The 137441-nt window shown below is 31.0% G+C and overlaps 10 protein-coding genes, 1 long non-coding RNA gene and 1 other non-coding gene across 16 annotated transcripts; 4 read left to right on the top strand and 8 right to left on the bottom strand.

Moving 5' to 3' along the window:
* Positions 1 to 25487: 25487 nt before the first annotated feature.
* Positions 25488 to 29828, bottom strand: LOC101219956 (E3 ubiquitin-protein ligase CSU1). Its single transcript, XM_004139725.3, has 3 exons — positions 29261 to 29828; positions 27901 to 28165; positions 25488 to 26415 (listed from the first exon to the last, which is right to left on the bottom strand). The coding sequence occupies exons 2-3, from the start codon at positions 28137 to 28139 to the stop codon at positions 25740 to 25742; spliced, it is 915 nt and encodes a 304-aa protein (XP_004139773.1). The 5' UTR covers positions 28140 to 28165; positions 29261 to 29828; the 3' UTR covers positions 25488 to 25739.
* Positions 29829 to 40716: 10888 nt separating this feature from the next.
* Positions 40717 to 48587, top strand: LOC101219714 (uridine kinase-like protein 3). Of its 2 annotated transcripts, none has more exons than XM_031888751.1 (15): positions 40717 to 41114; positions 41882 to 42038; positions 42613 to 42704; positions 42995 to 43064; positions 43778 to 43896; positions 44498 to 44594; positions 45524 to 45603; positions 45997 to 46191; positions 46326 to 46409; positions 46531 to 46591; positions 47209 to 47269; positions 47540 to 47633; positions 47740 to 47812; positions 48024 to 48106; positions 48201 to 48587. In XM_031888751.1, the coding sequence occupies exons 2-15, from the start codon at positions 41891 to 41893 to the stop codon at positions 48387 to 48389; spliced, it is 1446 nt and encodes a 481-aa protein (XP_031744611.1). In that variant the 5' UTR covers positions 40717 to 41114; positions 41882 to 41890; the 3' UTR covers positions 48390 to 48587. The 2 variants fall into 2 exon arrangements, with proteins under 2 accessions (XP_031744611.1, XP_011658953.1); XM_011660651.2 differs by having other exon boundaries at positions 41877 to 42038.
* Positions 48588 to 48806: 219 nt separating this feature from the next.
* Positions 48807 to 50928, top strand: LOC101219476 (fructose-bisphosphate aldolase, cytoplasmic isozyme 1). The gene is made up of 3 exons (XM_004139723.3): positions 48807 to 49462; positions 49580 to 50262; positions 50402 to 50928. The coding sequence occupies exons 1-3, from the start codon at positions 49297 to 49299 to the stop codon at positions 50762 to 50764; spliced, it is 1212 nt and encodes a 403-aa protein (XP_004139771.1). The 5' UTR covers positions 48807 to 49296; the 3' UTR covers positions 50765 to 50928.
* A 10864-nt stretch (positions 50929 to 61792) lies between these two features.
* On the top strand, positions 61793 to 63261 carry LOC101219240 (sufE-like protein 1, chloroplastic/mitochondrial). The gene has a single exon (XM_004139722.3). It carries the CDS (start codon positions 61931 to 61933, stop codon positions 62957 to 62959), a length of 1029 nt encoding a protein of 342 aa, XP_004139770.1. The 5' UTR covers positions 61793 to 61930; the 3' UTR covers positions 62960 to 63261.
* Positions 63262 to 66920: 3659 nt separating this feature from the next.
* On the bottom strand, positions 66921 to 68551 carry LOC101218998. Its single transcript, XM_004139721.3, has one exon. It carries the CDS (start codon positions 68173 to 68175, stop codon positions 67300 to 67302), a length of 876 nt encoding a protein of 291 aa, XP_004139769.1. The 5' UTR covers positions 68176 to 68551; the 3' UTR covers positions 66921 to 67299.
* Positions 68552 to 81866: 13315 nt separating this feature from the next.
* Positions 81867 to 83489, bottom strand: LOC101220669. Its single transcript, XM_031889214.1, has 4 exons — positions 83201 to 83489; positions 82595 to 82794; positions 82259 to 82322; positions 81867 to 82067 (listed from the first exon to the last, which is right to left on the bottom strand). The coding sequence occupies exons 1-4, from the start codon at positions 83456 to 83458 to the stop codon at positions 81867 to 81869; spliced, it is 723 nt and encodes a 240-aa protein (XP_031745074.1). The 5' UTR covers positions 83459 to 83489.
* A 4013-nt stretch (positions 83490 to 87502) lies between these two features.
* Positions 87503 to 88500, bottom strand: LOC105436251 (uncharacterized protein At4g26485). Its single transcript, XM_011661435.1, has 3 exons — positions 88347 to 88500; positions 87881 to 88079; positions 87503 to 87785 (listed from the first exon to the last, which is right to left on the bottom strand). Exons 1-3 carry the CDS (start codon positions 88498 to 88500, stop codon positions 87503 to 87505), a joined length of 636 nt encoding a protein of 211 aa, XP_011659737.1.
* A 4322-nt stretch (positions 88501 to 92822) lies between these two features.
* On the bottom strand, positions 92823 to 93372 carry LOC101220432 (uncharacterized protein At4g26485). Its single transcript, XM_004139805.1, has 2 exons — positions 93266 to 93372; positions 92823 to 93171 (listed from the first exon to the last, which is right to left on the bottom strand). The coding sequence occupies exons 1-2, from the start codon at positions 93370 to 93372 to the stop codon at positions 92823 to 92825; spliced, it is 456 nt and encodes a 151-aa protein (XP_004139853.1).
* A 20641-nt stretch (positions 93373 to 114013) lies between these two features.
* Positions 114014 to 117483, bottom strand: LOC116405189. Of its 4 annotated transcripts, XR_004218343.1 has the most exons (6): positions 117280 to 117483; positions 116796 to 116945; positions 115621 to 115866; positions 114923 to 115044; positions 114459 to 114633; positions 114055 to 114254 (listed from the first exon to the last, which is right to left on the bottom strand). It is a non-coding gene; the product is annotated as an uncharacterized LOC116405189 (long non-coding RNA). The 4 variants fall into 4 exon arrangements; XR_004218344.1 differs by lacking the exon at positions 116796 to 116945 and having other exon boundaries at positions 114014 to 114254; positions 114459 to 114616; positions 117280 to 117475; XR_004218342.1 differs by lacking the exon at positions 116796 to 116945 and having other exon boundaries at positions 114065 to 114254; positions 117280 to 117476.
* On the top strand, positions 114338 to 116491 carry LOC101218769 (BTB/POZ domain-containing protein At1g55760). Its single transcript, XM_004139720.3, has 4 exons — positions 114338 to 114658; positions 114877 to 115022; positions 115319 to 115434; positions 115666 to 116491. The coding sequence occupies exons 1-4, from the start codon at positions 114540 to 114542 to the stop codon at positions 116266 to 116268; spliced, it is 984 nt and encodes a 327-aa protein (XP_004139768.1). The 5' UTR covers positions 114338 to 114539; the 3' UTR covers positions 116269 to 116491.
* A 3277-nt stretch (positions 117484 to 120760) lies between the features above and the next one.
* LOC101218534 (protein DNA-DAMAGE INDUCIBLE 1) lies at positions 120761 to 136943 on the bottom strand. Its single transcript, XM_011660649.2, has 16 exons — positions 136551 to 136943; positions 136377 to 136409; positions 136018 to 136145; positions 131320 to 131428; positions 130212 to 130328; positions 130055 to 130120; positions 129600 to 129662; positions 129468 to 129512; positions 129185 to 129246; positions 123580 to 123673; positions 123304 to 123396; positions 123131 to 123200; positions 122969 to 123039; positions 121876 to 121930; positions 121431 to 121453; positions 120761 to 121082 (listed from the first exon to the last, which is right to left on the bottom strand). The coding sequence occupies exons 1-16, from the start codon at positions 136614 to 136616 to the stop codon at positions 120957 to 120959; spliced, it is 1221 nt and encodes a 406-aa protein (XP_011658951.1). The 5' UTR covers positions 136617 to 136943; the 3' UTR covers positions 120761 to 120956.
* Positions 131516 to 131635, bottom strand: LOC116405322. The gene has a single exon (XR_004218527.1). It is a non-coding gene; the product is annotated as a U5 spliceosomal RNA (small nuclear RNA).
* Positions 136944 to 137441: the final 498 nt, after the last annotated feature.

Raw genomic sequence — 137441 nt, 5'->3', positions numbered from 1 at the left:
ACTATGTTGTTGCCATACAAATATTTACCTTTTAATAATTCAAATTTCCTCTTCAATTGGAAAGGGAAAAGGAAGAGGAAGGAGAAAATAAAAAGAAATTATTAAAGGGTAATATAATAATATAATAATATAATAAAATAATAAATTTGAATAATATTTTATGTTTTAGAATATATTTTTTTTTTGTTTTAGATTTTCTTTATAATATTTTGTTATAAATGTTTTTCTTAATAATAAAAAAGCAGTACTGTTGATTATGTGATGAGCATGAGGTACGAATCCCAATATATATATATATATATTTATCGAGGACAAATAAAACAAATACAATAAATAAATAAAAACAAAAACAAAATATAATTCAAATTTAAAATTTGAAAAGAGAAAGAGATTATGCATTCTGGTAGAACAGCCGTTGATTAACGGCAACAAGAGGAAGGCTTTAAAGCCGGACGGGACCTCAATAAACGAAACACCGTCTGAAGCCCCGTATACGACTTTAATCATTTAAATAAATATGAATATTTTTTTAGCAATAATGAATATATATACTATCTCTCATGTATTATAAATGCACAAAATGGGACAACTTTTCTCCCACCATTTGTCATTTGTTGTTTTGACGTGGTAGTGTATTGATGTACCATTTGATGACCAATGTTAATAACTAAATAACATGATTTTTTGAATTGTCGTGAATAAGACTACAAATAAGTTTTTTCGGTTGAGAGAAAATTCTCTCTATATCTACAATCTTGACGTTCAGTAGATTCATAAGGATTCGTTCGTTGATCTTCTATACGGAGCGCTACACTTAGAAGAAAGATGATATGTTTTATCTTGAGAGGTAACTACTCTAAATACTCGAGCACTAGTTGAGTAAATTTATTTTAAAGAGACAACGTAAATTTGTTAGGCTTAGATCTATATTTATGTATGATTTTATGTTTGTTGTGATAATAATCTTTATAACAATTGATAATTATAACAAGGGTAATTGTAATGAATGGCCATTTGAGGAATAATAATTAAGGATATAACAACATTTAAATTTTTTTTGCAAATATAGCAAAACTATCGCTGATAGACTCATATGATCTATCGGTCTATCAGTGATAGACTCTATCATTGATAGAATTTTACAAATTTTGCTATATTTGCAATTTTTTTAAAATGTTACTATATACTTAGTTATTTTGAATTTAATTGTTAAATTTGCAACTATCCCTTATAATAATCTTAAAACAAATTTATAGTCTGTGTTTTCATTTTTCTTCTTTAAAATATAAATATATAGATAGTATATAATCTGTAAAAGTGGTGGAAATTTAAATTTTTTCAATTTTTGAATAAGTTGTTATGTAGTTTTCTTTGTTGTGGGCGGTTGAAAATCAATTTTTTGTTTTATTTTGATTTTTCTTTTCTTCTTAGGCATATCAAAGTTTTTTGTGTGTCTTATTTATTTATCTATTATTCATGCTCACTTAGTTTTGAATAGGTAGATTTTATACTAAGATATGTGAATTCTTGTGTAAATATAATTTATTTAATTCACTGGTGAGAAAATCTTTGATCCATTAATTTGTGTTTAATATTTTCTTCCTTCCGCTTGGGTTTTTCTGATTTTTTTTTGTTTGTTCTGCATTCGTTTGTTATATATATATTTATATAGTTTTTCTTTGTTTTTTCTCATTCAAAATCACAACAGCATATAAACTTGTTTAGATTTTCTTTCTTTATTCAAATATCACAATAAACATATTAAACTGAGTGTTTTCAATATTTCTTTTCATTCAAATATCACACTAACCATATTAACTTGAATATTCTTTTTTTAAAAAATCTCTGCATTAGTTTGTGTGTGAGAGTTCCTTTAAAAAAAAAAAAAAGATTCAGGTAACTCATCTACTTCAAAGGTTGAGGGACAAGGCAAAGTGATTCTTAAGATAACCTCTGCAAGGAACTCACTTTCAATAGTGTGCTTCATGTTCTTGATATTTGCAAGAACTTAGTTTCTGGTTCATTTCTTAGTAAGAATGGTGTTCACACGAGATTTTGAAGAAATGTATTTTGTGGAATTGAAATTTGTATATTGATGAATATTGTGAATACAATCTTTAGTATTTACTCCTTGATGTTTTCTCTCAAATACAAGTTAAAAACTTAGAATTTCTTGATCTTCGATCTTTAGGATGTTGTAGTTGCAAGTCTATTTGAGCTTCAGTCTTCTGGAATTCAAGGAAAGTTTGATCTTCCAAGTCTTCAATCTTTCAGAAGATGATGATCTCGAAGTTGAAAGTTGATAAGAACTTGCACGTCATGAGAGCTTTATAGAAGTTTGAAAAGTTTGAATCTTCAATTCTGTATAGCTTCAGTACTTCAGAGCTTCAATCCTTCCTTCAACAAGAGTCCTCCTCAAATGAATGACAAAGGTCTCTATTTATAGAGAAATTTTGTGAACTTTAGGTGGGCTTTGGCCCATTTGCTTGTTGAGCTTGGACTTTGACCAATTTGCCTGTTGGGCTTAGGCTTGGACTTATTTGCCTTATTGGGTTTGGACTTGGACTTGGGCCCATTTGCTTTATTGAGCTTGGGTCCATCTGCTTGTTGAGCTTGAATTGGGTTGGATTTAGTAAACTTAACTATTAAAATTCAATAAAATATAATTATCGAATATTTGTTGTGATGATGTAGCAGAATTTAATTGGTCGAAATTTCTTGCTCAACAAATGGCTTTAAGTTGGTCTTTGTATCTGATAAGTTTGTACTTTCCAAGAATGAGATGTATATTTGGAAAGGTTTATTTGAGTGATGGTCTCTTTAAATTAAATGTACTTGCAATTGTGCCAAAAAGTATTATTAATAAAGTATCTACTTTTGCTTATATTGTTGAGTCATTTGTTTGGCATGTCAGACTAGGACATGTTAATTTCAATTCTTTGTGAATGCTAATTAATATGAACTTGATTCCAAAATTCACTTTTAATACAAATCATAGATGTAAGGTGTGTGTGGAATAAAAAATGACTAAAGCACCTTTTAATTCAACTGAGAGAATTACCAAGCCTTTAGAGTTAATTCACAGCGATATTTGTGACTTGAAATTTGTGCAAACTAGAGGTGGAAAAATAATTTATTACTTTTATCAATGATAGCATAAGATATTGTTATGTTTATCTGCTAAAAAGCAAAGATAAGGCAATTGAAGTGTTTAAGCTTTATAAAAATTAGGTTGAAAATCAACTTAGCACAAAAATTAAGGTAATAAGAAGTGATCGAGATGGTGAATATGGCCTCATTTTGAACAATTTTGTTCAAAACATGACATTATTCACCAAACTATTGCTCCTTACTTACCTCAATCCAATGAAATTGCTGAACGAAAAAACTGAACACTTAAGGAAATGATGAACGCAATGCTTAGTGAAATTGAGTCCATTATGCATAACCATACTTGGGAGCTAGTTGATCTCCTATTAGGAAGTAAACCACATTAATTGCAAATGTATTTTCAAATGCTAAATGAAGACCGATGGGTCAATAGATAAATATAAGGCAAGACTTGTCGCCAAAGGTTACATGCAACAAGAAGGACTTGACTATTTTTATACATACTCATCAGTTGCTCGAATTACTTTCATCTGCATGCTCATAGCAATATCAGCTTTGCATGGATTTGAGATACATCAGATAGATGTGTCAAGACGACATTTTTAAATGGTGAGTTAGATGAACGAATCTACATGCAACAACTTGAAGGGTTTGTTTCTTTTGATAAAGAAAAGAAAGTTTGAAATTTATTAGGTCTCTCTATGGACTAAAACAAGCACCAAAACAATGACATGAAAAATTTGACCGTGTAATGATGGTCAATGGCTTTAAAATCAATGAATATGACAAATGTGTATATGTCAAAAGCAATGAGAATGACTTTGTCATTGTGTGCCTATAGGTTGATGTATGTTAATTATAGGTAGCAATATCAACATTATTAAGGCAACCAAACAAATGTTGGCTAATAAATTTGAGATGAAAGACATAGGTGTCGTAGATGTTATTTTAGGTATTAAAATTTCTAGAACTCCACAAAGGTTAGTGTTGTCTCAATCACATTATGTTGATAAAATATTGAAGAAATAAACAAAACATGACATTGTGATTGCAAAGACCCAAATTGATGCTAGTCTTCATTTAGGCAAAAATAATGGAGATAGTATAGCACAATTAAAATACTCTCGCATCATTGGTAGTTTGATGTACATCATGAGTTGTACGCGTCTTGATATAGGGTATGTTGTAAGCAAGTTAAGTCGTTATACACGTAATCCAGGTCAAGATCATTGGAAAGCTATCTTAAGAATTTTGGGATACTTAAAGCATACTAAAAATTATGGATTACACTATACTCAATATCCTACTGTACTTAAAGGTTATAGTGATGCCAATTGGATATAGAGCACTAAATACTCTAAATCCACAAGTGGTTATATTTTTACTCTTGTAGGTGGTGTTGTATCTTGGAAATCTTCCAAACAAACATGTATAGCACCATCCACAATAGAATATGAATTTATAGCTTTAGACAAGACTGGAGAAGAAGTAGAATGACTTCGAAATTTTTTGGAAGATATTCCCAACTGGACTAAACCAGTGCCTACAGTATATATACATAATAGTAGCCAAACAACTATTGGAAGGACATGTAATATTATGTATAATGGTAAGTCTCGGCATATACAATGGAGACATAATACAATCAGACAACTACTCTCTAGTGGAATTATCACAATTGACTTTGTGAGGTCAAAAGATAATATAGTGGGTCCAATTGCTAAAGGCCTAACTAGGGAGTTGTTTGAAAATTCATCCAAAAGAATGTGATTAAAGCCTATAATATGAAGTTATCCAGAGAGGCAACCCAACCTAGTTGACTGGAGATCCCAAGATCTAGGTTCAGTGGGAAAACCAATCTCTAAATAATACAATGAGCACTGCACTAAAAGATTTTACCCATTCTACGAATGATGAGGTAGTGCTAGTATGGTTTTAGGATAAGCTTTATGCTTTTAATGATTTCTATAAGTGATATTTATTAATAAAAAGAACATATAGAGTGTGAACGGACCGCTTTTGTGAGAATGTTAAGATAAAATTCTCTAAAACACTCATGAGACTAGGTGGTGTTCAAGGCCAAAACGAACACAACCATGAGAACGAACTTTGTTATAATGAGAAACTGTGTGATACCTATTGTTCTAGTTTACTCTAGAACGGTTGATAGTTCAAGGAATCATGTCTACTGATTAACCAATCAAACTCGATTGATTTTCACTAGGGAAAGTTCAAAGTTTATACTACTTATTCTCATGCAGGTTCTCCATTGAAAAATATCGAATGTTTATTTTCTCCCATTTGTCAATTAACCATTTATGAGGGGGGTTGTTGAAATAAATGGTTGTTATTTGTGATTCTTCATGAATGGATGCGTCATAAATGGATGTATCATTTCATGAAAAATGTTAATAACTAAACGACATGACTTTTTGAATGACCACGAACAAGTCTATAAATAAGTCCTTTTGGTTGAGAGAAGATTCACATCAATAATCTTTTGTCTTCTATAAACAAAATTTTCTCCATATCCAAAATCTTGACGTTCGGTAGATTTACAAGGTTTCGTTTGTTGATCTTCTTTACAGGGTGCTACACTTAGAAGAAATGTGATATGTTTTATCGTAGAAGGCAATTACTCTAAATACTCAAGAACTAGGGTGAGTAAATTTGTCTTAAGGAGACAACGTGAATTCGTTGGGCTTAGATCTATATTTATGTATGATTTTTTGTTTATTGTGATAATAATCTTCATAACAATTGATAATCTGCATAACAAAAAATTGCTATCTAAATTTCTCTCGATTCCAATTACAAAAACATTCTCTCAAATCTTTACTTCCACACACATTTTCTCCACTTCTCAACTAGAGAATACAAAAGAAATTTAATTAGAGTTAGCACACGGAAAAATTTAAAAGAGTAAGCACACTAAAGTTTAAAGTGACGTTGCTTTTAACTAAGACAATTGAAAACCAAAGATATATACTCCTTTTACAGCTTATAACTTTTCTAAACATTTTCAGTGTAGGATAAATTTATGATTTTTCAAAACTTTTTTAGGTACGACATCTACATTTTTAATATTTTGCCAATAAATCCAACTGTCTATTGCCTACAATCCAACCATATACATGTATAACAATTTTGTGATTTGAAAACTACATTTTTTTCGTCGTTTCTTCTAGGATTTTTTTTTCTTTTACCTTTTCAACTAATATGTTTGTTTTTTGTTATGGTATTTTGATTTTGCTAGTGTAGCCACCTATTTTTATCCTCCATATATATCTTTTTTAAAATACTAATATTAGTAATAATGATTAAACTTTTTTTATTTATTTTAAAAAGGTAAAAATTTAGTAATAACATAATATCTCATTTTTATTGTTTTAGGAAATAAAAACAAATTCATTTATTTTAAATAAAATCTTTTAATATGAAAGAAATTATTTAGTTTTAAATAAAATATTTTTTAAAAAACATATTTATACTCATTTTAGGAAAAAAGAAATAAATTAATAAAATCTTTAACTTATATATATCATTTTAGGAAAAAGAAAAAAAAGAAAATCAATTTTAAACAAAAAAATCTTTTAATATCCATTTAATTAATTAATTAATTTTTCACAAAATCTCAAAATATCTCATTTAATTTAATTTATTTATTTTAGGAAAATGAAACTTACTTTATTAATATAATATCAAATTTTGATTTTATTCTTTTTTTCTAATTTATGGTACACTTCGGGTCTATAAATAGGGTTCTTTATCATTTGGACAAAATCATAAGAATTTTTTTGAAACAAAGAATTCTTTGGAGGAGAATTTCATACAAAAATTCTTTGAAGAAAGTTTCTTAGAGAAAAAAAGTTCTTTAGGGGGAGTGCTTAGAAATTTTTTTTTATTATTTTGAGCGAATCTCTGCCAAAAGTTTTTGGCAAAATGTGAGTTTTTCTTATTATTTTCATTATCTTATTGTCTCAACTTTTTTAATTTATCCGTATTTTATTATTATCTTTTAAATCCCAACTCTTAACCTTTATTTAAATATAGAGGGAAAGAATGAGGATAGAGAAAATTTTATTGTTATTATTGTTATTACCATTATTATTATTATTATCACTTTTATTATGGAATATTTTATTTTATTACTATTATGGTTCTTTTCTTCTGATTGTTTTATTTTTATTATGATTAATCTACGATTTTTCTTTATTTATTCATTCCTTATTTTATTTATTTGTTATTATGTTTCCTTTCCTTTACTTATTTACATTACTAATGATGGTTATTACCGATTTAAAATTCTTTATATTTTAAAATAAAAAAATTTAACCATTTAGCAAATTTGTTTATAATATTAAAAAAAAAACTTATGCTTTTCAAAACTTTCAAAATTTTATCTATGTTCATAAGATTTTCTATATCAATCTTTTCTAATAACTTAACCGTTTTCTTTAAATAAAATCTTATGATGGAATCTAGAACTTTCTGGGAGTCCATTGTTTTTAGATTCTTGAGGTGAGAGATCATATCTTTGGAATCTGAGATTTGATCCCAAGAAAAAAATGAATTTAATCAATGTTTAAAAAAAACTTTATTAAAAAACTAGTCTATGATAGATTTTGAGAAATTGTAATAATTTCTCATTTTCTTAAGGTGAGAAACTTCCCTTCAATATATAGTCTAATTAATTGAATATTATTCTATTTATTGGAATATTATTCCACTTATTTTATGAGATCGTTGCTTCAAATATTAGAGTAATGAGGGGTGAAATAAGACATTAATTTTAAAATAAATTAAAAAATATTTTTAATTCAAGATTTTAAATTTGGTCACCGTTTTTCTAAATAGGTGTTTGGGGTGTTAATACTTTCCCCACGCACAAATGACTCCATAACTCAATTCTATTTTTCGCAGACCATTTTTTTAAAAAAATTGTTTACATTATTTCGGTGTCTAATCATATCGTAAAAAAGATTGGTGGCAACTCCCATTTTCTTTTAAAAATAACTCTTTTGAGGACGTTGGTCGCTCTGTGTCATCTCGGGCACGTGGCGACAGCTTGGCGACTCCACTGGGAACATGAGGATTTATCTCGAGAGTTTGGTCATTTTCTCTTTTATTTTAAATTATTTTATTCTTTAGTTTTATTTTAAATTTATTGTGTGTGGTTATTGTATATTTATTTATTACACACACAATCACGAGCCTCCTATCCAGGCTTTACCCTCATAAGATTAGATTTGAGAATGAAGTAGTGTTAACCTTCGATAAGCTTATGCTTTCGCGCATGCACACGAAAAATTCTCACTCAACGTAGTCAATTCGTTATGTATGACTTTGACCAAATCGGGAACCTTTATCATTTAGAAATTTTAGAACTAACCCCACTTTTAAATCTTGTATGCAGTATTACAACATGCATTTACACATGTATTTCATTTTAATTTTATTGATTGATTTTTTTACTCATGTTGGCTCAATTATCACAATTGCATAAATTTTTTAAGAAAAGTTAACAATATTTCATTTGTTAATTTTGATGTTTATTTATGAATTGACATGTTAGTAATTTAGATATTTTTCATATTTAAAAAAAAAAATTAAGAGAATTCAACAACAGTATTATTTATTAACTTGATGGATTTTAATATTGAATTTTCATTATTGTCTTTAAATATTCTTCTCCTTTCTCCCTTCCCTTCAGCTAATCAGCTCCTCTCCTCTTCAATCTAACCTTCTTTTACGCAACAAAGGAAGTGAAAGTTATTCTCAAACACCGCAGGAAGAAAAAGTTCTTATTTTTTTTTAAAAAAATATCATTTATTTATAGAAAAGAATCAAAATTATGAATTAATGAACCTTAATTTTAGAAATAAAAAGTCACATTGATTCGTCCATGACAAAGTCCAAAAATAAAACAAAATAGATTCTAAAACATACCCTGATTTTGGCTTTCTTTGATTTCAAAAAGCTTATGGGTTTTTTCATTTTCCTTCCATCATTTCACGAGTTTTCAATGAATTTTTTTAGGCTAGCTTAATCCAAAAATACAATTAATTCTTTTTTATTATTTCTTATCAACATTGTCTCACTACAACAAAAACTACATACTATGGCACTTGTACACATCCCAAATTGAAAGGAGAAAAGAAAAAATTGTCACAAAAGCTAAAAAAACCGTTGGTTTATGACTATTGACTAAAGACATATGACAGTTCTGGTAGTTCTTGAGCCTAAATACATGTTGAAGTGTTATAACTATCATGCAGTAATAGTAGTCTTTTTTTTTTTTTCAATTTTCCTATTGGTTAAGGATATATGTTTTATATGTGACATTTTTACTATTCTTTATTTTGTGGAGGGATTTGAAATAAAGGGTTTTGGGGGGAAGGAAATGTTATCACAAAAATTTGGACACGTTAGTTATTCTCCTATAATCTTACTATTGTTTTTTATTTTTCAATCTTAAATCAATGGGAGTATTAACTTATGACCTATTGGCTAAAGACATATGTTATGTGTGTGTCATTTTTACTATTTTTTATTGTGTTGGGCGGGGGGCTGGAATGAAGGGTTGAGATGTTCTTTAGTCATACTCTAAAATGAGATTTTGTTTTCTTACTAGGTTTGGAAGAATCTACTGGAGCAATGAATCCAACTTGGCGCAATTGATTGATATAACATCTTTTGGTTTTTTTAGAAATGAAGGTTTCGACCATGGTTCAAGCAATAAAGAATATTTTCAGAGGCGAAGGATTACCGGTTGATTGTTTATGCTTGTACAGAAAATCATGTTATATGTATTGTGATGGTATTTACACTAGTTTTGACTAAGAGTTGTAATTTCATATTTGTAAATTATTCAAACTTGATTGAAAATGTACAAATATTACAAAGTGTATTATAGTGTATATATATTAAATTGTCGACCATTTGTTTTTATATGGATGTTATGTATTATAACATTATTATCGTTCAAATGGTTCGTGTAATGGTGGAGCGACAAGGAGAACATAGAAAAATGGTAGTAATTGAAGAATTTGCAACAGGAAATAACTGTCATAATTTATGAATTCGTTACACTCTATAATTTTCGTCAGTATTAAAACAATGACATTTTTTTATAAGAAAAACTGTCACGATTGCCCTATTTGACAGGAAAAAAATATCGTCAACAGCAAAACAATGACATTTAATTTCTAAAAAACTGTCACGATTGATATATCCTTGACATTTAAAAAATGTCATAATAAACGAATTTGCGACATTTTTAAATTGTCGTTAAATATGCAAATGATGATAGTTATTTGTTGTCATAATATAAAATATGACAGTTATTTGTTGTCATAAAATAGAAATTAACAACATTTATTTTCTGTCATGAAAAAACTTATTACGGCAGTTTTCGAAAACTGTCATAGAATGACTTTCCATGACTCCCGCTTCTATGATTGTAAATAACTGTTACATATTTTATTCGCGATAGAAAATAACTGTCGTCATAGACCACTTTTTTTATAGTGTCTTCAAACTAATGGGTTTTCAAAAAGAATAATTTGATTATTTTTCTTTCCTCAACCAAAGTGTTCGGTTGCAGAGAAAGGAGAAGGTGAGAAAGAAAGGGGAAAAAAAGAAAAAGAAATATAAAAATCTACCAAATCCAAAAAATAGTCATTGATCAACTCAATCTCTCACTCATATTTCTCCTAGTTGACTAACGATCAAATTAATGGAATAATTATTTAGAAACATTTTTAAACGAAAGAAACGTGAGTAGCTAAAGTATTCATTTTCAAATAGATGCTAACTTCAAATCTCATAAACCAAAATTGCATATGACCATATTCTTAAATTTTAATTTATTTGACCTAATCATTTTATTTCCTCTCCAAGTTTTTTTCTTTTCCTTTTCATTGTCTTTTTCTCTTCTTTCTCTCAAAACTTTTTTTTTTCAAACTGTTATTTGGTTGTTCAAGACAATGTACCAAATACAAAAGAGCTTGGTATACAATCTTGAACAAAAACCGTTAGATTCTAAACGATCGCGTACTAAATCTAAATGATCATGTACCAAATAATCTTGAAAAAAATCTAAATGATTAAATCTAGCTAGACGATCATGTACCAAAGAATAGTTAAATCTAAATGATCGTATATCAAAAGAATCTTTAAAAAAACCGTTTAGATTTCGATTCAAATTTAAACTATCGTGTACCAAAAAATAGCCAAATCTATACGATCTTGTATCAAATATATTACACACGCGACTGGCCAATTAATTACGGAGCATTTTTGGTATTTTTCATCGTAGGTATGTGAGCTTTTTTTGTTTTCAAAATTATTCAAGGTAAATATTTTGCAGTTTTTTATATTTTTTAAAAATCCTCTATATATATATATATTACTTCTTTTAAATAAGTTTAAATATTTCTTATTTGTTTTATATGCTTTTCTAAATTGTTAAGAAAATATCAATTTATAATAAGATATTTTTAAAAATAACAAAATATTAAAACTATACATTTTTTAAAATAGCAAAATTCATCAAACACACCATTTTTCTTTTAATGTCCATAATAATTTTTCATTTATTATAATAGGGAATCACAGGGTTGTATCAATTTCAACTTGAATTTTTATAAGAAATTTACACTCTTTACTGTATCTGGTTATAGAAAATCTCATATGAATCTTGTAGTTTTATCAATTAAATATTTGACATTCATAATGAAACAATTTGGACTTGTAGTCATTTTTTAAAACATTCAATATATTTATTCTATTTATCTATTTTTTAAAGCTGACATTTGAAGAAGTTTATATATGTTTGAGAATTGATGGAGGAATGTGTTTGAAGAATAACAATAGTAAATAGTCTGAATTGATTTAGTAATGAAAACATTGGAGTTTAATGGACTCAAATCCAGATAAGGAGGAAAATTGATTTCATATGATAATTTCGCCACCAAATTTACATCTCTAATAAATTTTATTATGCATTTGATTTTTAGGTATCAAGTATATATGTGTGTGTATATATAAGAAGTATAAAAGGTGGGTAACTTAACAATAATGAGTAAAGTAGATATGGTTATTTATGCACTACACATAACACAAGATCCAATTAATAAGAAATTACAAATTTGGTTGTAGACTATATATTTTTTAATCTTTTGAGTAAAGTGCTCACAACCCCACGCGTTACCTCTGATCTTCGGTTACGGACGACCACCAAGTCTATCAGTTCATGTACCTCTGTCATTTGATCCTTTACAGTAGTAGCCATACTTCTATGGTTACAAGATTAACTACATCCATTAAGATTGGGGGTTGAACACTCCAAACCAACTGACTTTTGATGTATTCCAAGAATTCGGTAACTTCGTTCCATAATTTGCCTTTGAATTATATAATTAGTTATTTGGGAACATCAACAAGGAATTTTCCAGAAGAGAAATTAAATGGACAAAATTATTTTTCGTGGTCCCAATCAATCAAGATGTTTCTCGAGGGTCACCACTAGTTCGGGCTTCTAACACAGGAGAGATTGTTCATCCTTCGATCCAATAGGTGATATCTTGGAAAGACTCTAGAAAGGGGAGGGCTCACTCATTTTGTCAATGTTGATTAATAGAATGGAACCAAAGCATTAGAATGCCTCTTGATAGTATACTCTGAGAAAACAAGAGTCCACGATTGAAAACAAGGGACACTGGATGTGACTTCCTAAGTCATGGAAACGGTAGACATGCATAGCAAAATAAGGATCAAACTTTACTCTAATTGCATTTAAACACTTCAGTAATTAACATGCATCACAACCCTAATTGAGGTGGGGATTTGAACCCGGGACCTAACATGCATCACAACCCTAATTGAGGTGGGGATTTGAACCCGGGATCTCTTATCCACAGGAAGATAGAGGTGCCAGTTGAGCTAAGCTCATGTTGGCAACTCCTCACTTTTTACTAAAACTAAAAGCCCAAAAGCCCTAACATAAATAAATGACCAAAAAAAAACACAAGAGTGACCATATACTCAATGAGCTAAACAAATTAGCTAGGATTACCCGAAAGATTTGAGACATCGGATAAATAAAAGTTATCTAACACACAATGAAACTTGTTACATACGGCGTTACAACAAATTTCAAGAACATGAAATATAAACGCACAAAAATAACACATAGATTGATAATTGATGTAAGTGCAAGTGCACACGTAATATAGTTAAAACGGTCAAGAGACCAAGTATGGTCCTTAGGGATTCATATTGAAAATCTTTGGCTGTTAGATTGTTCCAATATTATTTAGGGAACTGACCTGTGATGATACTTAAAATAAACTAATCTAGGAAAGCAAAAATGATCAAATATATTGAAGTTATCAACTAAGAGATTGTTTAGGAAATAGATTCCAGCAAAGGTATTATTTGAACACAAATGCATGATTCTTGAATTAACTAACACAAACACATAGATTTAGAAATATTTTATTCGAGTTGTCCTTAAGATCAATCTTTTCTTTATTCACTTAATCACAAATAACTAATCTCTTGAAATTGGATAATTAAACAAAGCATTAAGACTCTTCATCAACCGTCCCTACTATACTACTATATATTATCCGACTACTTTCATGTGTTCAAACAATAGTCCAACATGCATGATATAATTTAAAGCATACTCTCTCAACAAAGATTTAAATCATAATCTCATTCAAATGTTGATCAAGCATTCAAAAGTATTGAGAACGGTGATCCTAGAAAGTTTAGTTGTGAAAATTAACATTCAAGAAGTAAAGTGTTTACCAATTTAAACCTAAAAATTCATTTACCTAAAACTAGCTATGAGAAATTTGGCCTAACATGGCTTATACATAGACAGAACCAACATTTATTATAATACATCAATACAACCAAGAAATCAAAGAATAAAGATAGGAAAGAGAAGTTATCTAACTTTCAAAGAACGTCTTCGAGATGGTTTTGCTTTCCAACGATTCTTGATCCTCTCGAATTCATGAAGATTTCATCTTTTTCTCTAACCTTTCTCTCTTTCTAAAAAAAACTCCAAAATTTTATGTTTCGGACGTTATAGAGCTTTCAAATATATAGATGAACAAAACTTGGTCACCAAGGAACTCACCAAAAATGCAAAAAATTTACTTTTGGCTTCGAGTGTTGCACACTGTCTGTTTTAATTAGAGTGCATAAATGCACTCCCTAGAGCGCAATTGCGCTATCCATATGCACATGTCTTGAGTCTGAAATGTTGAAGGTACGTAGCGTCAATGTGTTATGGCTCAACCGCGCTACCCATTTGCAAACCCTATTTTCTAACCTTCTTTTCTGTCCCACTTTTTCATCCAATTTGGCTAAGTTTGATTCTTTTCGCTACCAAAACTTACTTTTGTGATAATTCTCACAAAACCACTAGCAAACACATTAAATCTAATAAAAATAATTCTAAACACATGAAAAATGAAATATATGCATTTTAAGAATATATGAGTAACTTAGTTCAGTCCAATATCACATACAATCGAGAGGAGTTATACTCGTAAAAAGATATTTTTCAATACTTATCTATAAATGAATGATCGATACAGTGATATGCAAATAACCTAACTTCTTGAACGATGACTTAGGCTCTCATAAAAAGCATGAAACTCTCTTGATGAAACTTAGTATTCCCCTAAGTATAAAAATATTAGTGAATAATGACTTAGGCTCCTCTAAATATGAGACCCTTTATGAATATAAAACTTAAAAGACTCCCTCTGTAGCTTCTATCTTTTCACCTTTAAATTAATGAAGACCCCTTACTCCCCATTTGATGAACTTAGGATCCTCTTAAGTTTAAGAATAATCCTCTTTCTTAAATAACAAATAAAGCTTCAACACAATCTAAGAAAAATACCACATGATCTACAACAACACACTTCCAAAATCCTAAGGATTATCACACTTCTGGTTTTTGGTAAGCGTAAGCACAAAGACAAGTGGCTCAAATATTCTTTAAGAAAGTGCCTAACCTTAAAACCATAATATATGTGTATATGGGTAGTTTGTTGAAAAATCTTCAAGTAAAGACTAATTCATCTATGGTAAAAAAAAAAATAGTCGATTACAAAATCTGCAAAATCTCGTTGACAGATAATTTAGTAAAAATATTTAGGGGCTCTTATAAAAATAGCAAAAAAAAAATTATGATAATAGGACTCATGTCACTACATTTTCTAAATTGCAAAAATAACAAATTTAAAAATCGATAACCTTGTGGTTACCGTCTGATATAACTAATTTTACTATATTCGTAATATGCAAAAAAAAAAAAAAAGTAATGAGTTGCTTTTTTTCTAAATGTTTTTGTTATATGATGCAATTTCTCAAATATTTATGTAAAATCTATTGTTTTCCACGTTCGAATGTCCAGACATGTGGCAGGGGATAAGGAGGCACCCAACAAACATGCACTTTCACATATTAACATATAAGAAAAGTAAATCTTAAGGCAGAATCAACATGATATATGAATAAAACATGTAATAGAAACAAGTTGTTCAAGTAATAAAGACAATTGTTTTTATGTTGAAGTAAGATTACGTAAATATGGAATCATCCCAAGTGTATGTATCCCTTTAAACACATTTTATAAGCAGAGAAAAAGAGTATGGTATGAATAGCGTTGATAAGAAATTGAAAAGTTGTAAGGTGTGTGGACAGAAAACAAAGGGAATTGAAGTCTTTCACCATAAGCCTCCTTGTAAGTTGTATATACGTTTTGAAAAGAATAAGAGAGAAAAGGGAAAAGTGGAAAAGGAGAAGAAGGAATATTAATGATATATATGAACGTTGGATACTCCAAACTCAAATGATTATGGAGGCAAACTTTTGGCCATGCACCCTTTTTTTTTTTTACATTATGTGCTTCATTTATTCGACCACATTCTCTCAACCAAATTATTGTTTTTATTTCCTCTCTTTTTTTACTTTCTTTCCCTTTCGTTTTTATTTTAGTCAAAGGAGTGTTCCTAAAGTCTCCCCTTCTCTAAAAGAATAAATAAACAAAGTTAAAAACAAAACCCTTTACGCCCTTGCTTGATGATAAAGATAAACCTTTTGTATTAATTTGGTTCCATACTGCTAATTAAACAAAAAAGTACATATGTTGAAAACAATGAAAATCACTCCTAACTAAATAAAAGATTTTCTTTCTCATCCATGCATGGTCAGTTCAATTGATATATATATAGACTATAAATAATACTTTTCTTAATGAAGTGTGCATCCACTCGTAAGTGAGACTATGCAACGGTTAAGTATGCAACTATCTTTATCTAAACAATCGCAACTCATTGATATCAGTTGTGTTAGTTTAACTCAACAAACACGTATGTTTAATTGTATCTATTAGACTACCTAACTAAATATATATTTTATAGATACGCAACCATATATTTAGTCAAATATATTTATTTAAATAATTTATATATATATATATATAACCATCATATCCAAGTGGCTACTGACTAAATCTCAAGGCAAATTTACCACTACAATTATCTTTTTCGTTATCTTTCTTTGAAAAAGAAAAAAGAAGAAGAAACTTACATTGACTGAGAGAATACACAACTTTGTTGGTGACAATAGAAATTCATCTAAAAACAATCATACAACAGAGACACGAAAGTGGATTGAGACCATCTTCAAATGGGAGAACAAAAATGGACATGACACTGGATGGAGAGCATCTTCAAATGGAAAACAAAAACTTCATTCTAAATATCCTTCAATGAACATTTTTCAAATGAAGGAATGAAGAAGAAAGATAATAGAAAAGTTTGTACTTAATATTTGAAAATTTTGGTAGTTATAATGTGAAAGAATGTATTTGTGTGAACTGATGCAATTTTGTAAAGGAATGTTTAATTATGAAGTGATGCGTCAAAAGGTGTGACATTGTATGTTATAAATTATCATATTGTAGGTTTGATGTGGTGGTAAAATAAAGTCTTCCACTTATACTCTCTTTTAATATTGTTGAGATATATAGTGGAGATTATATTATATTACATCATATTATTGTATTAAATATAATGACTATCCTACACATATCTGTATTTTAATTCTTTTAAAATAGACGAATCATCATATTCTATCGTATTCATGTCATGTATACACGTATTCATGTATATGGGTTCTACATAGTCTGTGATTACTTTGAGATTCTTCCACTAGAAAAATTCTCCAAATTTTCTTAAAGGAATTCTATCCAAAAAATTCTTCTTTGGTTATAGTCCCTTTAGTCCCTCTATTCTTTCAAGAGAAAGTTGGATCCTTGCTAGAGCCATAGTAAGAAAGATCTCAACATTCTTGTTTATTTTTGCATTTTTAATTCTTTCAATCAATCAAACACCACAATCCCACACTTCCGTTGGGATTCAATTTTCTTCAACTTGCACTTTCACTCTACCATCATTGAATGGGTCTATTTATAAGCTCTTCTCTATAATACTCATCTTTGGTTATATGCAACGCCAATGGTGCAAGAGTTGTTTCGCACTTGTAACAACAAGTGTCAAATTGAATCTAACTCAATTATCACCTAAACCCTAAACCCTAAACTTTTTTCTTTTCTCAATTTGTGTTTCCACTATCTCATTCAAATATTCCATGGGGTTGGAGCTACCCATAGGCTTTCAATCTTGCCTTGACAATCCTCAACATAAGCATTAGTACTTAAAAGAGCGAAAAATGTATCTTTTAAAGATAGTAAAGCCTTATCGTCTTCTTGATGGATGAATACTAGTTATGGGTGATTTTGGATTGAATGGTATATTGGACAAAAAAAAAAAGAAAAAAAGAATAGAAGCAAAACAAGGACAAAAAAATAACACAAATTGGGCCAAATAACATCTAGGTTCAAAATGGATCTATAAGAGAAGGTTAGTTTGTGTCAAAACCCAAATTCATGTGTTCAACCTTGTTCAAGGTCAAGGTCAAATGGAACCTAACAAAACAGCTTCGCATGCCCCTACCCAAAACATTATCGTAGGACCAAAATTGGCCTAGGAGAGTGCTCAACCTAGGCCAAGGTTGAGGTCGGTCTTAGGCAAACATGAAATTTGCAGGCACACATCTCAGTCTAATAGGTTATATATTCATCTTGAGGCAACTTTAAAATCCTAGGGAACAACCCAGGTCAACTTTCTCTATAAATATATTATTATTTCTTTATAAGAGTTAACTCGAATCCCTACTCTACATAGCTTTCATGCTCATTCACTTTTTAACTTAAGCATTAAAATGTGTGAGTGAAAATCACTATATCAATAGGCAGATTTTCTCCTTTGAAGTTACATTTTTTTCTCTTTCAAACAATTTCACTTTTAATGCCATGTGAAAGTCAGACATATTTCTCATCTAAATTTTGGCATCAATAATAATCAACAAGATCATCAACTCAATTTTAAAGATTTTTTTTTTTTAATATTTCACAAAACATAACTAAAACATTTTTCTTTTTATGAAATAGTAAAACTATGACTTCTGAAACATCAATTCCAGGAAATAAAATATATGCACATAGTTTTTTTCCATTATTGACGTGAAGACTAACAAGCCCATGTGTACATCAGTCAAAGTCCAATTCATTGTGTCTAAGTGAAGAAGGATTTTAAATCGTATACCTATGTTGAGAAAATTGTGGTCTACCAACACCCATGTTCATGTTAGGAAGGAGTTATGGATTTATGATCAAGTACTATAAAAAATACCACTAGTGGTCCAACTTGTTAACAAAAGCATTTAGTTTGTGTTAATTGTTTCTTGTAATCATGCATCTGTTTTGTGATTAATAGTTGAGTTACATAGGTTAAATGGTTGGTGAGTATTGTCAATGTATTGCAATGTTTGTCAACCCTTGCACCTTCTTTTGGAGCCACGTTAGGACTTTAGGAAAGGAACTTCGGAAGGGTGTGTGACTGTTAAATACCCTCTTTCCAAGAATACGCGTATTTTTTTATAGTACTAGTTAATTAGTAACACGTGCATTGCATGTGAAATTTGTCATTTTATTTTAGTATAAGTTTATTTTAGAATATAAAAAGAGTGGAATTTGTATAAATAGCATAAAATGAATTTTTTATAAATAAAAAATTTACCTAAAAGGAAAAAGGAAAAATGTGAGAATATTGAGATTTTTGTATTTGGAAGGTAAGATATTCAAGTTTGATGAGTTATGTAAAACAAAATATTTTTAAAAAGAGAGGTTGTAATTAATATAAAATATCTTAAATTATAACAAATATATTTTTTTTAAAAGTGGGTTACTTTCATTTTAAAATACATAATAAAATAAAGAACTACTTCACATTATTTATTATTATTGTTGCAAGAAGAAGAGTATATCAATTAAAACAAAATTAAAAACATAAATGTTACCAAATAATTAAGTATGTTGCTTGTCTTTTTTAGTAAAAATGAAAAAAGAATCAAATCAATAATAAAAATATCATAAAAACATTAACAACTCACGGAGACCCTTCATCTTCAACCATGTGATCTCCAAGCCTCCGTCTTCCATCTTCAAGCTCAATATAAGGTAGTTATTCACAAATTCACATAACAAAAAATTTGTTCTTTTATCTTTGAGCTGACAGTCTACAAACTCCAACATCCCCATTTTCAAACTTAAATTTTATCATAAAGACACTAAAACTCTATTTATAATCTTACATCTTCAACTAAAATTACTAAAATTTCATCTTCAAGCTACTAAATTCAAACCAAGAGAAGACAAGTTTTAGAAAATGTAGTAAAGAACACTCACTTTATAGTAACAAAAATAATATTGCAAAACTACTAAAATTTCAAAAGTTTTGAAACCAATCTAATTATAATTAAAGGTAAAGTCATAAATTGTAGAGTGATTTTTTTTATAAATAAAGACATTTCATATTCTAGCTTATTATTACTAATTAGAAATCATTTTTATTAATTAACAATGTTTCATTTGATTTAATAAATGGCAAAACTATCCGTCAAATTAATTTTAAAAGTTGTTACAAAGAAAGAGTAAAATAGGATGAAAAAGTATTTTCATGAACTTTTATATATATAGTATAGATAAAAGTATATCAAATTTTATCTAATCCAACCATATTTATTGGCACTTGCTTTAGGATCAAATCTTAAAATTCATCCCGAGTTCAAATCTTACACCATATCTAATTCAAATGGGTCTTTTTAACTATAAGAAAATAAATTTTGGAAGGCTCGATCTAAATATAGTCTAATTAGTTTTTTTTAGAGAAAGGTATGGTGTAGGTTTGAAATATCACCCCTCATCATTTGAATCTCATTCTAAAGAAAAGCTTGTTTACCCAAATTGTGAAGCACCTCAAATCATTAGATATTTCACTCTCATTGTTTTTAAAAACTTTTAAAAAGAAAGATATCCCATTATAATCTATTTTCTAAAGAAAATATTAATTCATATACTTTAATCATCTCTCAATTTCATTATTTGAATATGTATATAAACTCACCATAAATGTACATGAATATAGTAAGTGATATCAGAGTATTTCTAATAATGACTTTCAACTATCAACTAAAATGATAGATGATACATTGTCTCGGGTAGACCTCTAACAATCATATCATCTGTTGTTGCAATAACTCACTATTGTCTCTAGAGACCATCATCGATAATCTTTTAACTATCGTTTTTACACAATTATCAACAACCAAATTTTGTTTGTCATTTTTCTCACAGCCGCTTTTGATCAACCTTCAACTATGGTTCTTCAACAATTTTTGTTCGCCAAATTAGAATGACCATTTTCTAGCAACCGTCGTAGACTAACCACGGATCACCATTGATTGTTGCTGACAAACCTTCAACCACCGTTTTTCTGGCTACTATTCTTATGAATTGTTGACATTCAACTTTCCTCTAATACTTTTCTAGCAACCACTATCGAATAATCTCCAAAAGTTGTTTTCTGACAACCACCGTCGACAACCTTTCGAAGAACACTTTTCGATATCTGCCACATGCCAACTTTAGGTGACCAATTTTAGACAATCGCTATTAACAACCACTTGTCACTGTTTTCGACAACATTTTTTAATGATTGTTTTCTGTCGATTGTGGCCAGCAAATCTCTAGTTGCCATTTTTAGCAAATTTCTTTGCCAACTACTAGAGATCAATTTTCACCTACCGTTTTTCCTCGTTGTAACCTTCGATGACAACTTTTTACAATCGTCCCTAAAAAACTTCTGATGACCATTTTCTGGTGACCATCTCTAGCTGAATTTTTCCATAGTTTTTTTGTTGACCATCCCGACTTGTTTTTGTTGTGACTATTATGAGCCAACTTTCCTTGACCATCTAACCATTGTCTTTGACAATTGTCGACAGAAAACATTCAACGACCATTTTTCTAACAATCGTTGTCGATCGACCTCTAGTCATCATTTTTTAGTAACTATCATCAGCCACCTTTGACCATTGTCTTTGATGACTGTTTTATGTGACCATCGACAACCAACTTTCAACAACCATTATTCGGTGACTTCCATTAGCCACCTCCACCTACTATCCCAAATAACCATCACCCAACTCTAACCACTACTTGTATGCAATTTTTTAATTCAATTTAAAATTGATAAAAAAATTTGTCAAACACGTATTTTTATTTCAAGGAGTTTTTAGAGAGAAAAAAAATGTTTAATCGAAATTTTTTTTCTTTCTTAAATCATTCCAAAGAAACCACATATCTTTTAAAATACTGTTATGTGCCACATGTTTGGGAGTTGTTTGAGTTACACAGAGATTGGTGCAACTAGGTATACTTTATTTTTTTTATGAAACTTTGATTGTGGCTTAACTAGACTATGATATACCATTTTTTATCATCATTTATAAACATTTAGCTTTTAACTTCACATTAATCCTTGATCTTCAAATAACTCTATAGGTAGAGACAAATTAATCTTCATTTAAATGCTCTAAATATCCATACATTATATCACAAAAACATACAAAGAGTTCGACATTATAATTGTGGGGTTGAGGCATAGACCAAGACGTGTTGTTGAGTTTGCACGTAATAAAGCCATTGATTGAGACAACTACATTTAGGTGATAGGATAAATATAAATGGATTTAAGTTGGATAAAGATTAATCGAATTTTTAGTTTAAGAGTGACGATGAAGCGGTAAAGATACACGTGTTCTATTTCATCAAAGTTAGAAATGATGGGGAGGGAAATGAGGCAACACATGGAGTAGACCCTATTGTGCCTCATGGATAATTTGAAGGACTTTATCAGCTACAATTGGGATAATTTTATATGTGTTAAAACACTCAACAACTTGAAAGGTGCACTTAATCATAAAGTTGTAATGTACAAGAAAAGGCATGTGAATAACAAGTCGCCATAGTCGTATAGCATATACGGATTCCCATTTACTTTCTAGGTTACTAGCTTTTCTTTTATAGTTATAATTTTGTGTTCTTCTTTTATTTATATAATTGTTCCACTTTTAGGTTTGAGCATACGAGATAGTGTTGTCCCTTGGTGGTCGGGTTGCCAATAATTGAGCTTTACACATAGTTTGATTGTGATATACAACCTTACAACGGGAACACTGGTGAACCTTTTTCTAAATTTCACTGTTTGATGGGATTCAAACTTTTTTACAGCAATCAACCTGACCAACTATTCTTAGTGGTAGAATCACTTTATCGATGAATCCTTCTGTAGTCTTCCATTCATAAACATGGCAAATCGGCTCTGCATAACTCGCCAACCAAGATGTGACAGTGTATACACACTAGAGAATAAGGTGTATGGGTTGATATTCTTAACCCTTTTGTGACTTGATTCTACGTTAAACGTACATTATAACTTTGTATATCGAATTATGATCGTTTATCAACTTAATACAATGTGTATGAGTACTAACATCCACCTCAGGTACCTCAAACGCCTCAACATTTACATCAACATCATAATCCCATGACATCATGTTAAACGCACTACCATTATCACTAAAATCATTGTTTGATGACTCTACATGTACCACACTTAACCAAGTCATCTACATCATCTTCCAACACTAATAAACGCATGTTAGTAGACAACGAAGTCAAATCTCAAAACTCATTCAAGACACCATTATACTCAGGGATAAAGTGAAGCTTGGGCTCAAGTGTGGATGAATTAACATTTTTAGTACGTTAGTAGCCGAGTATGACGTCAAAGTACTCCTAGATTGATAGGGTTACTATTGGTACCTTAGAAACCATACCCATAACTTTAGACACATCATTACCGATTATAAAAAATTGAAGATCTTGATTATTAATAACAAAAGAAGATATGAAAGGTTTCACATTATACAAACATCTTAGAACCAAATAATACTCGGCTGAATTTATCCCACTAATTTTGTAAATTTCACCTAAAAAATTCTCCAACTTTATAGTAACGTCCGCATTCAACTCGTTCATTTGACCTCCAATATCCATTCTCATTCTCCTTCAGGCTACACGAACTAAATACAAAATCTTGGTGTTGAGTTAGATCAAGATTGCGTGCAAAGAAACACACTACGACTTTTCAAAAAAATGTGCTATTTTTTTTAAATGTTAAACCCAAAACTCACCGTTTTTAATTTTCCCTTTATATGACCATAGTAGGCTGTAATGTAAATTTAACATAAAAACCATATAAAAAAGAAAAAGAAAAAGGAAAATACAATTAGTTACCATTATAAACTTGCAAATTTTGGCTATCAGTCAACCAAAATCATCAAAAGTCATAAACTAGAACTTGAGGTTTTAGTTTCATAATTGAAGCATAACTTTTTTACTTCATTGGATGCAACTACTTTTACTTCTAAACTTAGACAACCTTTAATATTAATTCTTGACATCTGATCTTTAAATTTATAGACAGAGATGAAACTTAACTCCAAGAAAAATGATTTGCAGGAAAGAAAATCCCTCTAAATGGTTGGGACTCCACAAAGTTTTGGCTCTAAGAGACCTTATCCCTAAGGTTCCATTAATGAGGAAAGAATAGTTGAAGCATCTCATAAAACTTCATAGTCAACATCCATTTGTACACAAAAACCCTATCTAAGCCAAGTCCACAAGGTCATACCCTTTTCCACATTATTGTCATTTTTATATTATGTGTAATTCTCAATGCTTCAGGGGCTCTACAAAAAGAAAAAAGAAAGACACTCTCTTCCAACACAAAGATCTTCAAAGGTCTATCAATTCATTGGACAATACTTCAACCAAAATTTTAAAGGCAAAAATTTTAAAGGCAAATACTGATTTGTATCTGAACTTAGGAGTTGTATATATGTAAACCTTAAACTTTCATAAATGCATTCATTTAAATCCTGAATTTTCATACAAGAACCAATTTAAACTTCAACTTTCATAATTGTCTAAGTAAAATATAATTAAGAGTTTAAATTGATATATTTATATAAATTCAAGTTCTATACTTATAGAACTTTAATGTTTAAATTGATATAATTATCAGTTTAAAGTTTACAAACCCCAAAGTCCATGGATATAAATTGAAATTGAAATTTTTCTAACACCGACGATGATGAGACTATTAGGCTTAAAAGCTATCATTTTAGCCTTCTCCTTCTAAATGAAACAAAACAATATTCATTATAATTGCAATAATAATAATAATAAATAAATAAAGGTCTTGTAGAGAAGCCATCAAACTAAAGACTTTAACCTATCACTTCTAAAAACGATTTTAATCTCATGTAAAGTAAAAGAAGACTATCAAATCTTCACTTTCCTCTCACAGAGAGTGCTCTAACCAAATAGTATGAAAAGAGAAGAAAAAGTAGGGTGAACTTCTAGACCAAAGAGATAACCTCCCCCTCCAACTCCTCTTTTATCAAAGGCCAATGGAGTTCTTTGCTTTTCTTCTACCACTCACCACCTTGTGAAAGAAGGAAGGAACTCCGACTTAAACTCACCCCCCCCCCCCCCCCACCCCACACACATCAATCAATCACCTTGATCTTCTCCAAAGTCCTTTGTTTCTTAATTCTACTGACCAAAGCTTTCTGGTGAGACTTAAAGAGGAGGGGTTCCAGCCACATTCTCAAAATGAAGCCAATGTTATAAAATCACTCTTAGACCCACCAACTGTTTGACCTTTCCAAAACTTTCATTGCAATCCGTCCTAAACCCACTCAAGATACCATTAACATTCGTAGTTCATAGCAAAACATCTACTCACAGAAATGAACAATCTTGACGCCCAGCATTGCAACCCATTGATAACAAGACAGACCTAGAAGCATATAAGAAAGCCTCCAAGCTTTGGTTATTCTAATTTTGAAGAATATTGTTGATAAATCACAATTTAAAAGCAACAAAAACTTCTTTTTTTTCATAAAGAACGCAAAGATTCAATATTGATATTTCCATTTTACAAGACCACACACTAATTAGTTAAGAAAATAAGAAAGTAAGATAGGATTTATGGAAGAAAATCACAATCATGAAGTAGCTAGGGCAAGTTGGTTCTAGTTTCCTAATCAAAGACTTGCTCTCAAGTCTTCATGGCAGGCCTTACCAGCCCCAAACCAGAACCGCTTCCCAAATGCTTGAAGTCTCTTGCTTCAAGTGCATCTCCATGGCCAGCAAACCCGGTGCCTCCTTTCTCTAAATTCACCAAATTCCTTACTTTACATCCTTTGTTGCAGACAAGGCAAACTTTGTCCACAGCCATAAACTTATCAGCACATTTCTTACAGAAGACATGGCCACATGTCCCTAGCGCCACAAGAGCCATTGTATTTGTTAGAGTAACCTTACAACTAGGGCATATGTATGTAACGTCGTATGATTTTGATTTCTTCTTCTCGCTATTGTCCTCTGTGAAATGTATTGAGAAAAGGGACTTTAGCTTAAGTTTCTCGTTGCCTTCTGGACAAAATGTACTGCTTGGAGGGGCTCCTGCTTTAACAGGAGCTTCTGGTGTGGCTGAAGGCAGCCAAAATGCCTTCATGGTCCGAAGTGCTTCTTCTTCGTAAGATGTAACCTTCACACTATTTGCCCCATGGAAACCATTTTTATCCTGATTCTGGTTTCGATCATTGTATTGTGGTACAGCACCATGATTTTGCTGATCAAATGCATCAAGCTCCCTAACTTTCTGTTGCATCAGTTTCTCTTCTGCTTCTTCCTTCTCTTGCTTCTGCTGAGCAGTATATGCAGCAAGCTTCCTGCAGAGCAACAAAACAAGTTCATGACAGCAGAGAAGGGTATGGTGAGGATCATTATTAACAGATGAATCAAACCATGTACTGTATACTGCTTAGTACTAGAAACAGAAGACACATTTACAATTTGCACTTCTTACAATGTTTCAATCGCCTATTACATTAGTGTGTCCAATATTTATATTATATCAATGAAAAGGCACAAAGTCGACAACTGATTGTTTAACTGATTCACAACACATTAGTTAATCAATACTAGAACATTTTTTACTACATTCATGATTCTTTGTTCATTAGCTTTCACTATAACCTCAGAAAAAACAGAAGCCGTTAAGGAACATACTACATACTACATACTACATACAACCTGCACATTTCACAAAACCATCTCTAATCTTCATTACACTGAATAGATAAAATTCCAAATTGAGCTTTCCAAGCGGAGCTGGATACTTATTTTTATTAGTACGTTGGGAAAAACCACAAATCATTCAAATGGATAATATTAGTATGGTCCCCCCCACCAAAAAAAAAGGATCTAATTGCACTTCACACTCCAAAGTTTTTGTGATCAAATCAATTTGTCAGGGAAGAAACAGAGGATATCTTGATTAGGGTAGAGAACAGGGAAGCGCCATATGACCCAATATTTTTTTATGGCATCACACACTTTAGTTCATAACTAGAGAGGTAGGAATATAAGAGAAATAAAGGGGTCTATGGAAAATGAAAATTCACAATAGATCTATCAACTTCTCGCACATCATCATAGATACAAAGTCAAGGTGCAACATAGTAACACCCCTTGCTCGATATAACAACCAACAATACTATGTTTAGTGGTTAAGGTAACTTGTTCTTAGCCATCATGACTTGAACCCAACCTACTAAATCCTATTTTATTTGTATTGACTTCAATTGGCCACTGGGCCAAGTCAGGTGGTCGGTGACATCTCGTTTCCTTAAAAGATACTTATTGCGATCCCATTCAATTGACTACAAATTCCAAGGCATTGTTGAAAGCTTCCCCACATAGAAAGTCTGGGAAAAACTGAAGGATTACAACAAGTGGCATTCATATAGCTTAGGTTTTTGTTATGTGCCGATGGTTCAACAGTCGAATCAGCATAAGACCGTCCATAAGCACACATTCAATTGACTACAAATTAAGATAAAATTTTCATCATTTAAATCCTAAAGCAATCATAAATTCCTATAAAAGGAAGAATCAATAAAGAAAACTGAAACAAACAACTCAATGACTCAAAGAAGGTAATAAATATTATTATAGTTTGATTACTACCAACTACATACAGAAATCGGAACTGCACAACCCTCACACACCAACTGGAATGAGTTAACCTGGATCTAAACCATTCGCCCTCCACTCCGCACATTTTGAAACAGTTATTTCAAATTTGGAGAGGGAAACAGAAAAAGAAACGAGCAATCCAATGTAAACATGCAAGTCTTGTAAGAGTAACATACCTTTGATTATCTTTCTTCTGAGACAAAAGGCACTCAAGAATGCATTCTTTACAAAATGTGTGACCCTTTTGACAACACATGGGGTCGATGAAGGGTTTTAAGCATAGGCAACAGACATCGAAGGGCTTGATCGAGTCCTTTCCAAGTCTCTCTTTTTGTGTCCCATAGCCGAGCTTCCGCTTCTCATCATAGGTGAAGAAGGCTAGATCATTATTGTTTTTTGAGTGTCTCTGAGGCATATTTCTCTACCTCCAACTCTGTCAATCTGAAGTGAACACAAGGGTCAACAAAATCAGAGAAATTGGGAGACAATGAGCCCTACAAATTAATGGAACGGAATTTCCCTTTCGAGTCAAACTATATTTTTTAGCTAAACTGTAAAGAAATAATCCAAAAACAGTCACCGCATGGAAGGTTGGTATTGTCATTAATCATAGTCATTTCCTAGTCACTTCCACTAGTTTCTAAGTGAAAAATATGAATCTCAATAGATTACAAATAAAGCCACAAAGATAACTCTACTGCACTTTTTCAATTCTTTCTCCAACATGGCAAAGTCCTTTTTTTTATAAGAAAGGACAAAGAAAGAATGGATATTATACATTAAAAGGTATAAACACCTACGTGAAGGGGGGTAGAGGAAACCTCCTCCCAGAAAACTAACAACATGACAAGAGTTTTCAGGTCATGAATAATCATCAAGATGTTGTAGTTACAGAAGAATATCTGACTAATAATAACAACATCAATGTTTGTATGTTGCAAATTGAAAGTATTGTTAGAGATAGTTGATAGGAACGTGTAGGTCATGCTTTAATTTTTGAGTTGAGCTTAAATTACTCTAACGGGTCATGAAAATAACTTCATCTATTTTCAGTTTTCAATAAACATATTTTCTGAAAAAAAACAAAAAGAAGAAGAAGAACAAACCAAAAGGCTAGTCTAATAATCTTTGTTTTTAATTTTGAAAACATGAACTTCTTAGACACCAAAGATACCCACATAAAACTTCTTACTTGAACCAACTCTTTCCTCAAACCATTCCTCTTATATACTCTTCCTCGAACAAAATTTGAATACTCACATCAGTTTATCATCTAGAACAACTTAAGTCTAACAAAATAAAACAATGTCAACATTCGAAAGCTATTCTCCTGAACTTAAATCTAACAAAATAAATCAATACCAATACCAATACCAACAACAATTTACAGGAACTGTTCATCATGAGCAAGAGAACGTCCACAAAAACAACTCGATGCTAAAAAATATCCAAAGTTGTTTCGAGGCCTACAAACATAATAGTTCTAAAGGTTTGAAGCTTAAATACAGCACTTAAAAGGGTTTAAAATGCCCTTACCCACTGAATCCTACCCAAACCAACTTGAATCTTGGATGATTGGTGTCCGAATACGCTTAATCCTGCTTATTTGAAGTCGTTATGGATTGGAAAATGCTAAACTAGGGCCGACTGGGTCATTACGGACCCTAGTTAATCAGCGAAGATATGCCTGGCCGTCACGAATCGAGGAGGTCGCTGTCACAGCAGATCTGATCGTGGGTCGCTAGTGTGCAAGCCGCGGTGCCGTGGATGTTCGATGTTGTTGGTCTAAGCGCCGGCTGGAGCGTAGGAGACGTGGTCGGAGAAGAAGATGCGAGGGATTAGGTTTCCGGTCGCCGGGCAGGAGGTATTCGTATCGAGGTTAGACGCTGATGATTGCCGTTAAAGGTGGGAAAATCTGGCGGAGAGGTGCTGGAAGGGGAGGGGCTGCCGCCTAGACCTGCCGCCGGTCGTACTTGTCTGTGCCGGAGAAAAGAAAGCGATAGAAGGGAGGTGAGGAATGGTTTTACTATTTAGGGCCTATACTCTAATTTTCTTTTCTTTCTTCTTTCTCTTTTCCTTTTTAGTGTGGATGAATGACCCGGACGCCTTAGCCGCGGTGTCTTATCTTTCTAAAAATTTAAATTTTTTGAAAATCTGAAGTAAATATAAATAAATAAACTAAGGAATTAAGAAAATCTTATCATTTTTCACTGTCCAAATAATTTGGAAAACCTCGGACGTTACATATCTTACAACTTCACCAAACTTTACTATTTATAGACAATTTGGCAAACATAAGATGGGTTACAGGGCCACTAAAAATCTATGTTTACTTGACACATACATGAGCGTTGGATAATAAATGGGTTGACATGTGGTTATGGTCCCTAAGCACACTAATGAGTATCACTATTAATTGTATTTATAATACTCCTCTTAGATGTCATTACATATATGAAATATATCTTGTTAAAACCTTATTGGAGAAAAACTCAATAGAAAAAAATCCTAGCAAAGAAAAAAATAGTACACATTTCATATACTTACAAAAATAAAATTTACTCTCCCTCGTGGACACATCGTTTCAGATCTCTGAGTCATCGAATTCCAATGTTGTGCACCAGTTTTTCAAAGGTTGCGGAAGGTAATGATTTTGTAAATAAGTCTGCGAAGTTATCCTTTGAACAAATTTGTTATACTGTGATATTGTCATTTTCTACAAGATCATGAGTATAGAAAAGCCACATGATTCTTGAATGTGTTGAGTTATTGATCTTAATCATATACATTCTTGTCTAGTCTAATGAATTGCAAGAATTTTGGCATGTTTTGAGGAGGTAGTTGTTGGTTTGTTTCATTGATCACCAAAAGATAGTAGTTGTGGTTTCACTGATCACATGTGAATAGATAACCTGTTTAATAAAATCTAGTTTTTTGTGGTTATGATAAATATTCAAAATCTACAAAAGCAACTAGGTTAGAATTTGATTTATTTGAATAAAATAATCTCATATTAATTGTTCCTCGAAGATAACAAAGTATATATGTTTAATTTCATTATAATATTTTTTTGTTGGAGAGAAACTGTATATAGCTAATAAATTTACTGAAAATGCAATCTCTGGTATTGTATTATTAGCAATATACATAAGTGCACCAATTACACTAAGATATGATACTTTTTCATTATCATCTGGAGGTCGAAATATATCTTTATTTACATATAGTGAACAAACTTGCATTTGAATGTTCAATATATATGTTTTATCCATAAAAAGTATATTCAAAACTTTTTATGTATAATTTGATTGATGAATAAATATCTCATATGCTAGACGCTCAATTTGTAAATCAAGGCAGTTTTTTTAGATCTTTCATCTCGAATTCTTTCTTAAGATATTCTACTACCTTTGAAAGCTCTTCAGGAGTTCCAAATATATTTAAATCATCAACATATACAGTTATAAATGCAAATCCTAACTGTGATTTCTTTTAATAAAAAAAAAACGCATTGACATATTGGATTATTTTGATATTCTTCTTTTAACAAATATTCACTCAGAAAATTGTTTTAAATTCGTCCTAATTGTTTCAATCCATATAATGACCTCTGTAACTTTATTGAATATAGTTCTCATGAACTTGATTTATATGTTTTAGGTATCTTAAATTATTCTGGGACTTTCGTATAAATATCATTATCAAGAGATCCATATAAATATGTTGTGACTACATCCATAATATGTATGTCCTGATTTTCATACATAGTCATGTCAATTAAAAATCTTAATGTGATTTTATCCACTACCAAAAAATATGTCTCCTCATAAACAATACAAGTCTTTGTGAAAATTCTTACTACAACTAATCTTGCTTTATATCTTGTAATCTTCTTATTTCCATTTCTTTTTCTCACAAATACTCACTTATATCCCACAGGTTTGACACATTCTAATGTTTGGACTATTGGTCCAAACACTTGACGTTCTGAAAGTGAATTTAATTCTGCCTTAGTTTCTTCTTTCCACAAAGACCAGTCTTTTCTCTATCGACATTCTTCAACAAATTTTGGTTCAAGATCTTCATTTTCAGATATAATATCAAGAGCGACATTATATACAAAAATGATATCAACTACATAAGTTCAGTTCTATCTTTTTCTTGTCATGACATAGTTTATCGAGACTCATTATTATCCTCAATTGTTTTATTTTCTTTGACATTTTTGTTAGAAGTCGGTTTTTGGATTTTTTCTAGAACATCCACATCCTTAATAGAGTTATTGACCCGATTTCTTTTTCGACGATTTTTATCTTTGGAACCTACTAGTCTACCACACTTCTAGCGTGTTCCAGATTCATTAATGATAGCATGTTATGTAGGGATTTCAATCTTGATGGAACATTTGCCACTGTTATATGTGCTTTAGTTACTTTCTTTGCATCTGCAAATGCTTTTGGTAACTGATTTGTTATATTTGGCAAATGAATTATTTTTTTAACTTCAAGTTCACACTTATCTGTATGATGATTTAAATGAGACAATAATGATACATTCCACGTAACTTCTTTTTCCAACTTCTTAATTCATCTCTCTAATGTTAAAAATTTTGTCTCATTAAAATGACAATCAGCAAATCATGCAGTAAATACATCATTTGTTGGGGCTCAAGATATTTAATAATTGATAGGGAATCAAATCTAACATATATTCCTAGCCTCCTTTGAGGATTCATTTTAGTATGTTGTGGTAGATCAATTGGAACATATACTACACATAAAAAAATTTCAAATGAGTAATATTTGGATCATGGTCATATGTTAATTGTAATGTCGAGTACTTGTAATAAGTTGATGGCCTAATACGCACAAGTGACGCAACATGCAAAATAGCATGCCGATGTAAGGAGATTAGTTCTCATAAGCAAGGGTCTAGCAATTAATTGTAAACGTTTTATAAATGATTTTGCTAAACTATTTTGTGTATGAAAATGAGCTACATGATGTTCAACAGTTATCCCAATAGACATACAATAATTATCGAATGTTTGGAATGTAAATTCACCGACATTATCAACTCGAATGTTCTTAATTGTATAATCAGGAAACTATGTCATTAACTTAATTATTTGAACAATTAATTTTGCAAATGCAAAGTTTCGACCTGATAATAAGCACATATGTGACCATATGCTAGATGTGTCTATTAAGACCATAAAATATACTTAAATGATCCACTTGGTGGGTTAATCTATCCACGAATATCACCATGAATTCGTTCAAAAAATGTAGGTGATTTGATTTCCAACTTTAGCTTAATGATGGTCTAATTATTAATTTTCCTTAAGAGCAAACATCACTTGATAATTCATTAGATTGAATAATCTTTCGGTTATTCATTGGATGTCTATGTGAATTTTCAATAATTCTCCTCATCATTATGAATTTTGGATGACCTAATCGATTATGTCAAATTGCATATATGTCTAGATTCATGAACTTCATGTTCATTGTTACATATATTTCAATTACACTTTTATGAGTATAATATAATTCAAAAGATAAAGTACAGACAACCTTTCTAATATACATTTTTCATTTGAGACAGTAGATATAATATAAAGATATTCTATTTCATTCTTTCTATCGTCTCAATATGGTAATCATTGCAATGTATATCTTTAAAACTTAGAAGATTTGTCTTTGATTGACTAGAGAACAATGTGTTATCAATTGTGAATTTTGTCCTCTAAACAAAATAATATTTGTTTTTTCAAACCCTTTAATCAAGTTTTCAGAACTTGATATTATATTGACTTTTGCTTTCATCATTGTCAGTTTGAAAAAATATTTGTTATTTGTAAGTATTGTGTGTGCTTGCACTGTTTGCTAGACATAGATCTTATTTGTTCATTTTTGAATCACCCCATGTATGAAAATTATTCATATTTATTCATTTAAAAGAAAATAATTACAATAAGTAAAACATATTTGTATATTAATACAAGGAAAATATGAAGAAAGATAACAAAATAACAATATTATTCCATATATTTTTTAAGTTAAAAGAAACACTTGTTGTTTCACCAATTGTGTCGATTTTCTCTTCAGGAGTACCAAAGAAATCTTTCACGTCCAAATTAGCCATCTTAGAGATGGATCGTATATATCATTATCTTGATAGGCACAATTGGCTTCTACATTGTTCCCTTTTTTCTTCTCTATGGAAGCTTGATATAGGTCAACTAAGTGTTTCGATGTATGACAAATACGTGACCAAAGCTCAGTCATACCACATGATATAGCATATTTCTTTATCACTTTTTGAAATTTTATTTTATCGAGCTTTCCCTTTATGATCTTCGGTCTGTGTGTTTATTTTGAAATTTAGATTATCAAAACGACCACCACCAAAATAGTAATTGTTTCTTTCTCTTATATAACCTCTACCTCGACCACGATTAAAATTCACAACATTCGCTTCAGGGAATGATATTGTTCAAGTTGATCGAAATTCATGATTTTTCATCAACAACTTGTTATTTTGTTCGGCAACAAGAAAACATGAGATGAGTTCAAAATATTTTGTAAAATCTTTCTCTCGATATTGCTACTGTAGGAACATATTCAAGATATAAAAAGTAGAAAATGTCTTTTTCAACATGTACATATCGGTAATTTTCTCTCCACACAAGTACAATTTTGAACTGATTTTGAATAATTCAGAATTGTAATCACTTACTGATTTAAAATCCTGTAGCCTCAAGTGTATCCAATCATAACAAGCTTGAGGAAGATGAACTTTCACAGTTAAATATTCCACAACGTATGAGGATTTAAATGATCATACCTTTCTTTCGTACCTTGTAATTATAAATGATCATACCACAACTAGGAAGATGATTTAAAATCTTGTAAACACTTACTGATTTTAAATGACCATACCTTTCTTTCAATTTATTCCACAACGTATGAGGATCTTTCACAGTTAGATATTCTGACTTTAAATCTTCATGAATGTGATGACGAAGGGAAATCATAGCTTTCGCCTTTTCTTGACTAGTCGTTGCATTTTCTTCTTTAATTGTATTTTTGATATTCATGGTGTCTAGATGCATTTCAGCATTAAGAACCCAATGCAAATAATTGCTACCATTAATGTGAAGAGCCATAAATTCTAGTTTCGTAAGAGTTGCCATGACAATACTATCATAAAATATAACAATTATTTAGGAATTTAATATATATTAAATTTGCAAAATAATATTTATTTTATTAATTATAACGAGTGGAGAAAAACTGACATACCGTTAGGACCTACCTTCGACAGAGGAGGCGACCGGAGCTCGTGCTGATAACATGTTGTAAAAACGAGACACAACCAAAATACGAAAACTAAGAAAGCCTCATAATTTTTCACTTTTTTCAAGTAATTTGGAAAATCCTCCAATGTTGGTGAATCTTACAACTCCACCAAATGTCACTATTTATAGGCAATTTGGTGTTCAATCGAAGCTTGTAAATCGTTAAGCATATCAAACATTTCATTTCTTCATCAAAAGAGTTACTACTAGTTCCTTCATCAAAATGGTTACTACTGGTTCCTTCATCAAACCTTTTAATACCTCTATTTAAGTTCACTAGATCTCCATAATACAACCATTCTGTATAGGAGGGGGATATTCTGATGGTCGATAGATGTCACTCCACACCCTCTAATAAGTACCAATTTGAGTTCATATATCTCTTACATGGACACCTTATTCGTTCTTAAGCATCGACGTGGAACTTGGCAATCTCTAAAAATTGGGACACACCCTCTCTATACTCGACTGATAACTTATTTCTAACTTTTATCCAACTATTTTCCATCGGTAAAGACCTAAAATATAAATATGTTTGATCATAAATCCTATATTACTAATCCCAATCAAACCCTAAACTTAATTACTCAATGAATAAGCTATGTCAAACCGTCTCTCTTAGCTGAAGCTAAGTTCAAACTACAAAAGTGTACCATAACTGTAGGATAGCCAAAACAAACGAACCAAATATCCTACTATATCTATCAGTAGGATAGTCATTGTTTTACCACTCATGTATAAATACAATAATATTTAGTACTCAACAATACAGTTTAATCAACTAATAAACATAGAATTCGAAGCACCCTCCTTTCCCTTTCCTTCCTTTTTTCTTTCTTTTTTACACAATATTAATTTCTCGATTTTCTTAAATATACCATTTTATACTATTTCTCTCAAATTTAGCTTACTTAAACTCTTCAATTTTCTTATCCTACAATTTTCTTAACCTACTTAATTTGCACATTTCATTACAATTAGATTAACAAATTATTCATACATTTAGATTTCTTCTAATTATCCATTAGTAGTAGAAATCACCTAACAAACATATATGAAAAATTTCTAAAACAGAAATATGCAAAATTGATTCCTTAATCAAACACCTAATTCCTAAATTTCGAACCAAAACATAATTCAAAATCCAATTCATAAAACAAAAACTAATTCAAAGTCCTAATTTGTAATGTAAATAAAACAAAAGCCAATATATACCAATATGTGACGACAATGGTGATGGCGACGGCAACGGCAACGACCACGACCACGACAACGACAACGGTGACGGTGATGGCAACGATGATGGCGCCGAATCCCTCTTCTTCTCGATCTCCCTCTCTCATTTTTCTTTCTCTTTTCTGTTTCGATTATGTAAAGAATTGAAGTTAAAAAGATGAAGAACTCTCGACGCATCACGAAAACGCCAGGAATATCACCCTATTCCCAATGCGATTAACTAAACGTCAGAAATAAGTAAACCTTATTCTCGATGTTTCTGCACCACATCGGAGGAAGGCAAAATGTATATATGTGAAATAAATAAACTTTAATTATGATATATGAACTATAATAAGAAAAAAAAAATAAAGCACTAATTGATTTTAAGACTTAAATACTTTAATTAAATTAAATGGTATGTTAATAATTAAATACATTTTTTATTTGACAATTTATCATTTTGATATTTTTTAGGAGGAGATTTTGATTTTCTGATTTTATGTTTTAACTTCAATTTTTGGTGGGTGAGAAAATAGATGCAAGCTAAAAATTGAAACACTAATAAAAACATGAGAGCCTCTATATAAAAAAGTGAGGATATCTAAATTATTTGTTTTACAATTTGGTTCTTTTCGAATTTAAGAAAACTTCAAACAAATTGTTTATCATATTAAAAGAAATTTTAAACTATTTAAAAAAATTAAAATTATTTTATTACAAAAAATTAACAATTTTTGTTCAAATAATAACAACATATGAGAGAACTTGTGTTAAGTCAAGAGTAGTTTTGAAAAAACAAAACTTTAACTCTTTATATCCTAAACGAATGATAATGTTGTTTTTTTCATTTAAAGTGAAAATAAAATTAAAATCCAAGGAAAAAGCTACTTGATTTTAAAATTGAGTAAAATGTACACCATTTGTAGAAATTTGATTGATAGTTGGTTGAATATGCTTTTTTGAATTAATTAATTCCAAAAGAAGTGAATATTGGTATTGATATCTAAACCTCCGTATTTATTTAGATTAGATAGAAAGTAAGATTATAAATGTAAATGATGAACACATCATTGCTTAAACAAAACTATATCTTAATTAATATTCTATTCCCACTTTTGTAAACAAAAGTTTATAGTTATAATACACACGACTATTCAAAAAGGAAGAAGGACGAAAGAAAGAAAAAAAGATTCCAACCTAAAAGGAAAGGCTAAAAATATCACCCAAAAATATCATGCTTTCATATCTAAATCAATCACTTAGAAACCTCCTTCAAATATCTAGGGCATTCATTTTTTTTATATTAAAAGAAGTTTAAACCCCTAGAGTATTTGGCTACCATCGTTTGAACATATTTTTTAAAATCTAAACAATCATATCAACATTTCAAAGGGTCTTAAATGGTTATAAATATTTTTATATTTATGAAAACTTACCAATGTTATTAATCGATGTATATATATATATATAGAAAGTTGTTTGATATATTTACTATGTTTATCGGACGCTCAACACTTTGTATCGTGTGGAGATGATTAATTAGTAAAGTTGTTAGGTGTGAGGTTTTTATTTACTACTGTAAATGGTTTGTGTGGGAAGCAAAAGATTGGATTTAGTGGTTTGTGTTCCCTTTCATGTTTTGTGTGTATGCATTGACTGTGAGCTGTGAGCTGTGAGCTGTGAAGCTCTCCCTCTAGGCTTAAATTTTATTTGAAAAATAAGTTTTAATACAACTTTGAATGCCTCTGATCTTTATATTTAAAAAATAAGAGCAGAAACTGATGTTTGTATTTAAAAATTAAGAGCAGAAAGTGAGGTGGAAGAATTGAGAGTAGGTTGAACTAAAAGACGCAATAATTAATAATAAATGGTTAAAACTTAAAAAGGGACGGTCACCAAAGGTTTGACAGAAAATAGAGGAAAAAGGTGTTATTGGAAGAGAAAAAAAGGAAAAATAGATAGAGAAATAAAAGGAGCATTTTATTGGGAAAAGCAAAATTGAGTATTTATTTTATAAATTTAAGAGGATAGAATATTAGAATGAAAAAATGAAAAAAAATGAATGGTATGAAATTCAGAAAAGGTGGGCCCACATCCGATTCAGTGCCACGGTGGAATCGTAATTCCTGCTGACTTCTTTCTCAGCACCGCCGTACCTTTCATTTATTATTCCCTAAATTATATAATATCCTTCCAAACTATAAACTATCAACTTTACATTAAGAATATAATATATGTCTCTCTTCTTTTCAAAATACCATTTCCCATTCAACTTTCCAAAATACTCCCTTTTAAATATTTTATTTGCATATAAATCTCATCTTAAAACTCTAAATAAGTAAATACAATCAATTTGGTTTTCTCAAATAAACAAGAGGTTATACCATTAACAAGAAGCAGAAATAGGGAGAGAAAAACAACAAACAAAATGGAGAACTAATAGGTCATAGGTTGAAGTAGGGAAGAGAATGAGAATTGAATGGGTGGAGAGGTGGAAGAGGTGAAGAGGCGTACATAAATGGCAAAATAATTTTTATATTTCATTTAAAAAATATATATAAAAGGAACTTTTGAAAATTTATAGATATTCGTGCCAACTATAAGAGTATTTTTTAAATTTATAAATCGTGTTTTTTTTACACGAATTTCAAATTTTGAACGATATAACTTTATTGTTTTTACTTTTAGAACAATGTTATTACCTTCAATTACAAGTTTAAAATTTTCAGGCTTCAATTATTCTCTAGTAAAAACGTAATATGTAAGGATAATAAAAATAGTAGGTCACATGTTTATTATTTTATTTGTGTTTGACATTTGGGGTCGACTATTAAATTTATAATAAAAAATCATATTGAACAATGCAGTTGTGCTTGAAAATTATATCATATCATTATCGTTGCGACTACCACTATTGTTACTGTTTCATATGAAAAATTATCAAATTGACACTTTAACCTTGTTGTTATTGTTATCGTTACTGCTTGACTCTCAAGGTTGAGATAAAGATAATGATAATTGTACGATTAAGAGCGATCTAATTATACTTATAATTGAAGTTTATCTTGATAGAGGATTGCATTAATATTCATTATTGTGATATTAATTGGCAAATCAACTCATGCATTAATATCCCTCGTTGTTTGACAAACATGAACTTAATTCATTTAACTTACAAAATATTTAATAGAAGTTTAAACTTTTAATTTTACATCAGTCTTAAAACTTCACCAAATAAAATAAAATATATATATATATATATATATATATATATATATATATATATATATATATATATATATATATATAACCGATTATTAATAAAAACTCTCTCGAGAAGAAAATGATATATCTAATTAAATAACTAATTTAAAGATATGATTTCCTTTATAGAAGATAGAGGCTTGATCACAATTCTTAGGATTGTTACAATGAAAAAAATAGTTTTGTTTCTAATAATTTATATATATAATAAAGAAGAATTATCGTAAAGGTTAAATTTGAGCGGAATTTTAAATTTTATATAGCAATAGAAATCTAGGGATATGTATGATGGATAAAATTTAAAATTTAAAATTTTGATACATTTTGTAAATATTTTAACTAGGTTTTATTAAAAAATAACATTAAATTTGAAGGTTAATGAGATTTTTATGATTTTTCTGTTAGAAAATTGAAGATAACAATATGGAGATATTAGAAGTATTGATGTTAGAGAGGAAGTATCAAACTCAATTTAGGTTTTATTTATATTGATATTTTAATTAAAAGTTGTGAAACAATTATACTGAATTCTCATATCTTACTTTTGAGAAGAAAAAGAAAGAAGCTTCTCATACCTTAAAAAGAACAGTGGCAATTGGCATCTCTATATGTGTTGAATATTTAATTTATTTACTAGAAAACTTTATGCCCAAAACACAAACAAATAAAAGTAATTATGGAAATATAATAATTTAGTGTAATTTAATTCCAGAAAAATGTTTTTAAATAGTAAAATAAAATTACTTTTTGAAAAAAAAACTTTAAATTGATTCAGAAAGAATCGGTAACTAAAAAATGATTAAACTATATATATATATATAAAAAGAAAAGTTTAAAAACATGGATTTGAAATAAAGTTAAAAATATATAATATAATTGGGAAATCTTAAAATGAAATATAATATAGATATTTGAGTGTTTGAAATAGGAAGCGAGAGAGAAAATATAGGAAAAATAAAAAAAAAATAAAAGAGGGAAGGTTTGGTTAGGAAAGAAGAGTTAGATACCAAAAGGCATGGAGGTATCAGCGTATTGGATCGGATGGACCCACAGAGTGTAAAATGGAATCGCGGGTTGAAAGGTCTCCGTCTCCTCCGTCTCCGGCTCAACTCAACTATTTATATATACTCCCAACCCAACACCCAACACCCACCACCCACCACCCCCACCCCACCCCTCCCCTCCACTATGAATTAGAAGAAATTATCAAAAAATAGAAAAAAGAAAAAAGAAAACCCAAAAAAGCCTTCATTTTTTCTCTCACCTCTTCTTCATTATTCGGTTCTCTTTCTCTTCGTCTCTCAAATATTTTCCGGCTCGACGTCGGCAGGTTTCTTCGGACCGAACTGCATTTTTTTTCACTTCCTCTCCCCCATCACTTTGACTGAATCTTCGAATCTCAATTCCTTTTTGTGATTTCTTTGATCACCAACAGCAATAAACAAACATATAAATATCTATATCTATTTCTTAAAATAATATTTGCATTCGTTCGCTGATCGCCGCGGGATTTCGATTGGATCTGCACCGTAATCATACTCCCATGTGAGACAACTTTTTCAAGCTTCTTTGATTCTTTGTTTTCTTCTGTTTATCATTTCGATTCCTTCTTATTATTTTGCGGATTGTTGGACCGAGCTGGGTTATTACAGATTACTCTTAGATGCGGGAACTCGGGTTTTTTATTTGTTGATTCTGCTGATTTTAGTGCTCGTGAATCTGAATCTGCTTCTTTGGATGTGAATGCTGTACAGTGGTTCTGTGTTGGTTTAGGACTGTAGTTCTGCTGCTGTACGAATGGGATGTTTGATTCTGGTTGGTTTACGGCAATTATTTGAATGATATGCTGTTTAAGTAAACTGTTAAGTGCCGTTCTTGGTTAGACTTCATACGAAATTATAGACTTCATACGAAATTATATGGTAGAGAGTTAAGCAGTTTGTTGAGCTGCAAGACACTCTAAATCTACTGAAGAAGTTAAAACTAAATCGTCTGCTATCAAATTTAACGGTTCTTAATGGGGATGGCATGCATACGGAATTTAAGCGCTTCAGTTACTATGATGACATGATGGGGTTGAAATAATCGTTGTGGTGTTTGGATCTTTTGAGGCCATTTATGCTAAGATCGGTTTTCTTGCCCTTAGACTAGTAGGTCTCTCAGAGGAGAGTTTTTGCATGTTTGTTTTTATTTTATTGGGTGTAGAATGAATGAATTTATATATGGCTTCATGCTGTTGAATAAATGCTTACATGGTTTTTCTTCTTAAATAAGTAATACTCATTGCTAATTTCCTCTCTATTATAGTTAAGATCGTGGGCATGGGCTCTGCTTCAGTCGTTGATTTAATAGAAGCCTCCTCTGGCGTGCATTTTTCTGGACGTCTTCTGGATAGAAAGCAACAAAATGGACATACAAGGAGCTTGATATCAGAAACTGAAAATTTTAACAAACAACCTTTTGTCATTGGCAAGTATTTTCTTTCAAGCGTTACATGCTTGATTTCATTTTTTATGTTGGAGTAGATGCTAGATGCATGAACCTGACGTTTATTTAAGAATAAATTGACATTTGTCCTCAATTTTTTTAGTAGGTAATTGTAATGGATGGTTACTTATCCCCATCATAACAGTTTACAAAATTGACTTTAATCTAGACCTTTCTTGAAGAACATCAATCCTTTAACACTTCATAGCTAAAGTTACATGATATATGATTTTTTTTATTTTTTATTTTTCTTTTCCTTCTTTTTTTTTTCTCATCTTTCCCCCTTGTTAGCTGATTGAGAAAACTCAAAATGACATCAAAGGTCCAGCCATAATAAATTGCCATTTTTTATTTGTTTTTTATGTTGGTGGTCTGCGTGGCAATCAATTCCTTTTGATGAATATTTTTGCTCATCTATTTTATTATATTCTAATTTAGCATCACTTATGCCATTCTTTTTTGTGCTTTATAACTATAAAATTTCCCAACATACTCAAATTAATAGGTCTCTTTGATCTTCCATGTGTATGGCTCACAAATCTTCTTAATCTTGAAGGGGTTGCTGGTGGTGCGGCCTCTGGAAAGACAACAGTTTGCGATATGATCATTCATCAACTTCATGACCAGCGAGTTGTTCTTGTTAACCAGGTAGTTTTTCTCTATGGAAATTTCATTTACTGGCGAAGAACATCAGAGATATTATGATAGGTGAATTTCCTTAAATAAGAAAGTTTGAGAACATCAACTGTTTGGACTTAATCTGAATTCTAACCGACCTCCTATATATGGATGTCTTATTTATTTTTTTAAAACTTAATCTACCCCTACCTTTTTCCACTTCGCTATATGGAGCATGAAGGAGAATTACAAGCGAGGATTTTCATCTGATGAGTATCTGACATTGACACTGATATAGATATTATTTGTTGGTTTCATAGGATTCTTTCTATCATAATTTAACTTCCGAGGAACTTATGCAAGTACATGAATACAACTTTGACCATCCCGGTAAGTTTAATTTAATGTTTCAATTAATAATTCATATCTTAGAACAATTGTATTATTCCTTAGGTCTGACACCATTGAATAATTCCAAATTTATCTCGATGGTAGTATTTCTCTTGATGAGATATTTCATTTGATGTTACTAATTGTTCCTTTAAACATTTTGTGTCTTCCTGTCATCCATTTTACTCAATTCATGTTACTGCCTTGTTTAAACTATGTCTTCTTTTAACTTATTGTTCTGCTTTGCTAGTGTTATGGTTGAATTTCTATGGGTAGGAGAATATCTAATAGATTGAAGTTATCTTTTTGGCGTTTGATGATAACTACTAGGTTGTGGTGGCAACTGATTCTCCCGTCAACATTTTGGTGTCATATAAAGACTGGAATTTTAAGCTACCAATACGTTTTTACGAATCAATAGAAATTTAAACTTTCTATGTTTCATTAGTTTTATAGTTGCTACAATTCAAAATCATATACTTTATGCAATATATAAAGATGCTTTTAGGTTTTTCCATTTGAAAAGATTAAAATGTTAACGTTTTTCAAGCCATACTCTTAATAATATAGTCTGAACCCCTGAGGAGTATCTGATGGTCAGGTTATAACTTACATATATTGCTTGAGTTTGGCAAATACTTTAGTTGTGTTCTGGGTTGGGGTGGAAAAACTGATGGAATGCTCCTTTCTGATGTAAAATTTCTTGTTATCAGATGCATTTGACACAGAGGAACTTTTAAGTTCAATGGATAAATTGAGGCATGGGGAGCCTGTAGATATTCCAAAATATGACTTCAAGAGTTATAAAAATAACGTGTTTCCACCAAGAAGGGTATGGCAATCAGACATAACTGCCCTTCTTTTGCTGTGATTGAAATATTGGTTATACTTGCGCTTTTCTGACTTGTAGATTTGTTTTCCCTATCCCCTTTTTGTCTGTGTGAGGCATATGAATTGGTCAGGCTGAAAGTTCTTTCTTTTAGTTTCTGATTTGGCATTACTTTCGTGCAAATAGATTCTCAAGGTGCCGTCATGTATCTTTAGGATACTAGGACATGCCTGTACAATGAATTTGATTCTGCTCTTCTACTCTGTTCGGGTTTTGATAACTTGATTGTGATATGGGAGAGGTAAAGTACATGGAATTTTGTAGTAAAGAGATCTATACTATAGGTAAAAGTTATAAATTGATGGATGCTTGATAGGCTTGTTTATACCTTTAAAACACTGATCAACTTTATGTGCTTATTTAATTATTATTATTGAAAATTAAACGAATGAGGAGTTGTTTGATTTATGGAAGATTTTCTATTTCACCTTCATTATACTGTTTATTCAATTTCTTATTGTGACACTCACAAATAAATCCTGCATATATGTCATGGCATCGTATTTCCTTATTTCTTTGTTCACTGTCTAATTCTTATTTGCAGGTAAACCCTTCCGATGTTATCATTTTGGAAGGCATTCTTGTTTTCCATGACCCTCGTGTTCGAGAACTGATGAATATGAAGATATTTGTTGATACAGGTCTCTATGCTCTGTCCTTACTTTTGAATGTGCTGTTTCTATTTTTCTGAGCCATGATTATCTTTTCTTTTGTAGCTTTCGAGACTTTTTTATCTGAAATTATGTCATAGAGGTCCTTTGGCTTTGTCCCTACCAATGAATGGTGGTGTTGCTATTATTCTAGGCAATACAATTACTAGTTTTATAGATTATCAGGTTTTTAATGAAGTTTTTTCTTCTTTTTATGCCGGTTATATTCCTTTGTGGGGTATATATGGGTGGAGGTGGTGTGTGAGATAAATATATCTCCATTCTCATTAACAATGAGGCAATAAGGCTTCACTTAGTTTGTGGTTTTTGGAAGGTTTTCTGGTATTTTCAGTACTACCATTACTAAGAACATGCACTGTAATGGATTATGATTTGCGAAAACTGTGAAAATAGTTGTTGGATTTAATTCCAGAGAATGAGGAAAACATAATCACGTACAATTATGCTCTTTGTTTTCAAATGGTTCTATTTTCTTTGTGTATAAAGTATTGTGTTTCTATTTCTTTAACTAAACGAATAGGATATATTAAAATAACTTAGAATAATCTATAAAATTATTTATGCATATATTTAAAATTTTAAAATATACAAATAGTTCTAACTAGATGTCCGGATGGAAATTGAGTTAATCTATCTGTTAAACTTTCTTAATTTAGTCTACAATTTTTCAAAGAACTATTTGTATGGTAAAATCATTATTTATTTATTATTATAATTTATTTAAAAAGATCTGTAACCAACATGTTGTTTTCAAACATTTCAGTTTTCTTTTAATTATTCTTGATAACACTTCTTTCTATCACAAACCAGACATTTTGTTAGGGCACATCCAAAATTTGGGGAAATGTTGAACCTACTAAATCGAATAATTGCTTCACATTTTATACTTTTCAGTGCAGATGCTGATGTTCGTTTGGCAAGAAGGATAAGGCGTGATACTGTGGAGAAGGCTAGAGACATAGCTGCAGTACTCGATCAGGTTATTTGTTCTTACCATTTATATTCACTAAAGTTTAGTACTGATACTGTTGTTTTTTTATTCATAGCTAGGCTGCTTCTTTCAGGGATAGTGGTTCTTCTAATGTTTAATCCATAGGTTTTCCTTCACATGCAAATAATAAATACATCGAAATTAATCTACAATGTTGGATTGATCGCAATTGCCTTACTTTCCCACTCGTTTGACTTTAATTGTAACATGACTTTAGAAACGATTATTTTAAAGTTTTCAGCTGTTTCTAGATCGTGCTTTGTTTTTCTTTTTCTTTTCCTTTTTTTTTTTTTGTTGCTTTTTTTATGTTTAGGGATTTTATAATTTTTTATGTTTTTATTTATTTATTTTTATAATAATGTTTTTGTCCTGTTGATTCAGTATTCAAAATTTGTGAAGCCTGCTTTTGACGACTTCATACTTCCTACAAAGAAATATGCTGATATCATCATTCCCAGAGGAGGCGATAATCACGTAGCCATTGATTTAATTGTACAACATATTCGCACAAAGCTTGGTCAGCACGATCTTTGTAAAATATACCCTAATTTATATGTTATCCAGTCAACCTTTCAGGTATACAAACTGTCTGCCGTGTGTTTTGCTATTTTCTTAAAGAATGCTCAACGTTATTTAAATATCTACTTTTTGCATTTCTGGTTATCTTTTCTGTTGGGTATTAACACTGGTTCCTTTTTTCTTTCTTCCAGATACGAGGCATGCATACATTGATACGAGATGCTAAAACTACAAAGCATGATTTTGTGTTCTATGCTGACCGATTGATTCGGCTGGTAAGTTCAGTGCCTGTAGAAATCTTTACTCTATCAGCTGTCATCTTTCCTGGAGGGCATTGCCCAAGAAGTTTCTGTTTGGTTTTTATTCCTTGTCCTAACATCCTGACCCTTGACTTAGGTTGTTGAGCATGGTCTGGGACATTTACCATTCACAGAAAAGCAGGTGACCACTCCAACTGGTAAGCCAGTTTACTTGATATATCAATGTATTTATGTCATCAAGGCTTCTGGTATTCAATGCCAATTTATTAATCAGTTGAAGGATGGGAATCTAAGCATTTAGTTTCTGTCCTCTTTTTGCACTGATCTCTGAACTCTATGTTTTTTTGTCAAATTTAAATGCATTTTGATTCTTTTAATTAATGTTTTTAAATAATCATATCTGAATGATTTGCATCATTGCTCTCTGGCATTCGTCCTATTCTTACTTCTGACATTTCTTTTCAGTGAAAAAAAAAAAGTTAACTTCAAAGCTTCATTTTAAGATTTAGGTGCATTGCCATGTTTTTCTTCTCTGCTTTTACTTGAGCATTTGGGTTGGGACCAACAAATTATATTTTTGTTAAAAGGATTTATCTCATCAATTTATATAAATAAATAACCAAGTCCTTGCTTTCTTTATCCAGAAAGCATAGTCAAAACTTGCATGTAAATTTGTTGTACTTGTAACTTCTCTTCGAGTCAATATAGTAACTCAATTGTCTTCATTAGGGTTTGCCTTTTTGAGTCATGTTGTATCTTTTTTATTTATATGTTTATGGAATTACCAAAACCTGAATTTTTGGTGTGGACACAGGATCTGTATACAGTGGTGTTGATTTCTGCAAGAGGTTGTGTGGTGTCTCTGTCATCAGGAGGTTAGACGTCATCCCAAATACTTCTGATGTTTAGTTTTTCTTCCATTGTTTTGTTATCAAAATGTTAGTTTTTCTGCCAACAAGAGCTTAGCTCAACTGGCACCTGTATGTACCCGAGGACTAAGAAGTCTTGTGTCCCTCATCTCCATTTTGTACTAAAAAGAATGTTAGTTTCATTCCTGAAAAGGGATGTCTTTAATTTGCTTAGGTATTGTGTTTTTATCTTGATCCTTGTCAATAACATTGCTGAGTATTTTAAACTTATTTCAGTGGCGAGAGTATGGAAAATGCTCTACGGGCATGTTGTAAAGGCATTAAAATTGGAAAGATTCTCATTCATAGGGAAGGTGACAATGGCCAACAGGTATGCACTTGTCCTGGTTTCTTGGTCTGTTTGGTTCCCAAGGAAGAATAGCATGCAATTCGCTCACGTAAACTGACATGTTTTCTGTGTTGTAACCTTTGTGCAGTTAATTTATGAAAAATTACCCTCGGATATCTCCAATAGGCATGTTTTACTATTGGATCCCATTCTAGGAACAGGTTTGTTGTTCTGTGTTAGCTCATATCTCTAGATTTTACAAATTATTCTTTCCGACTCTGCTCACTCAAATTTCTGCTTTTTTAAGCTTTGGCATGGCTATTGACTAGTCTCATGTCACCAGTGACATGCACTAGGCTGGTTGTGAGAACTAGGAACAAAAATTTGAATTAATCAATCACATTTATTCTGATAGTCTTGACATCTTTTCAGGAAACTCGGCAGTGCAAGCTATTTCTTTGCTCATAAGTAAGGGTGTTCCAGAGCCTAATATTATCTTTCTCAATCTCATATCAGTAAGTTTAAAAAGTGTTTTTGAAATTCCTTTCTACATAAGAGCATGCTTCTCTTTGTTTTCTTATTGAAATGTCACTTTCTTCCTCACCCTAGGCACCTCAAGGCGTACATGTGGTGTGCAAACGTTTCCCAAGAATAAAGATTGTGACATCTGAAATTGAGATCGGTTTGAATCAAGATTTTCGAGTGGTGCCTGGTATGGGTGAGTTTGGGGACCGGTATTTTGGAACCGACGATGAGGAGCAAATGAGGCCTCTCCACAATAGTTGTTCTTTCAAGTAATAACGCTCCCACAAACACAAAAATCATAACCAGTCGTGGGTGGTGGAGAGAGACAATCTCGCCTCAAAATAATGTGCTTATTATATGATGCTTTTCACGAGGTGTTTCAAAAGAAAATTTTGACTCATAAGTGCCTTATATGGAACAAACGTCCCTTATTATTATTATTGTTATTGATTATTGTTACTATTCTTCTTATTCTTTGGCTGTGTAGTTGACTTTGATATCTTAAGCATGCTTTGCAATATATAATACCCCGTTGAGAGATAGAGAGAAATGTTTACTACAAAGATATTTTCATAGGGAGATTGTATCAAGCTTAACTATATCAGACTCGGGAACCTGATTCTGTTTAGGTACTAATGTTATATTCTAATCTTGGAATCTTTCTTTTAGCAAGAAAGTATCAGATACTGGAGAAATGTGGTCACTTATGAGAGAAAGTATAACATATATAGAGGGATTATTAGAGGTATATAAATTTTGAACATGCATCTAATGGATATTAGGAGTAGGTCCATTGTGGCGGCCAACTCCAATAATTTTTCTTAAGAGCACAAAGAAACAAACAGATGAGGGAAGAAGAATAGAGGAACAGAGAGTATAGCTATGGAATGACAAATGGGGTAAAATCCAAAAAACAACTTTGTTTAGAACTGCGCCTCTTGCAATCTCGAAGGAAGAAATAGATGAGGACCATTGGCTTTTCTTTTTTTTTTTCTTTGTTTTTTTTTTTTCGTGTTTGGAATGGTACAAATAACAGGATTTTGAGTTTTGTTCAAGTACATCGAGGGTATGGATAATTGAGGGGATGAGTTGCCACTTGCCACTTGGCTTGGAGTGCCATCACTCATTCCTCTATCCAGCCTCGATAACCCCCCTCAGGCTAACTTTGTGACACGTGTCCATGCATGCATGGGCTCTGATTCTGCCTGGATATTCCATGACTAAGCTTATCTATATAGACTGGCCTTCCGCTTTTGCTCTTTCGTCCCTCACCTTCCTATCTCTCATAATCACAACCTTCCCCTCTCCACTTCTAATCATGTCTGCCTTTGTTGGAAAGTATGCAGGTACGCCCCTCTCTTTCTCTCTCTAATGTACACACACGTGCAAATGCATATAATGGAGAAAGAACCGTTTGTCTTGTGATGTATTCTGAGAAGTGGTTGGAATTTCTTTTTGTACAGAGGAGCTGATTAAGAATGCCAAGTTCATCGCAACCCCAGGGAAGGGTATATTAGCAGCCGATGAGAGCACAGGCACAATTGGGAAGCGACTGGCAAGCATAAGCGTTGAAAACGTGGAGTCCAATCGCCAAGCCCTTCGTGAGCTTCTCTTTACCTCTCCCAATGCTCTCTCTTATCTCTCAGGTGTAATCCTGTTCGAAGAAACCCTTTATCAAAAGACATCAGATGGGAAGCCGTTCGTGGAAGTGCTTCAAGAGAACAATGTGATTCCAGGCATCAAAGTGGACAAGGGAACCGTGGAGTTGGCTGGTACTAACGGCGAGACCACAACCCAAGGCTTTGATTCCCTTGGGGCTCGGTGCGCACAATTCTACAAGGCCGGTGCTCGCTTTGCTAAATGGCGTGCTGTTCTCAAGATTGGCCCTTCTGAGCCCTCTGAGTTGTCTATCCAACAGAACGCTCAGGGCCTGGCCCGCTATGCCATTATCTGTCAGGAGAATGGGTTGGTCCCTATTGTGGAGCCTGAAATCCTAACTGATGGCCCTCATGATATCAACAAGTGTGCTGCTGCTACCGAGATTGTGCTCGCTGCAGTTTACAAGGCGCTGAGTGACCACCATGTGCTTCTTGAAGGCACCCTCCTCAAGCCCAACATGGTCACCCCTGGCTCCGGTAGCCCAAAGGTGATAATTCATTCATCACCTTGTTCATTTTACATCAAAAATCTTAGAGACACAGGCCAAAAAGTTCAAATTAGGATACTGTTGAAGTAATTTCGAACTATTGAAGTATCAGATTAAAGATGATGTTATATGATAATAGGTAGCTCCAGAAGTAGTCGCAGAGTATACGGTGGCTGCACTTCGTCGTACTGTCCCAGCCGCCGTCCCAGGGGTTGTCTTCCTATCTGGAGGACAAAGTGAAGAAGAAGCTACACTTAACCTCAATGCCATTAACAAATTGGAAGCGTTGAAGCCGTGGACTCTTTCCTTCTCTTTTGGGCGAGCATTGCAGCAAAGTACGCTAAAAGTATGGAGTGGAAAGAAGGAGAACGTTGAGAAAGCTCAAGCAGCCTTCTTGGAGAGGTGCAAGGCTAACTCTGATGCTACTCTGGGCAAGTACGGTGGTGGCAGTGGCGGCGGGGTGGCCTCGGAGAGTCTGTATGAGGCTGGCTACAAATACTAAATTAACTTCAATTGTGTGGTTGAATTGTATAATAATACTACTTGATCTTCTTTCTGTATCCTCAATTGCTCACATCCCGAGTTTGTGTATGTAACCAAAGCTCTTTACATCATGTCCTTGTTCTCCATAATTCATTTGAAAGGGTATATGTTACTTTTTTTTTTTTGGTGGTGTTGTTTCCTATTAAAAATAGATGAGGTTTTAAGTTAATTCCATCACAATATTTCTCATTATGGAGAAAGAAACTTTATGGGTTTTCAAACGAGGATAGAAGGATAAGTAGGGCAAATGGTTAAGAATGGATAATGAATAGAGAATTTTGAAAATTAAATGCATAATACTTCTTAAGCTTTTGTGCTAATCATGAATTCCCAAGTATGGTTGGAACGTGTGATAAATAATTAAATTTTAGTTTTGGTTTCTATATCAAGGAGTGATTGAAATAATTTGGAAATTGGGTAAGAAATGGGTTATTCGTGGAAGATTGATGGGTTTCTATTCTTGATAACTAAGTAGATGGTGGGATTTAATCATATAATGTTTATGGATGAGGTCTTTCAAAGTAAAAAAATTATGTTACCCCATCTTAAACAAGTGAGGCTAATAAAAATTCACACATAATTATCTAGTTAATAGATTTTTTAATTTTTAACTTCGATGTTTAATAAGTTCTTAATGTTTGTCAAATTAGCTGAACTCTTGTGCAAAAAAAATAAAGAAAAAATTGTTTCTATTAGGTAACATCAGATGTATTTATTTTAAAAGGAATGTAGGGAAGCAACAAAGAAATGTAACATCAAGGTCCAATTATATATAAAATCAAATTTTTCTCTACTATTAGAGTCCATTTACATTTATTAACATGACTACTCCATTAGATACAAAACTTGAAGTTTTATAAATCAGTAAAAAATTTGTAAGAAATTTATTGGACACAGTTTAAAATTTAATAAAATTTTAAAAATTTAATAATTAAATTACAACAGAGAGCAAAGGTAGCAAATTTAAAAGTCGATGATCCTCTAAAGGCTCTGATACCTCTCTATTAGCCATTTGATATCACTAATTACTTATCATATTTGCAAAATGAAAGATTTGGACAAAAGACTTAAATCTACTAAGAAATTAATTTACGAATGTCTTAAATTATGATTTATTTTCTTTATTAGGTTTTCGTAAATTTGTAGGACACTTATAATCTTATAATAATTATTAATTATATATAATTTTTAAAATTAAATTCAAATGAACTTTTTATTTATATTATACTAAATTTATAATCTTATAATAATTATTAATTATATATAATTTTTAAAATTAAATTCAAATGAATTTTTTATTTATATTATACTAAATTAATTAAGTAAATGATAATTTTCTTATTTGCCCTACTAATTTTCTTATTTGGCCTATTAATTAAGGTATAAATTTATTATGAAAATTAATTGAAGTATTTTATTAATTCAATATAAAATGAAATCTTTTTTTAATATGAAATTATTTAATGATTAAAAATAACATTATATCGTTATTTGCATCACCGTTGAAGATTATGAGATAAAAATTTTGACGTCGGTGAAGATTTCGTCTTCTTCATAATTCAATTTTGATCGTTTCTTCCATCAATTTCGTTGTTATCAATATCGTTCTTCAATTTGGCTCTTTAGTTTATTTCAAAATTTTGTTTTATATACAACTTTTGGTTAGTTGTCTTCCTCGATTACTTTTTTTTTCTTCAAATTTCAAACAATTACTTTCGTTTTCTTTTTTTTCTTTCAAATTTCGTCCTTTATCAAGATTTTGCTTACACATATACCACTTCATATATACAACATGACATATGTATTCTTTCTTCTTTTGTTTCGTACATATATTTTTTTCTTAAAAAATTTGTTCTTTCTTTTTTAGTTTCGTAGCATTTATTCCTCCTGTTTTATTTAATTTTTTATTGTTCAGTTCAGTTCAGTTCATCTTCCTATCATGTTCGACATATAATTTTTATTAAATGTCTCGTCGTTCGTATATACTATAGTACTACTGAATAGTAAATTTATGTTATGTGATTTGTAACATAAATATTACTACATATATTCAATAGTACATAAATTCTTTTTCATGTTATGTGATTTTTCTTAATGCGTATGTATACCAATATATACATAGATTTTATATTCATTTAGTATTTTTTTTATATTTCTTACATATATGCTATTGAATAATTCATTTATGTTTTGTGATTTGTTACATATATACTAGTGCATATATTCAATAATACATACACATATATTTATTTTATGTTATGTGTTTTTTTCTTACTGCATTTAACATGGATTACATATCCGATCAGTATTTTTTTTAATTCTTACATATATACTACTGCACATATATCTTATGTGATTTGTCAAATATATATATACTACTTCATATATTCAATAATACATAAATGATGTTATCTTCAATATAATCAATATTCCATAGTGTATTTTGAATACAAAATATAAATTCTCTTACTAACCTTAAATGAACAATATATACTATAATATACTCGTAATCACTATTGTTTCAAACATAAATTCTTATTTATTACATATAAAATGAATATTTTAAATAAAATACATAAATCAGTTTAACAAATTCATAGCATAACATTTCATTCATAAAATGTACAATGTATTGTTTCATATATACTATTCATAAACCAATCTAACATTCAACTATTTTTTTCATACAATTCAATGGATCTTCAATTCTTTCATCAAAGTCCCTACATTGCAAACATGTTCAGTTTTTCTCAACATTACATATATCATAGAACAACTAATGTTTTAATGACATATATTACATATACTCATCACATTTTTTTCTCACTCATATCCTTGTAAACATAAACAACTTTCATACATAATCAATATTATTGAACATAGCGTATTGTTTACTACGTAAGATATGAATATTTAAATAAAATACATAAACAAGTTGATATAATAACCTTTCATTAATAAAATATACATCGTATTATTCAATATATACTATAATTACGTAAAATATATGCAAAATGAAAGAAATAATGAACCAAGAGAGAGATTGGAAAGTGAGAGAGAAATCAGAATGAGAGAATTTTTGAACAAAATCATAAAAAGAAAACTAATTAAGAGACCATTTTTGTTATTAATATTACTATAATAAAATTTAATCTCTTACTATATTAAATAGAATATCTAATAAATGTAAATATTAATCATGATCCACCTTCCTTTTCTCTATTTATAATATACTATTAATAATAAAGATGAGTAAATTGGTCATTTGAGCCCTATATTTGTGTAAAATATTAGTCAATTTAGTACATTTTTGAAAAAATTGAAAAATTTAGGTCAATCTTGAAATATGGTATACAATTTTAGGTCATCTTGGTTAAATACCCTTGCAAAAAAGAGTTGTCGTTGACTATTTTTTCTAAATATTTTTGTCATCTTATCCAAATTCCTAAATTATAATTTGATCTTAACACAAATGTAATACAAATGTAATGTTAATGAATTTATATATTTCTATATTAAGTGATATTAATTAAAAGTGAGAAATGATTGTAAATGATAAAAAAATTGAAAATATTTAAAAAAAATAACAAAGTTTTAGATTCTATCGATGATAAATATTATCATGATCTACCAGTATCTATTATTGATATAATTTGATTCATTTTGCTATTGTTGAATGAGAAGTTTTACTTAAATCACAAATTGACACGTTATTTAACCAAATTAATGAAAAATTATAAACAGTTGAATTTGAGATTTGACCCGCATTCCAAATTGGTATTAAGGACATAAATTGACGAATCTTGATGGTGCCATGTGTCTTAGTGTCGACCATTAGATTAATTTAATTATTTTGATCTAATTAAATGTTAAGATTCATGCTAAAGTCCAATTGAGCTCGAAAATATGCTCAATTTAGTCCAAATGTTTAATAAGGCGCAAGTCCACACAGTTAGCTTCAAGGGCTAGGTCAACGGGCCGATCAAACCCAAACCTACAAAGTCTACTAAAGAATTCTATAAATAGAGAAGTTCTCTTCATTTGTGAAGATTCGAAAACTTAAATTCTAGAGAATTCTCCAAACGACTAGAAGACTCATTAACTTCTAAAGCTAATCTATATTTGCATACACATTTAACTGAGAGAGAATAAGAGGATCAAGTGATAGAGATCGAATCACATTTGCATCAAGCCAATATCTATACAAGTTCAACTCCATGAAACATATTTGTCCGAAAACCTTGTGCGAACAAATTGATACGCATGGTGGGACATCTCTACATATCATATCTCTATCGTCATCCAAAAATAAAAAAGTAACGTAATGGCACCAAAGAAAGTTACATCAAAATCTACTTTTAGTGACTCTTACACAAGACCTGTCACCCATAATCGTTCAAAACCAGAGACAAGGTTATGCCATCACGCTGGCCATCACCCAAAACTCTTACACAGACAAGTTCAACATGATCGTTTATATCATATCAAAGTGATATTTAAAGTAGAGATGTCTATTTAACCCACGGGTCCATAGCCCCGCAGGGACCTATCCCAAACGGGACGGGAAACCCCCGAATACACAGGGAATGGGGAAATTTTTTTCCCTGTTAGCAACACAGAACCAAAATTGGGGAATACATTCCACGACCCCATCCCTGCCCCGCCTCAATTAAAAATATAATTATATATATATATATATATATATATATATATATATATATATATATATATATATATATATATATATATATATATATATATTAAATATAAATATAAATATAAATATAAAAATTTATTATTTAATAATATGTAAAATAGTAAAAAAAAACTTACTTTGATATTCTTCATTTCCTTCTTTTCTTTATTTTTCTTTCTAATTCCAATTTTTATGTTGTAAACTTCTATATATATATATATATATATATTGTTGTGCCTTACATTTGTGATTTGTAAACTTTTCATAAAAAAAATATATTGTTGTGTCTTAAGTTGTAATTGAAAATTTATTAGAATAGTTATAGAATTTTTTTTTTGTATAAAATTTTGAATTTTATCGATGATTTTTAAATCTATCTATAATAGTTGGATATTTATTTTTATAAACAATGAGTTAGAATTTGACATTTTAATGGTTTTAAATAAGAAAATTGATAATATTCTATCGAAAACAAATAACGTTGAAAATGTATATACATTTCAAGTTGTGGATTGGAAATGAGATTAAACTTTTAAAAAAAGGAAATATTTTTCCGCGAGGAACCGAATCCCCATCCCGTTAGAAATTGGTGGGGATGGAGAATGAGATAGGGCGACGGAGACGGAGACGAAGACAAAGACGGGAAGTGACATCCCGCCCCGTCCCTGCCGCGTGGACATCTCTAATTTAAACGATCTTGGAAGAGGAGCTGAAAGAAAGAAGGAGAAGATAAAGAAATAAAGAAAAAAAAGATGAATAAAAATAGAAGAAAGTAAATTTAGAAGAGGAGTTGAAGAAATTTGAAAAAGAAGAAGCGAAAGAAAGAGAAGTGACGAATCGTTCGCCATATTAAAGACAAACTTGAAATTTATAAAAATATTTTATCGGCTTAACTTTTTGTTTTTGTTACACAGACCGTAAATATTTTGGCGTTTTGTTACATTTATGAAAATTAACCAAATAAATATAGTTAAATAGAAAATGTATCTCCAAACTTAAAAATAAAAATAATATATTAATCTAAAATTCAAAATTAAATTAACATATAATTATGAAAATTTAAGAGAAAAAAATAAATTAACCATATACATAGGAAATATTAATAAAGAAAGAAGAAAAATTAAGAAATATTAAACCTATAAATATGAAAAATTAAAAAAAAGGAGGAAAAGAAATAAAACAAGTTAAGTAATATAAAATAAAAAGAATAAAAAATTGATAGACATGTGTTTGCACGGATGAGCTAACTCGAAATTTTAGAACATAATGAAAATAAAATCAAATAAAATGAAACAATTCTTTAATCTTAAGAACGAGAAAATGAAAATGACTATCAAATTCATCTTTTTTTTTTAAATGTGAAACATAAACAAGAACAAGAAACGTGAACGTTATGAAACATACTCTTAGAATAGAGAATCTATAGAAATAGTTTCTCCAAGTTATCTTTCCATTTTATTTGATTTTATTTCTTTTATATTTTGAAATCTTTAATTGTCAATCAATCTATTTTTTTATCAAACCATTTTCACATCAATTAAAATATATTCTAAATCAATGAGAAATATTAACGAGTTCTATTGGAGTAAAACATCTTAATTATTCATTTAAATAAATTTATTGTAAATAATAAAACTGTTGAAAATATTTATAAATATATAACAAAATTTTGAATTCTATTATCGGTGAATAATATGGATAAACACTAATAAAAATTAGAAAAGTTTATGATAGAATATAAAATTTTGTTATATTTTTGTAAATATTTTGGTTAAATTTGATAATTTTAAAAAGTTTGATCGGAAGTTTTGAAGGTTGATGGACATGTGTTAGATTAGAAGAATTATAGTATAATTTGACCTAAAATTGGAATGGTTTGAGATTTTTATGTTTCACCATCCAAAACTTTCACATTGAGTTGATGAGTCTTTTGGTTTTTTATTATCTAAAGCTTTCCTATCATTTTATATTATTTTTGAATTTATTCTTCCATAGTTTTAAAAATATTCATTTACATAAATATATATAATATATATACAAGTACTGTTTTCTAATTGAAATTTTGAAAATTATTATTATTTATTATAATAATTATTCTTTACATATAGATTTTTGGAAACAAGTTCAGTTATTCTTCAACCCTTCTTTACTTTCATTGTTTGAGTAATCATTTTTTGTTTTTTTTTTTGATTCCATTATCAACTCAAGCTAGCAATAGGCTCCGAATCAACATTTATTTTTTCCAACCATCTGAAAACAGGAAAATTAGCTCCTCCTCCTCAACGCTTCTCTGCTGGTTTTACCTTTCTATTTAAAACATATCCGATAACTAAGACTAACACTCATAGCCATAGCTCCACCGTGAGTTACCGGAATCTTGGCAGCTACGGCCACCTGCATTGTCCTTCTGCTTCACGATTTACGGTCGTCGACTGGTGCTTCTTCGTCGTCGTTGTTGTCTTACTGTTTCATCTACGTCCGTTCTTCGGCAGTCATTTCCATCTTTCTACATTCGTGCACGAGGCTTGAAGACGACGAAAATATTATGTATTGATTAATTGAAAATTAATGACCTAAATAAATTAGTGAACAACTCAGTATGAGTTTTCACCGTGTGATCAAAAGTTTTTGATTTACCATATATATGATTTTTTAAAATATTGTTAATTTGAATTAATAATAATAAAAAATGGTATTAAAATTTTCTGGGAAAGATATTCTCATCGGTAAATTCTTCTACAAATATTAGTTAATACAATTCAACCTTTTATAGTTAAGTTTGAATGAATTTTACATCGGATTTGCACATATGGTCTAAGAATTTAGCCTATTTATTTTTACGTTATATTTGAGGATAACATACTGTAATATTTTGTATAGTTTGACGAATTTTGGTTATAGCAACAAACGTTATTGTGATGAACTTGAATTAGTCTATGCATTCCTGGATGGAAATAATTTATGACATAAATCATGCATAGAACTAAAAGCGAAAATTCAATTAAACAAAGGGATCATGAATACCTTAGAATGGAGTTTTGTGAGCTAAATGAATTTGTTCATGAAATTTGTTTCCCCTCAACAAAATAGTATTATCAAACTTTGAATATGTTATGGACGTAAATATTTTTGAAAATTGGGGTGTCAAACTAAGGTATCATATCTTGTGTTCAAGAAATCTTTAATATGATTAAAAACATTTGACTATGTTTATTGATTATGCTCACAATAGTATCGCATATAGATTTATAAGTTTAAATGATAAATCAATTTGTGAATATTGAGACACTATTGTGATCAACTTGAACATGTCTATTAGCATGTTAGTATGAGTAGAAATATTTATCATGTATGTTATATTTAACAAAGTTTATGTATGGCTTGCATCATGAATTGTTAAGTTTGGTAGTACAACATCATTTGCACATTACTAAAGTTGGCTAGTAGTATGAAAATATGCAAATTCATTGCTTATGAAGCTCACAAGATTTTATGGAAGTTTAAGATATTGTCTAAGCTATTAAATATGTGATATCTTATAAGGCACGAGGACTTATACCCTAAGTTATCCCTAAAAGTGGAATCATAGTTACGTCATCCTTGGTTTAGCCTAGTTGATATAATCCTCAGGTCGAACAAAGGAATAACGGAACCTTAAAAGTAGTAATGTTGTTATCTAAATGAATGAGTGTCTATTTTAGGGGAGGTTCAGTTGGAACTTTGTTCGAGTGGAGGATCGTTGGAAATGCGACCAAATTCCCACATTAGATAAGGAAACTGATCATAAGTACATAGGTGCAACTTTAGACTTATGAAAAATATTTTGAATCAAACGTGGAACTTAGAATGTTTTGATGCTTATTCTCATATGACTAAATTAGCCATCGTAGAGTTCCTTAAAAGCTTTTGTAGCTGTATGTGGTCTTCAAATACATCAAGTGTATGTAAAGACGATATTCCTCAATGGTAACTTGAAAGAGTCAAATTTCTTTATGGTCTTTAACTAGTTTCTAAAAGTTTAATGAGAAAACTTTAACAACAATGTAGTAAACAATGTCTTGTGAAGTGAATTGTTGATATATGTGTTCATTAAAAGTTGCTTGGAGTTGATTGTGTGACTATATGTTTGTATATTGGTGTAATTTATGTGATACATACATAAATGTTAGTAATGCTACAAAGTTATCACATTTTGAAGTGAAAGATTTATGCGAGACTAAATGTGATGCACTGAGTATTATTGAGAATGTTTTGATTTATGTTAATCATACACTAAATGTTGTTAAAGGGATTTGATATTTTAATGATGCTCTGGTAAGAACATCTTATGATGCTAGTATGAGCCTTAAGGAAAATAAATGAGATAATGTTTTTCAATCTGAATATGCAAGGATTATAGAAAATACTATGTTTTGATAACCTGTACAAAATGTGTTATTGCATATGTTGTAAGAAGATTGAGTACATGTATACACATAATCCTGATTAAGATTATTTTATTGTCCTTCGTCATTTACTAAGATATCTTAAGGTTTACAATAGATTTTGGTTTGCATTTTAATTATTGTCTACCATACCTAGAGAGGTAATGTATGCAAACCAAGTAACTTAGAATGATGAAGTAAGCCTTACTAGTGGGTACATGTTCTTAATGAAAAAAAAAAATGTACCATTGTATGGGGACATGAGTATGAATGATATAGAAGTCTAATGAGAGATGTCCCATTGTGAGGGGGCTCTATACCAGTATAATTTTATTGAGATTCATACCATGTTATAGAGATTGTCAAGAATAGTATGTTATGGCAATAGAAGACACATTCCTTTGAATATGAAGTTGTAAAATGATAGTTGAATGAAAGAATTATCTTCTTGAAGTATGTAAGTTCCGAGGAACTTTGTAAATCATCTCTCTAAAGGCCTAACAAGGAGAGCAATTCTAGGATTTTCAACAAGTATGAGATTATAAATATTTGATGATTGATAGCCCTTTATTTGGGTGGTCTATTGCGATAGACTTGATGGTCTGTAGCCCTTTTATGAGTGGTCTACTGCGATAAACTTGATTATCTGTAGCTCTTTTTGGGTGGTCTACTGCGGTAAGCTTGATGGTCTATAGCCATGTGTGGTCAATCCTTAAATGGATCGATGGATGAAATTAAAACCTTTGAAAACTTTCACAGCTCTTCTTTGGGTGGTCCTGGTATGAACTTGATGGATAATTGGAAAATTTTCATAGCCCAGCTTTGAGTGGTTTGTCTTTGACAGACTTGATGAAGTTGGTCTTGATATGGACTAGATCTGAAGCTTTCATAACTTAGTTTTGAGTAGTCTATTGTGATAGACTTGATGAATCAATAAATGTGATTATGAAGGTGTGACCGCCTTCTATGAAAAAGTTTAAGGATTTTTTTTTCTAGAGCGTTCATGTTGACCTGAGGTTCTATGTGCATTGCCTTAAATAGCACAATTTTGAGTGGTCTATTGTGATAGACTTTATTGCATAATCAATAGAAATTTAAGAAGTAAAAGGTGTTGTGGGGGTCTCAACTGTTGTTATTGAAAGTTCAAAAGGCAATTAACTTACTTTCGATGATTTGGATTGTTGCCTCCCTCACTATGCATCAATTCAAATCGAAAGATATTGATGTTTAAGTTTATACACTTTTTTTGCTCAGAGAAAATTGTTCTTTACTGTTTTAACTAGAATGCAATGATAGTCATTCGTGGGTGGGAGATTGTTGGGAATGACCATCATGGTACTATTTTCTAATTGATATTTCAATTTTCAATTGAAAATTATTATTATTTATTTTATTTTATAATAATTATTCTTTATATATATATATTTACATTAAGTAAAGATTTTTGGGAACATGTTCATTTATTCTTCTTGCAAAAACTCTTCTTTCTTATGATTCTTTGAGCAATCATTTTTTTCTTTTTTGATTTCATTCTCAACTCAAGCTAGCAATCGGTTCAATGCTCCAAATTTTGCTTTCAGGGCAGTGTTTCGACACAACACAACTAGGATCAACATTTGTTTTTTCCAACAACATATACATATACATCCAAACATCAATCATCATATGGTTTATAAAAAGAATGATGGAAAGTAGTCAAATATTATGCAAGTTATAGTCATAGTTTGATGTCCTAATTATAATAATTTTCCTACAAAAAGATTTACATGGATGTAGATATTGGTTTAAAATCAAGGGGAAGCAGTGCATACTTCCAAACTTTTCCATAAAATTGAAATCTAAATATTTGAAATCACATTAAATTTCCCTTAACAAATTTAGGTTATTTACTTTCTCAAATAAGAGAAAGGAAAAAACAAATCTTCCTTCTCCCACCATTTCTCGAAAACGTTCTTCTCCGAAGCAGAGTGTGCGAGTGGCTCAAGAGCTTGAAGAATTTGAAGCCATGTCATCTAGTGGCTTCCGATTGCTCACTACAGAATCCTCAATTCTTTCCCATTCTCCCAAAACTTTCTTCATCCCCTTCAATTCCCACAATTTCCCTTTTCTTCGATCCATTTCTTTCCAAAGATTACCCTCCAAATCCCCCTCTTCACTCTCCGTCTCTGCTTCCGCCGCCTCCTCCAAGCCTCTGCAACCCATTGAACAACTCCCTCCCAAGCTTCAAGATATCGTCAAGCTCTTCCAATCGGTTCAGGATTCCAGGGCCAAGTACGAGCAGCTCATGTTCTATGGCAAAAACCTCAAACCCCTTCACCCCCAATTCAAAAACAACTCCAACAAGGTCGAGGGTTGCGTTTCTCAGGTCTGGGTCAGAGCTTATTTGGATTCCGATAAGAACGTTGTTTACGAGGCCGATTCCGACTCTGTTCTAACCAAGGGCCTTGCCGCTCTGCTCGTTCAAGGCCTTTCCAATCGTCCTGTGGATGAGATTCTTAGGGTTTCTCCTGATTTCGTTGTTCTTCTTGGCCTTCAACAGAGCCTTACGCCTTCTAGGAATAATGGGTTTCTGAATATGTTGAAGTTGATGCAGAAGAAGGCGCTTGCGTTGCTTGTGGAATCTGAAAAAGGTAATGGCAGTGCGGTTTCATCGTCACAAACAGATGATTCTGCTGAGAAAGTAAAACCAGAATCTAATACTGAGAAATCTGTTGTGGATTCGAAGTTGGGGGATAAAGGAAGTCAAAGTTCTGATGTATTAGGAAGTAGAGGGAAGAGAATAAAGGAGATATTGGAGAGAGAGCTAAATCCGGTGGAATTGTATGTTGAAGACATCTCTTATCAACATGCAGGGCATGCTGGGGTAAGGGGTAATGATGGAGAAACTCACTTTAATTTGAAGGTTGTCTCAAAGGAGTTTGAAGGGAAAAGTTTAGTGAAGAGGCACAGGCTCGTTTATAATCTGTTGCAAGATGAGTTGCAGAGTGGACTCCACGCCTTATCCATCTCAGCAAAGACACCTGATGAAATCTGAAGCCAATCTGTCATATCTCACTTCAAAGAGGTTTTCCTTCAATTTTATCTGTTCTTAAGTTCTATTTTGTGGCTGAGGAGTATTTATGTTACCATTGTCATAATGTTCGGCTTAGATCTTGAAGTTTTAGTGTTAATGGATCTGTAAAATATTCTTGTTTTATGGATTATCATTATGATAGAAAAAGAAAGATAAAGATCTGAGGGCCTTTTGTAATATGAAGAACAAAACACATAATTTACCAATGAAATTTGTGATTGACTCATTTCATAGGCACAAAACTAATATAATGTATTCGTCTATCAGTCGTGTGGGTTTTGATTAACAACTTCTGCTAAACTGTCTTAAGAATTAATTCGATTTTTTTGTCTTACTAGTCTCCAAGCTTGTAGATGTTTCTTTCTTAACAGGAACTCTGGTAAAGTCTCAAATGGATTTTTTTACCAAACTGCACCAAACTCTTAAGATTATGGACCACTCTAATTTCTAGCCATTGAATTTGGAGTTTCTTCTCAGTCTAGTGGAACCTCTTAAAGTTGTGCACAATGGATTGATTGTGATAAATTGATGGATTGGGTTAGATGTGTACTTAAATAGACAGACCATTACAAAATAAGGGGAGAAAAATCTAATTTCATTCGGCTACATAATGTCAAAATGAATCATTAAGACCATCAAATAACTAGAAATATACATCAAAGCATAGTTTGAATTCTCAACTTCAGGAATTATCTTCAGTCTTGGCTTTCTCAACCACATTAGGTTTCACTTTGTGCCTTGTTTAAAAGGACTTCCTTAAGAACATCAGTTGATACCTTATTTTATTTAATCTCTATTTGGAGAGCTTGGTTGTAATCACTACTAGGCTGGGCTTTTTCCTCTGTTTACCAAATCATTGAAGCTGTTTGTTTATCCGAAAAGGAAAAAGATCAGTTAATTTGATCCTTCAATGGGAATTCTCGGTGCTCTCTTTATCTTCTTGTGAAGTAAATCTCTTCAGTTTAGATTTGGGGTTTTCATAGGTTTTAGTGCATAGTATTTTCTTCCAGGTTTTCTTCAAGCCTAGAGTTGAAATCGTGTTTTTTATATTTCCATCCCTTTATCCTGGAAAACGTTTTTGAATTTAAGATTGAGCTATATCTTGTCATGCACTCTCCATCCAGTGGGTGTAATCTTGTTAAACGTGACTTGTGGAGGGTGAGGGAGTCCATTTTTTTTCACACCAAAGTTCAATCACTAGCAATGTTTTAAAAGTCTAAAGACGACCTTGGCACTTCTCTCCTTGAAGAGGCGAGGCACTTGCTTGAGGTGGTACGAAATGTAAGCCTCAACCTTTATTTATTGAAAGTAGAGACAAAGAACAAATACAACTTTTACATGGGTTTACCCTAGTTCAGGGAGAAAACCTCTTTGCAAATCTTTCTAGGAAACGAATGATACAAGGAGCATTATTTTATATTCAATAGAAGTCTAATTAAAATAATGAAAGATAATAAGGGCAACATAAAAGACTAAAATACCTTTGGGCTTTCAACATACAACAAACCCCTAATTCTAACACTCCCCCTCAAGTTGGGGCCGTAAATGTCAAAAAGGCTGAACTTGCTAACACAACACTCGAAGCTCTGTCTGAGAAGCTCTTTTGTGAGAATATCAGTAATTTGTTGGTTTGAAGGTAGGTAAGGAATGTAGATGCTTCCACTATCCAATTTCTCTTTGATAAAGTGTGTATCAACCTCCACATGTTTAGTTCTGTCATGTTGGACCGGGTTATTGTCAATGCTGATAGTTGCCTTATTATCGCAAAAAAGTTTCATAGGCACCTCATAATCTTAAAGAAGATCAGATAACACCTTCTGGAGCCAAATTTCCTCACAAATACCCAAACTCATGGCTCTGTATTCACTTTAGCACTGCTCTTGGAACAAGCCCTTGCTTTTTACTTCTTACTTCTCCAAGTAACAAGATTGCCCCACATAGAAGTACAATATTCAAAGGTAGATTTTCTATCAACAATAGACCTTGCCAGTTAGAATCTATACATGCTTCAATACTCCTTTTTTCAATTTTCCTAAATTTCAACCTTTTACCCGTAGTTGCTTTTAAATACCTCAAAGTTCTGTGTACTGCCTCCATGTGTTTTTTGTAAGAAGATGATAATTGGTCATAAGATACACATGAAGCAATAGGACAAGTGCAATAAGGTTTAACTTTACGAAGAGCAATGCAAGCTAATCACATGGTCTTGATCTGATAACAAAGAGTCTTTAGGTATCTTTAGGAGCAACACATTCACCTGAAGGTTGTTGTTGCCAAGAGTAGACTTTAGGTATTGGTGGACGATTAGGGGTAGACGCTGGAGGAGAGGGATCAAGGGAGGGAGTTGGAGATGTGAGAGTATAAAGAAAAAGATCATCCTCCTCCTCCTCCCCCTGACTCATACTAGGCAAAGGGGTAGTGAAAGACCTATCCTAAAAGAAAGTAATTTCTCGAGATACAAAATATCTATTCAAACTTAGACAATAACATCTTTACCCTTTTTGAACACGAGAATAGCCTAAGAAAATGCACTTCAAAGACTTGAGGTCTAACAAAAACACACTTCAAAAACTTGGGTCTAACTTTGTCAAATTAGGATCAATATCTCAGACAAAATAAGTACAACCAAATATTTTTGGCTCAATAGGAAACAATGTTTTTGTTGGAAAGAGAACATGATAAGAAATCTGACTGTGAAGAACATACGAAGGCATTCTATTTGTAAGAAAACAAGTTGTGGAAATTGCATTCACCCAAAAATGCTTTGGAACATGCATTTGAAAGGATAATGCACGTGCAGCTTCAAGAAGATGCCTATTCTTCCTTTCTGCAACCCCATTTTGGGATGGAGTATCAGCATAGGATGTTTGGTGAATGATTCCTTGTGTCCAAAGGTACGAATTTAGTGCTTCTAAAAAATACTCACTAGCATTATCACTTCTCAAGGTTCTAAGACACACACCAAACTGTGTTCGAATTTCAGCATGGAAATTGCAAAAATGAGAAAGTAACGTTGAGTTTGGGGATTTGTGAAGAGGTCTGGCTCTAGAAGGTGTTGTCTGATCTTTGTCAAGACTATGAGGTGCCTATGAAGCAATTCTATGATAATAAGGCAACCATTAGTATTGTCAATAACCCGGTTCAACATGACAGGACTAAACATGTGCTTGACACACTTTATCAAAGAGAAGTTTGACAATGTTAGCATTTGCATTCTTTACATATCTTCAAGCCAACAGATTGTTGATATCCTCACAAAGGGGCTCCTCAGACAAAGCTTTGATTTGTGTGTTAGTAAGTTGGGTCTTTATGACGTTTACGTCCCAACTTGAAGGGGAGCGTTAAAAATATTGGGCTTAGGTCGGGTTGAAAGTCCAAGGGTAGTTATGTAATTTACTTTGCCTATTTTTATTCAGTTAATTAGGCTCGTTTTGACTATAAATACTTCCCCTTTGTACCTTTATGAGTATTAGAAAATAATAAAATTATCGACACTGGTTTTTCTCCCTGTACTAGGGTTTCAATATAAAACTGTGATTGTTCTTCGTCTCTGCTTTCGATAGTGGTATCTATTAGATTATCAACCAAGGGAACAACTAAAAAGTGGTAAATCTAGACACTTCTAAGTTTTAGAATCATAGTAGCCATAGGGTACATAATGATTTTATTTGATTCCCAGCAGCAAATGATGTAGAATTGGACAATGTTCTGTAGCAGTTGGCTATCTTAGAATCCATAATTATAAAGGTAAATACATACATGAAAATATGTCAGTTTGAAAAAAAGTGGTCCGTATCAAAATTTAAAAAGTGATTGGCAGAGAATCCTTGAGGGATATTTGGTTGATACTCACAAGTCACACATTCGATATTTCCCCTTAGGCATTGATGGGGCTATTTAGCTATGAAACTTGAAAGAAGAATGAGGTCAAAGATGAGACTTTTGTTATTTATGACAAACTAAAATGTCAAATTGATATTGCTAAATTACAGCAACTGGGCAGAGTTTTAAACTGAATATTTTTCTTTATCAGTGTGTTTTTGGAGTCTATATGTTGGCTGATGAGCCTGATCCTAGGTTCACGTATCTACTGATCAAAAAGGCTCACACACAAATCCTCTTTGACCCAAGAATTTCCTTGCATTAAGTTTCAGAACGTAGAAGTAAAAAAAATGGTTTAAACCATGTCAAACAAGATGAATGTTGTTTAACTGATATTTCAGATCTATTTGGACATTGCACACAGAGATAATTTAGAAGGTGCACAATATATATATGTGTGTATATATAATCTTGCTTCTTCACCTCTTGGTTTTGCAACTCCGGGCAACTAGAATGCCAGTTGGTGGACTAGTCATCACCAACTGGCATCGGCTGTGCAACCAGAAAGAGTAATGAATGATACCAACTGAAGCTTTGACCCTAAAAGTTCCTCTGATGTTATAGACAACTTTGTTGTTCTGTACCTGTCGTCGAAGTACCAACCCAAAATTTTGTGGCAAGAAAACTAGGCTGGATGTCAAGTGAACAGGTTGTAATCTTATTTCATTTTTTCTTTGACTGAAAGGCTGGATTGCTTGAGTTGCTATGAGTCTATCCCCAAAAAAGAGCTCTATGTCGGCATTCTCATATCTCACATCGACTCTGTGGTTTGGGTTGGTGAAATTTGCGAGAATGGTGAAGTCTCCGTTTAGATATTCAGGTGCATCAAAGTAGATTGTGCTGAGGCTTGCATTTGGTATGTCAAACAAAGGATTTCTTGGTCTAATAACCAGGAAAATGATCAAAGTAGCAATTCCAAGGAAGATAAGGAGAAGACTAAAAGCTAGACACAGGAATGCAAAACACCATATAATTGGATTTGTTTGTCGTGGCCGAGCTTGCTGTAGTAATTGTGGTTTTCTGTACTTACTTGAATCTGTGTGATTTGTATTTAGCAGTGGAGTGTGTGGTTTTGTAGCTCGATTTTGTACAATTATTTGATCCAAAGAAGCCAACTCCGCCTCTCTTGAAGATGAAGCCTGAGTTGGAGTAGATGCTTGAGCAACTGCTGCTGAGGTGGGGGATGGTCTGGTTGTTGGTAGAGCAGCACCACTGGATGGCGAACTTGCTGGTGGAGCTATGGAAGTTGGTGGTGATGGTGGTGGTGGTGGTGGTGGAGGATATAGGCGAGGCATCTGAACTAAGGCTGAATGAGAATCCTCAAACTCAAAGAGGAAGATGAAAGTTGATATCTTTACCAAATTGTTTATATGAATCAATTGTTAAGTGATTCAAGTAAAAAAGAAAGGAAAAAGAAAGAAAAAAAGAACTAAAGAAGCTTTTGATAAAGGATGTGGGTCCAATGAGCTGTTTATTGATATTGGGGAAAGATGGGAGTGTCGTAAAAGATGAAATAAAGTTGAACCAAATAGTTGTCTTTGTTTGAATTGAATAACTTCAGCTTTAGGAATTGCAATTCCCTCCAACTATAACTTCAAAGGGGACAGCCATTTGTGTATTTATCTATGTATTCCACATGTAATCTTGATGGCTATATTGAACAGTTCTTTTTTTTGTTATTCTTATTATTTTTTGAAAAAGTGCATATATTATACAGGTAAATTAGTACTTTCATTAAAAAAAAATATATTAGCAAATTGTAGTATAAATTTAACTCGAGAGAGAGCGTTGTCATCTTAAACAATGATATGATAGTATGTCTATTTTAGTAGTTATTACAGTCTTCTTAAACAAAATTTTGGAACACTTTTCTTACTCTATACTATACCTAGTTTTGCAAAAAATAACTTAAAAAAACTACAACAATCTCAGCCAGTAAAATATTCTCCTCTATCATGTGTCACTTTCTAAATGAACTGTTCATTTACGTGTACAATATATTTTCGTGTTGAAAGTATGGCTAGGGTTATTCGATTAAGAAAGTCTAAAATGGCATATGTTTATACATGGAGTTAATTTAATCTAGGCTCAAATGAGTTATGTCATTTATTCTGTCTGTTAGTTCTTCCTCTTGACATTACATGTTTCTTAATTAAATCATCAAAGTTAGTTTAACAAACACCACATCATTGTAAGTTAAATGCTCATCGGTTTTCTTCTTCTAATGCATATTGTATATACATCAATATAAGATAATACAATATTACAATATTCCTTCTTAGGTATCAGTCCTTGTACTAAAAAAGAAAAAGAAAAGAAAAAGGTAATAGTAAGATTAAGTAGGTCATTAGGGAGAGTTGATGAAAATATGGACTAAAGTAAAGTAATGTTGAAAGTCAAATGTGTAAATAAGGATGGAAATTGAATAATACACAAACTTTGGTCTTTGTGATATATATATTTATATAATATATATCATCAAATGGAAGGTTACGTCTTGGGAAAAGGGAAAAGCCATTTTTGATTCTTAGCCTTTAAGATTTATATCCAATTGGATTGATGTGAGAGAATACTGCTCAAGAAACAGAAATCCTAATTTTCTATTTATTTATTTAATTTTCTTGTTTCCTTTTATCTTTTCCCTAAATCTTAATTTCCACAAAATGCTTTACTTTTCTTCTATTCACCTCACCTCAATTCAAATGAATTAACAGTTAGATTCCGTTATTTGTTATTTATTTGTGTTCTGTCACGTGAACTAATGCATAAAACGCAAATCATAATTTGATTGATGAGTGAATGATGATCAATTTCAAATTCGTTTGCTCTCATAAATAAAAGCAATAATTAAGAAACTAACAACATATATATTTGATACAACACTATACATTTCATTTTTTTTTTTATAAAAAGAATAGATTATGATATATTTCATAAGTGCAAAAATAAGACAATTTGAACATTATCATATTACCAAATAATATATTTACATTTATATTTCTTAATATATTTGTACACATAGGATAAACAAAGTCTTTCAGTATACTTGACATGTACTTGAGATCTGAATATAGAGGTGGTCAATTTTTAGCTAGAAGTATAGAAAAAATAAATAAAGTCATCTAAAATGAAGAAAAATCATTAATTGAAAGTATTCTACATTACATGAAGGTTTTTTTTTAAAAAAAATATATAATAAATTGGCAAAATATTTACCCTGGATAGAACAATTTTGAAAACGGAGAAAGTCCACAGATCCACAATAAAAAATACCAAAAATGCCTCAGTCAATACGAGATTAATCGACCACACGCACACGTATAATTCTTCTTCTATACGACCATGATACATGATCATGTAGGTAATGATATACAATTGTAATACACGATCGTATAGGTAGTATCAACACAATCGTGTAGTTCTTTTTAATGATGGAAAAAATGTTTCAAATCTAAATAATCATGTTGACCATGCTAAACAATCTTGTTGATCGTGTAATTCTTTTTAAACGATGAGAAGTATACTAAACGATTGTGTTGACAATGGTAAAGTATCGTTTAAATCATGTCAAAGTGATAAAATGATATTGATATTCTTGAATATGAGGAAGAAGAATTAGCTTCAAAGAATCTTGTCGAAAAATAATAGTAAAGATGAAATAGGATATTTAAACAGAAGATATTTAAGAAAAAAGATCTAGAAGAGGAACTTAAGAAATTTGAAAGAAAAGATGAATAAATTTCAAAGAATAAGAAGAAAGATGAGTGACGAATCATCAATATCAAGGAAAAAACTAAAATTTGTAAAATATTTTATCGGCTTCATGCGTTTTTTTATTTTTGTTACACAAATTGTAAATATTTTTTAATTTGGTTACATTTTTTAAAATTACACTTTATATGAATATAAAAAAATTAATAAATAAAAAACAAAGTAAAAATTCAAAACTACGTTAATAATCAAACAATTAAATATTTCAAAATCAATTGATGATTGACAATATATTTTAAAAATAAAATCATTATATAATTAATAAATTAAAATTTGAGAAAATTAAAATATAAGAGTATGAAAAGGTTAAAAATGTTAAAAATCATGAAATATTATTAAATTTTAGTACATTTATCATATTAATTATAAAGTAGGTTAATTTAATAAATTATAAAGTAGGTTAATTTAATAAATGTTTTCGTATTGGAGCATAAAATTAAAGAAAAATTTAGAGGTAAACCCTTATAAGTATGATCGAGCCAATAAGACAATTGAGCTTAACATTTATGAAAAATCTTAACATATTAGACTATTTACAAAAAAAAAGATAGCAAGTTTAGGTTATTAGTGTAATAAGGTATATTGAATTAGATCATTAGTGTAGAAAACTCTTAATTACAATCGAGTCAAGATAAGTAAAGTCGCTCGCGTCCAAAATCCAACTCAATTTAAGCTCGTGTGGGCAAAATTTTGGGCGAAAGAAAAGATTGGTTTGAAGTGCAACTTGAGTTCATACTATTTGGTTGGTTTTAGGTTGAATGTAAGACCCATCAAATTCTCATTTGAAAAAAGGGTGGGAAGAACTTAATAATCACTTACTTTAGATATGATTTTAGCAAACGTTTTAAATTTTAATTTATTTTCTTAACTAAAATGACTATTTTATCCTTCACGTCAATTATAAATTATATTTCTTTTTGAAAAAGTATATAATATAACATCATTATTATATGATATTTATCGTCTATTTTATAATTTACCTAACTAATGTAATAAAAAATCTGGATTTTTATTTTTATTTAATAATAGGATGTTATTTATTAGAAATCCAATTTTAATACGATACAAAATTGAGTTAAATATGGTAATAATACATTGAATAATTTCTACAAAATGAATGAATTTATCTTTTGTGAATTTCATACGGCATTCTAATTTCACATTCTTCTTCCACTTTTCTGACATCTTTCACCGATTAGTTTAGCCGTCATATCTGTTACACTATATATTAAATATCATTAAGCATTAAGCATCAAACATCAAACATTAAGCATCATACACATAATATATTATTAAGCAACAAATACATAATATAACATATATTATACAGTATATATAAAATATCATTAGCAATACCTTTTCCTAATTGTATTAATATAAATTTGTACTTTCACATAATGTAATTAAATTTGTTTCAAAATTAAAATACAATGTAAAATATGCACACATTGTTATCTAATATGGGTATATAATAATCTATTTAATTAAATCAAATTTTTTTTAATCATGATAAGATTTTACAAATTAACTTCCAATATATGAAAATCAATGCAAATTTGATGAAATATAATAAGTATGTATAAGAAATTATTAAATTACGTGAAATATATGAAAAACAAAGCAAAACAAAAGAAATTTACGTGGTATATATATTTGAGTGACTCTACATACATGTATATATTGTAAGTTACGTGTCATATATACTCCATTCATTGTAAATTTTCTGTATTGCAAAAATGATGTAGAACATTATCCTTTTCTGATGTTTTTTGAAGTTCTTTAGCTAATTCTTGAGTATCTTGAATTACCATTCTTGTATTTTAGGATTAGTTGTTGTTTAGTTAAAGCTTGTGTATTTTGAGTTACTAATCTTGTATTTTGATTTAGTTATAAATAAATTAACCCAACTTCAAGTTAGTTATAAAACAACTAATTTCTAACAACTCTTGTAAACTTCTAGCCTATAAAAAGGCTCCCCTTTCATTAATAAATTATATATTAGAAGTATTATTCATAAAATCCCCTCAATTGGTATCAGACTGTGATCCTAGCTCACCCTTCCCACAAAAACTTAGAGCTTACGCTTACCACTCATAACCATGGACGCAGAGGCCTCCTTCGACCAACGCTTGCAGTTGGTGGAACAAACTTTGAAGAACTCCGAAAAGGACAATCAGATATACAACAATCTCTAGTAGAATTAACTAATCTTTTTACCCGATTTCGTGTTCAACCCTTAGAAGAAGCAATCCAACCCCCAAGGAACCGAATTGCAGCAAACCAAGAAAGACAAGAAAGACCCAGAAACCTAAATGCAAACTAAGAACTACCAAGAAATCAACCTATTCACATCCACAACAATCGACTATATGGAAACAACCTACTTGGATATTTGTTAGAAGATTATGACTCTTTCGATGAATTTAGCTTGTTGATCATTCATCAAGAACCACAACAAAGACTTAGGTTTCAACCGAATTTTCAAAAAGATCAAGAAATACGTATGAAAGTAGATCTTTCAACTTTCAATTTCAACTTTCAATGGTCGAATGGACGTAGAAAAGTTTCTTGATTGGATAAAGAACGTAAAGAATTATTTCGACTAACTTCAAGAACCTAGCTAGGACCAAATTGGCCATGTTACTTTTTTAATTTACATATCTCAGTCGAAAGGAAAAACATTGAAACTTCCATTATCACTATTGCTTTTGTAGAATGCAGAAAGAACAAAGTCTAGACTTGAGTGCAAACACATCAGGAGAAAGAAAGACTTTGAAGTCATGACTCAATATGGAACAAAGCATAAAGAAAGAAAATAAACAACAATGAAATCAATAGAAAAAAGAAGAAGCAGAAGTGTGTGGAAGAAAAAGGAGAGAGAGAGAAAGGACAGAAGAATTGAAGGGAGAGAAATTGCCTCATATGACAATTTTTTTTTGAAGGTCTCCTCTATAAACCATCAAGATCAAAAGAATAACAATAACACAAAATTCTAGAGTGCAAACTACGCATTGAGTCTTGAGTCTCTTCTTTCACTTACCCTCTCAATCAAACTGCCATTCTTTTCTTTTATCATTAATGTTTCACATTTCTTTACGTATTGAGTCTCTTCTTTCTCATCACTTTTTTCTAGAGTCTTTGTCATGTCTCCAATCTAGATATCTTGTCGCTCTCCATAACTAATTCACATTTTAATTCTTCTCTCAAACTTTGATGATCACCCTCATTTATCTCAAACACCCCTTCATTCAAACCTTCCTTTTCCACTGATGGATCATTTGGTTGGTCATCTTCAAAAATTGGAAAATCTACTTGACTTAACTTCAATTTTTCATTCAATTGAGTTATGTAATTCATAGTTTCATGTAACTCAACAAATTTTTCTCTAATATCCTTCCAATAGTTATCATCCTTACACTTGATAGCAAAATGATTCCTTCTTTTGTGAAACATAGCATAAGATTTCTAAATCTCCAACTTGTGCAAATTTTGCAGTATTTTTACTAAAGTCATGCAAAATGATTTCAATCCAGCTTGATTTGAATTTGAATGTGAAATGTTAAAAATTTTAAAATTTTCTCTTTTAAAAAATGATTTTTTTAATATTTTCCAACGAGCTAAATAAGTATGAAAACAAAGAGAAGATGAAAAGTCACTCTTTTTTTATAACACATAATTTGAAAGATGAAGAAACAAAAAGAAGAGAAAAGGTCGGAAGAAAAGATGGATAGATTGATATTTGGTAGGAAACAAAGATGAAAAACGAAACAATAAGGAAATGATATAATCTGTTTAGAGCAAAGCTCTGATCTCAAATGATAAGCGAAACTACCTCAATCACCTTTGAGAACTTTCCTTATTCTAGGTGAACCCGATAAGAATAACCTCTATTAAACAAATAGTCAACAACCCCAAAAGAGCTAAACAAATTTTGGCTTGGAAAAGATTGAGAAGAAATGAGAACTTTTCCTAACTTCAAGATTTCGAACTCTTCACAATCTAATTGATTGAAAATCCTAAATATGCATTCTAACCCAAGAATACAAAGAAAAACATAAAATTTAAGAGATAACACTCATTTAAATTCAAGCTCTTCCCAAAATGTGAAAACTACAACCCTATTTATACTAATTAAAAATGTTATATGAAAGGACACAACATTTTACATATCATTTAATAAATACATATGAAAGATGTGAATGAATCTAAAATGCATTAAAGATGTGAATAAATCTTAATTTCTAGATTCATTATGTCTCATGAGTGTCCAAGTGACTCTTGAAGTTCCAACTCGTCATTAAAGGCTGAATATTTAGTTTGAAATTTAATCGTTCTATGTTTCAGTTAATCAATGTGAATTTTTTGCTTATCAGAAAAGGTACATTCTCAATCAGTAACCTGATGATCTTGGACTCACAATCACTGTGATGACTTGAAGTAGCCAAGACAACAGTATAGGTTATAGAGTTGTTTTCTCTAGTTGTGTAAGTCGTTCTTGATTTCTTGCCTTTATTATTATGCTTTTTTCTTTAAAATCTAGCAATCCTTCTTCAAGTGTCCATCCTTGTTCTTCTGCTCTTCTATGATGAAAAGACCTTCAGAGACATGTGTTTCCCTCTTTAGCATTTGTAATTCCATCTCCTTCGTTCTTAACGTCGATAATATACAATTGATGGTAATTGTCTTTCTTCCATATTTTAAAGCAGTCTTCACGCCTTAGTAAACTTCTAGAAGAGAGTTTAAAATGAGACAAACTTAAGTTTCTTCTGATACAGTTTCACCAGTTTTCTTGAACTCTGAGATGATTTCTTTGTATTCATCAAGATTCTCTTTTATTGATTTCGAAGGATCCATTTTGAATGTAAAAAATCTTACCAAAAAAAAAAAAAACTATTATGAAGGTTTTTTGATTCATATATATAGCTCGTTGAGCTTGTTTTCAGATTTTGAAAGGAGTGTTTAAATCTATGACTTACCTCAAGACAACGTTTGACATATTCAAAATCAAAGCTCCATAGGCTGATGTATTCTTTGTTTCTCTCTTTGGGACGGATTGTTTCTGGCCACTTTGTAGAATCTATTATGGCCAAGGTTGCCTTATGTTGATTCAAAATCACTTTGATATTTGTTTTCCACAAATTAAAATCCTCTTTCTCATCAAACTTCTCTATGTTGTACTTGGTCATTGTAGTTATCATTTCTTTGAATCAAGAGTTAATTTCTTGAGGATTTCCTTTGAGGCTCTAATACCACAACTTTTACACGGTGCAGAAAGAACAAAGACTACACTTAAGTGCAAACACTTTAGAAGAAAGAAAGACTTTGAAGTCATGGCTCAATATTGAACAAGCATAAAGAAAGAAAATAGACAACAACGAAATCAATAGGAAAAAGGAAGCATAAGAGCCTCGAAGAAAAAGGGGAGAGAAAGGACACAGAATTAAAGTGGTTCAGTAATTTATGCCTACATCCACTATGAAAACGAGTCAAGAGCCTTTATTCAAAATTGAAAGACAAAGAGAGCGTTTTGGGGAAGTGACTTGTAATAGTCTAGAGATTATAATAGTCTGTGTTTGGGGTGCATACTATTATAGTTTGGTGTTATTAGAAGCTATGTTTGGGGTGTACATTATTATAATATGTGCTATTATAAGTTGTATTTGGGGTGGAGACTATTATAACTTGGGTTTTTAACTACTTTTTTTTTTCTTAAATTGATTTTATTAAACTTATACATTTACACAAATGCAATTTACTTCCCTTTATGGAAACATCACTTGAGATTTCTAAGTTGCTACATTCCAATGTTGTGCACTAATTTTTTAAAGGTTGCAGTAGATAATGATTTTGTATATAAGTTTCAGGTTATCTTTCAAAACAAATTTGTTGTACTTTGATGTCACCATTTTCTTCGAGATCATGAGTGCACATAAAAGTTTTGGTGAAATATGCTTTGTTTTATTTTCTTTAATATAACCTCCTCTGATTTAAGTTATATATGTTGTGTTGTTTGCGTATAGTTTCGTTGGAAGATTTTTTCTAGAAAACAAGTTACATCCTCCACGCATGTGATAAGTCACTAATTTTAGCCATAAACATTCTTGATATGTCATATGAATAGTTGTTATGGTTTGTTTCGTTTATCATCATGAATAATAGTTTCTCCACATATGAATAGATAACTTGTTTGAGATCTAGCTTTATGCGAATTAGATAAATATCCAGAATCTACAAAATCAACTAAATCAAAATTTGATTTATTTGAATAAAACAAACTCATATCACGTGTTCCAAGAGGATAATAAAGTATATATTTAATTTCATTCTAATGTCTTTTTGTTGGAGATGAATTGTATATCTAGCTAATAAATTTACTGAAAATGCAATTATTCACACAAGATTTCGAAGAAATGTATTTCGTAGAATTGAACTTTGATATATTGATGAATATAGCGGATACAATCTCTAGTATTTACTCATTTGATGTTTTCTCTCGAATACAAGTTAAAGCTTAGAACTTCTTGATCTTCGATCTTCAGGATGTTGTAGTTGCAAGTCGATTTGAATTTCGTTCAATTTTTCAGAAGTTGTTGATCTCAAGGTTGATGCAAATTTACACGTCTTGAGAGCTTATAGAAGTTTGAATTTTCAATTCTTCAAAACTTCAATACTTTAGAGCTTCAATTCTTCCTTCAAGCAAAGATCTCCTCAAATGAATGACAAAAGTCTCTATTTATAGGGAAACTTCATGAACTTTAGGTGGTTGGGTCCATTTTACCTAGTGGGCTTGAACTTGGACCAATTTGTTTGTTGGGCTTGAGTTTGAGCCCATTCACATGTTTGGTTTGAGCTTGGACTTGGGCCCATTTTCTTGGCGGGCTCGGGCCCTCTTGTTTGGTAAAATTTTTCATCAGGGCTTGAATTGGATTGGGTATGGAAAAACTTGACTACCTAAATCCAATCAAAATATAATCACCACAATTTTGTTGTGATGACATGACAAAATTTAATTGGCCAAAATTTCTTTTTCAACAAATGCCCTCTTTTGAGATTTGTGCACGTGTATGTGTGGGTGAATCTCGAAAAATTATAAGCTGAAACAAAAAATACAAGTGAATTTGTTCTTGGAATTGGCTCAAGTTGATATGTCAATTTAATCATACTATGCATTTGGACAAAAATATGATTAAAATGTTATATGGTTGATGAATTTTAAATTTATTTCACAATTTTTTTCAATAAAAATCATTTGAAAGAGGGCTAAAAATGATTTTTGAGAAGTTTACCATTTCTTTTACTTAATTTAAAATTCATTTATGATTTGGGATTAGAAAATAGAGATAACCGTTAAAATAGCAAAATAATAGAGTATAATTTGAAAGATAGCAAATTCTAAAAATAATTTGATTTTTAGCAAAATCGCATGAGCTAGATTTTCTTTGACAAATTTTTAATCGATTTTACCCTTTTATAGTGTAGCATAAAATAATGGAATATAATACATAGTTACGATTAGTATTAACATATCGTTCAATTTTATAATAATATTAAATAGATATTTATGTTTCAGATTGATCTCATTTAATCAATATATGCTAAATTCATGTCTTCAATTTATAACAAATTATCTAATTTGTACACTTCAAATCAAATGCTTAACAATTTTTTAATCAAATGCTTAACAATTTTTTTTAATAATATCTATTTATTTCACACTATTTAATTCACACCATAAAATTATTGAGAATATTATTCCTTCAAGTTACGTTTCATAACCTTTGCTTAATTCTTAATAACATGTTATTATATCTTATAAATACATAATTTTCATATAACGATTCATTATATAATTTATTTATGGTACGTTCCTTAAGTTTTGGTTAATTCTTACCAATATCTAAAGATATCATATAAATTCACAATTTTTCATATTTATCCTTAATTGTTTTCGAATTATATATATTGTAATAAATATTTATTTTATCATTTGGTTTTAAAAGTTTAGTTGGGAGAACTCCAAGATTTTAATTTAAAATTATAACTTTCTCTAAAATTATGCATTTGATATAAAAGTATATCTTCCCTATAATTATGCATGTAACATCCATAAGCGGATTGGTCATATTGATAATAATGAATTGACATTATTTAACATGAATAAATTTTAATATAACCGTATGTATGGATGATAAAATTTTATGTAAGCTAATGATAAGATAATTTTTTATCCCTACAATCGTGCTAATTATGATTATACACTTATTATTGATTTTTATTTTTTTAAAAAAATCAATTTGTTGTGCCTCTTGCATAGAATAATTATTTTTTCACCTTGTGTTTTTTAATTACGTTAATATTCATATTTATTTTAATTTGACGTTTTATTTTGTTTGTGACGTTTTATTTTGTTTGTGACGTTTTATTTCCAATCATCTTTTCTATGCATGTCTAAATCAATAAGTATAATACATGTTTATACCTTTTTATGTAAGATAATACGTGTTTTACAGATACGGTGTATTTGCATGATGCAAATAATGAGACCAAATATCATAGATATAGTGTATTTGCAAACTGCAATCAATTTTAAAAAATATTAACTAATTAAATTAATTAACATATAGTTATTTAATTCATAAATCTTATGTTTTAATAAATATTTTTTCTAAAAATTGGGGGACTTTCAATCATTCCTCCATCTAATCGCTAAAATAATGGCAATTTTGAATTTGAATTCGTTATATTTTAAATAATTTATTATATTTTATTATATACAATATTTTCAAATTTATTATATTTTAAACCATTTATTAACCATTTATTAAAAAATACATCATATATATCTTTAATAACAATTTGAATTTGAATTTTAATATATACTTTTAATAACAATTTGAATTTAAATTTTATAATTTAATTATGTCTCAATAACATTTTTGATTTATTTGAATCTTTGTATTTTAGATTTTATTAGAGAAAAGAAAAGAAGAAGATTGAGAGAGGGGGCAGCCAACAAGAAAAAAATTAAATCTCGAATGTATGAAAAATTTGAAGAACTCACTAATTTGAGTGGACGAACTTATCGATTATAATATAAGTTTTGAATGTATTAAATCTCGAATGTATTAAATCTCGAATGTATTAAATCTCGAATGTATTAAATCTTGCTAAAATGTATATAAGTTTTGAATTCTACGTACAATTTCATATTTTATCTTTATTATAATATCCAACAATTCTCCTCTTTTGAATCTTTTGATGAATTGATGGTTTTAAATGGTTTTCAAACTTCCCTTAGGGTTACGAATGAAAAAAGGAAGTAAGCGGCCAAAATCCAAGAAAAAGAAGATCACTTGGAGAGATTTGAAATTTTGAGCTTTTCATTACTGACAACTTTTCTAATCTTTATGTTTTGGGAAAAAAAAAATTTATGTAACATATATGTTATATCAATTACAATGTATTTGAGGTTTAGATGAACAATTGTATTTTAGCTATTGGTTAGGGGTATTTGAGGAATTATTTTATTTATTTATTTTTTAATTTTTATATTTGGGTATTTTAACAATTTAAATTTACTTTGGCTAATTTTGGAAAGTAAAAGTTATAATTTAAACTTACTCAAGCAAGCCCAAAAAAACGGAGGAGATGCTTAATTAAATTTTGTTTAAAATAATAAAAGGTAAAATCCTAACTTATCTAAAACAAATTTGGAGTAGAATCTCCTATTTTAAAAATGAAGTTTTTGAAATTTGATTTACATGCCAATCTTATATAAGTTTACACACTCTCCCCTAAAGAAAAGCAACTCATTTCGATATTTTTTAAAAAAAAATCTTTCTTCTTTTTTTTATTTTAATTTTGTTTAATCATTTTGAAATTGGTGGAGAAGATAGAGGTGTTGAACCTAGAATTTTGATCAATTAATTTTTGTCACATCGCAACAAAATTGTGATAATTATAATTTGATTGGATTTGGATAGTCAAGTTTTTCTATATCGAATTTAATTCAAGTTCAGATGAAAAATTGGACCAAACAAGAGAACCTGAACCCACCAAGAAAATGGATCCAAGTCCAAGCTCCAGCACAAACAGGCGAATGGGCTAAAGCTCAAGCTCAACAAGCAAATTGACTTGAAAGAAGTGCAGTCGCAAATTTTTCATTTTCTTAAGACAACCGTTTTGGACAAGTTCGGGCTACTTCCGCGCCGTACCTAGTCTTCCCCGACAAAGGATGAGTTCGCTGGGTCCCACTAGTGCGGATCGAAGGAGCAGCTGAACCGGAAAGAGGTTCGCCGACGCGAGACAAGGTTCAAAGAATATTGAAAAACTCAAGACTCATATCTTTCAAAGAAATCCCAAGAAATGAGAATTCTGGCTTGGAAGAGACAAAGAAATCAATGAACATCCATAAATCAAGCCTAGGTTCTTGCTCGATCATAAAGAAGAAAGAAGAGGCACAAAGAATATTGCGAAGAGAAAGAAAGACTAATAATTGATGACCTTTTCCGTTTTACATTAGGAATAGTTTCAAATATAGATTTAAAATATTAGTGTATATATATAGAGCAATATTTTAAAAAGGAGAAATATAACAAAACTTGTACAGTGATAGAAGTTTGGTCTATCATGATGCATTTCTTATGTATGAAAAACAAGCAAACCAAACAAAACTTGATTATATACTCCATTTACTTAAGTTAAATGACTTGGTTAGTCTCTTAAAGTATCAATCTTCAACTTTATGTTTATTTTAAAAGTGTATATATATATATATATATATATATATTTTTAAGATACAACATTGAAAGTTTAGATTTTAATAAATGTAATTTTATATTTAGTAAACTTGATAGTTTTAATTTTCTTTCTTTTTGCCATATATACTAAACATCTTTTGGATACAAAATTGAAAATCTAAAAATCCAATAGACATTTTAAGGTTATGGACTTAGACGTTAATTTTTTTTTATATAGTTGTTGTATAACAATTACAAACTTGAAAGTTTAGTGAGCAAACTAGTAGATCTTAATTACACATAATTTAGTTAACTCCTCTCTCATTACCAACATGTTTTCAAAAGAAGTGCACTCCAAAAAAGCAAACAAAACAAGTTGAGAAAGCTTCATATTCTCCCCAACTAATACTGTGCCCATCACATCAAAGACTACTTGTTAGTTCATCCAAAAAGGCAGAGAGAGAGTACTTACTATATTACAGATAGTGGAATAATCGTGGAATGGTTCTTGCATCTGATCTCACAGTTTTCTCACCAAAATTAGACCTCAAATTTCTCGGCCAATAGACATTCTGGTTTGACATACTGTCGAGCATTCCTGTCATGAATCTACTATGATGTGCATTGACGGACTTCGGTACACGAGAATATTCGGGTTCCAACCAGGGTTGATGATCCTGCATAGATACGTGACTGTGTCAATAACTTGATTCAAATGAAGTAGGATATGGAAGATGGGAGTGACTTGAGATTGGGATCTCTGGATATGGTAGGTTTCTTTGGATATCTAAGGTATTATTGATGTGCAATAATCTTGGTGTCCTTTTAGCTGAATGGTTGATACTAAAATTGAAAGTAGAGCACTCACCCAAAAAGAAAGGGCAATCACATCTATTGCCCTGCCCTCTCTTGTTGTGATATCCAGGGTAATCCTGTATATTGAAATCAGCACAACCAATCAATGTCAGTGAGTTTTGATAGGCGAGTTGAACAATATTCCAATCCGAAAATGGGGGTTTTGTTTTGTGATCCACATGGATTTCGCCATTAACTCGAAGCATTCGGCTTGCATTCTTGACGAAATGACGTACAAGTCTATTGTGCATCCTGCAAAACTCAGTTCCATATCCAGCTTACAATTACCACTTTCTCGATCTTAGAAATTCAAAACGTGGATTCAATGAAGAGGATGAAGAGGATATACCGAATCATTAAATGACTGTCCCCTCTTCCAAAGAAACCAGCGTGGGGGAAATTGAAGATGATCCGATCAAATTTCCGCATATGTAAGTCGGTATGATACTTCATTTTAGTCGCATCGACTCCATGCAAAACAGACGCACCCAAACCATTCAGAATCGTCAAATTTAACCTCGCATTCTTGTACCTCGTCACCACGTCGTCTGAAACGAAAAAAGCGATTGCATGAATCGAATCAAAGAAAATGAAACGCTGATCACATCATCTAATTATTAAACCAAATGTAGAAAGAAAAGACACAAAACGAAGGTAAGAACAGCAATCAAATGATCAAATTAAACTACACATTAAAAAATGCACGAATCGAATTAGAAATCAGATGAAAAAAAGCAACATTTACTCAGATATAACCACTGATCACAGCTAAGAGAAAGAAGAAGAAGAAGATGAAGAAGATGAAGAAAGCAAAAACATAAACAGTAAACGAAAGGAGAGGGTTTCAGTCGTTTCATTACGGTTCGCATCCGTCAGAAAACAGAAAACACAGACGATGAACCGAATAAAAAAAAAAAGAAAAAAGTTAAAAATGAAGGAGGTAGGCATACGTAGGATAGGAGTCGAGAGAAGTGGCGAGGATATTGGAAGCAGAGCCAAAAGACATGGCCAAAGAGAGAGAGAAAGAGAAATCTCCCTCGCCGACTAAGAGTATTTCATGGTAAGAGGAGTAATACTTGATCCGCTTCTCGCCGGAGTGAGGAGACGGACATGGGAAGGGTTTCCGGGGGTTGATAAACATAGAAGAGCTTGAGAAAGTGTTTTGGAGAAGAAATGAAAGGACGTCGGTTTTTGGTGGGAAATAGAAACGCATAGGTAAGAGGTAGTAGGCGTGGTGAAGTTTATATGGGATTCCTGTAGTGTTTTATCCAACGCCATTATGGGGGTCTGTTTGGATTAAGTTCTTAAATTTGAATTTTTATTTCAATTACTCTTTTTCAACATTTTTTTTTTTAAAATCCATATTTTTTTCAAACAATTTCTTCTAATTAATTCAAAATCCATAAACAAGTTCTTAAATTCGAAATTAATTTTTTTTGTTAAATTTGACTAATTTGTCAAATCTAAACTATATTTTCAAAAAAATTTGTATTCTATGAAAAAATTTAAAAATATATCTGATATATTTATCTTCAACCAAATAAAAGTACGAAAAAACAAAAGAAAAGCTAAAAAGAAAGAAAAAGACGTAACAGAATAGAAAATAGAAAGATAATTAAGATAATTAAAAGAAATAGCAAATTTAAAATAATTTTAAAAAAAGTAATCATAACTTTTTCATTTTTGTACAGAAACATCAAATATTTAATCTTTTCGTATGGTTATATTTATGAAATTTAACTATATTTTATATTATAAATATTTTCTTTTATTTACAGTACAAATAATCAACTTTTCACTTTTTTTTCCTTTTGTTTTTACTTATTTTTACTAATATTGTGCAAAACAATAAATTTTCATCCTCTAGTTAATTTTGTCTAATAACTTGATATCTTAATTTTATTAGGTTTTGAAATAAAGTTTCCTAAAATTTAATCAAACACGTTTGAAAAAATCTTGAATCCTTTTTAAAGCCGAATTATAAAAAAATATCACTCTTAATCTTTTAAAAATGGTTCAAAACTCTTACCCTCAATTTTAGATAGCATTTTGTTTAAAAAATATTCGATAGTATTGAAAATTTTTATAGATATCCTTTAATTTAATAAAAAAAAAAACAAAAAATACTTTCATTAAATTATTTTTTACACCAAATTATATTTTAAACTAAAAATCAAAATTTTATATTAAAACCGTAGATTTAAATTTCCATATATTTTTATAATATATTCACATTTTCATGAGTTTGATATCTATAGAATAGATGAATTGATATTTACCTTACATGATAGAAAAATTCACAAATCACAAAAAATAATAAATATTAACGTAACATTAATATAAATATAATATAAATAATAGACACGTTAACTTATTTGAAAATAATAAAATATTTATTTACTAATTTAAATTTATTTTTAAACTTTTATTTTATAATTTTCTAAAAATATCCATTGAAATTGAAATTTCTATAAACTTAACACTTTCATATGTCCGTCAACATCAATATTTTAAATCTTTAATAAAACATAAAATCTCACAAAATAAAAAAAAAATGTGATAGTGACAAATCTATTAAAGTATATATAATTGTGTATTAATAGTCAAATATACTTTTTTATTTGACAATTAACTATATGTTAACAATAATAACTATTAAGATCGATTATGTTCATGATCTATCATTGTGTGTTAATATTCAAATAAAATTTACAATTATGATTTTAACTGTAAATTTTTATTATCTATCATTTATTTTTATTTTGGTTGGTGAGAAAATTGATGTAAATTTTGGATCAACGGAGTATCTTTTTTATAAAAAAAACTTTTTTAAGTTCAAGGACATTTTCTAAACTTTTCAATAGTTAATGGGTATTTTTAAAACAACTTTAACTATTTTTATCCGAAGCTAATGACCTTGAATTTACATTGTATGACTTAAGTTTTAAAATATTTTTTTTATTTGAGTACTTATGACCTTCACCTTGAATAAAATATTGGGTCGTTACCATGGCTATTAGAGCAAAACCTCTCCTAGTAAGTTGTGTGGTTTGGGGACAAATCAAGGTAGAAGTTTGTGGCCATATAATGTTGTGAGTTTAGAAAGAGGACATGAATGAACCGATATCATATCTGAATAAGAGAGATCATTAGTATATGAAAGTATAGTTAAGAAAGGCTTAAAAGATTTTTGAAAGTTACTATCTATACCAACAAGATGCACATTTCTTTTCGGTGACTCAAAATTAGGAATTTCAAAGTTAAATGTGCTTAGCTTGCAACAATTCTATGGATGACCTTTTGGAAATTTTCTTAAAATCCATTTGAGTGAGAACAAAGCATATTGGAAGGATTTGTGTGTTGGTTTGTAGGAACGACTTTCACACAAGACTTTCAGACAAGGATGATGTTGTTAGGTCGCAAGGGACGTAGGAAAATGTCAAGGGCCACTATAAGAAATTTTGGATCTCCCAATGTCGTTTTAAACCGTCGGGATATGTAAGAGAACTTCTAACGCATTGCTCATATATCTCTTGATGTGGTACAATATATAAGTAATGCATCGGGATCGAAGTTTGAGGCTAACTCCCAATGCACGTTTTGCCACGTCAAAAGCTAGTCTTTAAAATACCCTCTCCTTTTCACAAATTTGCATGTTTTACGAAGCCGTTAGTTGTCAAATCTGGATTATGAATTCTGGTCCTAGAGCATTGCAAATGGTGAGAAAACAAGAACAATGAAACAAAACAAAATACGAGAGAACATAGAGAAAAAACAATTGAACTCAATTGTGGTGTATTCTATAAAACCATCGTACACCATTATTTATTGGAAATGAAGTGATGCATGATATAATATGAAATTCAATGAAATGTATGTTCCAATGATGAGAGGTTATTGAAATTTAAATAACATATGTAGGTTATGATATCTACCCTAAACTATATATATATATATATACACACACTTTAAAATTTTAAAGAATTATCACTTCTCTTTTGAAGTATTTCTAAGATGAAACTGCGTTTTGTTTTAAATTCAATCTGTATAGTTTTAATAAAGTTTAGATTTAGTTCCAATTAATTTTTACAAATTTGATTAAATGGTAATAAATAATTTTCATGAAACGAAATGTACATGAATATCCTAATTTAAAAATTATTTGAATATAGTGGTATTCAAAATTAATAATACGTTTGCTTGTCAATTGTGACTAGGTGCAAGTTGAACTTGGAATTAGGGCGTACATTAAATATTTGAAATCCAACATGTTAGCTTGTTAAAAGAAATCAAAATGATGCCGGCAAGAAACATTGTTAATGATCTTTCCTCTCGTTTTTTTAATAATTATGAAAAGAGGATTTGAACATTTGATCTCGAAAGGTTATACAATTATTCGTCAATTAGGTTTCCTTGAATATATATGTATACAAATTCTTGTATCATATAATTTAATACCTTCTGAGTTTGCAAGTGGTGTCATATTTTTCAAAAAACAAACAAAACAAAAAAGTGTTTATTACATAATAACAAGCTATATGATTCATCCACATATATTGAACTTCTAACTAAAGTATTGAACATTTCCATCCACAATTTTACATAATTTGAGTACAAAACCTAGACAAGATCAGGACAGCAGAGGTATGAATCAAAAGTTCAATTTATTACCTGGTTAAAAGAAAATTACTTGAAAATTTAGGTTAAGTATTAAATGGTCTCAAAAATTTAGGTCTAGTTTCCACTTTGTCACCAAGTAGTTTAGATCCAAGTTTTTAAAAGCTAAACTTTAATCCCACAAATTTCAAATGTTAACATTTCTTTGTTATAATTAAAATTTGTTTCAATTTGACCTCTAATTTTGTTCTTAATGTCTAAAATTAACTTAAAACAATCATGAAGTAAAAATTTGAAATTAATTTTAGTGAAAGAAAACAAAACTTTATTAGTTATATAAATTAATTACTAAACATAATATAAGTTTTATTGAAAAATAAGTGTAATCTTCAAATTTGAACGATGATATTATAATATTTTAAAACCAATTATATTGAAATCAAAATTGAAAAGGATTAAAAGTAAAAAAATTGTAAACCTAAACAGAAAGTAAAAACTGTGTGACTAGAATGCATGTTAAGAAAATGCTAAAAATGGGAATATATATCGTCATCGAACTTAGAAAAGAGATTATATTTAAAGAAACAACTCTTGTAACATGGATGATAGACAATAAGCTTGGGATAATGATGATCATAAATTACAATAAGTAGTCAATGAAAAATTTAAAGGTGCTGCATGCTCCAACAGGGAAAGTTCCATCGGGGTTCTGCCCATGCCCTCTCTTATTCTCATAATTTGGATATTGCCATGCATGAAAAATTTCACTTTCTTTCAAACAAAGTCCTTCATCACATGCTAAGTTCACAATCCCCCATTTACTGAAAGGATGTGATGTCTTGTGGGTTATGTGAATTTCACCTTCAACATCTATCATACTCTTTGCATTCCTCAAAAAAACCCTCACTAAATTTCGATGGAGTCTGTGATTATCCAAAAATTAACTAGATATGTTATATTACTCATAAAAATAACTTACTTCTAAATCTAAAAACTACACAAATATGTATATACTCACTCTATTTGTGCAGTATTACTTTCTTTATAAACAAACCCAGCATGTGGAAAGTTGAAGACTATACGATCAAACAACATGTCGTGAAGAAGTGGGTGTTGACTCATTGTTGTTGCATCCACTTCATGCAACACTGTGCCACCCAACTCCTCCAAAATTTTCACGTTTCTGGCCGCACGTGCATATTTCATTACCAGTTCATCTTTAAAAAAAAAAAAATTGCAAATTTAGTTACAAATTTTTAAAATTAGAATGTGTGGGTGTGAATTGAATTATGCTAAAAAAGATAAATTTGGTTTTTGTTTTTTTTTACTTCTTATACACAATTCTTCAAATTAATGTTGCTCAATATTTTGATTTCAATGATATATTCTATAATGCAGTCCATATGGGTATAAAGAAAGATTAAAGGAAATATTAAAGTTAGAATTGAAAAGAAAAAAAAAAGATTAAAATTGAAGGTGAGCACCTCGAGAGTCGAGAGAAGTAGCAATAATGTTGGAGGCAGAGGCAAAGGCCGTGGCCAAGCAAGCGGAGAAGGAGAAATCGCCTTCTCCGACCAGAAGTATATTATGAGAGCTGCTGTAATGCATTATGCTCTTCTCTGTATTATTAATGTCCATTGAACATATATATATCTATGGATCCTATTTATGTGATTATATCAAGTAGATGAATTTCCCTATCCTATATATATATAGCTTCCAAACTATCTCTCTCTCTGTACATATTCATGGGTGGCGGATAAGTGAAAAGGCATTATTGTTTTTGGGGAACATAAAACGCCGCCTTTAATTATAATTACTATAAACTCAATAATCCTTGGAATTATACCAATCGCATTTAATTAATAACAAACCCAATTATACGTAATATTTTCAATTCCCTTCCACATTATTCAATTCATGTAGCATTTACACGAAGGAGGGTATGAATTTGGACGCTTCACAATTTCAATCAATCATATACTATATAGTATATAGGGTTCTTTAAAAAAATATAACAAATCAACCAAATATTTATACATATAATTTTGAAAATGAAAAAACCAATAAATATGTAGTAGAAAGTATAAAAAACGTCCCAATTAACACAAGATTAATCGATCATTATACGTGATCGTGTAGGAAATGATACACGATCGTTCATATATTGGTATACGATCTTGGCACATGACTTGTACCAAATTCTAAACGATCTTAGTACACAATTATCAAGATCTAAGCGATCGTGTACCATGATAATTTATATTTAGTACAAGATTGTGTACCAATATAGTTTTGATCTTGGTACACGATCATTTAGATATGAAAGAGGAAATATATAAGAGATGACAAAGATCATTTACCAAGTAGAAATTTGAAGAGTGAAAAAAGAAATAAATTAAAGAAAATATGAAGATAGGGAAGAAGGAAGAAATTGTAGAATAAGAAATTAAATAAATCACGAACAAGAATGAGTGAAAATATAAAAAATAAGAAGTATTGATATAGATAAATTAATAATATGAAGATGAGAGGAATAAACCACCAAAAAAAGGAAAAGAAAAATAAAAATAGATAAAAAATTGTATTTTTCAAAAACAAACATGAAATTTATGAAAATATGATGAGTTTTTTTATTTATGGTGTTTTGTTATACTTCTCAAAATTAACCTATACATATATATATTGTTGTGAAAATGAGGCAGGACGAAACACATATTAGAACAATATAATATTAAAATAATATAATATATAAATAAATAATTTAATTAATTAATTAATTAAAAATGATAAGACTAAGACAGATGACTTGAAATGTGCATTTATATACTCCTATAATATTTATAAACATTAATTTACTCATTTTTTCCTTTTTAAATTTTAACTGATCATCAACATCTTAATATAAACTTATTATTTCATTTATCTACTAGATGACATTGGATAAATGTCATGATATTCTTCAAAATATATCTGTTCATGTTGGATATTGTAGAAGCATATCTGGAATTAGAAAATTGTTTTTTTTGCATATGATTTAAAATTTTGGAGTCGCAAGTATATCTGTTTATAACGAGCTTTCAAAAGAAGAATTGCTTTGGTTATAAGAATATTAAAATAAAATATATATATAATATATAAATAAAATAAATAGAAATTAAAAATTCTCCAAAAATATGAACACTATATATGTTGTCCAATTTCAAGGATTTTCAACCACACGAGGTTGATTATATGAGTTTAATTGTCAATATCACACATAAAGTAGTCGGAAACACGTGGAACGTTTGTTGAATAAGAAATTTTAGTCCAATCACAAATTGTCAAGTCATCTACGTATTAATGCAAAAAAATACAAATAATTGAAATTAGGGCTAATATATTCCAAATTGAAATTGAATACCTAAATTGATCCATTTTGATGATAGCATGTGTGTTTTTATCGTGACTATTGGATTAAATTAATCATTTTAGTCCAATTAAATATTATTTATTTGAGCTAAAACTTAATTGATCCAAAAAAAACTTAACTTAGCCCAATTGTTAAACATGACCCAAATTCATGTAGTTGGGTGGATGATTTGATTCATAGACGCAAAACTCAAATTCACAAAATCTACCCGAACACTCTATAAATAGTAAAGTTGTCTTTAACCCTTGAGAGATAACTAGATCAAGATTCCACAAGTTCAATTATTAAATGTCTCTATAAACTACATATCGTGCGAAGAAAAATAACACATGGTGTCAACATGAGTTTAGCTTAACTGACATTTGTGGTCAAGAGTATGAGGTTCAACTCCTTATTATAATATTTATAAGACACTTTATCTAGCGGTTAGATTTTCTCGTTTGATATTCTCTTTTTTAAAGAATTATTTTTATTAAATTTATATTATCATTTATTCTCTTCTTTTAAATGATTTTGTTTGGTTTTAAATATTCATGACTTCACAATTTCAGTAACTGTTTCCATTAATGGCTTTACCATATAATATCTCAAAATTTAGTAAATTATCATTTATAAAACGTTTTTCTTATCTTTTTATCTTTTTTTTTTTTTTTTTCATTCTAAACTATCCTTTTCAGATAAGAGATAAATACAATACAATTTAAATTTAAATTGAGCTTTTAGTATCGGTTTGAATTGAAAAAGTGATATATAGAAATAAGGATGAGATATGCTTGTTTGGTACAAATGTTGTAGCTTAGGCATTAAAATAAGATGCATTATTATTTCTTTATTCTTTTATTTTATATAGTATTAAAATATTTAATTACTTAAAAATTAAGTTTGTGGTTTATAAAATTTCATTAAATTATATATAGTGTATGCATCTAACTACTCCAATTTAATAAACAGTTATATATATATATATATATATATATATATATATATAAAATTTAATATATACTTTTTTTTGGTTCTAATTTAATTAATTAGTTTATATGTAGGTTAATTTTAAAAAAGGGGTAAAATATTAACCGCTTATAGAACAATTTAATAAAAGCCTATTATTGTTGATTTTTTTTTCTTTCAATTTCATATTTGCTTTTACTCGTTTATAATTTTTCAATTCTGATGCTTCCTCTTCTTTTCGATTTTTTTTGGATCGATCTCTATTATGATCTTCAAGAGTATTCTTTTTTTTCATCATCTGCAATCTTTTTTCTTGTTTCCATCGTGCTTTTCTTTTCTTCTGTATTTTTTCTTTTTATTTTTTTCAAACTGTTATTTGGTTGTTTAAATTGTATGACAAATATAATAGATTGTGAAAAAAATATTGGATAGTCAAATGCAAACGATTGTGTGTATAGACAAATTTAAACACCAAAGAATCTTTAAAAAAATTGATATAAACAATAGTGTACAAAAATAGTCAAACTTAAACAATCATATACCAAAGAATCTTTAAAAAAATTTATATAAACAATAGTGTACAAAAATAGTCAAATTTAAACAATCATCTACCAAAGAATCTTTAAAAAATCATTTAGATTTGACTATCTGAACAATCGTGTAAAAAAAAAGACAAATTTAAACAAACGTGTACCAAAGAATATTAAAAAATAGTTTAGATTTTGTTGTCCAAATTTAAACGATCAAATCTACAATCCAAATTTACAAAAGAAATTATGATGGTTTTCCAAATACAAAACTTGAGATGCCAATTAATTAAAGCATTTTTTTAATTTTTATCGTGGATCGGTAAATTTTTCATATTTTTAAATTTGTTTTATTGTAAATATTTTATGAGTTTGTTCTCCTTTTAAAAGATCCCTTATATATAAATATATACCAATACTTATTTTTAAAAGAGCTTAAAGAATCCATGCTATAAAGTAATATTCTTTTGTATTTTATGTGCAAGATTAATGGTGAAAATTTTAATAATATTAATCGATAAACAATAAACTCAATTTAATATTTTGAAAAAAAATCATTATTTAATAATCAAATAATAATATTAATGAAATTATTGTAATATTTGTAAAATTAGTGATTTGATAGGAACGTATGCCAATAATAAATTAATTATAATTATTAAAAAACAAATTTCTTAAACATATATTCATTCTTAATTTTCAATAATTTTATTCTCATCTCGATTCTTTCCATCCAAACAACTTCACTTAAAGTTATAGTCATTGATTATGTTGTTAGTAGGAAAAGTATCACCCATAAATTTGATTAGATTTATAACTTTTCAAAAAATATTTCAATATATAGCGTGATACTTTAATTCAATAAAAATGACGAAATATAATATAATGAATCCAATTATAAATCATAAATCACATACGAAACTTTTTAAAATTATAAAATTATGGGACTAAATTAAAACTTTTCCAAAGACAAGAAAAAACAAATTAAAACATAATTTAGAAATTAAATAACAAGAAGCCTTGTTCCATACATATTTTAAACATCATTACGAGTTATTACTCATACATGAATATTAAACTTGAAGTTGAGTAAATTCAGAGGCCAAGGATGTGGAGAGGGCCAACCTTCTGTTCATCTCCTTTTTGGAGAGTGTTTTGACGAACTTAAAAGTGCTGGAAGCACCCACAGGAAAAGTTTTATTGCTATTTGGTCCACTGCCTTTCTTATTCACGTAACCTGGATAATCACATTTGTCGAATTCAACTTCTTCTTTTAGATATAATCCTTCTTCTTCTCCAATTTCCTCAATCTTCCATTCACTATAAGGATGTGATGTTTTATGCGTTATGTGGATTTCCCCATTTTCTGCCAATAGTTTCTTTGCATTCCTCATAAACCTTCTCACTAAATTCTGGTGAAGTCTGTCCAAAATATACCAAAACAAAAGTTAAACCATGGACTATATATATATAATAACAAAGTAGTAGGGGTAGGTTTGATTGGATATACACTCACTTGATTTGGTTGGGTTCATGTTCTTTAGAGTATTGGAAACCAGCATGAGGGAAGTTGAAGATAATACGATCAAAGAAATTTTGAGGAAGAAGTGGATGTTGGTCCATTGTCATTACGTTCACTCCATGCATCACTTCGCAGTCCATCTCCTCCAGCTCTTCCAATGTTGTTTCAATCGTTGAACTGTACTTGTTCAACAATGTCTCTTTTTTTTTTTTTAAATAAAAAAAATTATTGAATTATTTTAGAAATAAAACCAAAATTAAAAGTCACATATATAGAAATTGCAATGAAAGTTATTGTTGATAGAAGCAAATTAAAGAAAAAAATTAGGATTGAAAAAGAGAATTACTTTTGGAGTCGAGAGAAGTCGCAACCATGTTGGTAGCTGATCCAAAGGCAGTGGCCAATGCAACTGAGAATGTGAAATTGCCTTCTCCAACAAGAAGTATGTCATGGGAGTTGCTATAATGTGTTATCCATTTCTTTTTTCTTCTATTCGACCTTCCCATATTCAATATTCAATTCAATAATATGATATGCTAGTAATCCTCCAATTTTTGTTCTAATAACTCAACATGTTTATATTTACAAGTTTTGGAATTTTAAAAGTCATTTTAGGGGTACGTGAAAAGCTTCAATTCATTCATATTTTTGTTGTGTGACTCATGGACTTCCCAACATTCTTTTTTAACTTTTACTTTAAACTAGTTGAATTATATCCATGTTAATTAGTATTCAATTTTGTAAGAGAAAAAAAGAAATGAAAATGAACAACAATAATTTTTTAAATGTTTTAGAACATGTTTGGTAGGGAGCGTGAAATAGAAATTTTAAAAATAAGAAATTCAATGAAAATAGAGTTATATTTTATGTGTTTATGATTAGGATTTTTGTTAGAGAGAGATTTACAAAAGTGATAAGGGCAAAGATGCCCAGTAAAGTGTGCCAAACTGAAATTGACTCATCAAACCAACAAGGAATGGCAACCATCTTCTAGAATTGGGTGTAAATATCTATTTCATTCTTTAATTTTTTTTCTAATCCCAAAATTAAGGGATTTTATTTCCATAAACTGGGCCATTATATTGGGCATCATAATGTACACAGAAAAATCAAAGAAGATTTATTCCAAAAATAGCAATATCCTCAAACCCTACTTTGGTATCAGACCCTTGTGGCAAATGTTGTACCTAACACCACCGTTCTTAGCTCCTCTGCAACGAGCTTCTCCAACCCTCCTCTAAACCAAGTCCTAAATCAATTAACCACCACCAAACTTGATCGCAACAATTACTTGTTATGGAAAACTTTGACCCTACCCATTCTCAAGGGGTACATTTATATGGCGAAACACCCTATCCTCCAAAATTTGTTTCATTAACAGATGGAGCAAGTGCCTCTATGACATAAGAAGGTAAAGGAGCTACACAAAGATCCTCTTCAAGCTCGTCTAGAGCAGTGACAATAAACCCCTTTGTTTGAATAGTGGGTGATCACAACCGATGTGTTACTACTTGGTTGGCCTTACAACTTGATGACACCAGAGGTGACCATTTTCAACTAATGGGTTTTACCAATGCCAAAAATCTATAGGAAGCAACACAATGTCTCTTTGGTGTTTAGTCAAGAGCAGGGGAAGATTTTCTTCGTCAAACATTTCAGACAACTAGAAAAGGTAATTCTAAAATTGAGGACTATTTATGAAAACTAATGCTAACAATTTTGGTCAAGCACGTATCCATGTTCCTTGACGTGCAGTTGTTTCACAAGTACTGTTGGGATTAGATGAAGTCTACAACCTGTAATTACTATGATTCAAGGAAAACCAGACATATCATGGTTGGATATGCAATCTAAGCTCCTTATATTTGAAAAACGGTTAGAGCATTAGAGCACTCAAATAAATACTAGTAATATAATCCAGAATGTAGCTGTCAACATGGCTCAAAGGTCAGATAAAAATGAACCCATATCTCATAATGGTCAAAGTTCCATGGGAACAATAAGACCAACTTAAGTGGGGGCAACGAGGAAGATCAAATAATGGCAGAGGACATGGTAACAAACCAACATGTCAGGTGTGTGGTAAGTATGGCCACTATGCTTTCATATGTTATAATACATTTAACAAAGAGTTTTCAAGTTCTTTAGCTCGAGATCGAGGAGGATAGAGTTATAACACCTTTGGAAATTCGAATTTGGTTGCATTTTGCACTACTAAGAACACAAATCCATTTGCCAAATCTGAAATAGTCATTGATCCAAACTGGTATATAGATAGCGGAGCCACAAATCATGTCATGGCATAATGCTTCAATCTGTCTAATTCGACTGAATACTCAAGTATGGAAAAAGTTACAGTTTGCAATGGTAATCGTTTGAATATTTCATGTGCTTGCAACTCCTATTTAACTGATGGTAAAAAGGGTTTAGCACTTCAAAATAAAATTGTAACACCCCAAAATTAAGGTAAATTCTAAATTTAATTATTTTGGTTTTATTTAGTTATGTTGAAGTTTTTAGTGTTATTTTAGATTTTATTTTTGTGGAAATTAGAGTTAATTAAATATTTTGGATGAATATTTAGTTAATTATTTGAATAGAGATTTTTGGTGAGAGTTAAGGATTTGAGTAACTATTATATGTGTGTATATAATTAATTAATTAAATAATTAAGCTGTGGAAAGTTATAATAACTACAGGGGCATTTTTAAAAATAACAAAATAAATTAAAATATTGACAAACTATAATAGAAAATTCTTAGATTCTATCGATGATAGTCTTCTATAACTATAACATATCAATTACTATCAGTGATAGAATTTGCTATAGGTTGTAAGTGTTTTGTATGATGTGCTATTTTTGAAAATTCTTCTAAATAAAAAAGAAATAATAATAATAATAATTATTATTATTATTATACTATTTAGAGCCTCTCATGATGCATGCAAAGAACTCAAACTATTTCATCTTTTTCTTCCTTGGAAGAAACCCTAAGTGTCGTTGCCCTCTCCAGTCACCTCTTCGTCGCACATCAGCCATCCGCCATCTGTTTCGTCAACCCCTTGCCATTTGAAGTCGAAGCATCATCATCTCACTTCATCATTTCCCATCTGCATCCCTTCGTGCATCCTTCTCTATTGCGACATCGTCGGTGGAACACTGAACACCACCACACAACTTCAACGAAGAGCAACACAACTCTCTGTCGGTTGAGTGTTGCGTCCCTCCTCCATTGAACGAACCCACACGTCACCGAGTCGATCTCTACTTCGCAAGTCGGTCTGTTCGTTAGCCAATCATCCTATGTGAAGTAGAGTCAATCATCGAACGAACCCATACTATGCGAAGTAGAATCAATCATCCTCCCCGAGCTCAAGACATGAAAAGAAACAGAATTAGGTAAGAATTTTGATTTGCAGTTTAGATCACGAGTAATCTTGCTTATAGATAACAAATTTTAAAAAATTTTGGACACATGCAACACATGATGTAAGGAGAGCCATGCACAAGGAGAAATCTTCCCTTTCCCAGCAATGGAGGCCAATGAGTCATTTGTAATCTTAATTTTTTTGTTATTAGCACATGAAAAATAGCACACAAACAATTCAAAGGAACCAGTCAAATGGTCTATGGTGACAGAATCCAGAATCCATGGTTTTTTCTCATCAATACTAATAAGACTGAAAGACTGAGGTATATCTGATTAGGCAATGGCACCCAGAGTAGTAAACTGGGATTGACCTGATTCTCATGTAGATCAGGTGATTGAGAAAGTTCAGTAGACTCACTTATATATACCCGTCTGGGGCATTTTTTACCTCATGGGAGACAACCATGTAACTTCCAACACTGCTCCATGGGTGATTTTTTTAAAGTCTACCAGTCCTATTTTTGCTTCCCTACCTAACCCAAATTCTCACAACACGATCTTACCTATGAACCAATTTCTTTGAAAAACCTACTATAGAAGGAATCTTAGAAAGGATGTTGGTCTCCTACAACTTAGCTGACTTTGGTGCAAATTTGAACCGCTATGAGATTAAGGTATAACTGATACTATTGACTCACATATTGACAGTAAAATGAGTGAAAGTGATAGGTTTGAGATAGCTATTCCTAAGAACATAGGTGAACAAAACAATGTTGATACTGGGATCGTTTCAAATAGAGAAGGCAGTAATGGTGAAAATGAGGTTATTGAAAAAGTGATGGAGAATAACACTAGGGAGGATTGTTTAGAAAATATCACTACGTATGATCCGTCTCTTTATCTTTCTATTGCACTAAGGAAGGGTACCAAGTCCTGCACAAAGCACAATATTGCTAATTTCGTTTCTTATAAGAACCTATCTCGTCGGTTTAGAGCCTTTACAGCCAGTCTTGGCTCTACTGCCATACCTAAAAATATCCATGTTCCCTTTGAATGCCCAGAGTGGAAAACTGCAATCATTGGAGGAAATGAGATCCTTAGAAAAGAACAAGACTTAAGAGCTCTTCACTCTACCTAAGGGACACAAGAGTGTGGGATGCAAATGGGTGTTTACTATCAAGTATGGAGCTGATGGTACTCTTGAAAAATTTAAGGCTAGTTGTGAAAGGGTTCACTCAAACTTATGGGGTTGAGTACTATGAAACTTTCTCTCATGTTGCAAATTTGAACACTATGAGAGTCTTGTTGTTTATTGTTATGAATAAAGACTGGTGTCTATACCAACTTCATCCTAAGAATGCATTCTTGAATGAAGATTTAGAAGAAGAAGTTTATATGAGTCCTCCATCGAGATTCGAAGCCCAGTTTAGCCATCATGTTTGCAGACTTTGAAAGTCTTTGTATGGGTTGAAACAATCACCAAGAGCTTGGTTTGACAGATTTACCACCTTTGACAAGTCTCAAGGGTACACTCAGGGGCATTCTTATCACACTTTATTCATAAAAGTCTCCAAGTCTAAAAAAAATAGTTTATGTTGATGACATTATTCTACATGGCAATGACACCGATGAAATTCGCCGGTTAAAAGGGAAGATGGGGGATGATTTTGAAATTATAGACTTAGGGAATATGAAATGTCACACCCTGATCGTTTTTTATTGAGAGAAAATTTGAGGTTTTTATAGTTTCAATTGCGTGAGGGGGAGAAATTAATTTTTTTTTTGAAATTTAGGGTTTTTTTCATTTGAATTTTTTTTTAATGACAAAAAAAATTGTCGTTAACTAACGACACAAAAATTATGTCAAAACAAATTAAATTGTGTCTAAAAATAATCCGTATTTCTATTTTCAAGGACACAATTTACTTCACACCACCATTTTTTTTATTTTCAACGACACAGTGTCTTGATTAGTAGTGTCATTAAAACTCATTTTTCTAGTAGTGTGGACATCACATGTTTGTTAAAAGTTCTGAAAGAAGTAGTTGTTTGGCATTTATAGAGTTTTCATTTATGGCTTTAGTAGTTTAGGCAATAGTCATCATGTGTTTGTTAAAAGTTGGTGAATGGCTTCAATAATTTGTTGTGGACATCATATTGTTAAAAGTGTTGTTACTTGTTTGGAACACTTTTGGACTACAATCATGCTATTATCACTTTTAGGTACTCATGTTTTATCTAGCACACATTCTAGAACATTCCAAAATTTCACTATGAGTTTTGAATTCAAATTTATGTCTCTCTTAAGACCATTAGAGTACTTTTATGCACGTTTAGGAAGTCTTTTAGGTATTTATGTATTATCTCGCACACATCTCGCATATTTCAAACTTTTACTATGGAAAATTGCCTCATAGTTGTAGACATTCACCGTTGTCACTGCCTCACCATTGACAAGGGTTCATGGGTGGTAGAGCAAGAATAGAATATCAAATGGTTTTCTTTTTCCTTTTTTTCTTTTTATATTTTATGTTTGTGCTTTACGTTAAACCCAATCCTAAAAGTTATCAACCCCTCCAAAATTGGTCCTTTTTTTTTTTTTTTTAACAATTTCCCAATTTTTTAAAACATAATTTAATTTTAATATTTCAGATAAACTTTAGGTAAATCATTTATTTTAGTGTTGGAATAAAATAATGTATTATTTTTCCTTTGGGAAGAGAATAAAAAGTGTTGATGTATGACATTTTTGTAATAACAACTAAAAAGTAGTTAGATGTTACTTTTGCTTTCTTAAAAAGTTGGATTTTCCTTTACCACTCTCCTTCTTCAACCCATCAACTATTTTGTTGGGCCGTTTTTCACTCGATATATAGAAGCCTATATCAGGCCCAATGTGAACCATTAGGTTTCCTTTATTTCTATTATTCTTAAATGAAAAATGAGAAAGAAATTCAATTTGAACATTAGGTTGATTTGTGGTATGAAATTTTGGAGAATTCTCATATCTCAATGAGCTATAGTTGGGTTCATTTTAGTTACCCACTCTTTTATTTTCAAATTCTATTCTAAAAATAAGTAAAATTTTAATATCTAAAATCTTTTTTTTATTATTTTTCATATGTTGATTCAAAATCAAACCTTCATTTAATTATTTCTCATTCCTAATTTATATTATGGAACTTTGCATCTTAGAGTACTAAAAAAATATTTTTTAGGATTTGGTACGGAATAAATTATTTTAAAAAATCATGATTAAATAAGATTTAAAATAAATATATATAGTAAAAAACAAGTAATATTAATAAATAAGTTTGGGTTGAGTTGGATTGAGTTATCTTAGATGAATCTACTTACCATTCGGACACATAAAATTTCTACTTGTTTTTTAACCAAACTCAAATGAGTTTATAACATAGGTTTAGGTTGAGTTTATCGAATTTTTTGGATCATTATGTCAAATCGTAGTGTGGATAGTTATTACTGTAAGTGAAATGTTTTCAATTTATACTCTTCTAATATGGTTGTTTGTTGTGGTGATTTATTATTAAACATCCATTGTGCATAATTGAATGTGTATATAAGAAAAATTTGAATGGTGGTAAAAGAAAGTAGAATAATAATAAATAAAAAAAAGAAAAAGTAGAAAATGGAAAAAAGGAGATGATTACCAAAGTTTGAATGAGTGAATGGTTGTTGGAACTTGTGTGGGGGTAACATAAATTCCAAGGTGAGTACATTAATGGGGGCCATGAAGCACATCTAACAAAGATATTATGATATCAAAATACAATATAAAAAGGGGAGAGTTCATATGTCATAATTTGATGTGATTACATATTGTTATTTTTTAAGGGGAAATAAATTGGAAAAGTTTACTTAGTCAAAAGTGATTTTGCGTGTTTGATTGGAATTAGTACTTTATATCATCTTTTTATACCTAAACCAATTTTAAGGTCCCATTCTACTAATAAATAAATCAAACATCCAATACCCTAATCATTTCCTTTTCTAATTTCACATTTCTTCATTTTTAATCTTTTCACTTTTCCTACCTTAATTTCTAAAGATAATCTGTATTTTTTACATTATAATAACAAATTTTATCATTTAACTAATTTTTTAAAAAAAAAAAACTTTGCTCACTAAATTTAAGATTTAATAATATACAACTATTTATTGGACGAATTCTCTATTATCTCTTTTATATATAGTTAACCATATATTGAAGGAATAGTATTGTTTGGGATGTTTGGTCAATCAGTTTGGAATGAGGAGATTTGATATTTGAAGCGAAATATATAGGTTTGGAATATATTTCTTTTCCTATTTTCTATTGAATGTCATATGTTTTAGAAAAATATTCACTTCATCCTCTTATCAATGATCCTTAATGACACTTGATAATAAATGTTGGCAAATTTTACAATCAACCATTGATGACGAATCGTGATTGATCGATGATCATGACGACCAATCGTCTTAATCATTGGAAACTATTGATCGTTTTCACCAAGGCTTCCTACACTCTTTTCCATGGGTTTGAATAGTAAACACTGCTCAAATCCATGGATTACCTCTTTTCTTTATTAAATCTAAAAAATTTGTCAGTCAACTTCGAACACCACTCCGACTATTGTCAGCTAACCAGTAGGTACCATTTACAACAACTTCGTCGATGAACTTTCGAGTACCAACTGCGGCGATCTCCACCAACCTTGAAATGTTAATAAAAATGATTTTTTGAAAAACATTTTTTTTCTAAATCATTCCAAATACACCATTGATTTAATCACAATAATAATTTTTAAAATACATTTTCTAATTCTTCTATTTCCTTTTTCTTTTGGAGTTTTTTCAATAATAATTGTTATTAAATCATCTTCTTTTTTTTAATTATTTATTTTCTCTTTTTTATTTAAAATTAATCTTTCCTTCATTTTAAAAAATTTTGTTGTATTTTTAGGTGAAAATTGATGATAGGTGTATTATGATCTCTAAGTTATAAGTCAAATATCAATATAATGATGTTGTCCCGACGTGATCGCTACGCGGAGCGGCCGACCTCCCCGTTTATTTAATAAATAAATAATTTTGGAGTCGCCACCAATCATATTAAGGTGTGATTGGTCACCCAAAAAGAAAAAAAATGGTCTGCGTAAATTCATGAGATTTAAGTTCGGGAGTCGGTTGTGTGTAGGGAATGTGTTAGCACCCTACAACACTCTTAAAATGGTTATCCAATTTTATATTTTAAACTAAATTATAAAGGTTCACAAAGCAAAATTTTTATTTAGGTTTTATTTAAATGTCCCAAGTGTATCAATTCACATCAAAGAAAATAATACTCAAGCATGAATTGATAATTATGGGTGGCATAGGAGCCATTAAAAAATTGAAGTTTATTTTTGTTTTAAAATATTTTTTTTATTCACCTTAAGAATATTAAGATACCAAAATTTGATATTTTAATCTCTATCATAGATGTTTAATGAGAAATTTCATGTATCTAAGAATTAATAAATTCATGGAAAACACTACTCAGTCTCATTTAAAATATGAAATGTGTTTATTTAAAAACATTCTATTAATTAAATTTCAAATAGAAAAATTTCATGTATTCATGGAATTTAAATTATAAAATCCATAAAATAAAACAATATTTTTTCTCCAATTTACATTTTTATATTTAAATTGAAAAATGAATAATAACAATGACAAAACATTATGAAATTTGAAAAATACTTGAAAGATAATATGCTGAGATAAAATAAATACATGGATAATATAAGCAATATGCAAAATGTACAAGATGATTAATTAACGTAGGATGCAAGATAATTAATTAATACAACACGTGCAAGATAATTAATTATTGCCGGAGGATGCGAATTAATTAATTAATGCAAAATGCGAAATAATTGATTAATGCAGAAATATCAAAATAATTGATTAATGCATAAAGATGCAAAATAATTAATTAATGCAGAAAGAACAAAATAATTAATTAATGCATAAAGAGCAAAATAATTAATTAATGCAGAAAGATGCAGAATAATTAATCAGATCATGCCAGAGTAATGAATAATTAAAAGAGGATGTCAAATGGGTATCAAATAATAATTAACAGTAGAATGCTATGCTAATGAATGTCAAATGATTATAGCAAGATGCATACTGATTAATTAATTAATACATAATTAACTATATGCACATAATTAGCTCATGGAGAATGCCAAAAAATTAAAACTGTCAAATATAGGGTGCCAAATGGATAATTATTTTCAAATGCATAATTAACACATATGCCAAATGGATAATTATTAACGCAAGATACCAAATGGATACAAACAATTAACCCATGTAAAATGGGTGCCTAGATAATTAAAAATATAGCAAATAATTAAATCAGTATGTCAAATGAGTGCTAAATAATTAAGACAACAACCAAATAGTTAACACATCATTTAATTAATTAACCAAATGAAATAATTAACATAGCACCCAAATGGATGCCAAATAATTAATCACTAACTAATTAAGGCAGTAGTCGAATGGATGTCAAATAATTAAACAGATGCAAAACACTAATTAATGAGCGCAACAATCAAATAGTCAAATGAGTGTCAAATTAATTAACCAGAATTCAACTTAGCAATCAAAATAGTCAAATGGCCAAATAGATGTCAAATAAAATTGGCCAAATGAAAAATGAGTATTGTCAAATACAAGATACTAATTAATTAATCATATGTATAATTATTAACGCAGAAACAAAAATAGGTGTGAGTAATTTAGACAGAATGAATGTGAGATGGGTGTCAAATGATTAAAAGGATGCAAATAATTAAAAGATGTCAAATGGGTGCCAAATGATTAAGACAGTATCATCAAGCATGAAAAGAAAAAAAGAACTTACAGATCTGCCTTAAATGCAAAAAGTTATGTGTTGATCCTCTTCACCTCTTTCCAAAAAAAAATTCTTTTACGTGTCCCTCTTCTCTATCGAATAATCCTCCCAGCAAAAAATCCTCTCCCAATTGAATCTTCTCATTCTCTTTTTATAGGGCAATGTCTCATTTTTCAGATAGAATTGAAGTAGTTTTAGATAGTAGAGTACAACAGAGAAGGGGGAAGAAGATGGAAGAGTGGGAGAACGTGAGAGATTGGGAGAAAGTGGGAGCGTAGTGACCAAGGAAAACAAGGAATAGGGAATGGTTGAGAAAAATAGGTAGAAGGAAAAAAACATTTACTTTTCATTTTAATTTTAAATATGTTTTTTTTTAAAACATAAATTTAAAATTTAAGAATTAAGATTTAAAATTTAAAATTTAAATTTAAATTTAAATTCAAATACTTTTAAAAAATAATAAATAAATAAAATAAAAAAGCAGGACAAAATACAGTATCTACAATTTGTCCCCCTTTGTCTATCCTGAAAATATTTAAAGGTGGACAAAGGTAATAGATAAGGTATTTGGGCCAATTTTTTATTTTTTAAGAGAGAAAAAAAAAAAAACATCAACCTACTAGGTTTGATAAATAAGAGAAAGATCCTGATAGACCGGCTTCTACCTCAGCTTTAGATATGGGCTTGATTTAACCAAATTTTTTAAAAAAACATCAACCTTAACTCTAGGACTAGGTTTGATAAATAAAAGAAAGGACCTGATAGACAGGCTTCGACCTCAGCTTTAGATCTGGGCTCGATTTAACCAAATAAAAAAAACATCAACCTTAGCTCAAGGACTAAGTTTGATAAATAAGGGAAATGACATGATAGACATGTTTCGACCTCAGCTTTAGATCCGGGCTTGATTTAACCAAATTTGAAAAAAAAAACATCAACCTTAGCTTTAGGATTAGGTTTGATAAATAAGGGAAAGGACCTGATAGACAGACTTCGACCTCAGCTTCAGATCTGAGCTCGATTTAACCAAATAAAAAAAAACATCAACCTTAGCTCAAGGACTAGGTTTGATAAATAAAGGAAAGTACCTGACAAACAGGTTTCGACCTCAGCTTTAGATCTGGACTCGATTTAACCAAATTTGAAAAAAACATCAATATTAGCTCTAGGACTAGGTTTGATAAATAAAGGAAATGACCTGATAGACAGGCTTCGACCTCAGCTTCAGATTTGAGCTCGATTTAACCAAAATTTGAAAAAACAAAACATCAACCTTAGCTCTAGGACTAGGTTTGATAAAGTGCTCATCCTTCTTTTAAAACCGAGTTGAAATTTAATTTGAAAATATTGTGCTTTTCAAAGAAATAAATAGCTCACTACTCCATTTTACCAATACCATTAACAATTTATGAGCATGGTCGTCATAGGATATAATAAGACATGTATCACGAGAAATTTTAAAGTTGTCAAACTCGCAACTGTTCGTATCAAACAAATGAATCCAAACTGCGAAAGACTGTACTATGTTGTAAAGACATAATGTTGTTTTAGTCTTGGGCTTTACAAAACATGAATCCTTTAGGATGTAGACTTCCAATTGTACCAACTCACAATCATAGAGAAATTTGTCTGGACATGTAAACACCTACATTTCCTTAAGTCTTAACAAGAGAAAATCATGGCTTTTACTTGGTTTGCAAATACAATAAGTTGTACTGAATCTTTATTAATTAACAAATAGATAGCTAATGAATAATGAATGTTTACTATAATTTGATGACATTTTTAAAAAAAATGAAAGAAAGGATTGACAAATAAAGAAGTGTTTGATAAATATGATAAGAAATGAAAAGATAGCAACGATTCTTGGGATAGGAGTACAAAGAGAGGAGGTAAGGAAAAGTTTATACATATGGAAATAACATTCTAAGAACTAAATGTAAGTTTCCTAGAAATACCCATGACTTCTTTCGACACTACGAAATTTTCTATGAAAAGGCTTCACGCATAATATCTTCGAACATAATCTGAATTCACATGATTTTTTAACTCAACATCATCCATATTGGTTAAAAGCAAAGCTCGTCCTGAAAAAAGTCTTTTTCACCACAAACGGACCATCACAATTAGGAGTTCATTTTTCTCGATGATCCTTTTGAAATGAAGTATAATTTTTAACATCATATCTCCTTCTTGAAAACTTCAAGTGTGCACTTTTTAATTGTATGCTCGCATTAGTCTTCTTTGATAAATTTGTCCATGACTTAATGGTGTCAAACATTTTTCTTCAATGAAATTCAATTGCTCATAACGACCTCGTGTCTATTTTGTTTCATTTAACTTAGCTTCCATGAGAACTCTCAATGAAAGTATCTCAAGTTCTAAAGGCAGGACAACTTTCATACCATAAACCAAATAAAATGGTGTTTCCCCTGTTGAAGTACGAACTGATGTATGATATCCATGCAGTGTAAATGGTAAAATTTCATGTCAATCTTTGTATGTTGTTGTCATCTTCTAAATGATTCTTTTGATATTTTGGTTGGCTGCCTCAACTGCCTCATTCATCTTGGAGTGATATGGAGTCGAATTTCTGTGATTGATCTTGAATTTCTCACAAAGTTCGTCCATCATTTTGTTATTAAGGTTCTTGGTATTATCTATAATAATACCATTCGGGAGATCATAATGACAAATAAACTCTTTCTTGATAAACTTGAGCATCACTCCTCTTGTAACATTGCAGTAAGATGCCACCTCTATCTATTTACTGAAGTAATCAATGACCACAAGAATAAAATGATGATCATTTGAGGCTTTAGGATCAATGGGTGTCAATAACATCCATTCCCCACAAAGAAAACGACCAGGGTGCTGACAAGACATGCAATGAAGATGCTGTTGCATGAATCTTATCCATATAAATTTGACACTTTTTACATTTCCTTGCATATTTTATGCAATTTGATTTCATCGTTGTCCAATAATAACTAGATCTAAATATTTGTCTAGCCATCATATGTTCATTAGTATGTGTTCCACATATTCCTTCATGAATTTCTGTCATAATTTGTTTTGCTTCTTCCACATCAACACATCGAATGAGTACCATAGCATGGTTTCTTTTATAAAGAACTTTACGACTTAACAAATTTATCTACAATACCATGTTGCAAAGCTTCCAAAACTATGATAGATAAACATAATTTGGTTGGATTCATATTCACTTTTTCCCCTTTTTTTGCCCAAACAAAAATGAAACTATTTTCTTATATTTATTTTTTCTATTTCTGTTTTTTTTTTAAAATTTTTATTTGATTGTAATTGGTAAGTGCATTTAAAAAATGTTATTTTGTTATCAAATATACATATTTTTAGAGATTTTTAAAAAATAGAACAAAACGTGAAAATATTTACAGTGTATAGAACAAATTTTAAAAAGTAAAAAGTCCATAATCCCATAACACGAATTAACAAAAATACCCAATGATTAATCAGTCCTACACATGTGAAAAAATTACTTTATACACAATCTAAACAATTTCGTAGCAAATCTAAACAATCTTGTATCCAGTCTAAAGGATCTTGTACCAAATCAAAACGAACTATTAGTGATAGTAGTCCATGTATATTAATTTGGAATAGATAACTGATCATTTAGACCATGTATTAATATCATTTAGATCTTGTACAAAAAAGAAAACAAAACCAGAAATGAAGAAAAAGAAATAAATTTTGAAAGAAAAAATAAAAAAATTGGTAAATATTTACATAAATAACCATAATATTATAAAATGAAGAAGTAATAGTACGAAGAAAATAATAATATGAAGAGATGATAAATAAATTGCAAAAAAAAAAAAAAAAAAAAAAAAGAAGTGAAAAATGATCAACATTATTCAATGACAAACTTAGAATTTATGAAAATATCATTGACTTTTTTATTTTGTTATACAAACGGTAAATGTTTTAGCGTTTTTGTTATATTTATGAAAATTAACCTATTTTTTAACTTAAAAATATATAACTTTATAATTATTTACTATATTTGATGAAAAAGTTGTAAAAACAGCTTTGATTTTATTTTTATAAAACCCAAATATAAAACATAAAAATCATCTTAAATTATTTTGATTCTGCAAAAACAAAACACACAGTCAAACCATATTTTGTTTTTAGTTTTATAAGAACAATTTTTTGTATTTTAGAACGAAAACAATCGGGTCTCATTCTTTCATTGGATTGAGAATAACTTAGTTTATGGTTGAACCATAAACAAATATTTTCATGAACTTATAATCCAATTAAATTCATGAACAACTCATAAAACATCAACTTGTATGTAATAGTTATATTGGTTCGCGCAACTTGTGTTAATGTAAGAATGAAATTATAGAACTACAATTTTTTGCATTACAATTAATGAATGAAGTATAATAAATGGTGAAATAATTTAGATATATCATTGAAACTTATAAATTCGTTAGTCCATAAGATCAACATGGATGAAAGTATGGAAGGAATAATTTTAAATGTTGTTAGGTTAAGGAAACCTATCCTCAGTTATATTAGCTACAATAAATACAATATATAGTTAGTTAGTTTTAAATAATTAAATATATAGCAACATTTTAAAAAAATTACAAATATAATAAAATTTGTCAAATTCTATCAATGACAGAAATCTATTAAACTATGTTGTAAATATTGGTTTATCACTGATGGATCATACAAGTTTATTAGTAATAATTTTGCTATATTTATAATTTTTTAAAGATGGTTGCTAATGACAATTATCCTAACATTAGATTTAAATTTAAATTAAAAGAATAAGATATAAAAGAATTGGATTTGAATAGGATTCAAATAATTAATAATTTGAATATAAAATATTAAAATGGACTAACTAAAGTAATAAGGTTTAAACCTAATAATTAGGTTCCATAAAAAGGAAATTATAGAAACATGAAATTGAGGTAATTAAATACAATTTGAGGTATTTTTAGTTCTTCGTTCCCTCACCCATTTTCCTTAATTTCTTTGGAGTGCCCTCAAATCCACCTCAATCCTTGCCTTAAATTCAGTTGAGGAGATTATCATCATTCATCAACAAACCTCTTTGTTATCGGCTTGTTGGAGAATTTCAAGAGTTGTTTGGAGAAAGGAAAAGAAAAGACTATCTAGTCTTTTACTTGTTTGGCTCGAGGATTAAGGGGTGGAAAAATACTACCCTTAATCCCTCTTATTCATTCTCTTTCCTCATTTATTATTTACTTAATCCTTTCATTTTTCAATATAATCCTTACATTTTCCAATATAATCATTTTCTTTCTTCCCCTTTTTCTCTTCTCATTTATTTCTTCTTTCTCCTTCTTCTCTTCTCATTTATTTCTTCTTTCTCTTTCTTCATTTATTTATTCTCTCCAAATTAATCATTTTATTTCTCTTCTTTCTCAAACAAATTAATCACACTCTCTTCTTCTTCTTTTTTGTGTGCCAAATGAATTAGTCTTTTTCTATAGTATGTTGCTTATACTATAGTATGTTGCTTATAGTTTCCATTAAGAAAAAAAAGTAAAAACAACATAATACAATTTTTTATTGTAAGTATTGATGATACAAATTTAAAATACAACTTTCTTTTTGTATTATATTTACGGTACAATTTGAAAATACATGTTTTACATAAATAGAAAAAAATAATACAATTTGTTTGTATGGTGTATTATGTGTATGATCCGATTTTTTTTATACAAAATCAATTTAAAAATTAATATATATTTGATGTGTGTTGGGGTTGAAGCATAAATGAAGTATAAACATTATTTTAATACAATTTTTCGTCGTTTTGAAAAATAGTATGAACAAAATAAATGAGCTTAGACAAACGCAAAAAAGAAAAAAAAACTAATACAATTTTTGTTTGTATTTGGTTTACGAAAAACATTCCATAAACATTTCTTACACATTGAAAAAAATGTATTCAATTTCTTTCTTATATGGGATTGCGGTAGAAAAAAATAAATATTTGCCATAAATTTTTTTTAAAAAACATATTTTTAATGTACTGAATTCACGGATCAAATTGAAGACAAATGAAAAATTAAATAATATAATTTATGTGTGAATTGAATTTACGATATAAATTTCATAAACATATTTTACACACAAAAACAAAAATTAATGTACTTGATTTAATGTTAAAAAAGAAAGAAAAAACTATAGTACAAATGAAAAAAAAAACTTTACTTTTCAAAATATATTAGGTGTACGTTACAAATAAAAAAATATTTATACAAAATCAAAAATAAAAAATCAATACACATTTTTTGTGAACGTCTGGATAACGGTACAACCTAACTAAAAAAAAATGTTGTAGAGGTTTTACGGTACGAACAATTTACACAGTGCAAAAAATATTAGCACATTTTTCATTTTGTATTTGGTTCGTGAGAAGAAAAAAACAATAATTTCATTTCTAGGTAAAAAATAATTATGTATTTTTTATTATAGTGGAAGTTAACATACAAATAAAAAAAAAATACACATAATCCTTTTCCCAAATAATCCTTCTCCCAAACAAGAATTATAATAATCCCCCATAATCCTTTCACTTAATTCTTCCCCAAACAAGGATTATAATTAATGCTTCATATTCCTTTTACTTTATCATTCCTCCGAACAAAGATTATAATAATCATTCCCTTCACTTAATCTCCCTTTTCTTATTCCTTTTTCCCTTTGTTCCTTTCTTTCTCTCAAATGGCCCTTCAAGTTTTATTTTACTATTTTAAGTTTTATGAGAACCAACAATTTCAAGTTTTATTTTACTATTTTAAATTCTATGAGAATGAAAGTCGGTGATTTCATTCCAAAATTGAATAATTTAATCTTTCACATATTCTTTTATGATAAAAAAAGAAAAGCTAAATTCTTAGTCAGTATCAAAAACAAGTTTTTTCAAACCAATATTTTTTTACTTTTCAAATTTTGAAACGTTAGTAAAATATATAGGTAATGAAATAACAACTTTAGAGGTAAAATGAGTTTTTATATATTTAATTTCAAAAATCAAAAATGAAAAATGAAAAATGAAAAAGTTTCTTAACGGTGTTTATGTTTTTTTTTCTTAAAAAAGAAAAATTGAAAAAATATTTTAAAAACTAAAACAAAATAAAGGTGTTACAGTAAAAAAAATTAGAACATTTAAACAAAACAAAAAAATTACACGATAGAAAAATCAAGTTAAAAAAGTTTTATATTGTTTCGTTGTACAAGTGTAAATAGTTTATTAAACCAAGAAAATAAATAAACAAAAAAGTAAGCAGAGAATGAGTTAAAAAGTTGGAAGTGTTTGAAGGGTGGAATGAAGTAGCTCATCTAACAAAAGACTTTTGATAGAAAGGAATTATTGAAGTAGTCTTAATTTCCTCTCATATTCCAATCTATGGCCCCTCACAAATAATTAACATCAAGACACGTACACAAAATGGTAACAACACATCCTTCAAAGTTGGTTGCATTCTTGTCCTTCTGATTTGACCCAATACAACAGGACATAAAGACAAGTGCATGGATGAGATCAGATTTTAGATTTTAGATTTTAGATGATAAAATGGAAAGGTACCATCCAATAATAATATTAAATGGGTTCTTTTGTATAACAAGGAAAGGATGAGTGTGTTGGATATCCCCTTTGGAAGTTGCTTCTCATCTTGGCAATTTAGGCTTCTTCAACCTAAACTAGATTCCATAGGATTCCTCCCTTTCCCATGTCCCACTTTCTCATTCCTTTCTTCTTCACTCACACACACCAACCATGTTAATAATCAATTTTATATTTCTAAATGGTTACTTTTTATTGTTGAGGGACAAACTTTTGTATTGAGATGCTGAGAATCTCAAGTTGTAAAAACTAATAAACATGTTCATCATAAAATAATAAATGATCTACTCTTCTCATCATCGATTGGATTTTGAAATCAAACCTCAATGCCATCAAATATGTTACATAATTATACATACTAACATAGCAAAAATGACATAAGCAAGAAAGAGCATGGATGTAAGAAAGAAATGAAAATGACATAAGCAAGAAAGAGCATGGATGTAAGAAAGAAATGAAGAGGCCTAGCTAGCATAGGAGAGAGCATTGGGTGACTTTAATTTCACTCTCTACACTTTGTTTAATTATGGTTTTATGGATGAGCTAAACAAACCCATCACTCTTCCTAGATAATTTTCCAAATCACAATTTACGTCACCATATTGCATTTTCCTGAAAAAGAAAGTATGCTTTTGAATTTGGATTACCCAAATAAATAAACAAAAGAATCATATTCGTCTAATATTTTTCTGTTTGGAGGAAGTTTGATTCGTTGAAATACTAGTAATTTATATCCTAGGTTTCAACTCTACTCCATTACTTGAATGTAATATTGTTTAAAATGCTAAATTATAACGTAAAAAAACAAAGAGAGAGAGTCTTGTTCAATCAAAACTCTCCTTAATCTCTCTCCCCCTATTCTATGGAGGACCTCACAATTAGCTATTTTATAATCACTTGACACTTTCATCCACTCTTCTACTCTACCCATTATTATTGAATAAACTAACAATTAAAATCAAATCATGTCCTCCTCCACCCAGCATAATTGCTCTTTCTTTCCAAAAAGTTATGCTGCCCATCTTTTTTTAATGGGTGTTTTCATATCTATAGTTATATGTTCCTTTAACTTTCCTAATACAAACAATAAGCAATGGGAACAGTAATCTAATTCCAATGCCAAATGATTCCTATTAAATGACATAAAAGGAATCTCAATTCTCGTATTCTCATTTCTAACTTTTAACATTCTCACGAGGGGTAAATAATAAGTATGGTCAAAAGGTTAATTAAACTAAATTAACAATTGCTCAAGTTTCCAAGACACTTCTTTTTGTAAAGTTCAAATAAAAAGGACTATTAAAAAAAATCCTTGGAATTCCTTGAGATCCTAATCTACTTTCCTTTTCTTATGAAAAACACAGTGGAAAGGAGAAAAGTAAGGTAACCTAAATCCACACTTTAATCTAAAGCTATTCTGTTTAATTCTCAAAACAAGTCATTGAAATCAATTAGTCTACAAGCAAAACTAATTTTGATCTAACGTCCATCAAATTTAATCTTAAACTTTCATTTTTATCAATTATATAGTATGCTTAGACGAATATTGTAATCATAATCTTGAAAAAAATAGTACATTAAAAAGTTTATATATATGGCTTTCTATTAAAATTAATCAGTGGGCAAATTAGCAAAACTTTAAATGAGGATAAAAGCTTGTCACAATTGTTTACTTTTAGCGTCCAAGTTTATAGTAAAAATAAAAAAAAATTTAAAATTAAGCTCCAACTTTTCTGATTAAAGTTGAATAATAAGTTTCAATTTTAAATGGTGTTGAATAATTATTTCATTTGATGGTTTTAAAATTTTAAATTTATTGTTGTATAAGATCTGACATTCAATTTTAAGTTTAATATATTTACATCAATTACGAACATCTATCGAGTTTAAAAACTTAATCTTTTAAAATTATAAAATTTATTAGGCACATTAAAACTTCTAACACTATCAAACATTTCTTTTAAATTTATGTTTTAGATGTTCAATTAGTAATTTAATTTAGACTTAAACACCACTATAATGATTTTTTTATTCATTCCACTATAATTATTTTTTTATTCATTCTGTGGTTAACAATATTTTAAAATTGTATAGGCAGGTAATTTTAACACTTTTATTCATTTTGATCATCGTACTTTTAAAATACTTATTTTGGTATTTTGTATTTTTTAAAAAGTGATCACCTTAGATCCTCAATATTTTGAAAGTTCAAAAACTAAAATAAATTAAAGTTAAAAATACAAAAACTAAAATTATTATATCAAAGTATAAGACCAAAAACTCATCTTTAACACCTGGTTCTCTGTAAGGTATAAAATAAGAGAACTTTGATGCTAAATGAAAGCTTTCCTCGATAATCTAATTTTAGTTATTGACTTCAGGAGCATGATTGAACTAACATGGAATATGTACTGTACTATCCATCTAAAAATGTAAGGTTGGAATCTCTACTATGGTTAGTTAAAAGAAAGGAAAATGGTTGCCTTTTGTGGAGGCTTTGTGAGCGTCAAAAGACCATCATTGGCCACCAGAAAAGGACAGGAAGAAGATAAATATAATTTCAGGAAAAAAATAAAGAAAATATTATATTACATACCTCTTGGCCATGACTGGGGTCCATGAAAGCAGAGTGGGCTTTTCTTATTTCATGTGTTTCCTTGATTCACCAACAATCAACAAAAGGAAATTACGAATAAATCCCACCGAAGGATTGTGTAGATACTTTGCTTTGAAGGAGCAGACACCAAGCCACCAAGCCACCAAGCCAAATAATCCTTTAAAAACAAAAAAATATGTACAATATATTTTACGTATATTAATATAAAATCTAAAAATCGGAGCACCAATAAATGGAATGATCCATTAAGCATACGAATCAACCACCCACGACCCAATTAAGTGCAGTGTAAGCCAACAAACATTTTTGAACAAACCCATATCGTTTTATCAACCAAAATCCAAAACCCTCTTCCCAAAATCAAACCTTCAACATCAATGGCGTAAAGCATCCCCAAAATCTTGGCGTGTTGGGCACCACTGAAAGAGTCAAATTTTCACGATAATATAAGCAATAAATACACCAAATATCAACGTTATTTTGTATTTGTTTGTTCATAGCTTCTCATGCTTTGATCAGTAAGCAGTAGAGAGAAGCAAGAGATAGAGAAAACAGAGAGGTTTTTGTCTTTACAGGTTTTGCTGTACAAACTTTTATGAGTAATATCTGCAGAATTTGCCAACCTGGGAAAATCCGGAGAGCACTTCCTCGATGGTATCTTCGGTTGCATCCATGAAATTACAGCAGCCCTCGCGTTTGCTAGGATGAGTGAATCAGCTTATAGGGTAGAAACTACATCCCGCCTTGCCCAATGGAGGATCGAAAATCTTGCTTCCTGTACCTACCGCAAATCCGATCCTTTCAAAATCGGCAAGTGGAAATGGTAAAATTACTCTCTTTTTTTGTTTTAAAGCTACAATTTTTGTGAAATGTGCTTAAATTTGAGAAATTGATTTGTATGTTGTCATGAAAGAGAGATGAGAATAAGATTCTATCAAACCATCTCTTTTGCAAGAGAGAATGAAAGTTAATGACAATAATCTATTTTCCCCCTTCTTATTGGAGATGTATAGATTTCTAATACTTTTGTTTGGATTGAAGGCATTTATCGGTGGAAAAAAACAAACTTTTATACGTTAAATTATACCCAGAAATATCGAACATAACAAGGGATAATCCTCCGATTGTATCTTTCATCATCCGAGTGGTCTCCTTTGCAGGGGATCGGAAGGCTTTGACTCATCCAGGTAATTTCATTCTTCTCATTTCCTGTGCATTTTTCAAGGAACAGTTATTAGTTTTCAGATTGCTAAGACAGTCGCCTTCAATTATATCTTTAGGTTCTGGTTCATGAATATAAATTCAAATACTAGAGATCTAGATGACCTATTCTTGATAACTAGATGTCTTTTATTCTTTGATGGTGGACATGGTTAACCTCTGTTAAGACATTTGATTGAGCAGTTGGAGTTTTGTTTCTTATTCTTGATAAAGTTCAGTTCTTCGAATGACCAATATTGTTACCACATTCACATCCATGCAGAAATAATAGACAAACAGCTTAAAAACAATGACTTTATTTGGCAAATTGAAGTTCCATTAACAGGAAAGTTCATCATTGACGTAGAATTCCTTGATTTGAAGATTGCATCATCAGAGGTAAGCATATAAATATTCCTCTGTTCCTATTGCATAGCATATTTCTTCCGAAGATAATTGTGGGGCTAACTATAATAACGCAGAATCCAAGTATCATAGATAAAAACAAGCCATATGAAGTAGTTGACAAAAGTTATGCCTGGAAGAAAAAAAAGTAGTGTGTTAAAGAAAGAAGGATTTGGATACCTATTTAGCTCCTTTTTGAACTCAATGTTGTCAAATTACTGACAGGGTGGGGAACCTTCCTCTATCTGGGTGGATGGATTGACACGACAACAGTCAAATTCAAGAGCTCTTATTTCGTTGGGTCGAATGCTGAAGGAAAGCATCCACACCGATATCATAATTAATGCTTCTGATGGAAGTATTCGAGCCCATCGTGCTATCCTTGCTTCACGATCACCTGTTTTCCACAGCATGTTTTCACATGACCTGAAAGAAAAGGAGCTATCGACGTTAAACATCTCTGATATGTCTTTCGAAGCTTGTCAGGCTTTTCTTAATTACATGTATGGTAATATCCAACATGAAGAGTTTCTAGCCCATAGACTGGCACTTCTTCATGCAGCTGAGAAATATGACATAGATGACCTAAAAGAAGCCTGCCACGATAGTCTGCTAGAAGATATTGATGCCAAGAATGTTCTTGAAAGACTCCAGAATGCATCTCTTTATCAATTGCCAAAACTGAAGACCAGCTGCATGCAGTATCTTGTGAAGTTTGGTAAGATACTCGACATCCGAGATGAATTTAATATCTTTCTGCAAAATGCAGATAGGGATCTAATAGCTGAAATCTTCCATGAAATTCTTAATGCTTGGAAAGGTTTCTAAGCCTGATGAAGGGGATGGTTAATGTTAGTGTGTATATGGTATACACATAAGATTGCTACAAGAATTTAGTGTAAGAATTTGTTACCTTGAAGGTGATTCTTTCTTCTAATTGTTTGTCCTGAAATTAGTCAGGTTTCTCGTGATAGATGTTGGTGTTATGAATACAAATACAATTGAAAGAAATGTAAATAATTTGATGTTCTGTGTTTGGAATTTTATGCTAGTTGAGCAGTTTCTCATCGCACAATATCTCACAATACCCTCGTATCCATAGACCATAATGCACTAAAATAAAACCATCTGCAGAAGAAAATCAACCCATTCATTCAAATGCTTCAGGTTCATGCTCTCAACAATATTGCATTAACCATAAAAGATTATAACATGCACAAAGTAAGATATGCCGGATCCAGAGTATGAGAAGCAGAAAGGTTGGCCTCAGACTTGGCATTGTAAGATAAGCATTCAACATTAGAACACTTCTGGGCTTTCAGAATCTGAAAAGAATCAGCATAAACCTAACCAACCTTGGAACTACTGATCACATCACATCAACCGAATGCTGCGAGCTATTAAAGAAACCTCAACAAAAGCTCCTCCTAGTTGCAGTCCAGCAGACCGATCATTACATTACCAAACACCAGCATAATCTATTCCTCCATATTATAATCACGTCTCTAACATTGAACATGTTTGAACAAAATCAAATTGACAAGAATAAAGAACTAGAACAAAAGAAGACATAGATGTACAACCGTCCAAAGTTTGTAAATAACAGATTCAAAACATCTCAACCCAAGAGTACAAGAACTTCAAGGAAATTTTGAGTCATGAAAATCAACTGAAGTGAAACTATCACAACTACATTACAAACTCGCAAACTAATGACCTAATTGAAAAGAAAAAGAAAGCGGGGATTCAAGGTAGAATTTCAGACAAATGTAGACAATCTGTTAAGTAACCAAACGCATTAGAATTGAATAAAAGAAGGGTAAGCATAAATAGTAGTACCTCAGCTAAAAGATGAACAATACAATCCCAAGAAACAAAAGGAAGGGAGGAAATTAGTTGTTGAAAGAGAAGAGTTAAAGGAATTGAAAATGCAGAGAAGAAGGAGATGAAAAGGCGAAGGGAAGACGAGAGAATTTAGAATTTGGAAGTGGGAATAATGGAACGAATATTGTTGGAATCTTTGATGCTTATGCCTTTCTTTTTTGTTTTCATTTATAAATGGTTTGCGTAGGAATAGGAATTTTTAGCGGACCCGCGATTACAATTGAAGTCAGCATTTCACGTTCTCCTTATTATGTAAAATTATTTATCAAATATTAAAATTATAAAATATCACTAATTTTACTTCTCCTTTAATCGGAAATAAATAAGGTGGTTTTAAAAAAGAAAAAAAAATCAGTAATATTGAAAAATCAATTGTTTTTAATTTTTTTTAAAAAAAATTTAAACACTTTCCATTCTACCTCTTACTACAATAAATAGTATTTAAAAAGTCTTCAACTAGTTGCACATTATTTACTATTTATTATACTACCGTGTTTGCTATTTTCTTATCAAACTAAACTAACCTATACACCAAATACATACTATTCTAACCAAGACACAAAATAATCTACACTTCGAACACAAATTATTCTAATCAAACTATAATAACCTAAGATTATAATAATTTCCTACTTGCCCCAAACATCTGTCAAGCCTTGCCCCAAGATCACTTCATGCGATCATGAAGGCATGATCACCTAGACATTCAATGTGAATCTCTTCGCGAGATAACACGCCTAGTAAGCGAAATAAACACAACATGAAACTCAATGTGAGATGAGAATCCGTTCATAAATAATAAGACTTTATTGATATTTGATAAAAGTATACATCTAAAACAAGTACAAGAGTTTCTTTAAACTGAAAATATACAAATCTTAAAATGACAAGTCAAACACTATATGTTCTTTGTTACCTTGAGAAGAGAAATAAAACAAAACATTTGAAAAGTTAGACAAAAATGTCTATTGAGTAAGGTTTTTCACCAATATAATATATTTAGTGAATACATTTCCGCCGTAATGCGTTGTAATTATTTTCGCAAAACCATGGAATATAAACACTTATGCATTTCTATAGTAAAATTTTGAGTTCAAATTAAATCATCCCAACGCATTAGGCGATTTACACAATTCAAATCTCATATTAACACTATTTATAAATCATACAAAAATCATTTCCTTTCAAATTATTCATAAAAACCCATATCGCATGGGAACACATTCCTCATAACAGATTATATAATCACACCGCACTCTTTTCCTGAGTTGCGACAGTGCGGAGTGATTCAACACAACATCAAGTCTCCATCAATTTCATCACGCATAACGCATCTTCCAATGTCAAATTACATAGCGAGCAAAGAACATCACATACCATATCACACAACAAGTATGAGACTTTATATTCTAGATCACACAGCAAGAATATGACATCCTATTTTAGATCATACAACAAGGATAAGACATTCCACAACAGAACACACATCAAGTGTGAGGATTAATCACAACATAGGATACCAAAGATCATTTCATCACAACATTTCAATTTCAAATAATTTATAAACCAAATCCTTCTTAAGAATCTGAGAACATAAAAAAATCACGGAAGTCAATAATTCAATAAAAAATATATATATAAGGATTCAAACACAGTGGAAATTCTTTTAGTTTGAAAACATTTTAAGAATAAATCACTCACAATCAAAACTTTTCTTGCCTAAATCCTCATGCGAAGCTCTCTTGCACTTCTCTTGCCAAATCTCAAGCTCATGGTTGCTCTCCGACAATTTTTTGCAATTCTGGTAAACATAAGGTAAAAAGTAATTCTCATATTGTCAAACTTCTTCTATTTATAGGCTTCTTCGATGAAGCTTTCCATGTCATAATGATTATTGCTTCTACCCAACAGTGAGAATTGTCCAATATCAAAACGTCACGTGTTACTGCCACCTCCTTATCCTGAATTCAGTTGGACAACAAGGTCAAATCAGCTCACCACCCTTCTTACACAAGAATGACGCAATTACTTCACGGTGAAGGAATCTCTCATCGCCTTCCACCTCATCACGAACTCTTTTCTTACTGCATAACTAAAAGCTCCTTACACAATTGCTTCGCAACACTTCCAGTCACTAGCTCCTATTGCATGCAGTCTCAACACATTACCTAGTTCTTTTATCGTGCACTCTCATCGCATAGTTCATAATGCAATTAGGGTCTCACAACACCCTCTAACATGTTTGGTTATATCTTTTTATAAGTGTTTATGTATATAATTTTGTTTGTTTTGTGATATACCAAAAATGTTTATACTTTAGTCAAATTTCCATAAATGACTATTAAACAGTATGAACTAATTTCACAAGGAGGCACATATATTTTGATTTTCTTTTAGAAAGAAATATATTTTGAAATTAATAGAACATTATCTTGAAACTATTTATTTTTTTAGAAAAGTGAAATTATTAATGTTAAAACTAGATATTAATTTTGTTTGGTATTAAATTGTTTTGGATTATTTTAGAAGCACAAATATCTTGAAATGCAAATTCATAACTGTAAAAACTATAACTATTTTCCAACCGCAAAACATAACAATAACACATTTTCCTAAACAATATAAAATTAACCAAACATAAGAAGTTATGCAATTCGATCATGTTCTTCATTCATCTCTATTACAAGAAACTGAACCTCTATGTTCTTCATTGGCATGCTCATAATTTAATTCATCATTTGAAGGTAGTAGCATCTTGTCGTCGTCATAAGGCTTGAAGTCAATTTTTTTTTGAATGAACCCTTATAAAGTACTTATGAAGAGTCATTGAAGCAACAACAATTTTTACCTGTGTGATGAATAGAAAATTATCATTTGACAAACAATTTTTCATCTATTCTTCCAAACGACAATATTGTAACAACCCAACTTTTCATAACTAAGTTGAGTTCATTCCATAATGAAAATAACATTTCAAAAACTTAAAAACATTGCAAAGTCTACTTAACTTTTTAATTCGTTCTTTAGACAAACAACTCATGAGACTCAATATCTACCACTAGTTTTATTTAAATTTTAAAGTGGCTAACGTTAAATTTAAATGGTTTGTAAACTAAAACTTGCATGTTTCCTTCTAATTTTTCATGATGTTCAGAGTGGTGTGATGTAAATTCTATTGAAGAGGGTAGGGTGAGACACGGTTGATGGGTTAGTTGAAACAAATAATTTGGGAGTGTTTACATCAAAAGATTTTGGAAGCCACTTGTTTCAGAAAATGCATTTAGAGTATGACAATGGCTTTCATAATTTACATGGTTTAAATAATGAAATCTACTGTCGTCATCGTGTCATGTCCTAGGTTTGGTAGGATAACTTGGGGTGGAGTGTGACAGTATAACTTAATAAGTTAATATTTAGATCAAGGAAGAAAAGACCAAACATGAAACCTTTAAAATATCCATTATAACATTATAATGTTTAAGCTTTTGGTTTAGCATAAATATTGTTTGAATATAAGTTTTAAAATTTGAATACAAGCAGATGAATGTGTGGATTAAATTGGTAATTGAAAAAGAATCGAAAACAGATAATCCACAAAGAAAAGGACTCCAAATATTTTGTATTCAGATTATTCATCCAAAAAGAAACCCAGCTGCCTGTTCTTCATTTCCATCAAATAGTTTGAGAGCTTGTATTACAGCTTCTCTTTGGAATCCCAATTCAACGAGCTTTGCTACTTTGGCTTCGAATTCCGGACCCTGTAATCACAATATCAAACATAGTGAAAGTGTACAAAGCATGTAACCAATGCCGGATTTAGAGGTAAACCTTCGGGCAACTTATCAATTTAGTCTCTCAACTTTGATGGTTTTTTCCATTTAGTTCCTTATCCTTAAAAATACGTTCTTTAACTTTAAATCATGAGTCCATGTGGTCATTTCTACTTTCTAGCACTTCAGTATGTTCATTTGTATAGAAATTTTCTAATGTCATCGTTTAATGAATGATAATAAGTACACTTCTTTCAGTTTAAGGGAACAAATAGACAACCATCAAATTTTGCGATTAGATTTGTGATTAGACATAATTTTTAACAGCAAATTTACCTGGGCTGCTCCCCCAACATTTCCTGCTTCAAAGAAAGAACAAGCAAAATAGAAGTTAAGAGGTAAGAGTAAGAAATGAGCACATCTCTTGAAACTGTACAAATAATAAGCCTCACAAGTTCACAAAGAAAAGTAGCAGCCAAGATGAACAATAGAAAGTGAAGTTGTGGGAGGATAGTACTATGTTATGATAGAATTCATTGTATATCCATAACCCTAGAAAGAGATTTGAATACTTGACCACTTGACTATATATATGTTTTCTATAAGAAACAAATCACATATTAAAACAGACGAGAGACCAGAAAAAAGGGGAGATGGGATATCTCCCAAGGCCAAAGGGATACAAAAGAGACTCCCAATTGAAAATAACTAACAACCATTCATTAAGGAAATATCAAAGATATCGAGACATCACATTATTTAGAAAGTAAACTATCATCACCTGTAGCTTGGGCAGCTCTTGCATTTCTGCTGTTCTCTGTTGGGGATGAAGCCACCTAGAAGAACCAAGCAACAAAACGGACGGTTCAGAAAGACAGATATGAAAATTTATTCATATCTGAGACATCAAACTCTTCTCATGACTTTAGAACTACTTTGATTTATACTGTACAGCTACTTTTTTCTGAAAGCTGTAACTCCCACAGCAAAATATGATTTTTTTAACAGGTTATAAGAATTGTTATCATTCTTCTTATTTTGCTCTTAGTATATTACTCTTGTACTTTGATACTAGTCTCATTTATTAATAAAGAGGTTTGTCTCTGATTTCAAAAGAAAATTTGTTGTCATGCCTATTGATTGCGGGGTGGCAACTTACAACCTTGCCTAGAATGGAGTTTGCCAAGGGTAAATGGAGAGAAGGTATTTTTAGGATCTACCATAACCAACAGGTCTAAGTTCTGATCCTGTAATGCTCTCTTCTTTGGGGATCTGGTTTGAAAGAAATTAAAGGATACTTCAACTTCTTCGGAAGTTTTTTGGGAACCAGTCTTCTGTAAGTGCCTACATTTCGTTCGACCTCTCATATAAAAAAAGACTAACTAATCGATAATGATTTTTACTTTCATTCTCATTCCAATTACCAAAGAGGATCTAAATGGACAAACCCCCATGTATCTTCTTAAATTTCTACCCATATTATGCACCCTAACTTCTTCTATCAAACATTTATTAGAACAATTTAGAGTAAGAGTAAGGGGATTAAAGCACAAATCTCATGGATAAAACACTTGTATGTCAATTGAGCTATGCTCTAATCATTACATAAAATATGCTAACCAGTGAATGAAAGTTGCAACTGGTGACAACATAAAATATTTTCCCATCTTCATCAAATGCAGAGTTGCACAAGAAACTTGAACATATCAGTTAGTAATGATCTTTGGCTACCATGATACTACAATTTGGAAAGATACCATCCAGAAATCCAGGATTTAAATATCTTTGTAGAGGTTGGTGATCGTACAGACACCACAAACTTTTTCTCAAATTACTTGAAAATACAAATATAAGAATTAGTTAACAGAACTCACTGGCGCTCCAGAGCTAGAGGCTTCCTTTGAGAGTCTTTCCTCATCAAAAAGAGAAGGGGGAATGTCTTTCTCTGAACATTAATTTGTAACACGAAAGGAAACTTCAGTATACTTAAAAAAATGTGCGACTGGGGAACAAATTCGCAAATTAGAAATACCAACCTTGCAAAAATGGTACAAAGACCTCTCCTCCACCAACTCTCAAAACATTCTCCTTCAAATCAATAATACACTACAAGAAAATAACTATACATTTTAAACAAAATAAAAAGGAATGATATCTGTGCGACAACAACCTCCATGACTTTCAAGTCCAATAAGGCACAGAGTAATACCTGGTGTTTCCGTAGCATATCCAGACCAAATAGGAAGTCCATATTTGGGGAATCCAGTACCAGAAAGGAGCAGGGGTAGAATATACTACCAATCTAATAAAGAGAATGCTAAAAATTTTAGACCGAAGCAAATTAAATTCCTTCTCCAAGCACAATGAAATTGTGATGAAAAATTGATAAGATTATGTAGCTTGGTTTACCTAGTCAAACAAAATTACACTACTGCATGTAGGACCTGATTGACAGGAAAAAAAGAAAATACTAGTGATTACATACCTTGATTGGAGCTACATGGATTCGACCTAAGATCTCTGATTGGCCTACTCCACGAGCAATGCCCTTGTAGCGTTGATCTAGAAGCCTCAACAATCTGATGATCACCCAAACAGATATTTTAAAGGTAGAGAAGTAAATAACCAAGCAGATATTTTGTTATAGATACTTTGGATAGACAGTTGAAATAAGGTAAAATCTGAATTGTATTAGAGTGTATGTTTGGTATCTAAAGTAATTCATAAGTAGAAATATTTTACTCAATTGAACTTAATGAAATGGCGTGAGAAGATTTAGGAATGATAATTTCATTTGGAACAGTCTGTGTCTTGTGATACACTTGGTCCTATCTTATCGTTGAAAAATGTTTAGTCCTTCTGGAGGCAATTAACTAAACTATGCATTCTTCAGGGCTTCTTTTTCTTCTTTTGACCCCTTTATGGATTTGGTTTTGTCTACATTTTAGAGCAAAACTAAGGATCCTTTTACACATTATAGCTTATCCTATTTAATTTCCAATTGGAAAGTTATGTTATAACCTATAGGCGTTGGTGCTTCCCCTTATTTCATTTATCAATGAAATTTTCCTTTCCAAATAAATACAATTTACTAAAAATAAATAAATTTGCTTTAAGTCAAGTGCTGTATTCAGAATATAAATAGGCATCTTGAAATATTTACATCATATAATTTATTATGTTTGACAATACTAAATAGTCAAATTCAGTAAAAGATTTCTCAAGCTTATAGTTTATGTTTGAATGTTGACTATATTCATCTTTTCAATTCTTTTAGAAAATAGTGCTCTGTACTGTCTGTATCTTGGTTGTGCTTCTTAGTTCATGTTCCTATCAGGAGGTTCTGGGAAAATGGGAATGTCAAAAAGAAACCTTGCTCCTGTTAACAATAGGCTGTAGATAAATCTTCAAAAGTAGAAGATTTATTATGCAAAAATATTAAGCGACAATATGGATAGGATTCTTCTAGTGTATTTTTTTTTTCTTTTTCTTGTCTTTCTTTTATTATTACTTTTTTATTTTGTGTGCGTGATAAGAAACAAGAGGTACATGTGGCAAAAAGAGGAAACCAAACAGCTTAAGGGCTGGGCAAAGAGGGATACCCTAACCATATAAATCCACTTCGGGTAACACAGTAAGAGCTGCCCATGATCTGTAGGTGTCATCATTACATTATGAAGGCTTCTTCCTTAAAGATGGTGACAAGTGGCTTAAGTAAGACCCTAGGTGGATAGAAATGGAATTAACTTCCCCATTACGCTCACTTTATGCAGTTCCTGAGTGCAGTGTTTTAAAAAGCGCCCTAAGGCGCGCGCCTAGGCGCGCCTAGGCTCAAGGCGCCCACTTGGGGCTTATTTGTGAGGAGGCGCAGCGAATTATAAAAAGCCCATATTAGGCGCGCGCCTCCCTTGAGGCGCGCCTAGGCGCAAGTTGAATTAGGCGTGGGCTTTTTTTTATAAGTTATGGGCTGGGCTTTAATTATAAAAAACTATTATTATCTAGGTTTTTTAAACCTATTACGTAAACGTGAAGAAAGAACCCTTCTCCTTTCGCGCGTGAAGACTCTTCATCTACTTCTTCAGTTCTTCGTCTTCCGTTCTGCTTCTACTTCAGTTCTTCGTCTTCGTCTTCCGTTTGCTTCCTTTTCCACCCTTCCGTTCCGGCCACCCTTCTTCTTCACACAAAACGAGTGCTGCGGCTGCCATTACTCTGTTTTTTGGTGCACACGACTCTTCATCTACTTCTTCAGTTCTTCGTCTTCCGTTCTGCTTCTACTTCAGTTCTTCGTCTTCGTCTTCCGTTTGCTTCCTTTTCCACCCTTCCGTTCCGGCCACCCTTCTTCTTCACACAAAACGAGTGCTGCGGCTGCCATTACTCTGTTTTTTGGTGCAAAAACAGAGGAAAAGAGAAGACAATAATATTCTGTGCTACAGTGCTGCTAGTGCTTCAGTTTTCGCCTCCTCCATCTCAGCTTTATCACGGGTTAGTATCTCAATCGTTCAGTTAACATCTGCATTGCTTTCTCCTTCTTCTGTAACTCTTTGACAAGAACATCAAACTCCATTGTTTTCTGTTTTCATAGCATGGTATACCCATTGAGTTAGAAAAAACTCTCTAAAGTCTACATCTTCTTCTTCTTATACTTCTCAACTTCAACTTCCTTCGATAACCCATCAAACTCAACCTTCATCCCATCCATCTCACAACACACTCCCCTCCAATCCTCCATTTATAACAACTTCATCCCATCCATAGATAGCTTCTGTTTTTTTTTTTTTTTAATAACAGCTGCTGTTTTAAATAGTTTCTGTTTTTTTTTTTATAACTTAGATCATAGATGGCTGATGAAAGTTCGAGAAAAGATCCGGCATGGAAATATGGTCAATTGCAAAATGACCAAAATATAAATACGTTTGTCTGTGGATTTTGTTCGAAAGTAACAAAAGGAGGGGTATATAGAATGAAACAACACCTCGTTGGTGGTTATAGAAATGTCACCGCCTGTACAAAATGTTCGGATCACGTGAAGGAAGAAATTAAAGAGTACATGTCCAAGAAAAAAGAGATTAAAGAACAAAGAAATCTGATTGTGGACATTGATGTAGAAGATTACGGTATCGAGGATGAAGATGAAGGGAGTGTTAGTGTAAACAACATAACAACACCAAGGGGCCCGAGCTTGAAGAAGCCAAGGCAAAAGGGTCCAATGGATGCATTTTTTACTCCTAACCCAGAAACTGTGGTTCAAAATAGAAAGGACAAAGGAAAACAAACTTCATTGAATGCGACATACAAGAAGGAAATGAGAGAGCACACCATCCAAAGAATTGCTCGATGGTTTTATGATGCAGGAGTGCCTCTGAATGCCTGCACATATGATAGTTTTGCCCCTATGATTGAGTCAATTGGGCAATTCGGTCCTGGATTGAAACCACCATCTTATCATGAGTTAAGAGTTCCATGTTTGAAGAAGGAATTAGAAGCAACAAATGAGTTGATGAGTAACCATATGGTAGAGTGGGCCAAGGTTGGATGCACTGTTATGGCTGATGGATGGACCGATAGAAGAAATAGGACATTAATTAACTTTTTAGTTAATAGTCCTAAAGGCACCATGTTTATTGAGTCCATCGATGCTTCATCTTATGTGAAAGATGGAAAGAAGATGTTCGAGTTATTTGATAATTTTGTAGACCAAATTGGAGAAGCGAATGTTGGACAAGTAGTTACCGATAGTGCCTCAGCAAATGTGATGGCAGGTAAGAATGTAGACTACTTACAAGTTATAACTTTAATTTGTTAGATTTAGTTGAGTTCTACGTTAAATGTGTACTTATTTTCTTTGTTAATAGGGAGATTGTTAGAAGCAAAGCGACCACAGTTAATATGGTCTCCGTGTACCGCTCATTGCTTAGATTTGATGTTGGAGGATATATACAAGATCTCGAATATTCGCAAAGCATTGAAAAGAGGCATAGAGATTAGCAATTTCATATATGTTCATCCTGGATTGTTAAACATGATGCGATGTTTTACTAACCAAAAGGAGTTAGTTAGACTAGCTAAGACTCGTTTTGCTACTGCTTGCATTACATTATCGAGTATACATCGTCAAAAGAATAATCTGAGGAAGATGTTTACTTCAGATGAATGGAAGGACAGCAAATGGAGTAAGGAGCAACAAGGGAAACGAGTAGTTCAGACTATTTTGTTGGCTAGTTTTTGGACTACAATTGTTTTCACTCTTAAAGTATCTGGCCCACTAGTCCGAGTTCTTAGATTGGTTGATGGCGAGAAGAAGCCACCTATGGGATATATTTATGAGGCCATGGATAGAGCTAAGGAAGCTATTGCTAAATCCTTTAATAATAATGAAGAAAAATACAAGGACATTTTCACCATAATTGATAAAAGATGGGAGCTTCAGTTGCATCGTCCTCTGCATGCAGCGGGGTATTATTTAAACCTGTCATTCTATTATTCGAATCCTAACATCCAGGAGGATGATGAAATAGTTAATGGACTCTACTCATGCATAACAAAAATGGTTGCTTCATTGGAAGTACAAGACAAAATACTTGCAGAACTAAGCAAGTATAAGAGGGCTGAAGCATTATTCGGACAACCTTTAGCAATCAGACAAAGGGACAAAATATCTCCAGGTAAATTTCAACTAAACGATTACTCAACGATACTAGCAACAAGCTCTTCTATTAATATATATATTTTTTTGTTTGTGCCTATAGTGGAATGGTGGGATAATTTTGGACAATCAACTCCAAACTTGCAAAAGTTTGATGTGAGAATTTTAGGTCTTACTTGTAGTGCTTCTGGATGCGAGCGTAATTGGAGTGTGTTTGAACAGGTTACCTTTCCTCTCCTTAAGTACATTGAGAATGATAATCAAAATTTGTTGATTCACTGACAATGAAACTTTCTAATTTTTCAGCTTCATAGCAAGAAACGAAATAGGCTTGCTCAAAGTCGTTTGAATGATCTAGTGTTCATCAAATACAACAGAGCATTAAAACGTCGATACAACCTACGAGATATTGTCGACCCCATCTCCTTGAAAGATATTGATGATAGTAATGAATGGTTGATTGGAAGATTGGATGACGATTCTGAGGAGGATGATGAGTTGGTATTTAACGATGATTCTTTAACGTGGGGTGATGTTTCTAGAGCTGTCGGAGCAAAAGAACCATCATTCTATTCTAGAGCTAGTACCTCTAGAGCAAAGACTATTGTTTCATGTTCATCCTCGTCTACCACGCAACGGAAACAAGTAAATTTAGATGACTTCGATTTGGAAGAAGAAGATACTGATGGCAATAAGTCTAACGAAGGAGTGAATGAAGACGAGGATCAATTTAGTGATGATGAGTTTGATCTTTAGGGATGAACTTTTATTTTGATTATTGACTTGTTGAATACTGGGTAGTTTTTTGTTGTGTTTTGTTGTTTAGGCTACTTATATTGGGTACCTATATTTTATACATTGTTGCTCTGCTATATGTGTGTGTATATATATTTTCTTCTCTTTTTATATATAGTGCGCCTTATGAAAAAAAGCTCGCGCTTTTTTTTGCGCCTTGCGCCTAGGCTCCAGAGGACCAATGCGCCTTAGTGCGCCTTGAGCCTTTAAAAACACTGCCTGAGTGTCTCCTTTGGTTACATGATGTCCCTAGGTTTTGGTAATGTCTAATGGCATGCTTACACATTTTAACAAGATTAATAACTGTTAGAAACATAGGTTGACTGTATCCTTCTTGATGATTAAACCCAGTAGAGATTTTAACAATGTTGTGGCCGATAGTTCATATAATAATAATAATAATAATAATAATAATAATAATAATAGCATGCAGCGAATTAGCTGGGCATTATAACAGTTATTTTCCTTTTTGTTAGACTGTGTCAAATGCTATGCATTTCTTTTATAAGAAACAGAAAAAAAGTCAAAATACATGCTATGCTATGAATTTTACAAATCTAATCAGGCAACACATAGAAATGATGATGAAAGCCCGATTACTTAGGCCACTATAGAGAAGGGGAAAATCAGATGATGCATAGATTCCACATACCCACATTTCTCAGCACAGCTTTTTGATATAATTGTTGATTGAGCTCCGCTATCAACAAATGCCTAATAGAATACCATTAAATCACTTAAATTTTTATCTCACCTTAGTAGACACAGAAACAATATCCATATATCACAAACAGTTGAATCTATTCTAAAATTATTCAGTTATTGATCAAGGACCACTAATGAAATTAACAAGTTCAAATGCAGTGCCTTCTCACATTTTCTAAACTGTAGCAGACAAAAAACTAAAATGAATGATTTGTGCTAGTTCCACTTACCTTTAATGGGACACCATTAACTTCCATGTCAACGTATAACATGACCTGAAGACTTCCAGATGAAACGTCAAACCATGAAACAAAATACCATACAACTTAAAAGAGGATAATGTTGGTCAATGTAACACTTACCACCCTTGCAAAAGCTTCGGGATTGTGTTCAAGAGCTGCAGCCCAATTTTCATCAATTCCTTTCTGCGTAGGTATTGCCATATTGGTTATTTAACAGAAGTCATTTTACATAACATGAAAACAAAGGTCCGCTATCAAAAATCATTTATTGTCAATAACTTCTCCATTTCAGCCAGGAGAGAATTATGGGAGCGTGTGCAGTAAAAGAAGAAACCTAAAACAAGACCCCACAAGCCCTCTTGTTATTCTAATCTTATGGTGGAAATATAATCTTCATATAAGCCCAAAGAAGTTCTAACCCAAGCATTTAACCAACAATGTCAATGCCGATGGGCAACAACTTTTTTTTCTTTCTGTTTTTAATGAGAAACAACTTTCATTGGGAAAGAATGAAAGAAATGGAAAACAATTTGTAATTTGTGTTGGAATAAAACAAGATAATAAAATATTCTAACCTGGCGAATGGCAGCTTCAATCTTCTTTTGGGCCTCAACATCAAAAGGATCTGCATACAGAAGGGCCTAAGAGACCAGAAATAAGGAGATCATAGTCAGGTTATCAATCTATCAGTCAATTAGGCTATTAATAGAGAATAATAAATAACCTACTCACCATCTCCTCTTCTTGTTGACGCTGTAATACAGATCTTTGACGATGACGTTCTCTTAAAATCTGTTGCAGATTATTCAGGTCGTTTCCAACAATAGCTTGTGCCAATTCAGGGTCACTCTGCAGAGCCCACATATGAATTGAACAATTACTCACTAGGTGCATGATCGTTTTAAAGAAAATGAACTTCAATACAGGAGCAAGTTGATACATGCAATCAATTTACCTGCACTCACCTACATGGCAATCATAGCCTATCAACTTACTATCATGTTTGTTTTTATGTTTGAACTATTCAAGTACTGGAAATCAAACGCATCAATAAGAAAAATCATAAGGTGTGTTTGGTTCACTGTTACGAGCTCTGCCACTAGAACACTTTAGGTCTGTTAGTTTCAGGTAAAATCTTTGATTTTAAAGGTGGGTGTATGCAGTATTTGGAATATCAAATCGTGTGTGAGGTGAAGAAATTCAAACAAACCACTTTAATCATCATTTGTGTATTTATCCAATATGGAAACCAGAAAAAAAAAAATTCAACAATAACTATGGTTATGAAACTATCCTCTGGAGTAAACGTGTCTGATAACACTTCAAAAATGCTGTCCTTTTTGGAATTTTTATACTAAGTATGTGAGCTAAGTCCAAAGGGAGGATAAATGGTTTTCACTTGTTCTTCTGCCAAAAGTTTTAGGCCTTTCTCATACAAAAGATTTTGGTTCTCTAGAGTTTTTCAATCCACTGTTGAGAATAGTTTACAATTAGTCAAGCGAATAGATTCAGAAGAGTAGGTAGGTTGAAAGGAATGAAATATTTTTTGAAGACAAATATGTTAGTGTTAGCCGTTAGGAGAGTAGGTAGGAATAATTAAATATCAAGCAGCTTCTTGTGAGATAATTCTAGTGACTTCTGTAAGATTGTATTATGCAAGTTAAATTAATTCTAATTGGCTCGCTTTCAAGTAATCTTTTAAGTGGAGTATATTCTCATTGTAATTGTTGAAAAATCAATGAAAATTTTGTTTTGTTGCCAAGAAAAAAGGATAAGTTTAACTTCTATCTCAACGGAAAATGTAAAAAATGAACTTATGAAGCAATATGTTAGTTTTTACCTGAAAAAGTTGAGCCATTGTATTTGAGTCACGTCTAATGTGTTGCTGGAAGGCTTCAGGGTTCACTGCAGAACCATCTGGATTAAAGCTCAAGTTATTGGTAGGAGCACTGCAAGGTTATGGACATTAGATTACGAATAAAAAGCAAGCATGGGTGAGTAAAATGGTGTAAATTGTATAGATTTTTTTTAAAGGGACCCACCACGAATGAAGGGTCTCCAAAAATAGGCATATGCCGCTTTATAGCGGTGAGCACACAATGTTCTCTTTAGTAAAAGGCGAAAGAATAGTTCGCTCTATGCCCACCGCATTGTATACATTTAATAACACAAAAGGCATAATTCAAGTTCCACAAGCATCAACACGTGATCAGCAAAAGAAAGGTGACTTCTAAAGCAACCACTATATTTCACCAAACTTCCCACATAACCATAAATAAGTTATTCAAGAACCCAAGTAAAAGAAAATCACCAATCCACTGGCTCCTAACCAAAAGTAGTCCCGTTGATGTATTTTACAAGAAAGAAGAACAAAAAATTATGACTGCTATTGCAACGAGTAGTAACAGGCCAATATTCAAACTTCAATGAAGCTTTATGGTTAAAGCATTTCTACTGAACACCCTATTCCAATACACTTGGTCAAGAAAACATTCTTAGGTAAAAAATCATACGAAGATTTGTCCCATGGAAGATTTTTTTATTCCTCTCCAGTCATAGGTTTCACAGAAAAGCCTTCAAAAGGTTGAACCAATGTTTTTGAAAGGACTTAATGATAATTGTGGAGATAAAATCCGATAAGTTTGCTGGAAAACCAGCAGACTAGCTGAAGCTACAGAAATATTTGTCCTTTTCTTTTTTTTTAAAAGAAACAAGCCTCTTTATTAACGATAATAATGAGACTAAAGATCAAATTACAAGAGAAATATACTAAGACTGAAAGGACTAAAAGGACAAAAGAGTGATCAAAACAAAAGTACAAACAAGCTAATAAAAAAACTTCTAGGCCCTAAGCAAACAAGAGAAAACAAAATACAGAGAAAACTTGATGAATCTTTCAAAACAAAGCCCAAATTCAGCTGAGAACGTGCACACTGAAAACTTCAAAATGGAAGAAGAGGAGACACCAGGAAAAGGCAGGCGACCAAGCTACTTCAGATCTAAAACACAACCGAGGTACCAACATCTGACTCTTGATCTCTTCCTCAGCTTTGACAGAAAAACAACTATCAGATAATGTGCAAAAAAAGACCATGAAAACTTTGAAGGACTCAAAAACTGCTGGGAAGGATCAACCAAACACTGTCCTGCAATCAGCTACAAATGATTTCAGGTGATCTGGAAGTCCGATGGTCTGAACTGAAGAATGGGCAAACCGGACACTTTTCGTCAACTTCAATTCATCTTCCCTTTCTTTATCAATAAGAACCAGAGTATTTAGGTCTGTTTTTAACGGCTCCATTTGCAACTGTTCCTCATTTTTTCCTATTTTTTCAAAAGGATCATATTCTTCACTACTCATGCTGAAAGAAGAATGGAAATTTGTCTCACACTTCTTTTTGGAAGGAATGACCAGAGTACCTCTAAGGAATTTCACCTTTGAATTAGGCATTGAGAAAACAGAGTACTTGAATTGGGGAGAGTGAGTTTTTTGGGAATATGATCTAGTTCCTTGGCTGAGAGCCTGAACTTGGGCACAGTTTTATTCTAATGAATCTGTGGATTGATCTCTGGAATCAGCTTTGCCTTGGATGTTTTCTTCTTAGTGATCACCTTCTTTCTCTTTCTTCAAACATATATATACTCACAATTTAGAAATGCTATATCTTGGGTGAGAGCCTGAGATGTTTGTCATTCCGAGTCTTGTGATTAGTATGATCTCTGTCAACTCTTTTGCCATTTCTTAGTTTTTAAAGAAATGAGAGGAAAAAACATCTTCCGTGATAATCGTTAAGGAGTTCTCCTTTTCAGAAACCTCCGTGTATCTTATTCTTAAGAAGGAATAAGCAAACAGGGTTAAGGATTTCAAATCTATAGTCTTATAACTAGTGTTCACAAGATCCTTGCGAAGGTCCTGCTTAATCATTTAAGGAAAATGCTTCCTTTGACCATTTTGGAGGCTCAAGGAGCTTTTATACCGAGGTGACAGATTCTTGATCCAGCCCTCACTGCGAACAAGGTCATCGGGGATAATAAAACAAAGAAAAATGAAGGTGATTATTAAAATCAACTTTCAAAAAGCTTACAACCATGTTGACTGGGATTTCTTGGACACAGTGATGGATAAGAAAGGTTTTGGTATAAATGGAGAATTTGGATGTAAAAATGCATTAGGAATGTGAAATATTCAACCCTTATCAAAGATTTTCTAAAGGGTTCGATAAAGGAGGCCTTCAGAGGCTTGAGAGTTGAGACTGAGGGATCCTTTATCTACTTTCTTATTCCTATTGGTTGAAGAAGTTTTAAGCCATATCTTTAAAGGAGGTGGTGGAGTGAAGCATTCTTGAGCCCTCTAAGATTGGTTCTAAGGATGTGGCTCTGTGTCCTTTTTAGTTTTTTTTATTGAAATAAACGGCTTTCATTGAGAAAAAAAATGAAAGAGTACATGGACGCACAAAAAACCAAGCCCACAAAAATTAGGGGACCCCCACTACAGGAAGGGTGCCCAACTATACAAAATCATGTCAGGAGAATAATTACAAAAAGTCTTTGAAATCAAAGCCCAACAAGAAACATATATTAGGAGGATATCTCATCTTTAGTTTGATGATTACAGTACACAGTGTTCTTCTGATATGGCAAAGAGGACTCTTTCTTTGTCCTTAATCACATGTTACAGTCCTTTGAGGGGATGTTAGGACTTAAAATTAACAAAAGCCTCAAAACTTGGGTATAAACTATGAGCTGGAAAAGCTTAATACATGGGAAAGTTCGGTTGGTTAAGATACCAGTTCCTTTCTTTCTTCCTATCTCGACCTCCCAGCAGCTATCTCTTTTTGGGTAACCTCCTGGAGGAGATTAGCAAAAGGTTGGTTTTCATGGAAGAAAAGCTTCTTCTCCAAAGTTGAGAGACCAACCCTTATCAGATAGGTATTGAGTGGAGTCATCATCCATTATTTTTCTCTCTTCACTGTGCCTATCTTGATTTGTGAGAGCATTGAGAAGCTCATTTGGTTAGCTGGGAAGTTGTGGGGAAACTGATTTGGGGGGGGGGGGGGGGGGGGGGACGGGCTGTTAGAGCTATAAAACTTCTTAGCAAAAAGTTTAAGGTTGGACAACAAAGCTCTGTTGGCTAGATGCCTTACTGTGACCAAGTATGACCCCATCCCTAGAGTGGGTGGCAAAAGGGGTTAAAGACCCATTGAATTATATTGTGTGGAAAGACATTTTTTCCAACTCCCTTCCTTTTTCCCATCTTCGTTTTTTGGTTAGTCAGTGATGTTAAGGAAACATATTTTTGAGACGATCATTGGGTGGGGGGTAGACCAGCTTCATCGATTATATCATTTGTCTTTCTTGAAAACCTGTCATGTGTCGAATTTTTTGGTTGGGTTGGGTTGGGAATACTTCTTTCTCCTTTGGTTTCCACCGGCCTTTGTCCAATGTGGAAACAATGGAGGTGGTCTCTTTCCTCTCCTTTATTGAGGGTTTCGAGGCTTGGAAGAAAGGATGTTCGTGTTTGGAATCCTACCCGTCTTTCTTTAGGATTTTATTGAACCTCTCTCATGTTGTTGAGTCAGTCCTTGGTGTTTGATGGAGGATTAAGATTCCAAAGAAACTCAAGTTCTTTTTGTGGGAATTTTTGCGTGGTCAAACCTGATGGATAGGCTTTTCAGAGAGATATCGTCGTTAATGGGTCCTTTTTGTTGTATCCTTTGTTAGAAGATGAAGGAAACCCTGGATCACCTTCTCTGGAGGTGTTGGTTTGCTAGATCGGTATGGAATGGCTTCTTTAAGTAGCTTGATTTTGAGCTTGCTCATTAGACAAATGTTCTTTGATGATCAGGAAGTTCTTCCTCCATCTACCTCTCAAAGAAAGGTCATTTTCTCTAGTTTGCAAGGGTGCACACTTTGTTGTGGGATCTTTGGGAGGAGAGAAATAACAGTGTTTTGCGGTGTGCAGAGAGATCCTAGTGAAGCTTGGTCTTTAGTAAGGTTTCATGTTCCTCGTTGGAATTCAATTTCGAAGACTTTTTGTAAGTATTCTTTAGACTGAGATGCTATCTTCTTTCTAGATTTGTTAAAGTGTAAGAAAGCAAAGACTGAGATGGTAGCAACTATGATAAAGGGGGAGAAAATGTATTTATCAAATAGAAGAAAATCAACTGAAGGGTCAATTCTGAAGGCTTTCAAACTTCAAAGGAGGTCTTGGTTGGGGTTCAGAAAGAAAAGAAGATGGATTTTTTATTTCTAGAGAAAACAATAATAGGTGTCTGCTTTACATTTTACCTCTATTTATGATCTTTTGTGGTACAAAAAGATGTTAACACCTCAGTAAACAAAATAATTTGGAAACTACTACAACGCCGATGACTCTAAACTAATCAAGATTATTCCACCAAATACAGGAGAGTAACCACTGTTATATGGGTGCAATGACTAGGCTATGTCATCGACTCATCAGGTGTCCTACAACTATAAGACTACATCTACAGAATTATATTAAAGATGTTGCAATCTGAGAACGAGAGAAACATACCTAGAAGCGCCAGCTGATACCATCATAATCAAATCTTCGTCTTTAACACCCAAGCCACTCAGTTTTTCAAAATTTTTCATCTCCTTTCCATTGTACAGAAGCTGCTGCCGCTGAAGCGGTACTTGAGTCTAAGCAACGATAAAAGTCAAACATAGATAGAATGAGCTAACCAATAACCATAACCATTAAAAAGGAGAACTTCTCCTGGATTTAATCTCAAATGTAGGATAGTTTTGGATCACAAAATGTAGCAAATTCACCAACAATTAAGATCCAAATGTTCAATTCCCACAAGTTCAAAACCCCAAGTTTCCTCAGCTACCGATCACAATAATGAATATTAAAGAAAGAATTCTCACCTCAACCTCGAGCAGAGCCTTCACGTTCTCAACCTACTTGGCAGGAAAGAGGAAAAGGTTTAACATGAGGAAGCAATCCAAGGAAAAAGAAAAGTGGGTATAATGGAGAGAAGAAGATATAATGCAGGAAATTGGAGTTGGGGTTTTGTGAATGAAGAAAATAAAGAAACTTACAGATTCATTGGGATCAACATCCAAGGAAAGAATCTGTTCGTCGGCTGTCATCACAGTGATTCTCATCTTCTTCGTCTTCGTAAACTGAATCAGTATGATGTTGCTCCACGATGTGTAAGTGTTGGTGGAGAAATCAGAGTTAAAAGAATTACGGAGCTGGAATTTGAAGCTTAGGAAGAAAGTATTGGGAGATTGAGAAAAGCTTTTACTTTTTTTTTTTTCTTCTTCTTTCTTTTCTTGCGGAGGGAGATAAGCACAGTCGCTAAATTGACTATGGTATTTGGTTTTTCTATATTCGCCTTTTCCTTTTCCAATTCCCCAATTCCCCAATTCCCCAATTCCCCAATTCGATGTTAGTTGAAACCAAATTCTAGGGATTGGATTGGATTGGAATGGTGTTTCGTGTTAGATATTAAATTTGTTACACTTATAAATCTAAGATTCAATTAACGTTGCCCTATCTATCTCTTTCTTTTCTATCTTATCTAATCACTCTTCCTCATTTTTTAAATATATATATACAAGTTATGATTTTATTTTAACATGGTTTTGTATTATTGATATGGATCCTATTATCATAATCTTTTTCTTTTTGCTATTTTTACAATTGTCCCCCAATATTCATGTTCTCAATTCATTCTATGTATTCCATCTTTTGCATATCATTTTTTTAATGATATTTTGCATATTGTTGTTGACTAAGAAATTTCTATCAATTAAATTACACCATATTATCACAACAAAAATTGTAATAACCATAATTTATTTGGGTTTGAGTATTCAAGTTGTATCATATCCAACCTAATTCAAGCCTCTTATGTAAAAGTTGGACAAAATATGATAATTGACTCAAGTCTACCAAGTAAATGGGTCTAAGCCAGTTAAGCCCAC

Source organism: Cucumis sativus, chromosome 7 (assembly GCF_000004075.3).
Source record: "Cucumis sativus cultivar 9930 chromosome 7, Cucumber_9930_V3, whole genome shotgun sequence".
Classification (NCBI taxonomy): domain Eukaryota; kingdom Viridiplantae; phylum Streptophyta; class Magnoliopsida; order Cucurbitales; family Cucurbitaceae; genus Cucumis; species Cucumis sativus.
Note: the sequence above shows the minus strand (reverse complement) of the source record. Positions and strands in the feature narration are given on the sequence as shown.

Bases quoted from the DNA above. Each gene is read 5' to 3' on its own strand.
- LOC101219956 (XM_004139725.3), bottom strand. From the start codon at position 28,139: ATGCCTCAGAGACACTCAAAAAACAATAATGATCTAGCCTTCTTCACC. The intron at 26,416-27,900 runs GTATGTTACTCT...GTTGCTCTGCAG, and splicing joins CAGAAGAAAGATAATCAAAG to GAAGCTTGCTGCATATACTG.
- LOC101219714 (XM_031888751.1), top strand. From the start codon at position 41,891: ATGGGCTCTGCTTCAGTCGTTGATTTAATAGAAGCCTCCTCTGGCGTG. The intron at 44,595-45,523 runs GTCTCTATGCTC...TTTTCAGTGCAG, and splicing joins GAAGATATTTGTTGATACAG to ATGCTGATGTTCGTTTGGCA. The intron at 46,592-47,208 runs GTAAGCCAGTTT...GTGTGGACACAG, and splicing joins GCAGGTGACCACTCCAACTG to GATCTGTATACAGTGGTGTT.
- LOC101219476 (XM_004139723.3), top strand. From the start codon at position 49,297: ATGCATGCATGGGCTCTGATTCTGCCTGGATATTCCATGACTAAGCTT. The intron at 49,463-49,579 runs GTACGCCCCTCT...CTTTTTGTACAG, and splicing joins CTTTGTTGGAAAGTATGCAG to AGGAGCTGATTAAGAATGCC. The intron at 50,263-50,401 runs GTGATAATTCAT...ATATGATAATAG, and splicing joins CTGGCTCCGGTAGCCCAAAG to GTAGCTCCAGAAGTAGTCGC.
- LOC101219240 (XM_004139722.3), top strand. From the start codon at position 61,931: ATGTCATCTAGTGGCTTCCGATTGCTCACTACAGAATCCTCAATTCTT.
- LOC101218998 (XM_004139721.3), bottom strand. From the start codon at position 68,175: ATGCCTCGCCTATATCCTCCACCACCACCACCACCACCATCACCACCA.
- LOC101220669 (XM_031889214.1), bottom strand. From the start codon at position 83,458: ATGCGTTTCTATTTCCCACCAAAAACCGACGTCCTTTCATTTCTTCTC. The intron at 82,323-82,594 runs GTATATCCTCTT...TTCAATATACAG, and splicing joins GACAGTCATTTAATGATTCG to GATTACCCTGGATATCACAA. The intron at 82,068-82,258 runs GTGAGTGCTCTA...GTATCTATGCAG, and splicing joins TGATTGCCCTTTCTTTTTGG to GATCATCAACCCTGGTTGGA.
- LOC105436251 (XM_011661435.1), bottom strand. From the start codon at position 88,500: ATGGACATTAATAATACAGAGAAGAGCATAATGCATTACAGCAGCTCT. The intron at 88,080-88,346 runs GTGCTCACCTTC...TTTTTTTTAAAG, and splicing joins TACTTCTCTCGACTCTCGAG to ATGAACTGGTAATGAAATAT. The intron at 87,786-87,880 runs GTGAGTATATAC...GGATAATCACAG, and splicing joins AGTAATACTGCACAAATAGA to ACTCCATCGAAATTTAGTGA.
- LOC101220432 (XM_004139805.1), bottom strand. From the start codon at position 93,372: ATGGACCAACATCCACTTCTTCCTCAAAATTTCTTTGATCGTATTATC. The intron at 93,172-93,265 runs GTGAGTGTATAT...TATTTTGGACAG, and splicing joins CATGAACCCAACCAAATCAA to ACTTCACCAGAATTTAGTGA.
- LOC101218769 (XM_004139720.3), top strand. From the start codon at position 114,540: ATGAGTGAATCAGCTTATAGGGTAGAAACTACATCCCGCCTTGCCCAA. The intron at 114,659-114,876 runs GTAAAATTACTC...TTTGGATTGAAG, and splicing joins AAAATCGGCAAGTGGAAATG to GCATTTATCGGTGGAAAAAA. The intron at 115,023-115,318 runs GTAATTTCATTC...ACATCCATGCAG, and splicing joins GAAGGCTTTGACTCATCCAG to AAATAATAGACAAACAGCTT.
- LOC101218534 (XM_011660649.2), bottom strand. From the start codon at position 136,616: ATGAGAATCACTGTGATGACAGCCGACGAACAGATTCTTTCCTTGGAT. The intron at 129,663-130,054 runs GTTAGAATATTT...ATACCTACGCAG, and splicing joins TTGAAGCTGCCATTCGCCAG to AAAGGAATTGATGAAAATTG. The intron at 123,674-129,184 runs GTATGTGGAATC...GGTGATCATCAG, and splicing joins AGCTGTGCTGAGAAATGTGG to ATTGTTGAGGCTTCTAGATC.